Here is a 119,776-nt window from a genome sequence, read left to right as displayed (position 1 = left end):
ATATATATATACACACACCAGATGAGAATTAAAAAGTAATATATAAAAATAACACATATTCAGACACATATTTTTTTTAATACGCAGGAATAATACCAGCAACTTTGCCTGTAAAAGGCCGAGCCACCATTTTTGTTTTCAATACTTGCTTCTAGGAGTGCTAGTGTAGCAGAATTTACACATCATCTGCTAGTGTGTGCTGCCTTCATATTGACTCTTTTTAACCCTCTTAAGTGCATTGTGCCAATTACAAGTTCGTCTGCTGTCTTAGCATCCGCCATATTAACGACCATATTGGCCTCCATTTTGAAAATTGGTAATTATAGTCCTAGAAAGTCGGAAAATATTCTAAAAATAATAAAAAATCACAATATAGTGATTGAGTCGATCAATTTTAGTCCTTTGTTCGATCCTTGGTCGACGCAAAAAAAGGAAATATTAACCTAAAATTAATTAATTAATTAATTTAAAATGTGAAAAGTTTCCAAATTGTCTTGTATTCCCCATCTACCAGCCGCCAGTAAACTGATGATGTCATATTGGCAATCATCTGAAAATCTACAATTATTGACCTAAAAATAAGGATAAAAATTCGAAAAATTATTAAAAAGCTTGCTTATTAATATATTAATTGCCTCAATAGATTTCCGTCCTTGATTCGATCCTTCGTCAGTGCTTAGGGTAGTTAAAAATTAAAATCATTATTGAAATTATTTTTCAAATACCTTTCGTCGAGTTCATTAACCATCCTCGCCACGATCAATGACTCCATACAAGACAACTGTCCAACCATATAAATATTTAATATCACTATACTACAATGTAGGCCATATTCGATGCACCTTATGATTACTAGAGTGCCAAGTATAAGCATATTGACCAAGTGTCTCCGAACGAGGTGTTGTTCGTCAATAATAAGTATACAATACCTACAACCTACAAGCATATAGAACGAGCGTCTCCGAAACACGAGGCCTTCTTTTTCGATTCTTGGCAATTGTTTCCACCAGTAAGATGTATAACTAGAAACCGGAAAAATTCGCGAATTCACTTCGCGATAGGCTAAAATACAAATAGTTATACCTCAGTGCTGCCTCTGCTATTGGCTCACAACTAAACTGGATGACTCTGAGCCAATGAGAAACACTCAACCAAAGCTTTTTTCGAATCACAGGCTGTTACGTTGGGACGTCTCACAAGACAGCAGCCAATGAGTGGGTGACATTTGACCATGTGTACGTAGAACTATGGAGTTCATCCCACAGGTCATTGAACCCGCGAATTTTTCCGGTCCCTATGTATAACTAGAGACCCGTGAAATTCGCGGGTTCAATGACCTCCAGCATAGACTCCAATATCCTCTACACACTCGGGCAAATGCCAACTGTTCATTGGCTTCTGACTTGTGAGTCGTCTCGACTGGGTGGCCTGTGATTCGACACTTCTATAAGTGAGGGTCTCTAATTGGCCCTCAGTCCTCCAGATTAACAGTGAACCAATGGCAGAAGCAGCACTAAGGTATAATTATTTGAATTTTAGCATAACACGAAATGAACCCGCGAATTTCACGGGTCTCTATGTATAACCCAAGCGTCTCCGAACCAAGAGGCCTTCCCTGTCAATACTAAGTATGCCTAGGGACACCTGTATTTCGCGATTTCATTTCATGCCAAGGTATTTCACAAAACACTGTAGCTGTCATGGCAAATTGTGAGGGTGCAGCAGTACGGTGACCACATTCTCATTGGCCCCGTCAAGAGCGGGACGACACCTCTCACCGACCTCAGCCAATAACCACAGGAGAAAAGCTACAGTATTTTGTGAAATACCTTGGCACGAAATGTATTCACGAAATACAGGTGTCATTCATGGATAATCATTATGTTTCAGTAGGTCACGAAAAAATAAGAGTACATATTTATTAATTTTTATTCACCTCACAAATATAAAAAAACTATAAAATTTGGTGAACCATCATACCATTGTTTTTCATCTATGAATCTTGTTTCTTTCAAGACTTCAAGTACATACGTGGGATATCACGTCCGTGCGGGAATAGTCTTCTGTACATACAGAAGAAATAAAAATTTTCAGCCTGTCAAACATACAATTTGGACCGTTCCTCGATGTGTAATATGTAGGGACTGGAAAAATTCACGTTTTCGATGACCTTCAGGATAGAATACACAGTCCCCAGTATACTCGGGAAAATAACGCCTGTCCATTGGCTGCTGACTTGTGAGTCGTCTCAACTATTTTGCTTGTGATACGATACTTCTTTGGTTGAGTGTTTCCCATTGGCCCAGAGTCGCCCGGATGATCAGTGAACCAATAACAAAAGCAGCTTAAAGGTATGTGTATTTGAATTTTAGCGTATCGCGAAATGAATCTACGAATTTTTCCGGTCTCTAGTAATATGTAGAGACCTGAAAAATTCGCGGATTCATTTCGTGTTATGCTAAAATTCAAATAAATATACCTTAGTGCTGCTTCTGCCATTGGTTCACTGTTGATCTGGAGGACTGAGGGCCAATTAGAGACCCTCACTCATAGAAGTGTCGAATCACAGGCCACCCAGTCGAGACGACTCACAAGTCAGCAGCCAATGAACAGCTGGCATTTGCCCGAGTGTGTAGAGGATATTGGAGTCTATCCTGAAGGTCATTGAACCCGCGAATTTTTCCGATCTCTACGTATATACAATCGGTAGAGACCTGTAAAATTCGCGATTTAAAATCCCTAAAGTATAGACTCCATGATCTTCTATGCACTCGTGCAAATTACATCTGCTGATTGGTTACTGACTCGTAACACCTGTTGACTGGAATGATCGTGATTCGCTAATTCTTCTGTTAAAGATTTTTCATTGGCTCAGAGTCCTTCAGATAAACTGTGGCCCATTCACTGAAGCAAAATAATGTCCAAATTATTTGGACTCTATCCTATCGCGAAATGAATCTGCTAATTTTACAGGTCTCTAACAATCGGGAAAGGCGCTAGGGCACCGTCTATAACTAGAGACTCAGACAATCCATCCCAGCATAGTCAACACCTCGGCCCCCTGCCTCACTCAGCTAACCAGACAGTTGGCTTTGTCCTTAGCCCTGTAGACTTCTTTACAACTTTACTGTCAATAATCAGGAAATCTCTACAGTCTTCTGGTTTATCAAAAACTTGAAAGTCACTTTCATCATCATCGTATCTATCAGCATCGCCATCTAGGTTACTGTAAGAATTCTAAATCTTTGACGTCGAAGCTTCCTCATCATCTACAAAAAAAAATTTTAAGTGTCCATAATTTTTCCAAAGTTTGAAGGATATACTCGAAGTCGGCTTGAATGTAGTCTCACTTTTCACGGTAACTGTAAATCAACTGTCTTCAGTCTTCGTTAAACCTTCAACGTCTTTCAGTTCAAGTTATTTGTCGAGATCAGGAGAGATATGAACACAGTGACGTTCAAGAAAAGGAAAATTATTTTCGTCATGCAGCACACTCTTCTTTAGTGCAGTAGCTACATCGCTGACCTCTATCTTGTAAGTGTGCATGGCTTTACAATCCCTGCCATGTCTTTTTAAGCTATCATTTCCCGTGGATAACCTGCCACACCGATCATAACTTAATATTTCCCGTAGTGGGCTTTTAACACAATCAGTAGAGACCTGCAAAATTCGCGGTTTCGATGACCTGTAGGATATGCTCCATGATCCTCTACGCACTCGGGAAAATTACATCTGCTCATTGGCTAATGACTCGTGTCGCCTGTTAACTGGGACGCTAGTGATTTGATACTTCTTTTGTTGAAAAATTTTCATTGGCTGAGTGTCATTCAGAAGAACTGTGGCCCAATCACTGATGCAGTAAAATGGCAAACGTTTTTGGATTCTAGACTATCGCGAAATGAATCCGCGAATTTTTTAGGTCTCTACTTATAACTAGTCTCGGAATCTTTTCGCGGAATATGCATGACTAGGGACTGGAAAAATTCGCGTTTTCGATGACCGTCAGAATAGACTACACAGTCCTCAGTATACTCGGGAAAATAACGCCTGTTCATTGGCTGATGACTTGTGAGTCGTCTCAACCTTCTTTGGTTGAGTGTTTCCCATTGGCCCAGAGTCGTCCGGATGATCAGTGAACCAATAACAAAAGCAGCTTAAAGGTATGTGTATTTGAATTTTAGCGTATCCCGAAATGAATCCAAGAATTTTTCCGGTCTCGATGCATTGCCCTGCTCCTGAGCGGAGCCATGTGAGCGGCGAGCTGGTTGGTCGCCGGGAGTGTCATGGCGGCCCGGCCCGCTGAAGTCTCGAGGGGCCCGGGGGGGGGGGGGGTAAAGACCCACTTTCCAAACGACTCGAGAAGCGCCGCCGCGTCGGCAGCCAACTGGAGTGTAAACAACTGTACGTAATAAGTCGCTAGGCTTCACGAGCCTAGCGTGAAGGCACTCGGCTCTCCAGTAGAGCGAGGGACGGGTGTGTGAGCGTGTTGGCATGTAGTGTGTCTGTGTTATAAGTAGAGACCAGAAAAATTCGCGGGTTCATGTCGTGTTATGCTAAAATTCAAATAATTATACCTTAGTGCTGCTTCTGCCATTGGTTCACTGTTAATCTGGAGGAGGAGGGCCAATTAGAGACCCTCACTCATAGAAGTGTCGAATCACAGGCTATCCAGTCGAGACGACTCACAAGTCAGCAGCCAATGAACAGTTGGCATTTGCCCGAGTGTGTAGAGGATATTGGAGTCTATCCTGGAGGTCATTGAACCCGCGAATTTTCCGGGTCTCTAGTTATAAGTAGGGACCGGAGAAATTCGTGGCTTCAATGATCTTTAGGATGAACTCCATAGTTCTACGTACACACGGTCAAATGTCACCCACTCATTGGCAGCTGTCTTGTGAGACGTCCCAACGTAGCAGCCTGTGACTCGATACAGCTTTGGTTGAGTGTTTCTCATTGGCTCAGAGTAGAGACCTGCAAAATAAGTGGTTTCGATGGCCTTTAGGATATACTGCACATACCCCTGTACACTCGGGAAAATAACGCAAGTTCATTGGCTGCCGACTTGTAAGTCGTCTCAGCTGGTTTGTCTGTGATTCGATCCTTCTTTGGTTGAGGGTTTATAACTGATTGAGATTCGTCCAGATGAACATAGGCCAATAGCAAAATTATCTAAGAGGTATATGTGTTTGAATTCTAGCCTATCACCGAATGAATTCGCGTATTTTGCAGGTCTATAGCTCAGAGTCATCCAGATGAGTTGTGAGGCAATAGCAGAGGCAGCACTGAGGTATAACTATTTGTATTTTAGCCTATCGCGAAATGAATTCGTAAATTTTTCCGGTCTCTACATATAATTATTAATATGATTAATTTTGCACGTATGTTTATACGTGAGATATTCATAGGGACTGGAAAAATTTAAAAGTTTGAATGACCTCTAGGATGGACTCCACGATCCTCTATGTACGCGGGAATATTACACCAGCTCATTGGCTACTGATTTGTGACACCTGCTAACTAAGATGCTTATGATTAGAGCCACGGAAATTTCGCGAATTCATTTAGTCGCAAGTTAGAATGCAAACCTTCACACTCTCGCACTGTGTTCATGATTGGACCGCATTTATCTGGACACGCCCCTCTACGACCGTGAGCCAACGATGTCCAGCTAGGAGAAAAGTAAGCGAATCAGGTAGTGCCAAATAACTAGGATAAAAATGTTCTCGCTAAGAAATCAACCAATAGGATAGTAAACATGGGTCGAGCACACTTATAACTTTGAATTCTATCCTGAGTCCAGAGGAATCCGCGAAATTTCCGGGACTCTACTTATGATTCGATACTTCTTACGTTGAGGGTTATTCATTGGCTCACAGTCCTTCAGGCGAACTGTGTTCCAATCACTGAAGCGGCAATAAGTTACACGCTCTTGGATTCTAGCCTATTGCGAAATGAACCAGCGAATTTTTCCTGTCTCTAGATATTTAAGTTTACATGTATGTAATTATGCACATATTTATGTATTTTATTATGTATGTAAATATGTATGCATTCACGTACATGTGCGTGTATGTGTATATATATGTATGTGTGTGTGTCACGTATTCCTTTTAAAATTTAATATCAACTGAAAAAACTACAGAATCTTAAGTGCGCACCGATCTACCTTTCAAAAGAGAGAGTTTATATAATTAATTAATTTTCTATTTTTTTTACAAGTTTATCGTATGAATTGCAGCTTTGGCCTTCATTTAGTCACTTTAAAGGTGCTGGTAGATTAGTTGTTATTAAAGTTGATGGAATGTTAAGACCAGTAACATCAGAGCCCGACCTAACTCAATCGCAGGAAATTAAGGAGGCAATTAAACGAATGAAATCTCGCTAAGCCCCGGGAAACGATGTCATTCAGGCAGTTGTCCTTAAGAGCCGTATTAATTAATGCAATGTTTAAACAACAGTATTTACCTTCGCAATGGAAAGAAGCGAATGTAATAGTGTTCCAAAAACCAGGGAAAGACACAACAATGCCATAAAATTATAGACCAATTAGTTTGCTCAGTACAGTGTCTAAAATAACTTAATATATAATGATGCAGCACCTCAATACTCACATTAAGGAGTATAATATATTACCTGACGAACAATTCTGATTTCGCAGCTCACATTCTACCACACAGCAGCTGGTCCGCACGACAGAACAAATAATAACCGCATATAACTGGAACAGCTAGCGTATAGGCTTCGGCCTGAGACACCCGGACCTCTCCTAAACACACTTAGTTTTTAGTTAGGTTAGGAAAAAAAATCGTGGCGTGCGGCTCAGGTTGAACCCCGCCATGCTGCAGGGATAGGCGTGTCGCGGCGGTAGGGACCCGCCTGCGCCTGACGCCACCCGACTTGCTGGCATCTAGTAAGGGAGTTTTTGGGCAGAGGGCAGCACAGCGGAGTTTGAGATTATTTTGGAGTGAGTAATAATTGTGTAAATAATTCATGTTTATTTTAAAATGTTATTATCTTTATATATATATATCTTGTGAGCGTGTGTATGTCACTGAACTCCTCCTAGACGGCTGGACCGATTTTGATGAAATTTTGTGTGTGAGTTCACGGGGATTCGAGGATGGTTTAGATTCACAATTGGATATTTTATCTCGATTCTGAGTTAAGAAAAACTAAAAAAACACGCTTTGAAAGCAAAAATTGCAACGCATTATTAGAAGCCATTAAGTTTTGCTATTGTAAGGAACTAAGTAGAGAGTAAGAAAAAAATAAAGATCCTGACAGTTTATAGTGTCGCCATATTTGTTTCAATTTTCAATACCCTTTTTGTATATTACAATTTAAATTGCAGAAAAAAATCATTTTTCATAGCCACACAAATAGTGAGGATGGTTTAGATTCACAATTGGATATTTTATCTCGATTCTGAGTTAAGAAAAACTAAAAAAAACACGCTTTAAAAGCAAAAATTGCAACGCATTATTAGAAGCCATTAAGTTTTGCTATTGTAAGGAACTAAGTAGAGAGTAAGAAAAAAATAAAGATCCTGACAGTTTATAGTGTCGCCATATTTGTTTCAATTTTCAATACCCTTTTTGTATATTACATTTTAAATTGCAGAAAAAAATCATGTTTCATAGCCACACAAATAGTGAGTGTGTGTCATTTCTCTATGTCCACGAGGTCTCGCCGCGTCAATTTTCTCCTTGGAGCGAACCCGTCCGCTTAGTTAAATAAACAGCTTTTATCGTTGAATGATTTCATGATTTATTTAATGAAAATATGCTCTCATAAAAAAATTAGTTGGATAGACATTCAATAGGTGTCTTTCTCTCACTCTCTCTCTCTCTCTGAAATGTATGTAGCTTGCTCGCGGGTCAGTAATGCAGACAATCTTTACATTCTAGCTCAAGACGGAAAAAACAGTAAATGTGGTTTACAAAGACATTTTATGAAGTGTCTTCCCGTCATTACATTTGAAAGTAGAAACATATTTACTCAAAATTTAGGTAGTAACATATTTTTATTGCAAAGACTGAAATAGAGATGAGAAAAATTATCATTTTTGAACATAAGAAAACTACTACAACTGTATCAACTGTTATGTTATAATGTTTAAATTTCTAAATGGTGCAAGATAATACAAAATTCCATGCGGAAAAAGTCGTGGGCAGCAGATACGTATAGTTATAGGTGTGGGGCTATGCATGCTGATTTTTCATATACTGCATGGATGCGAACATGTAAGAATAATCTATCTATCTTACTATAATAAAACAGTACTTTTACTGTCTGTCTGTTTGTACGCGATTTTGATGAAATTTTGTGTGTGAGTTCACGGGGATTCGAGGATGGTTTAGATTCACAATTGGATATTTGATCTCGATTCTGAGTTAAGAAAAACTAAAAAATAACACGCTTTAAAAGCAAAAAAACTAAGCATTGTTGATAATTAGCCTCCATGGCAATGGGCTTTTGCATTGTTGTTGCCTTCTGCGTAACCATGGGAAAGGTTTTTGGTAACGGCAGTGGCGTGCCCAAGAGAAGGGCATAATGAGAAGATACAAAATGTCCAGCGTAGAAATACTTACCGCCATATCCATATCTCACAAAAAGTACATTTGGGCAGGACAATGTCTGTCGGGTCCGCTAGAAAGATATATATAGAGATAGAGATATAAATAGAAAGATAGAGAGAGTTATAGAGATATACATAGAGAGATAGAGAATTAGAGAGATGAAGAGAGATGCTTAGTATACGTTTAAAAAATTACAAAAAAAATTGATTGAGGCATTGCAACGCATGCCGGGCATTATCTAGTATATATATATATATATATATATATATATATATATATATATATATATATATATATATATGTAGAGACCGGAAAAATTCGCGGATTCATTTCGTGATAGGCTGAAATTCAAACATGTGTACAATTCTGCTGGTTCTGCTATTGGCTCGCAGTTTAACTGGAGCTCTCTGGGCCAATGAGAGACTATCGACCAAAGAAGCGTCGAATCACAAGCTACCCAGTGGAGACGCCTCACAATTTAGTACCCAATGAACACGCGTTTTTTTTTTCTTGAGAAATACAGAGGATAATGGAGGCTATCCTAGAGGTCATTGAATCCGCGAATTTTCCCGGTCCCTATATTTATGCTGTTTTATTCCTTACGATATAGGCTACTTACGAGTCGAGGCTTGAATTGCCAAGAAGTTTCTCTTCTATCACATGTACTGAGTAACACGCGCTCTTTTTTTTTTTAAGGAAAACAATAGTTTCCAGTAAATACTAACCATTAAGTTTAGAAGGGGGTGTATTTAAAAACAATCCCAGCAATTCCTGACCGGAGAAACATACTTGTTGTTAATGGTTAGAGACCCGTGAAATTCGCGGGTTCATTTCGTGTTATGCTAAAATTCAAATAATTATACCTTAGTGCGGCTTCTGTCATTGGTTCTCTGTTAATCTGGAGGACTGAGGGCCAATTAGAGACCCTCACTCATAGAAGTGTCAAATCACAGGCCACCCAGTCGAGACGACTCACAAGTCAGCAGCCAATGAACAGTTGGCATTTGCCCGAGTGTGTAGAGGATATTGGAGTCTATGCTGGAGGTCATTGAACCCGCGAATTTCACGGGTCTCTATTAATGGTATCGGAGAAATTGTTCAGGTTGTCGTCCTTGGGAATAGCTGTGGGCTGAAAAGGCAGAGGGAAAGGAGGTAAAGGGCTAACTAGTGGAGGAAAAGGCCCAAGAATAAATGCTCACCCACGCCTGTTAAGAAAATTTATTTTCGGCAGCCCCTGCCTCTGTGCCAAAATCCGCATACGTGACGATTAATCATTTTATTAGCACTCTTAAAATAAATTTAAGCACTCGAAACTGTGTGACTTTTTTTATTTTATAAAAACACATTTACAGTAAGGTAAAATCAAACGTTAACATGTAGGTATAATTAACAATATTTAAGCATCAGGAAAATATACAGCAAATTTTTCTGTTCTTCCTAGTACCAGAAAAAATTCTGCTTGTATCCCCATTTCTGAACATTGGGACATAATACTTATGTGTTGGTGTTAACCTATTTGAATATGTTCTTTACAATACATCTCCCGAAACAAAACATCGGGCCACGCTGCTGTGAAAAACACGCAGACAGCGCCAGTACTAAGAATGACTCAAGGCAGATGGACGGTACGCTTCGTTGGAGTGATGATACTGGAGTACAAAAGAGCACCCCGAGTGAAATACACCTGCTCGCAGAAAACGGCATGACAACTCCGAACACAGGAAGGACCCGTTGAATTGCGACACATGTCCACGAAAAGTAAATCTATGATGCACATTTGTTTTTTTTTTCTAAACATTAATAAGGTTCAACGAATTTTTTTTTACGTGATAACGTCTTATAAATCGATGCACGCCGGCTGCACGCACGAAAAAAAATTGTCACGTTCCGCCTGAGCCGAGCGTGCAGGAACCGGCCAACCACCGTGCGAGAAAATCTTCTATAATATCAAACAGGTTAAGGCGGGCTTTTTAACTAATTGTTCGTGATTATATTTAAACAAAATATTTAGATTGAATTGGAAAAAACTGTAAATAATATTTGAAAATTAAAAAGTATGCAATTTTTCATCAATGTTTTCTTATGACATTATCACGTGAAATTATCGTCCGTAAACCGACTTCACAGACAACCACCTTTTTTTTTTTTCAACATTAAACTCCATCGAGTTGAGAACTACACGCTTTTCCCTTCAGTTCTATGTAAAGTTGGTGTTGGCTTCAGTGTTGCTGTAGGCTTCTTTGATGAACGCCACGAACAGTGTTCTGATTCGCTCCCGCAGCACGTCCAGTTGTCTGCCGAGACCTCGCACGCTCAGCTCGCACTCCCGGTCGATCAGCCGGGCGAGTTCCGGCACCATCGCGGAGTCGTGCTTCTTCAGCTGCAACGGCAACATCTGCTGCTCAGTCCAGTCAATAGATAAGGGGCATGCAGATCTCGCGAAAAGATTTCGAGACTCGATGAAAGTTAAAACACTGTAGCACCTTCTGTGTTTCGTGATTGGTAGAGACCGGAAAAATTCGCGGGGTCAATGACCTCCAGGATAGACTCCACTATCCTCTACACACTCGGGAAAATGCCAACTGTTCATTGGCTGTTGACTTGTGAGTCGTCTCGACTGGGTGGCCTGTGATTCGACACTTCTATGAGTGAGGGTCTCTAATTGGCCCTCCTCCTCCAGATTAACAGAGAACCAACGGCAGAAGCAGCACTAAGGTATAATTATTTGAATTGTAGCATTTCACGAAATGAATCCGCGAATTTTTCAGGTCTCTAGTGATTGGGTGAGTTTCTCCCAGGTACACGTCGATTGTAACAACACCGATCACAGTGATTCAGTGCGGAAGTAAACGCGTCCTGAGTGGCTCGGTCAAACAAGGCAACGACTTCTCTGACAGACGGCCGCCAATCACAAGTAAGAAACCACAGGTGTGGATACACCTTGTTGCAGTCTAATAAGTGTTCAGATCTTTTCGCGAAAAGTGCCTGCCCCTATCAATAGAGACCGGAAAAACTCGTGGATTCATTTCGCGATACGCTAAAATTCAAATACACACACCTTTAAGCTGCTTTTGTTATTGGTTCACTGATCATCCGGACGACTCTAGGCCAATGGGAAACACTCAACCAAAGAAGTTTCGTATCACAAGCAAACTAGTTGAGACGACTCACAAGTCAGCAGCCAAGGAACAGGCGTTATTTTCCCGAGTATACTGAGGACTGTGTAGTCTATCTTGAAGGTCATCGAAAACGCGAATTTTTCCAGTCCCTAGCGTTAAGGCCCCCGCCCACGCGGGCACACACACAGTGCGCAGAGCTTCAGGGAAAACAACGCATTTTCAAAACTACTAAAGAACGAAAAACATTTACGAGTTCGCTGAGGGCCAAAAAGTACTTTTGATTTTGGATTAAGTTTTTAAACTGTATTTTTAGAAATTTTAAAATGGCTAAAATGCATGTTTTCAGAGTAATTTTTTAGGTGTAAAAAACCGATACAGATTCTTGAAAGCACTTAAGGGACTTGCATTACACCTGTATCTTCATTTCTCCGCCATATAATTTTACGGTCACCGCTCAGATCTCACAGTTGTCCTGTGACGACGAGAAGACTGCGCGCCAGTCCAGAGGAGACACCGCGTTAGAAGCACCAGCGAGCATCGCGCTTATCATCCCGCCTCACTAACACACATACACCTGACGAGGCGGGCCCCTTAAGCAATGTCCCTTTTTTATGGATTCTGGCAAACTGTAGTTTATATTTCTACACTTCAACAACGCACGAAAAAATCTACAATCGCTACTGAAATAAATATTTTGCTTCGTAAAAAGCCTTTTCTACTGGTAAATAATAATTCATGATTAGGGACCGAAAAAATTCGCGGATTCATTTAGCGGTATGCTAGAATCCAAACAACTGTACCTTCATGTTGCTTCTGTGTTTGGCTTACAGTTTGTTTAAAGGACTTTGAGCCAATGGAAAACTTTCAACCAAAAAATGTATCGAATCGCAAGCGTCCCAGTTGACAGATGTCACGAGTCGATAGCCAATGAGCAGGTGGCATTTGCCTGAGTGTGTAGAGGGTTGTGAAGTCTATCCTAGAGTTCACTGAAAGCGCGAATTGTTCCAGTCTCTATTCATGATTCTTAAAAAATATATGGACATACACTAAGTTGGTGTTTGAAAACATCTTTTTTTTTTTTCCAAAATTATCAACATAATGTAAACCCTTACTAAATACATACTCATAGAAAATCTATATTATTAGATATTTACTATGCTGAGTATTATATTTTTAAATGTTTCTTAAACTTGTTTTTATACCCGCATTAGCAAATTCACTGATGTCCAAGTATTTAAAATCCACTGAACATACTACCACCTAAGAAAACATAATGTTGCATTCTTTTAAATCGTTTTGTCTTGTGTAATAATACTTATCTCAAAATTATTTATGATTCAAAAAAATCATATAAAGTTTTTATTTCATTTTTGGAAAATAATGTTCTTACGATTTAATTTCAAAGATAATTACTACCAACCTTGTTTACCAGAAGTCAACGTTGGCTTAGCGTATGGATCACAGCACAATATAATATACATCGTGAGTCTGAATTCAACCGACGAACTTCGGCTACAGTCAATCACGAACAAATCATTTGAAAACATATGAGTAATCCACTCGCAAAACTTGTTTAATACATCATGTACAGAAGAAGGAATTGGAGATATCATTTTACGGCTGACTCCCACAATGCATATCAGTGAGTTTTGTTTTTAAAAATGCGCATAAATTCCTCATTTCACTGTAAAAATCTGTATATTTTTTAAACTTATTTTTAATTTCTTCTAATTTTAGTTTTCCTTAATCAGGTCTTGCAAGTGTAAAGCAAATTAGACGGTCTTTGATAGTTAACGTTCGGCCATCTTACGAATGTACCCCAATTCCAAAACCTGTAAAATGCATCCTACACTTTCAAAACCTGCTGCAATTATTTTTTCGTAACAATTTAAACCTAAAGCTTGTATCTTCTCACATGTGCATTTCTAGAAAAAATTTAAAACCGTTCATTATTCGACAAATTGTGCTTAGATCAATAAACTTAAAATACATTATATGAGTGACTCGCAAACACAATATTTTTATTACTATTATAAACATGTTGGCATTTAAAACGCATCTTTATAACAAACAAATACGAATACAAACTTCTCTGATGCAAAAGTTAAGAAGTTAGCACATCAATGTTACCAATAATGACAATATTTACAAAATTGTGGCATCCTGTTCGTCCAACAGCTCAAACGAGCGTAAGCATCATTGTGTCGTCAACAACTCCCACACATTTTTGTTCTCTGAAGATATCCAAGAAAAATATCAGGTTTTCAGAGTATTCTTATTGATTTCCATAGTGTTTCTTCAACAGTATTTTGACATATTCGGTGCGCGATACCTTTGGGGATAATAGTTGGCAAGTTCTGGTTCTTGAAACGCTTCCCTCTTTTGTTTACAGATTTTGTATTCCCAAACTCGGACGGTATAGAAAGTTAAACCTTGTACTAGGCAAAAATTATGGTTCTTGGTTTGGACAGTTTAACTAGTTCTTTAATCTGTTCATCTGCGTACATCTTCCAATCTCGACCAAAGCAACTTGCTCCTTCCATATGGATGATGGTCGCGAACCTTTCCCTGATGTCCATGTAGATTTCTGGCTTCACAATCACGTCAACTTTGCGCAACTCTCGCTTTAAATTTCCGAATACTCTATCAGGATGAATAACAAATAGTGTCACACAAATTGAAACATTTGAATGTCGTGAATTTTAATGGGAGCCTCATTCAGAAACCAATGCATCCACATGCATATTACAGTCTTGTTTTTATTTATCCCCCCCCCCCCAAACCCTGCACCAACCAGCAAAAACGTAGATCATCGCTATCCCTTCAAAATCTTCTTGCGGGAATGGGTTTTTGATTGACTGCAGAAACTATTTGGTTCGATTCTTTGGCAAAATCAGTTTTCCAGAGTTTGGGAAGTGTGCAAAATTCTTTGAAATTCTGTGAAGTTGTAGAAATTCATTGAAAAGATACATATATTGAAAGGAAAAAGCAAACCACTGTCTTTGAAACTCCTCAATGTCAAATTCTGAACATTTTAAAAGGTTTTGAATGTAGGTATATTGCTTTAGGTGGCCATCTTGAGATTCTGATTTAGCTGGATTTGGTAATGGACTGTTTTTAAAAGATTTTGAAAGTGTAGTCATTGCAATTTTGATAGGTTTTGCTAATGTGCGTAACTTTCTCATCGGCTTTTATTGCGATATTAGCAGGTTTTACTATAAGATAACTTCAGATCTTTGTACAAAATTCTGAGACGATTACAACAAGCATTAAAACTTGATTTTTTTAAATCGTTGTTTAACAGGTTTTGCAAGTGGCCAACTCATATATAAACGACTTGAGGCCCCAAGCACTTTACTGGTAGCTTTTAAAGTTGCAGCTGAATAACTTGTTTATGCGAATAATATAGTATTTATGATGAAATGCTAGCGTCTTGATAATGATTTATTTAATACAGTTCTGCAACCACGACAAAACTTTTCGCTGTCATAAAATAATTTCATTAAAACCACATTATTCCCCCGCTCAAAAATACGTGGGAAATAGGGGTGTTTCGCCTCATCATTTCAATGAAATCAACAGAAAAATATTGTTTTATTTTTTAAGTAAGTAGAATCAGAACATTTCGAACTTCATGCTTTTTTTCAGTTGTAAGAATTTTGAAAAATACTTTAAAAAAAACTCTAATTTAAAATATTTAATTTAATTTTTTTATTAAATTAAAAGTTACATCAACAGTTAATTTTCTTTGCGATCTGGTAATAAACGCCAGTTTTCAGAATAATTTTCGAAAATGTAAGGGTCACTTATAGCCTACGTCTAAGTAGAAGAGTATTTGAAAACAAATGGTTTGTACAGAGTATCTCAGTTCCTCGTGGAAATACTCTCTGACAATCAATTATACATTTTAGGAACAACGAAAAATGCAGTTTTTTTATAACTTTTAGAGAAAAAAATCCTTCTTTCAGGAGATATTCTACATTTTGTGTTTTTTTTTTTACTTTTCATTAACTAACCGTATAAAAATGCTTATAATTTTAGATATAATTAAGCTACAACAAAGTGCATTACGTAATTTGAAGAGCGTTAGATTTATTGTCACAAAATCTTATTTTTAATCTTCTAAATCTCTTAAAATGTTGGCCTCAAACATTTGAAGATTACAAATATTGAAAGTGTGAAATATTTTATTCTCTAAACGGATTTTTTTAAAAATACCTGTAGCTCGTCAAATTTCACAAAACCTTAATATAATCTATTTAAATTGGTATTTCCATATATGAAAATAACGTTAGAAGTGTTAGGAAAGAATAATTGAATGTTAAAAAACATGGTTAAAAATTAAATCTTTAGAAAGTGAATTAATAACAACAAAAATTACATAAAAACTAATTTTTTTCGTTTTAGAGGATATGCATACGAAAAGAAGGTAACAGAAAAATTAATGTATAAATAAAATCTTTTTTAGGAATATATATTGATTAAGAAAAACAAGAATTACCATGTTATTTTTTTATTGTGAATGCTTTTTTTTGTGAAATAAAAAAGTTCTAGTTTAATTAACTTAATTGTTTTGTAATTTATATATATATTTTTGGAAGATGTATGGCAAAGGACTGGAAAAACTCTCGGAGTTAGATAGAGTCCACAATTCTTCCAATACTTGGGGAAAATGTCACCCACGTCTTGTGAGACATCCCAACGTAGCAGCCTTTGATTCGATACAGCTTTGTTTAAGAGTTTATCATTGGTAAAGAATCCTCCAGATGTGCTGTGAGTCAATAGCAGAAGTAGCACTTGGAATAACTATTTTAATTTTAGCGTATCGCTAAGCAGGGTTCAGCCGCAAGGAAATGAGAATATCCTGTAAAATCCGGAATTCGTGTTTAATGAGCTGAATCAGTGTGAAATTTTCCTTTCTCAATCATCGGAAGATAAATTCAGGTTTACGTTAATTTTATTGCTTTCGGAAATGTAAGTTCTTAAATAATTTGAATGCGGTGTGTTCGTTTGCATCGTTCGTTCTCAAGATCTAACTGTCTGTGCAGAAATATGTTGTAACAAAACAAATCAGTAAAAACAAGTAAATACTTACAGCATATTTAAGACTGATAAGCAATTCTAATCTTTCTTCGAGGGATTTGTTCTCCTGAAAAATGGAATTGTAGAGTTTCCTTAGTTCTTTGGCTCGTTGTACTCTGATGGTTTCCATCGACACCTTGATCTCCTTGTAACTTCGCCACGTAGTGGGCTGCGATGCCTGCGCAATAAACACTTCTAAGAATAAAAAACATATCAATTTTATACGAGAACACCATCCACTAAGATGTCCTGGCATTTTTTCTATCCCACCAAAAAAAAATAACACCTTCGTAGATAGTTATTTTTTATTGGCTGGTCAAATAGACATATGCATATGCTGATAAAATTTTAAGATATGGAATTTCAGGTAGCTAAAAAAATTACACTAGCCATTGATGATGACCTTTAACCTTAATTTTTGACAATTCTATACTATAATTGTGTTGTTAACTAAAAACCTTTTAGTAAAAAAATGAATTTAAAATACATAAAATTTTGTGTCATGTCATTATGGTTGGATGCCAGTCTTTTTTTTAAATTTGTTAAAGGACTATATTTTAGAACAAAATATAAAAATTTTCAGGGAAAAAACTATTTATTATCATGTTCCCCTATCTGTGTTTTTCAGTAACAAACTTAAATATATATTTATAGTATAACCATCTAATCGGCTAATTCTCATTAAATGTTGGTGTTCTGGCTAATAGTCAAAGACAACATCACTCTATCAATTTATGGACTAACGAAAATCCAAAAGCCAGACATTACACCTCGCTATATCGTCAGTGCAATAGTCTCCCCAACACATCTCTTAGCCAGATATCTCAGGAAACTTATCTACCCGATTCTTCCGAAACCCAAGGATCACTTCAAAAACTATGCACATTTTGTAGAACCAAAAAAAAAAAAAAAAACTATCCGTAGATAAAGACGACATTCTTGTCAGTTTCGATGTAGTTACCTACACTGTTCTCAAAAGTCCAAGTTCCATAAACCTCACAGATTCTTAAAGAACACCTTAGACATGGTCCCAGCAGACAAACGTCACAAATAGGGGTTTCCCCCCCTTTTCTTTCTTAACCCAGCGCTCTTAGCCGTGAGGCCCTTCCGCCCTGGGGCCCCCATGGGCATGGATGCGGATACGCCGCATACGCAACCAGGAGGGGCGTTAGAGTGGTAGCTATACACAGGGTCTGAGGCTACCCATCCCAGCATATGAACCACCTCCAGCCCCCTACTCCACTCAGCTGACCAGAAAGTTGGATGCTCCCTTAGCCCTGTGGAGTCATCACTTCTGGCGCCTACCCCAGTCTCCCGCATCACACTGGGATCCCTCAATCACCCAGTGAACCCGCGGTCCGGTGGAGGCCTACCCAACCTCTTCCAGCTGTCCAGGCTGGTAGCCGGAGCAATTCTCGTCGCTCAACACGTCAGCACGTCATCGGGCTAGGGAGCCCTGATACCTACCCCTAAAGCACTCGAGGCACCACTCCCAAGTACGAGTCCTTCCCAACAAGAATCCTGGGCCATAAGAAAACCTCAGCGGGGCGCCATTCAAACATGGTGGATTCTCCCCGTACTACGACCAACTTTTGGTCTCGTCGGCAGACTGTTCGCCGGTAGCCTGACCAGACCATCACGCGTCAGAGTGCAGCCACGGGGTGTCCTAGTCGCCTCGGAAAACCCTCCCAGCAGACAGGAAACCTTTAAATCTGGTTCACCATTTTGTTTCGTGTGCATTATTTTCCTACAGCAAAAACATTTCCACCCAGAAAGAAGGCACGCTCACGGGGTCACCATTGCCTCCACTGCCAGCGAACAAGTTCATGGCCGTCCTTGAAGGGACACACTCTGGAACCTAGATGCTGGTGCAGATGTGTGGGCGACACGTAGGGTCGTGCATATTTCGCGAAAAGATACCAAGGCTAGCTGAAGGTTAAAAAACACTGTAGTATCGTCTGTATTCCGTGATTGGGTGAGTTTCTTTCAGGTACAGGACGATTGTTTCAACACCAATCACAGCAAGTCAGTGCGTCCTGAGTGGCTCGGTCAGATAAGGCAACGAGTTCTCTCGCAGACGGCCGCCAGCCACAAGGAAGAAACTGTTGGTGCTGGTATATCTTGTTGCAGTCTAATAGGCGTTGAGATTTTTTCGCGTAAAATGCCTGCCCCTAGCGACACTTTGTTCGGAGCCAAAGCGACCACAGCCGGATCCAATTCTCGGGGCACCTCGACAGCTTCCAAGCCAACATCAAGTTTATCGTGTAGCTGGGAAAAGAGGGAGAAACCACCTTTCCTGGGTGTTCTGGTCTCAGGAAGATTAACTGGAAAACCGGGCCACAGCGTGTGTCGCAAACCTACACACACACACACACAGGTAGATTCTGTAAAGCCACCTCCCACCATTCTCCCGCGCGGAAGAAAGCAGTTGTATCCACGCCGGTTAGCAGAGCCACGGAAATCATCGCAGAAACAAGATCGAATGAAAATTTCAAAACATCTCACCACAGCACCACTTTCCAATGACTACACGAGAAAAGGATATCTTAAAAGCTATAAACAAACCACTCACTACAACAACTGCTGACAGAGTCCTTAACCCGACTTCTAAAGAAACATGAAAGACGCGCAACGCAAAAGCCTTCTGGAAAACTTCAAACCTGTCTGTCCTCGATGAAAGATAAAATTCCAGACGAACAATTTATCGAAAATTTTCACAAAGCACCGTGTTCCTGTTCATATGGGACAGACAGGAAGAAAGGTAATAACAAGAATCAAAGAAAAATATCAGGGACTACAAAAATTAGTACAACAGTAGTAGAACATTTTTGTATCAAAATAAACAATGGCCAACACATACAATTGCACAAAGACTACAGTAAGAGAAGCTATAGAAATATTCAAACACCCAAACAACATCAACAGAGAAGATGGTTTCAAGTTGAGCAGAACACGGGCATCATTTATGAAAAAAGCAAAAAATAAATAAATAAATAAAAAATCAACAGAGAGGAAGAGACGCGAAGTCAAACAGGGCCTAACTCCAAATGAAAACACAGCCAATGAGAAGAGGTCAATGGCAGGAGAACCACTTCGACGGGTCTCAAACTCAATCGCCAGATATTTCATTAGACAATGGTTGCGTAAGCCCGCAATATAATTTTATATAATACAGGAATACAAAATACAATTTTGTAATTATTTAAATTTTTCAGGTATTTTAATTTTTTTACGAACCAATATTTAACTCACTTTTTTATGTAACTTCAAGATGAATTTAATATTCTTAAAGAAGTGCAATTCAAGAAAAAATCATAATTACATTTATTACTCCGTTTTCCAACACCATTGATTTTTTTACTCATCTTGTTTGGAAAAATTTGGAATGAACTTGGCATGATAACATAACCTACAACAGTATCTAAATTTTAAAGTTTGGGGGTTTATTACCTAAACAATTCAGAAATTGTTTTAATAATATGAAAATAATACATAATCAATAGGGACTGGAAAAATTCGCGTTTTCGATGACCTTCAGGATAGACTACACAGTCCTCAGTATACTCGGGAAAATAACGCCTGTTCATTTGGCTGCTGACTTGTGAGTCGTCTCAGCTAGTTTGCTTGTGATACTATACTTCTTTGGTTGAGTGTTTCCCATTGGTCCAGAGTCGTCCGGATGATCAGTGAACCAATAACAAAAGCAGCTTAAAGTTATGTGTGTTTGAATTTTTGCGTTTCGCGAAATGAATCCACGAATTTTTCCGGTCTCTAATAATTATAGACCAGAAAAATTCGCGAATTCATTTCGCGATAGGCTAAAATGCAAATAGTTATACCTCAGTGCTGCCTCTGCTATTGGCTCACAACTGACCTGGATGACTTTGGGCCAATGAGAAACACCCAACCAAAGCTTTATCGAATCACAGGCTGCTACGTTGGGACGTCTCAGAAGACAGCAGCCAATGAGTGGGTGGCATTTGACCGAGTGTACGCAGAACTATGGAGTTCATCCTGGAGGTCATTGAACCCGCGAATTTTTCCGGTCCCTAGTAATAAGTAGAGACCGGAAAAATTCGCGGATTAATTTCGTGATATACTAACATTCAAACAATTATACCTTTGTGCTGCTTCTGCCATTGGTTCACTTTTAATCTGGAGGAGTGAGGGCCAATTAGAGACGCTCAACCATGGAAGTATCGAATCACAGGCCACCCAGTCGAGACGACTCACAAATAATCATCCAATGAACAGGTGACATTTGCCTGAATGTACAAAGGATTTTGGAGGCTATCCTAGAGGTCATTGAACCCGCGAATTTTTCCTGTCTCTAGTAATAAGTAATATTATTTACTCACAATTTCAAGAACAGCTCTGTCCGATTTCCTACGTTCTTCTTCCCGAATTCTGCATCTTAGTTTCTCGATTTGGGAGAGCATTTTTATCTCCTTCTCCAACAAAGCGCAGAAAAGTGCCTTCTGTGAGACCTTGGTGCTCACTTCAGATATCCTGCATATCTCGGCCCGTCTCCAACGCTCGATAAGTGCGTAGAAGATTTCGATGTCGGTTTTGGTCACCGGGCGAACTTCCCTGGAGCGAATTTTCGGGTGGAGACACTCGTTCTTCTGAACGTTCGCGTGAGTGTCATCCTTTCGTGGCGAGACTATTTTCCTTCTCTGCACTTCGATTTCCTTCGCAAGCTTTCTGGCCAGCCAACCTCGAACGTATCGCTGAATGGTCATCACCTGGAACTCACAGCTCAAACCTTTATTTACATACAATTTGTAGTTCACCTAATCTAAAACATTTATCAGCTGTTTGATGAACCAACATAACGATTCTTTTCAGTTATATTTTATTCCTTATGTAACATGTACTTCTATTAAATACGGTGCAGAACATCTTTTAGTCATATAGTACATATTTACTAGTTTCGAAAATGTTAGTATGTAGTTAAAGTTTTTAGATAGCTGTGTGCGTCTTAAAGTCAATTATTCTCGGATACCTTCATGAGAGGTGGTGTGATGATAAAGAATCATTGAACGAATTAGTGCGTGAAGGGAAACGGTGAACAAGAACATCTAACCGGTCACGGAAACGTCCGCCACGTTTCCCCAATTGCGAAAAACTCTTGGCTAAAAAAGATCCCTGATCGCCATGGTGGAAAGTAAATAATCTGACAATTTTTTTTATGATTCAAATATATGTTGTTAGTAATTTCAATAGACGAATTATTTAAAAAAATTTAAAAATCCAGTAACTTAAATATTTTGTGAGGTTTCAATAGTTGACAATTATTTTAATCACACAAATTAGTTTTTTTTTTTAATTATAAAATGGGTGCATAGTAGCTCATTGAAATACTAGCAACAAAAAAAAGTGTAAAAATATTTTTCCTTCTAGTTTATATGGCTTTCTTTTTGTTATTTTTATACGATGATAAAAATGTTTCCATTTTTATCATAATATTATTACAAATAACTCTGAAGAATGATTTATGTCGTTCTGTCTCATGTTAGGAGAAGACAAGTGATTTTATGACTTCTAAAGGCCATTTGGCTGAAGATGTTTTGAGGTTTAGAGTCCTGTAAGGTCGAGAACACTCAGACATTGGCTTACACATCCAATGTTGTATCTCCTCTACGTACAGGTCATTGTAGTGGCATGCAATCTTTAAGTTGTCGACCTACCTGTGTGGGACTCTAAGCGTTAACCCCATTATTTTAATGACACAGAAATAAAGAAAATGTGATGTGAAAGTGAGTGGTGAAACGAGCTTCGTCTTTTAAAACGTCTCCCGCAGATGGCATCTCGCGCAGGCATTATTGCGCCTGTAGCTGAAGGATATCGGCAACCTGAATCGCAGCGTAGTACGGCGGGTTGCCTATGTTTGTCACTGCCAATGACAGACTTTACCTCTTCGCTCAAGGCTGTCACCACGAGGAGTGCTCTCATAACTTGAAATTTTAGAAAAACACACGATATATTTTTCATACGTTATGCTAGTTCTAAGTTTGTGGTTTTACCATGTGATAGTTCTAATTGATATTTTCAACTTGTAATGAGAAACACTCAACTAAGAATTTCAATAGCTTAGAAAAACACAATTTAGAAACATCTACGTACCTTGACGTCATCCCATTCGACCGTTAGCGCATGCGTAGGAGTGGCGTCGCCGCTGACGCACTCTCCTCCTCTACCGGTTCCCCCACCACGCACCTAACTATTCCCCTCATGCGATCGGAATTTTCGTAACCCAAGAAAATTTTAGTCCCCTCAGCAAGGAATTTTCACTTTAAAAATCGTCTGTCTTCTAGTCCGCTATCAATTTTAAAAGTCACATAATGTAAAGTATTCTTTTAGTATGCTGATTACGCACGCGCACACACACATATATAGTATATTCGCAAATTGTGAGGCATAAATTTAATGGGTGGCTGGGAATGCCACAACAAGCCATTTATTTTAAGGAAAGCTATGTCTGGGAAAGAAACCCTGTGAAGTTACACTACCGCACAGAAGCGCGTAACGTTGAATTTGGCATGTTTCTCAATTATAATAGTTCTAAGTTGTGATTTTGTATGTTTTGACGTATGTAAGTAGTAGATGCCCTGCCCCGACCAATATGATAATTGTTGCACGGACAGACGAATAAAACTGCGCATGTACCAAGTGTGAGCTTCACAACAGACGTGTACCGAATAGGAAGACCTTCACACAGCTTAACCAGTGACAGCCTGTACCACGAAGAGTTCTGTACACCAGACAGCTAGTTGCTACTGCGTGTGGCTAGCCTTAAGCGATTACTAGAGACCTGCAAAATTCGCGGTTTCGACGGCCTTCAGGATAGACTGCACATACCCCTGTACACTCGGGAAAATAACGCAAGTTCATTGGCTGCCGACTTGTAAGTCGTCTCAGCTGGTTTGTCTGTGATTCGATCCTTCTTTGACTGAGAGGCAAAATTATCTAAGAGGTATATGTGTTTGAATTCTAGCCTATCACCGAATGAATCCGCGAATTTTGCAGGTCTCTAGCGATTACATTTCAGTTATTCATGGACCCCTACAGCTGACAAAACACAACCAAACAAAACGTAGCTTTCAGTCATTCTACCATCAGTTTACATAAATGCATTTACAAGTATCATAAATGTTATACTCACCGCGCAAACTTTTTCTACATTTGATTTGGTTTTAAAATCCGTTGCATTTTGAAATGACGTGATAAATGTATCACTGACACTAGGGATTTTACAGCTTCCCTTATTAACCTGTACACCTCTGGTGACACACGTATTATGAATTTTCGTTGACTGACGAACAGTTTGAATGCGACGATTCACTTTATCTGAAAGAGAAACAATACTTTATCATTGTCTGATCCTTAAAACTTATCTAATTTCTGCTATTTCACAGAACTGATTTCCTTATTTCATACTCCTTTGCCAATATAAGTAAATTTAAAATTAAATATACAGTCAACTCTTTAGGGCAGTGGTAAGAATGGCAGATAAAAAATTACTACACCAGACGAAATCAAAAAATATTTCTCAAAATGTTTCTTGTTTGAGTGTTTTAGTTTTAAAAATAAACGGGATGTAAATCAAAGGTAGGGCCTTGACAACACATCAACATATTACGTTCGTTTAGTTAAAAAAAATGATAATGAATCACACCCTTTAAAATTTCTTTACTTTTTGTATATAAAGCCAAACTTATGGGAAAACTGTTTTTCAGTGCCTAATTACTTTTCCATGAAATGTATCTCAAGTTAAAATTTAGCTATATTGTGTGTTTAGAACGTAAAAAGTGCCCCGAATCTAAAACATGCACGAATGACAGCAGGATTCACCCCAGGACATTGTGTGACATCGCCATGTAAAAACTCATCCACCCACAGGTAAAAAAATCATTATAATTGAACTTTATTTTACAGCTAGTATTCAAACCACAATCGTCGTCATTTGGCATTTGTGTATTTTCTAGTAACTTACCGGTTTTCCCACTTATTGTTAGGGGCAGGCAATTTTCGCGAATAAATCGGAACGCCTATTAGACTGCAACAAGGTATACCCGTACCAGCGGTTTCTTCCTTGTGATTGGCGGCCGTCTGCGAGAGAAGTCTTTGCCTTGTTTGACCGAGCCACTCGGGACTTGCGTGCTGAATCACTGTGATTGGTCTTGTAACAATCGCCATGTGCTTGAAAGAAACTCAGCCAATCCCGAAACTCAGACGATGCCACAGTGTTTTTAATTTTCAGCTAGACTTGGTATCTGTTCGTGAAATATGCATGTTCCTACTTATTGTAGATATGTCCCAGCACTCTAGACCGGAAAAATTCGCGAATTCATTTCGCGATAGGCTAAAATAAAAATCGTTATACCTCAGTGCTGCCTCTGCTATTGGCTCACAAATCACCTGGATGACTCTGGGCCAATGAGAAACACCCAACCAAAGATTTATCGAATCACAGGCTGCTACGCTGGAACGTCTCACAAGACAGCAGCCAATCAGTGGGTGGCATTTGACCGAGTGTACGTAAAACTATGGAGTTCATCCTGCAGGTCATTGAACCCGCGAATTTTTCCGGTCCCTACCCAGCACTCTTGTCAGAACTTGGTCAGAGTACGCCTTCTCTGGCACTGCAAGGCGGACAGTCGCGTTCCAAGTGAGATGTCAAGTGAAGCCTATTCAACTTTCCAACTTGAATCTGGTCCCACATTCTCAACTCCACGGGTTATCTCTCCTCGCAGCTCCGGCATCTTGGCAGCTCAGATTAATTGCAGCCAGAGAGCGACCATTTCTATGACACTGATAACTAGGGACACCTGTATTTCGCGAATACATTTCGTGTCAAGGTATTTCACAAAACACTGTAGCTTTTCTCCTGTGGTTATTGGCTGAGGTCGGTGAGAGGTGTCGTCCCGCTCTTGACGGGGCCAATGAGAATGTGGTCACCGTACTGCTGCACCCTCACAATTTGCCATGACTCTTAGGAAAAGCTAAAATGTTTTGTGAAATACCTTGACATGAAATTAAATCGCGAAATACAGGTGTCCCTACTGATAACGAGTCCCTGCACTAATATCTAAAAACAAACCACTGCGGTAACCAAACTTCCGGACAGTATAATGAAAGCATTTTATGTGATTCCAAACACGAATAATCGAATACCCTGAAACGTCAAGAGCAATGTAAAGATTCAAACTGACTTCGCAGGAAATTAATTCAATAATAATGTTCGCAGGCTTACACGGCCATTGTCTGAAGTCGCTTTGCTTCTGGGTTGTAGCCGTGTCCTTGGCGAATAATTCACCGACGTTTCGGTCGACATTGCGGTCGCCATCATCAGGGAGCAGTAACCTACTGATGATGGCAACTGCAATGTCGACCGAAACTTCGGTGAATTATTCGCCAAGGACACGGCTACAACCCAGAAGCCAAGCTACTTCAATTGATTAAATATGTGAGTGATATTTTTCTTCTTCTTAAGAACATGTTTGGCCGAATCAGAACTTGAGTCGTACTTTGAGGTGGATGCAGCGAGGACAATGGAAGCGTTTGTGAACAAGCGTTGTGGTACTCGGCTCCAGTTCGCTTATCTCGAAAGCCACCGAGAAATGCTTTCTTCACTCGAGCTTTCTCGATCTCAACGACGACATCTCTCACGCTGGCGTCGTCGGAGCCGTCCCTCTTGCCTGCACACACATCACCAGGAACAAACAGACGAGCATTTATTTTCAAACGAAAACACACAGCCAAATAATAATTTAAGAATTAACCCACAGATATGCAATAGTGATATAAATAGGGCAATGCATATTTCGCGTAAAGATTCCGACACTAGTTATAAGTAGAGGCATGCAAAATTCGCGGATTCATTTCGCGATAGGCTAGCATCAAAACAACTATACCTTCGTACCGCTTCTGCGATTGGCCCACATTTTATCCGGGGAACTGTTAGTCAATGGGAAACACTAAACCAAGAAAGTGCCGAATTACGGACAGCCTAGTTGAGACGTCTCACGCGTCAGTAGCCAATGAACAGGTGTCATTTCCGCGAGTATTTAAAGGACTGTGGAGTCTATCCTAGAGGTCAATGAACCCGCGAATTTTGCAGGTCTCTAGTTATAAGTTAAAACACTGTAGCACCTGTCTGTGTTTCGTGATTGGGTGAACTTCTTCCAGGTACATGTCGATTGATACAACACCAATCACAGTGATTCAGTGCGGAAGCAAATACGTCCTGAGTGGCTCGGTCAAACAAGGCAACGAATTCTCTCTCAGACGGCCGCCAATCACAAGGAAGAAACCTCTGGTGCGAGTATAGCTAGTTGCAGTCTAATAGGCGTTCAGATTTATTCGCGAAAAATGCCTGCCCCTAGATATAAACAAACTCCATTTGCCAATATAATCCCAATATCAAATATTCATCAACTTAGGAATGTATAAATAAAACTCAAGCTGTAAATAAATTAAGTATAGAAAATTAAACACTTCAAATTTGAACTGTAATTCTCAAAAATGGATGAGCTCATTTAAAAGATGTGAAGAAATTAACTATCGAAAACTAAAACTGAAACCATGTGCTTTAAATATGTTTAGAGAGTATATTTCAAACAGTTAAAAATTAAAAATATAAAATCGTATAAAAAGTTAAGGTAACATAGTATACAAATACGGATACGTATTTTCCAGCTGATGTATTGGCGCAGCACTAAAATTTGGCCAAAATAAACGAATGAGAGAAACTGAATCCCTCGTGTTTAATGTCATGATTGCAATACAATTGCAACATACAATTTTGATATTATGAATAATGTCTACATAAATAAAATATGACATTTTAAACCCAGCCAACCTATCACTTTTTTTCAAACGTCACAAAATATTTAAACACAAGAAAATCAATACTTACAACAAATTATGTTTTTTCTGCATGTGCGCATGCAGCTTCACTAAACATACTTTGAAATATGCCTTTTAGAAACGGATGCAGTTACAGTTAATAAAAAACAGCTAACAAAATAATTTTTTAAAAAAAATTTAGATTATAATTTTTAAATGATTTGAAACTTTTGTGACGAGTAAATATTTTCTACAGACATTTGGGTTCTCATGCAAAAGGATTCAGGCTGCGGTTTCGTGGTGCTGTGATGTTGTGGTGTTGTGTTGTGCTGCCGTGGTGCTATGGTGTTGTGTTTCTGTGGTGCTATGGTGTTGTGTTGCTGTGGTTCAATGGTGTGTTGCTGTGGTTCTATAGTGTTGTGTTTCTGTGGTTCTATGGTGTTGTGTTGCTGTGGTTCTGTGGTGCTGTGGTGTTGTGTTGCTGTGGTGCTATGGTGTTGTGTTGCTGTGGTTCTACGGTGATGTGTTGCCGTGGTGCTATGGTGTTTCCGACTTCAGCGAATACCAAAATGCTCGTGTATCCTCGGAATGGTCAGCATTTCGTCTTATCATTTTGAATTGTACTTTGACCTTCGCTTACTGTTAAATACATCAACCATTACGAAAATGCTGGGTCTAATGCTCCGATTACTTTAATACCAAATTATTTCAGAAAAATTTTATATTTAAGAAAAGCAGAGGAAATAAGATAACTAAGTTTGTATTTCCATGCTAGGCTAAAATCAGACAGCAACACAGCTCTCAAATTGAATCTTGGCGTAGGAAACCCCAAAATATTCCACTAATGTTTTAAAATAGATTGTATGTTTCCTGTAAGCAATTTAATCAATCAAGGAAAAAAAATCCTGTGAGAAGTAAAAAAAAATTGCCTGTCCATATGGTTAAATAGACGTAGACTAAACTGGAATATAGATCATCAATATGATCAAATGAATCTTTAGTGACTACAAACATTAACATCCAGGATTAGTCATTAGGCCATTCAATATACAACAATGAATTTTATATGTTAAATTAAATTTTATAATAAATTATAAAATAAAATCGTTCATCTAACATAAGCAGTAAATTAGAAATAAATTAAGAAGAAAAGTGATGGAATTTTAGCTAGACCACCTGGCAAATCATAAAAGAGAATCTGATTGATTAAGAGCCTACAATATCAAACACAAATACTGCGTCAAACTTGGATTCTTACCTAATCGGACTGTGATGACGTCGTTTTCTGGGTATTCTTGGTTAATGAAGCTCTGTCCTAGAGGTAACACTTCTGAAGTTTGTAAAGTCAATTCTACTATACCACGAGGGTGTTCATATAGGTCAAATAACGTGATCTCGTCTGTTAACTCTACATCATCACACCACAAAGAAATGTTTTCCTTGTGGATGGGCAATGCCCTGGAAACATTTTCTTTTACATCGAACAAGCTACAGCTTACTTTGTAAGAGTTTGTAAACAAGGGAATTCTTTCCTTTGTCACAATTTTTAGTGTTACAGTTTCTTCATTGTCCTGCTGCATCAAGCCTTTAGAGTTAGGTTTTTCACGATGCGAAAATTCCATGCAATCGTTTGCATCAAAATTGAAGTAAGCGTTATCCTTAATTTCTTGGAAATGAGATGGCTTTAGTTTTGCAAAACAGTTAGTGACATCATTGTGGTAAAATATTCGGGGCAAACTCATGTTCACGCATTCGTCCAGAGAACTGGCCTCAATGTTTTCATTGTCTTTTCTAAAAAATGATGTTTTTGAAATGTTTTCAATGCCTATGTCTGCTATTGATCTTTCACGTGTCTGGTGTCTGAAGATACCTTCGTGATCTTGTTCGGAATCATACTGTAAGTAAGAGTTTAATTCATCGTAATGTACAAATTCTCCACCATGAATATTTGATACATTGTCAGCTTGAAAAGGAATGGGAGTATTGTCATCCAATATTTCTATTTCATTCTTTAGATCAAATATAACTTCAAGCATCCATTGTTGCAAATGTTGTTCAACCACATTCGCCTTGCAAATATTTTCCTTATCCGCTTCACTGCACAATTTTCCAATTATATACAATAATATGGTGTCAGAGCTTAAATCGGAACCTCGGTTTAGTATTTTTTCCTTGAGACGTTTTTTAAACTTTCCTCTTAAGGACATGTCCTTATTTATAGCATGTAGGAGGTTGAGATTCGATTTACATTCTTCAACAAATTCAGTGGCAGGTTTTGAAGAATAATTTTGGCATATTATACTATCAGTCAAGCTGTATGTCATAATGTCACATAGACTTTTGGCATGGGAAGAGGCAGATATAAGAGTTTTAGTTTCTGCTAGAGAATTATTAGCACACATATCATTAAAATTTTCTTCCGGTTTTTCTGTGAAATTTCTTTTTTCTCGTAAATTGCAGTCAAATAAAATGTTTTCTGATCCATCTCTAGGCTCTTTAATATTTCTTTTTTCTAATACATCTCCTTGTCCCATATCATAATCATTCTCGCTGATAACTGAGTCAATGTTATCGCGCTCTTTTCCTTCTTTTTTGGTGTCGGGAAGAGTAACTCTTTCTTCTTTAGAAATAGTGTTTCTGTGATTTTTATTCTCCTTGCCTTCATCGTGTTCGGACATGTTACTGCAATGCGAAGTATCATCCGAATAGTATTACCTGAAAAATAGTTGTCATGTTAGTACAAATTTTGTGCTAGTCAAATTCAAAGACAATTTTAACTTAATATACTACCTACAGAACATAAAAATAAATCCTTAGAGGAACCATGCCCATTTATTTAATGCGTTGCATTGCTTCGTTTTAATGACCTAGATATATAAGCAGCCTTAAAATATTGTGCGCATTGTTAAAATAATATTCTTATTAACATTCAAAAATCACATTGAAAAGTTTTGATCTCGCAAGCTTTGAGCATCCTCTCTTTCGATGTGGTATTTAAAAAATTAGGTTTTTTTTCTGTTACATTAATTACTCATCGATGTACGTGAATTGTTAGAACTGAAGTATTTTCTTTGGTAATTGTGATTAGGCGTAGGGCTGCTAATTTTTATTTTGTTAATTTTTTATTTTCTTATAATTTATATTAATTATATAGTATATGGTATGTTATTATTTATTGTTTAATAAGTTTATAGTTAAATATTTTTACGAGAATTTTGACTTTTTTGATATTAATACTCTATAGACGAAAAATTATATTTTTTTTTCATTTGAATAATAAGTTGTTTTAAATTATGTGTCATGAATATCTTTTAAACCACTCATAAACCACTCCGTTAGAGAAATAAACAACTCAAACATATAAACAAATATTGAAGTTATTGTTGAAGTTGAGCTTGTTTAGGTCCGTTGAGGGAATGCAAGGATCTGCGCTCACGCCATGCCACGGAAGTTGAACAGGTCGAAGTCTAATGTGCATGCGCGTTCCTGCTGTTCCCACGAGCCGACCTCGTGCGGCGGCATAAACCTGTACATGTTCGCTTTCTTGAACATCGGAGAACGCGCCAAGTGTATCGATGTGCCGAATAAATCAAATCTTTGTGATAGCGAAACCGTCCTGGAGTGCACACCATAAACTTTAATAGTCATGAAAAGAAATAATCGTAAATCTAGAATTACGTTGTAATCCTGGGATCACGCCTTTGATAAGACGAAAGTCTCCACACATTAGCGTATTATCAGTTCAGCTCGTTGGTGGCACATGCTCTTGGTGCGAGGGTTCTTTGTTCGATTCCCGGGCAAGGCATGGGTGTGAATTCGTAACTGTCAAAGTTGGTCGCAAGCACGTCAGAGACAATGAAACTGTCAAAATGACAATAATAAGTCATAAAGGTGGAAATGATTAGCTCATTGGTGATTAAAATATAACAGTTGAGCCAAACATTTATTTAATCAAAACTATTAAAAAAGTGATTAAATTCGAGGTATGTAATGTCATGCTTCTTGAGTTAAACCTCGCAAGGGATAACCTTTTTTGTAACTTTTTTCACAACTTAGTTTTCTATTTTAAACATTAATTCTTTTAACACTAAATTTAAGAAAATTTCTTGTTATTTCATAAACGAATTGTTATAATAAGTTTAATGCATAGCTCAAACCCGTTGGTTTTGTTATTTTTAACTAGGTATGAATATAAAATCTTATTATTACTTTAAATAAATATAAAACTTATAAACCATTTATACACACCCAAACATGTAAAGTAATGTTTTGGCTTGTTTGTTTATACAAATATACAGTTTTATTCTGAGCTTAATGAAATTTTTATACTTCACCTACAACACGTGAGAAATGTCACTATCTACATTATATTTCCGAATCAATTCCTCTTCCCCCCCCCCCCTTTTTTTCACAATACCGTAATTTCAGTACATCTTGATGAAAATAACAGGATTATAGTAGGCCTACTTCTCGATAAAATTTTGTCCGACAAATAAAGTAAAATGAAAATTACTGTCTCCATCTTATATATTAAAAAAAGGATCACTGTCCACTTGAGGTTATTTAACACCTTAGAGCTGAATTTTGGTTCTAATTAATGAAATTCTGCACACTAAACAAAAATTTACTTTCTACAGCTAATTCCGGAAAAGGGAGAAAATCGCTGTCTATTGATAATATTTTGAAGGGGGGGGGGGGGGGAATATCCCATCCCTTTTCCATCACTTAAAGTCGAATGTTGGTACTTTTTAATGAAATTTTACACACTTGACAAAAATCACTGTAAAATTTTAATTTTGAAAACAGAGTAAAGAAAATCACTACCTATCTACATAACATTTTTAAAAACCACCCTATCCCACTCTGTAAATATGAATTTTGACGGGAGTAGGACCAGCAACTAGGCTATCTCATGGAGGTGGGGGTAGTTCCAGCAGCTAGGCTATCTCATGGAGGTGGAGGTAGTTCCAGCAGCTAGGCTATCTCATGGAGGTGGAGGTAGTTCCAGCAGCTAGGCTATCTCATGGAGGTGGAGGTAGTTCCAGCAGCTAGGCTATCTCATGGAGGTGGAGGTAGTTCCAGCAGCTAGGCTATCTCATGGAGGTGGAGGTAGTTCCAGCAGCTAGGCTATCTCATGGAGGTGGAGGTAGTTCCAGCAGCTAGGCTATCTCATGGAGGTGGAGGTAGTTCCAGCAGCTAGGCTATCTCATGGAGGTGGAGGTAGTTCCAGCAGCTAAGCAATCTCCTGGAGGTGATGGTAGTTCCAGCAACTAGGCAAGGTTTTTTTTTTGCGGTACCCAGACTGTTGGGAAAATATATTAGGAAAGGATACTGACGGAGCATTAGCCGTCAGTCGTGAAGTCGGTTTTTTCCCCAATTTTTTTTAATTTTAACATTCTAATATGGTGGACGTTTGTTTATATTTATATCAGCTCATCTAGCCTGTTTTCATTAACGAATATGGTTAAGCTGTTTGCAAGAAAATTAGATCAAAATATTACTGTTTAATATGTTTATATATTTACAAATCCAAAACAATTGTTCAGAATACTAAATACCAAATACTAAATACATTCTAAATACTAAATCTACAATTTAACCTCCTATACTGGTACAGCTGATACATTTGTAACCAAACGGCAGCTATATTGATATGTGTAGTTCACTGAAACCCCTCTACCCTTTTTTGTTTCACCTCCCTCGACCATATTCGGACCTTATACCACATCTGTATTTTTCCTTTCTGCCTGGTTGGAGAACCTGCTGTTCATTGACACCGAGTCAGACGTCCGAATAATCCAAGCTCGTGCATCTTCGAAAATATTATTTATATTGTAAAAACAGAATTTAGGTTAGGTGTGTAACACAAGTAAATTTCTTGCGAAAATTTCGTAATACGGTTTTCAATACAACTCATGGTAATTAAATAGCTGTAAGTTATGCATTAAAGACAGAGAGAACACATTTGAAATACCCTAATTGAAAGTGTAGCAAAATAAATAAATATAACAATAATGAGGGTTCTGAAGTAATATTAATTATGACTTGGGAATAAAATATATTTAAAAAATGGAACACTTTATATCCTAGAGAGAGAGAAAAGTGTCAAGTAATTCCACAGCTTGCCACTGTAATTCAAAATATGTGTGTTGATTGTCAAAAAAATTTTATGTCTTACATTTAAACCATTTTTGTCGTACAACTAAAACAATTATTATGGACTCACGCAATAATAGATACTTTAACAGGTAAGTAGATTTTGCCAAATGATGGTTAATGTGGCTGATACTTTTATCTTTGATTCTAAAACGCACGTTCTGAACTAAGTTCCCATTAATAATTTCAGCAGTACCTATATATCAGTTTATTCGTTGATTTTTATTATTTTACGATTGTATTGCCACATCATATCATCGTTATAAAGATAATGTTATCTAAGTAATTACTTAGGTTGGTATTCGTTATCATTTTATAGCATTCCCTCGAAAACTCAGCACGTGAATTCATGAAATAATTTTTTTTGTTCAACTTGTGTGATGCTATGATCCAATGTGTGGACCACGTGGATCTATTATATCCATGAATACATACCGGTATTTCAGAAACACGCCCGAAATTTCTTATCGAGATATTCTTGTGAGAACTGGGATAGAGTTAGATACCCACCCTAGAGAAACGCATCCAGTAAAGATATTTGTGCAAAACGTCAAAAACTACTTGAAATTAATCTACCGTTAGTATAAGATTGTTTATGCGACGGTGGTCTTCACTGTACAGCTGTAAAACAATAATGTATGGTATTTAACTGTTCTACCTTACCATGTTTAGTTAAACGTAGTAGGATTATAATTTAATTTCAATATGTTCGCAATACAACCAAACTATGGTGAAACATGTTGACTAATACTATCACTTTCTTTCAGACGTAAGTTAGTTAATAGGCAATATTTTTATAAATACAGATATACATAGTATAAAAAATGTATACAGCAAAACAACTTTATTTAAATTTTTTAAGAATAATCTAAAGCACTTATAGGCTAAGCAGATTTATAATTTGTTTATAATATCAGGTGAGTTTAAAACAAAAAAAAAGGTTGATTTTTATAAAATTTAATATTGCTAGTTTAAAATGTTTCCTCCAAAAAAACCTTGCCTGTTGAATGTTTAGTACGGTATCAATAATTGTCACTTTGATGGGTTATATAATTTGAGATTTAGCTCAATCATTGCTTATTATTGTGGATTTATGACAAACTTGGATTTAAATAACAATATTTTACTCGTGAACAGGTAAACAGTATAAATATGTATATGTTTGTTTACTAATACAATTTGAATTTAAAGTTACTGAGTGTAAAATGCAAAACTTTCTGAACAGAGGAAAAAGGAATGTAATGAAATTACGTAAAAAATTGGTTCATGGGAAATTAGATTAGTATTTATTACAAAAACCTTTTGTTTAAGTGTCTGACACCCCTGTCCCGATGTATCGGCTGCTAGCAGCACTAAAATTAGTACATTTGCTTAAAATATTTAAAAAAAAGTTTAACAAAAATATAATTATGGACAACCATTTCATGCGCCTTGAACCATTCCAACTTAGTTACCATTTGCTTTTTTTGGGATGAATGTCCACATAGCTGTGGGTGATGTAAAACATATGAGATTTTACGCTCAAAGGTAACCGATCCGGTTGCTCCTTGAAATTAGGTTATTACGTAGTCTCATTTCATTAGCAAAACTCTTCCTTCTATTTGAACGTTGCCTAACAGCAGTTTATGCCAAGCTGCAGTTTGTTAGAGTCAGTGGAAATAGTCTACACTGAGGATAAATATAAGCATCCGGCTGGCAAATTAAACCCGGGAGACACGAATATAATGTTAATTTTAATATTACATAATTCTTCATAAATAACAAAAGTTAATTAGGCTATAGATTAATTTTATAAAGATGGAAGCCGAAAACAATAAATACACAACCATAAATATACTTTCATATATTTCCATGCCGTTTGAGGTTTTTTTTATAGCCACTTCGAAGTCGTTGTCGAAGTTTTGATTGAATTTTAATTCACCAAATTCGGGGTGGCAGTTTTCACTTATTTACTTGAAACTAGAGAACCACTGTTTATGATAATATTTAAAAGAGTGGGTTTAAAAACGTTTTATGTATTTTGTCTGCGTATGGAAATTAGGTACTTCTCAAAGATCGCAGGCCATTGACTGGAGTTGCTTGGGTTCTGGGTTGTAGCCGCGTAGAAAACGAGCGAATACATCACCGACGTTTCGGTCGAAGATGCAGTCGCCATCATCAGGGACGCGGCTACAACCCAGAAGCCAAGCAACTCTAGGTACTGCCCTTTCGCTTATATTATATTTATTGGCTACATGATAAGAGTTTCTTAGTTTTTATTGCAAAGCACTCACGATAACTATAAAACCTTATTTTCACACATAGCAATCTTATTTATGGAGTACCCCTAATTTTTTATGAATAAATATATATTTTTTTTATTCAAGTGCATTGTACAAAACAAATATCAGTTATATCTGTTTTCGCAACATTTTTTTTTTAAATGTGAATAAATATTAACAGAGACAATACTTTATTTAATAATTTTATACTAAAAATCTGTTCAAGAAATTAATAAAAGGCTCGAGGAAAACCAATATATGTTGAGGGTTAATTGCAGCTAACTAAAACTCATTAAAAATCTTACCCACTTGTGTTAAAGGTACTTTTACAAGAATTTACTTGAAATAGGTAATAACGCGCGCATTAACACCATTTTTTTTATAGCTGAGGATTCGTTTAAATGATTTTTTAATTAGCTTAAATTTAACTTACTTGCTATTGTTTTTGGCAATAAATTTAATATCAAGAATTCACCCTATACTTGTTGTTATTACTATTTAAAATTAAACTTATTTATTTAATTATTAAGTGTTATTTATATAATTATGTTTATTTTCGCTGCTTTAAGCCATGAACGATTCTTTCCCCCCATACTTCTGTATTGTGTCTTTGAAAGTTACAGTATCTAATGATTTTAAATTATATATTTTTATACTATCTACGAAAGAAAAAGAAATATATAGGATTTTAGTTTTTTTTTTTTTTTACTATGCACTGATGATAAAGGCAACCCGTCCTTCAGAACCGTAATGGGCTACAAACCACTTGGTAACTGATTTGGTGCTCATAATCTAAATCGTGTCGGAGGTTGAGTTCGAACCACGAACCCTCGCAACATGAGCTTGAAGCCTCAGCAACTACTGACGCGAAGGATCCTAATGTGAATTTCGTAAACAACGTGTGTCTGTTGAGAATTACCTTACAATAATATATTGGCGAATGATCTTGAATTCTTCGTTGGATCCTAAGGCATTGCAATCGTTCCTGTGTTGTAATTCTTTTTATCTTCTTTATTTTTCCCAAACTAAATCACTGCACGTTGTGGAACTATTGATTACATTATTCAAACTTGTTGATTTGTTACCATGGCGGCACAGTATTCGGCTTAAAACGGTTTCACATAGGTTCAATAGTTCCATCGCTATTATAGATTAGATTGTGGTCATTATGAACCTTACATGAAAACATTAACAGCAAATAAAATTAATTTTCAAAAAAAGACTTTATATTTAAAAAAATTGTTTGATAAAAAAACAAAAACAAAAAAGTACTTTTAAGGAAATATTTATATTTAATAACTTTTAATTTAGCTGTACGTCTCTGTACTTCTCGACCTCAGCGACGACACAATGACAGGCAACCAACACAATGCAGCAAGTTATGGACGAATTAACTACGGGCTCAGAGTAAGGAATCGTCCCAGCATTTGCCTAGACTGATTCCCGGAAACTACGAAAAACTGAAAATATGATTCCAGTAACGGAATGAGATCCCGCGACCTTTTCGAACACGATTCCAAAGATTTGCCTCTACACCACCAGTAAAATATAATTAAACTTGTATTAATTTTACCATGTATAGAGACAGGAAAAATTCGCGGGTTCAATGACCTCCAGGATAGACTCCAATATCCTCTACACACTCGGCCAAATGCCAAATGTTCATTGGCTGCTGACTTGTGAGTCGTCTCGTCTGGGTGGCCTGTGATTCGACACATCTATGAGTGAGGGCCTCTAATTGGCCCTCAGTCCTCCAGTTTAACAGTGAACCAATGACAGAAGCAGCATTAAGGTATAATTATTTGAATTTTAGCATAACACGAAATGAACCCGCGAATTTTTCAGGTCTCTAACTATGTAATAAAGGTATAAAGCATACATGTCGAACGCCATATTTACTTTAGCTATTTTACATGACACTTGTTTATTTTTTTGAGAAATAAATCACGAAGACAGAAAAATACTTTTGACTTTCATTGATATCCTCCTGCATAGTTATAAATTAATATTACATAAACTGTATAGTACGTAAGTTTTGGAATGAAAATCGTGGAAATAGGTTTTCATGTTTTATTTAATCAATAACACGATATAATTTTTTTTCCTATGTAGATGTAATTGAAAGACGCCCAGGGCCGGCGCGTCCATATAGGCGAACAAGGCAACCGCCTAGGGCGCCAAGTAGCTGGGGGCGGCGCAGCACGACACATAACAGCTCATATCATATGTTTAACGAGTATTGAAACTAGATGAAAATGGATTTTTGTAACAGTTTGGAATATTTATATTGATATAAGTAATTAATGTCCACGGTGACCTTTTTATGATTTGTAATAAGTAAAAAAGTAAAAAAAAAAAAACACACACAAGCCTGCTTACATTTGATTGTTGACAAAATCTTAGGCTTACGTGATGTATTTTGAGGCAAGGAAATTTTTTTTGGGGTGTCCGGCAGGGGTGGGGTGGGGGCATTTAGGTTTTTCGCCTAGGGCGCCAATTTACTTTGCACCGGCCCTGAAGACACCATCTGTTTATATCATATAATTTATACGATTTGGTCGTTTAGTGTATATATATATATACATATACATATACACACTTGCATGGAATACCTTGCTATAAATAGTGACCTTCTACTACAAATAGTTTCGCCTGTGAAATATAATTGGTGTTTAGAAATGATTTTTTTTTTTTCCATCAGGACTATCACTTTAGTATAAGACTGTAAGTAGACACAATTTTATAGACTTGGGAAAATAAAAAAAATAGTACAATTACAAAATTGTAAATAATATGATAAATAACAATTACATACAATGATATATCGATTAATAATAACAAAAAACTTTAACCAACTAGGTAGTATCAATCCGTCTAGTATCTGACATTTACACTGGACTACAATCAAGACTATAATTGTTAACGAGTGCCGACCTCCATAATATAGTCGGACGCATACTGGCTTACGGTGCGAAGGGTTCTGGGTTCGAGTCCCGGGTAAGGCATGGGTGTTACTCTACGTACGGCAATATGATGGATGATATGATAAAAATAAAAAGCTTATAATACGAAATGAAGTGACTCTATGTCCATTGGCGCACCGCTGTAGGCCACCAAAAATTAATGAATTGAAGTGACTATTGCCGCATCCATGTGAGCTTCTCCCACCATGTCGGACACTCGGTTTTACCAAACACACAAATACAGTTTAAACACTGTATTTATTTAAAGAATTCTTTCCCATCTCTATCCAAATCTCGTAGCACTCGTGCGAAACCACTAGCTTCACTCACACTCAAATACCTCAGTACGAACGTAACTACTTGATATTTTTTTCCTTGCCATAATACTCGTAAAAAATTATATTTAATGCAATTTTATTGCTCCTCCCATACTGCTTATACTCTCCCTTATCTATGACTATGCACACTGGCTTGCAGTGCGAGGGGTCCTGGGTTTGAGTCCCGGGTAAGGCATGGGTGTAAAATATATATTCTAATATTTGATAACGACTGGAAATTGAGATTCACGCTGCATATAATGACCCTTTGGCTATGGGCGAAAGCTGTAGGCCACTTAACTATATAAAATATATATTTTCTATGACCGCTTCAATGACTAGGTAGATACCGTGATACCTGGAAACATTATAAACAAAATTTACGTTTGCTGTTGGTCACCCTGAGTTTTTTTAATGTTTTGTTGTTATTTTATTGGTGAAGGTTGGTTATACGGGAAGCGATTTGAATATTTGAAATTAATAATGGATAATGAAATTGCTGGAACTAGAACGTTTTTCGGCGTTTACTTGCTATTTTGTACAAACATTAAATACAAAGGTCGGACATATATAGGATATACTGTTAATCCGAATAGAAGAATAAAACAACATAATAAGGGCAAAAAGTCTGGAGGTGCTTGGCGAACAAGCAATAAAGGGCCATGGTAAACATTAGCCTAAGTACCGGATACTTTAAGGGTAAATTTCTAGTTTACGTGTTATAAAAAAAAAAACATATTTTTTTTGAAGTGAAAACTTCTATGGGAAGGTTTGGATAGGGAGTTAATTCATGTAAGTCGTCATCGACATGGTCACGTGTAACACTATATCTGTTCCTATTAGTATAACTTACTGCGCTTTTAAATCTTAAGTATACGATTACTGTGCAGTAAAAAGTGAGTATAAAATATATTAATATGCTCATATAGATATATAGTTTGAATAACGAAGAAAACGGAGTCTTTGTAGCAATATAACCTAAAAATTAAGAACATTATTAATTTTTTTAATACCTACAATTACTATGAAATGCGTTTTTTAATAGTAATTTAGGAGTTATTTTAATAACGTGATAAAACAAATTTGTTGTGTTATAATATTTTTTCGTTAGAAGTTGCGAAAAAGTCTCAGATTTTTATCAAAAAATATTTTCTTATGTTACACAATTATATTTTACAAAGTTAGTATTTCTTATTTCAAATTATATTTGTATTTTCTTAATTCTATTATTAATATTAATAGTTACTTCTATTATTATTATTAATTCTATCATTTGAAGTTCAGGAAAAAAAATGTTGTGTACATAAGATATTGTTTTTCTCTCTAAATATATATTTTTAATATTTTTTTAGATCCTCGATTCTGTATGTTCTGTTTTAAGTTTTCACTTCTGTCGGCAGCAAGAGCGTCGCCGGGAGGGGGGGGGGGGGTGTCCTAGAGCCCTAGAGATTCAAAAAAATGTAGCCAAATGCAAAAAAATACATACTTTTCCCACAACTTGCCCTCCCCTAGGCCATCGGCTGGCGACGCCCTTGGTCGGCAGTCCTCATGACTGCTTTGAAATTTTTTTTAGTTCTGCTTACCTTTGTAGCGATTATTTTGTGACTAGTTAATGATACGCAAAACATTAATAGATGAAATTGTGTATTCTGCACCGTGTTAACTACGTGTGTATCTGTTTAGGCAGAGGTGCCCACCCCCCCCCCCCCCACCCCAAACACTATGACTCACCCCCCCCCCCCCTAACCTAATGATGTGCCCCCCCCCCCCTCCACCGAAATTTTTTATGCCATTTTCTCAATGATTTACTCAATTATTTTATATTATACTTTTTTAGTATTATATTTTATCACATTTTGCATTAATTAAAACTGATTTTCTAATAATAATTTTGGTCATGTCAGGTAATATTTCCATCCTGAACTGACAGATGCCAAACTGCTTTTGTTGAGGAAAGTGCGGGGTTGCCAATTTGATTTACAAGATCCCTTTCAATTATCAAAGCACCAGAAACGTATTTTCACATTAGAAGCTATAATTATGTAAATAATATATACATTATTCTCGTTTTTTTAACCACCCCCCTCCCCCCTGAAATTTTAATGACGCTGTCTGCGTCGTTACCCCCCCCTTGTGGGCACCCCTGGTTTAGGTACTGCTTGTGTCAAGTGTGGTATTTTTTTAGTTATGAATATATTTTTTTACATACACTTGTAAGCTGTTTTGGAATTTTAACTGAAAAAAAAAATTACTTTGGGTATAATAGTTAACATTACGTGCTATCGCACATCACAAGTTGGTGCTCCATGCCTCCACACTGCTAAAAAAACATCCCTGTCAAGGGTTGTCGCTTGTGTCTGGATGCACAGTAGGTACTAATGATTTTTAAATTTTATTTACCTTCAACTCCATCACAAAATCGAAATATAAAATATGCACGTGATATATAAAAAATCACAGGATCAGAAATGCAACTAAAGCAAAAAATTGCAGCGGTTACATCAATACACAGGTATTGTAATATAACCTGTAAACTCTAATATCTTGGAAACCAGTGGGACCTTATCAACGCTGTTTTAGGGTCAAACAGGGAACATCTTTAGTTCTGAAGAACACCATTTTCTGAACTGAATTTTTTTGTTAAAGCAGGGACACGAGAATTTTACCGATACAGCTTCCTCAATATTTTCAGGAACCTTAAATCAGGATCTGTCACATAGCGACAGGTATCCAGTGACATAATAATGCTACTTGCCGTAAGTGTTGAGTAAAATCCATTAAAAACGAGAAAAATATTGATTTGAAAATTGTAGCAAGTATCTTTGTAATGCCCCTTGTTACCTGTTGTAACATGACCGCTTCTTAAGTTAATGTCCCTGTCATTATTGAGGCAAGCTGTTGGTAAATACAGTAGGGACTTGTGTATGGTGACGCCCACGTTACTGCACAGGTCAATGTTAAAACTGTTAATTTGGAAAATTAACCTGTTATACTTGTAATCACGAAAACACCCGTAACATTAGAAACAAATTTATTTTCATTATTAACAAAATGTCACACTTGACACAGTTGTAGAAAAACTGAAACACACACATAGTTAACATAGCACTATTGATATACTGATGTGAATATACCACTTTACTTATAGACATTTTGTAAATACCTAATTGTAATGTAAGAAATTTGGGTAAATTATAAGCGTAGTGACTTTTCCATAAAAAAATTATGAAATAAAATTAAATTCTAAAGGTAATGTTTTTCAACATTACAGACATTTTGTTATATACCCTGAAAACAGTGTTTGAAAATTGCCATTTGATTCTAGGGAAAGTACTATTTATAGGTTGAATTAGGTAGCCTTTGCAGTAACACGGCCACTGCTGCATTGTGCTGTAGTAGCAAAGCTGAGACTGTTTTCAATGAGAGATTCTCCTGATGTTATTGCAGCTGTACTCTTTTTTCTTGATACTAGCTGCAAATTGATCCTGTGGTTATTTAGAGATCGTTAGGAATGTAGCGCAGCCAAGACTGTTTTAAAAAAGACAGGGATTTCTAATGTCAGCATTTTATATCCGTGGCCAAGACTGTTTTACACCCTATTTGATTTTCCAAGTTTATTGGTTTTTCATAATTGTGTGGTAAAAAAATATATTTTTTGCGAGAATCAATTTAAAAGATATTACAATATTTTTAATGTAACTAACCTAGTTTAATTAATCTTTCACTTAAGATAAAGTTGACCTGGAAAAATTTAGCCGAAAAAGTATTATAATGACTACATTACTTTAAATGCAGCTGACCATAAATAACCAACCTTTCACTTTTGTTATGATCATACGTAGGCCTACTTTTCTGAGAAATTAAACATTTTAAAGATTTTACAATAAACTTTAATGTAGCTGACCTAACCTTACTAACCTTACTCTGAAGTTATGATCATCCAAACCTGCAAACACCTAATCTTTCTGGAAATCCTTGCCTTCCAATGGTAAAATAAAACAGTCAAATTATACAAAAACTGAAAACTAACTTTTTTGTTGTTGTTGCTAACAATAAATTCATGGCTTGTGTACAGATTAACATTCCACAAAATATTAAAATAATTATTTGATTTTATATAAATTTACACAGTATCTAATTTGTTAAAATCATTATAAAATGCAATATTACCTCCATATTGTACATTCACATACAAAATAATCATCTCTATCCACACAGGCAATGCTTACAACCATCTTAAACTGAATAAATATTAAAAACAAGTGTAACAGGTTTTATTGTATTGCTTCAGTTTTTGAGGATTGTCTTGTCTGTGTTGCATTTGTTTGTGTGTGTGTGTGTGTTGTGAAATAGTGCATTTTATAATGATTTTGTGGATTAGTTACTGAATTATTGTGATATTGCATTGTTATTGTAATAGTTCACCAAATCCTATGTTTGTTAATGTATTTTTTCCAACATATGTGAATGTATGCGCAACCTAAGTATAGAAATCTTAGAGATTTAGGATAAAACAAGTTTTGTGCTTTTTTTTTCTTCCATAATTATCACTGCTGTCAGTTGTGTGGTTTTGCCAGAAATTGTAAGTTTTTTTCGGGAAGGCTAAGTATTTTGCAGGTCAAGGTAATAATAATTAAATGTACTTATGAAAAGTTATCATGTCAATTTGAATATTGCAGGTAAAGACAATAAAAAAAGAGTGAGAGGTTGGAGTCTGGTAAGTGGGGATGATGAAGATCGCTTACTGTATGTTCTCCAAGGAAATACATAGTAGCCATTTGTCATTGTGAAAAGTCATGCACAACTGAGTGTTTAAACATTGTTATTAGAACAGTAATGGCCTAATGATGGTCCATTACATTGTTTGCTTTTATTTAATTATACATCATAACTATGAGCTCCTGGACAAGCGATGCCATAATTTAATATTATTATAGTTGATAAATGGTTTAATTTTACTATGTGATGGGAACAGATAGTGTTCCAAGTAGCTTCCAATCTGGGCAGGACCTGAAGGGTAGGAACACAAACCGACACATGGCTTGTTCTTAAACAAGCCAGCAGATTGGTTAAATGTGAGTGTGTGGAAAGGTTAAATTACAAATCTGAGAATTTATAGCATTTAAATTTAAAGTTTGGACCTTTTATTTCTGAGAATGTCAGATAGTAAATTTCACGCAAGTTACATATGCACCAGAGGGCCAAGATAAACATTGTTTCATAACAAAGTGGCTAAACATAAAATGATATACTTCATAAATATTATGTTAGGCGTTAAGAAGGATTTAAAAATAATAATCAAAAGAGTATAACACATTACAAGGTTTATCAAAATGTCACAGTAAAACATCAGAAACGCCGAAAAGTGTTTCCTATATGTCACAAGAGAATATTATGTCGTACGAGACGTTTGATGAACAACATATGAATCCTTATATGATACCAAGGTATTATAAATAATACAGAAATAAATTAACACATTATAAGGTGTTTCGAAAACTATCACTAGAGGGTGCCATGTACCATAAGGCATTTAATAATCAACGTCTAAATTTTTAAACGTTAACAGGCGTTTCATAAACCCTACAGAATTAAACAAACACGCCATAAAGTATTTCAGTAATCACATTAGAAAGGCGTTTTACAAGCAACTCAACTGGCTTAACCTAATACAGTGTGTATCCTGAACAACATCAAGTAATATGGCAAAAGCTAGTGTACTTTGAAACTATCATAAAAGATTATACATGGTCCAACAAATAATACAATGTCGTTTGGTGCCATGTCAAAATTACGAAAAGTGCTTCTGTGAACAAATTTCACTAAAAATCAGTGATGTTGTTTATAAGTGATCCTGTATTGTTATCCCGTGTATTTGTTCATTATTTTCCCAGTGTTAATGTGAAATCAAATAATGCTTACCGAGTACCCCACGCCAACAAGTACCTTGACACAATATCTACCTACACCTACCATTTCTGAAAGCCTCGAACTCTGGGGTATCAGGGCCCTCAAATCTTCAAGATCAACAGGTCCTGATGGCATACCAGATTTCATTCTTAAAGGTTGCTCTAACATACTAGTAACTCTTTTTAAACATTTTTTTTTTATTTCAGTTTAAAATTTCAAGTTTTTCTGAGTAAATGGAAAATAGCCGAAGTAGTCCCTAGTCACAAAAACGGGTCTAAAGTAAATGTTTATGACCCATAATTTACAGAATGATGGTAGCCATGTAAAAATATTATATAAACAAATTAAAATTACATGAGTTCAGAAAATTATGGATAAGCTAATAAACATAAACCCATATTTAATGTCGGAAACCATGTAAATTAGCCTTGGCAAGCGGGCGAAAGAAAAGACGTACAGGACATTAAGTGCATGCACACAGCACGCCAAAACCTATCATGGCACAAAAAAATGTTCACAATTAATTAAAGACAGACTTTCCAACTCAGTACAAAACCTCATTACTAAACCTGGACGTAATTTTGAAGGTGGCAGGCCGAAAAGGAATTTAGAAAATATAAAGTTACATTAAGGGGTACAGCTACCATACACCAAGTAACCAAAAACTAACCGTACTTAAATTATGCCACTATGTTGGACGTGCACGCTGCGGAACACAACTAATGTGCCTCAAAATATTCTAGACCAGAATGAGGCCGCAGCAAGGGTTCAAACCTTATTCATGCCCTGCCAGAGTGCGCAAAGAGCAGGCACAGACGCACACAAGGGGAAGGCACAAGTGACGACACTGTCGAGAGGGGGAAAGAAGGGAAGTCGGTGTTGCGCCCAGGATTCTTCAAAGATGTGCAGTGCGATTCCATCGTGCCGTTTCATGATATTAGTACATAACGTTTAATTACTTGTCTAATATTGCCCGAGCTAATTTTGGAGAAGTGTTTAACTTTTAACATTGTTTGTCTAGAGTTAAACATTTGTAACACTGGTGCCTGCATGCAAAACCTGGCCAACGATTACCTCCTCCCCCCCCCCCCCCCCAAACAACTTGGCCACCAACCGTGAGAGAGGACTGACGTGTGGTGCGCTCGAGCTCCGCTGGAGATTCAAGGAAGACCGGCCACGTGGTGTTGCCTTGATGCCTCCTTGAGTTAGAGTGCATGTCACAGAACCTTGTATTGTTATTATTGTATAAGAACACCACGTGTACAATAACTGCGAGCAGATGAAGCCCTGTGTGTTTTCTTTGCCACACGTGTGCACGTAAATGAGTAACAGCTCGGGGGTCACCTAAGAGTCCTCATACTACTATCGTCTCGTATTGAGCGTGCCCGATGCTGAGAGCAGGCCGGGTCAAAGTACTGGTTATTTTGCTACGGGGATATGAGTCACGCTTCCACTTGGTGAGATCAAGCCCTGAGAACAGAATCTCTGTTGGTTAGATACGGTGGCACCCATTTAATTTCACTATCATTCGTAAGTGATTCTTCCGACCACAATGAATTTTCTTTACTTTTTTAAGTTTTGAGGAGCATTCAGCAATGCACAATTTTTATTTATTTCAGCATATGTACGTATTTTAAGGAAGCATGTTTATCAGTCTCACACAATTATGAAGCATCACGAAAATATATCACTATACATGAAATGATAGACTACTTTAATTTAGTAAGATATTAATTAATGTGTAGTTGTAATTTGTGAGTTCATGCTTGTACAGTTCTTGCTTTGTAATTAATTCTTTAAAATTTTTTTTAAGGGAAATGGTTTTGATTATCCATGGGTTTCCAAATGATATTTCTGCATTAAGGGTAAGTTATGGTAAATTCCCTTAAGTTTTAATATTGCACATAGTGATGGCTTCTGTCCTTAGTATATAAAAAAAAATAATCGGGTTATGTTAGTTTGTACAGATATATTTTTTTATGTTTAGTGTCAGATAAGCCTATTAAAATTTTCATGCCTCATTACATATGCAAATTCAAAAGTCTAAGTGTTAAAATAGCTGTCATGAGGCTGAGGGGTAGGATCACCAAGGATTGGTGAGAGCTGAACTAGCAGATACTTAGAATATAATGATAGAAGTGCTCCACCCCATAAACAATAGTCAACTTCTTGTTTTCAATTTGGGCATATCAACTTTCAGTATGTGTAAGTGACTTTTATGCATAAGCTACTGGGTGATCCTCCTGAAGCAACACTGCAGCTAACCTAGCTTGAGAAGCGTCCACTGACAGTGATAGGTTCACGCACATCATAATACTTTAGGATTGGACTGCTACATAACAAATCCATAAACTTTTGGAGTGCAGCCGCTTGTTCATGTTCCCAATGCCATTCTACATCTTGCTTCAATAATACCCAGAGAGAAGCAGTGACCTGTGAGAGATTGAAACAAAATTTGACAAATACACCCAAAAACCTCGCTACCACCTTTTTGTTAGAAGGAATATCCATGGTTTGTATAAAGGTTATTTTGCAATCTTCAGGTTTGATTCTATTTGCAATGAAAATATGTCCCATTTAGTGAACTTGCTGAACATCTATTTTGCAATTATTTTTATTAAATCTAGCACATTTTTCTTAGCTCTCTCCATTACTGCTGCCAGTCTCTGATCATGCTTCTGCTTGGCACTGCCCCAACAGATAATATCATCACCATAGGTTTGCACCCCTGGCAACCCTTCAAATACTTCCCCAAACTTGTGGTGGAAGACCTCTGGAGCAGAACTTATTATGCCATATGGCAAACGCAAAAACTTGTACCTTTCCGATGGAGTATTGAACGTGCAGTAATCTGTGCTGCATTCACACAATTTAATTTTCCAAAACCCAGAACACTAAAATACTTTACACCCGCCATCTGCGAATGATCTGCTCCATTGGCAAAGGGAAGTGCTCTTTCATCACAAGAGAATTTACCCATTCAGTGTGTTTTGTAACTTTCACAATAATTTTTTCTTTGGCCAAACTATCTTAACACTTTCGTTAGAGGGTTCCTGAGAACAGTCTAAACCTAATAATGGCATGGATAACAGGTTTTGCATCCTTCATTAGTTCCATTTTATGAGTGCCAGGCAGTTCACCTTTTCTGTAAAAACACTTAGATTATTTGCTGATTAGCTGAGAAAGATTGTGATCCAATCCCTTACCTATGACTGAATATACTTTCCGTACAAGATTTAGTATAACGCAAGACCCAGAATGGGCAAATACTTGTCTTTCTGCACTTATGAAAGTCCAGTACCCTTACTCTGTAATTGTACATGCATTTCAGATGGCATTTACTAAGAAAAGGTATGTTTTCCCACAAATAGTTAATTAACTGCACATTTGAACTCAACAACTGTTTGTGGCTGATACTAAGTACCTACCTCAAACATGTTCCGTGATATTAGGTTAGTCCAGGCTCCAGTATCCAACTTGAATTTAATAAAATGATTATTCATTACCTTAACCTTGGCTATCTATCCATCCTGACTCATTCCCGTTACCAAAGACCAAATAAACAAACAAATGTTCCTGTATCGACAGAACCTGCGAATTGAACTTACTTAACTCCAGAAACTATCATGTCTACAGTTGGGGAAGATGAAGTCGAGGACATGTCATGCATTTCTCTAATTGTCTTCTTCTTGGAGCGACACATCTTGGCACAGTGATTAATACCGTTACAATTGTTAGGCCTACACATTGCACCATAAGCTGGGCACACCAAACGTTCTGGTTTAATTGAAGTAGTAAAAATTTCTTGTGAATTTATAGTGCATCATTACTATTTTATCTAAGATTTTAAAAACTTTTTTATTTGATCATTAATAATGACATGTTTACACAATGTTTACATTTTTATTTCAGTTTGAATGGGCATGGCAACATCCGTACAGATCACGACGACTGAAACACATTTCTAAGAAGAAGCCAAATGAAAAAATGTATGATTTTTGCTTTAGAATCTTAACCGAAATGCTTCAAGTGGGACCATGGAATCGTTTGCCTCTTACTATTCAGTGGTTGAAACAAGAGTATGCTAGAGATTTTCCTGTAAGTTTAACAACTTATTTTAATTAAAATTATAGTATTCTATGCATTACAGAATCTATTGCTTCAAATAGTCATATTGTTAAGGAAATGTGAAGACTTGGGTTTATTTGCATTCAATTTGAAATTTTTACTTATTGATTTATATTGTGTAGAGGTTGTAGTTCAATCTTAATCCCTAGCATGTATTATTTTTTTTGGGCAAACTGTCTTTTAGTGCACAGTGTTTATGGATAACAACTTCATTCTTTGGTCGTTACTTTTTCAACTAAGCAGTAACAGTGTTAAGTTTATAAAATCTTTTTTATGAAATGAAATATTAATAACTTAATTTGTCAAGCAGTCATTGTAATTGGTTAAACTGATCATGTGCCTCCCACCAAGGCGAACCAGATTTGATTTTCAATGAGATTCATTCCTGGATTTTTCGCAAGTCGGAAAATGTGGGGACATTGCCATGAGCTGGTTTCCCTCACTCCTTTCATTCCTTCAATGCTTAACTCTCATCTCGTAACCACTCTTTGTCATGACTCCAATGTAAGTGAAACTTTAAGTCCTAATTCATTCATTTATTTATATATCAAAGCAGTACTATATACACACACATTACTGGTGTTGCCATTTGTGTTTGAAATCCTCTCTTTATGTCACCAAATGTCTGTATTTGATGCTGATGTTTTGTTTCAGGTAAACGGTTTGCCACCTCTGCACATGGCCATTGCTTTTGGCCCTTTAAGTGATTTTGAGGATGATTCCAGTAGTACTTCAAGTGTGTCTAGTGATTGTGATGCTGTGGTTTCAGAATTAAAAAAGAAAGAAAATAAAAATGAAGTAGGACATGAGTGTTACTTGTGTAATAAAATAAATATACAGAAATATGCTGTTACGTGCCCAATATGTGCAGTATTTATGCATATTATTTGTGTTGCAGATGTTTTCTTACATAATGAAGACCTTATTCCTGTCTCTGGAAATTGTCCAGCATGTAAGGCCATAGTGCTTTGGAGAGACTTGGTACAAAATAAAGCTCTATTTTCTTAACCCATTTTGTTGGTATAGTACTGATTATCTATTCAATAATATTAAAATAATTTAGGGCTAGCTTAAAAAAATGTACGCCATGAAAGTCTTACATTTTAAAACATGTGATGTTAATTTTTCTTAGCGAATTTCCACTTACATTTCTTGCTGCTAGTAAATTTAGATAAATCCAGTTTGGGTCTTTTTTAATAGCTCTGAAGTCAACACAGAAATTTTAATATGTAGTATTTTAATATACTATTGCATTACAATATTTAGTTTTTGGTTATATAACTCAGATAAAAAATAAATATTTGTTTACAATATAAATATTAATCATAAAACTTATATATTTTAATATTTAAATCTGTTTTTAAGATGCAATGTAATAGGACCTCACTTCTACATTCCTAGATTTGACAGTGTCATGCATTTCACACCACTTATATTTCTACATAATGTGTGGTTCCCCCCCCCCCCCCTCCTCCTCATATTCCTGAATTTAGCATAGTTTTCTTCTGGTCCGTGAATACTACTAAGACTCGTCAACAAAATGCAATTCTGTACCTTCCTTTTACTGTTAGCTCGTGTTACTGTTTGACACCAACCCCACGCACATTGAAGATTTCCTTGCGTACATTTTCAAATCCACTCAGACTGGAAACTAATGCAAGTACAGTACACTCCCGATTATCCGCGAAATTAAGTGGCAGGGCCATTGGGATAATCAGCAAAAGAGCCGAAAATGGGAAACAAAAAAGGAAACATTAATTTTAACTTAAAAATTGAAACATTTATATACAGTAAAAGTTACAATTAACAGTAAAAAATTTTAAATGATGCTAATATCGTAGTATTTTACTGAGTAATTAACATACATTTCAGTAATGTAAACATAAAAGTGCTCAACCATACGACTAGAAACAAAGTGCGACAAAGACAAAAATAGCAACGCATGCCAGCCTACTGCGTGAGTTCTGAGAAGGCCTATGGCGTTTTACTGTATACTGCACACAATACACTCGTCAGTAGAGTTTAAATTTGCTCACTTGTAATAAAATACAGATTTACATATTTGCTGTATTTTTTCGTAGCATGCGCGGATCATCTGCCCGTGGATAATAGAGAGTTTACTGCACTTTATTCTGGATGTGTTGTTCATCTGGAAAACCTAAGGAAATGAATTATTCTGTATATGAAAGATATTTCAAAAACAGAAGTTTTTTAGGTGCAATAAATGACTATATGAGATGCAGGGCCAATATAAACATTAATGACTGCTACAAGAATATACAGAATTAATTGAAATGTGTTTATTCTTTTTACGTTATCAAATACTGGAATAAAACTTTTGAACAATGCATTTGTGTTGAAATCTGTATCCATTTAGTAACTGCAAAAAATATATATATATATATATATATTAAAAAAATTTCTGAAGTGTATGAGTGTTAGTGATTAAGGTAAGAGTCGGCCAATGATTAAGACGTCAGTCTGCCACAATTAGTGTATCAAAACATTATAAAGCTGAAGGAAATAGTTGTTAGTTTTAAATTTTTTTCTTGTCTCGCATTTTTAAGAACCTTTGTAGAGCTTATGAATAAATATTTGATTAACATTTTTATTTCAATATTTTGCATATGTTTCTCCAAAATACTGAACCTCTCACAAGCATTTGTTCCTAAAAATAAGCACAATGAACTTTATTACCTATAACAAATGTTTCGTCATTGTATCATCATGGGATTCTGTGTTTGATTTGCAAGTGTGCTTGTGTTGACGTGACTGGGTTCGCTTAGTTCTTTGGGGTTTCTGGTTCGATCTCGCATCATCCTCATGCACAGCTTCCTCGTTGACTACGTTAATGTCAGTAACACCATTTTAGTTCTGATAACTTTCGCCACTATACTGGGCCCATTCATTTCATAGCAAACATCCTGCAGAAGTTGCTGCTGAAAGGGGGTGCAACCTTCCGACAACAAAAATGCTATTCACTGGTACTACAGGGAGTGGGTCTCTGACATCGATGAAAGACAAAACCCCTGCCGAAAACCTAGCTGGTGTGTACAAGATTCCATGTTCCTGTGGAAAGTTATACATAGGACAAACTGGCAGACGAATAATCACAAGGTTGTTATGTATGTCATTGATAACATGTCTATGGAAGACACAGTGGTGGTCGATTTCCGGTACACAATAAAAATGGCTGGATCTACAGGTGTGTGTGGTTAATTTATCAAGCCCTCAACATCAGACACAACAAAGGGTTAAAGAACACATCAGTGACTACAAGCATGCAAACCCACGATCAACTATAGCAGAACACTCCATGGAAACCAGACACAGCATTAATTTCGACCAATTCCACACCATATCCAACATCCGACAATACAAGAAAAGATGCATTCTAGAATCAATAGAAACATTTGCCCTCCCGCCGCAGACCTTGAACCCCCACCTCCACCCGCCAGTACTGAACCCCGCTAGCAGAATGCATGCCTAGTCCACCCCCACGCAAGATGTGGAGAAGGCCGGAAGTCAGTTCTCCGCCCTTCGCCACGAAAACCTGCGCTTCACGAGAGCTCCGGCCACGCCGTCATTAGCCGTACACGCAGCCGCAGATCGGATGGAGTGAACGTGCAATTCGTGAGTACGAGTAGTGAACAGTGACTCCAGTAAACCAGTGCTTCGTGAGTATTGTTCTCTGCCGACATAAGCAGGACCACCCATTCACCGCTAGTTGTGGTCCGTACACGTGCACCACCGCTGACGACCCTATTGGGACGCGGGGGTGAAGCACCCACGACCCACAGCGACGAGCTAGCCTGGCGCCCTCCGGGAACCCTCAAGCCAACAGTCCCCACTAGGATCCACCGGGTCTCGTGCTCGTGACGGCATTTGGCGCGTGTGGCGAAAACTGAACCATTTTCAAACAATTTCTACATCAAACAGCAAAGGTGGACACGAAACGGCCGTTTTGTGAGCGACAAGTAATAAGGGTCAGATAGGCAGGCGTGACAGGGTGGCGGACAAAGGATCCCCCCTCCCCTCCTAGACACTCCAATGGAACTGGCAGCGAGGATGCGTGACATCACAGCAAAGCGATCCCTCCCCCCCCCCCCCTCCACGACAAACCCTGATTATCACGCTCTCTTTGTGCGGCCTTACTCGGCGCGCGCAGCCAGCCACCCACACCTTCCTCTCACAGCTTCACGCTCTCTGCTTTGTGCGGCTGTTCAGGCAACCATCCAGCCGACAGCCCGACTCCGTGCGCACAGCGACCTAACCACTCCCCACTCACACTTGTAAACAACAACAACATGCAGTCACAGCCAACTAAACTGTGTGTGCACACTGCTTACTACCCAGAGAAGTATACTTACTGATGGGCGCACTACCATGGTACAGCTTATGTCAGTGTACATCTCACAGGAGCAACGCCCCATTGGCTGGGAGAACCACAGGCTACACATGGGTGAAACCATGTGACGAATTGCAGGAAGTGGCCAACAGACAACCACCCTGGCAGTGGCGACCAACCAAAACGCCCCTGTTACCAGCCATGACCGAGGCTATGGCAAGCAACACACTAGTGGACTTCGGAATAACCACGTGTCCGACATGCACCCATGCCACATGGAATCAGGTGCACGTTCGGGAACGAGCATCGCTTAATGACCCAGGCGCAGGGGTGTCTATCCACCCACTGTGGAGCCCGAGTAAGTTGGTGCTCCCAGAGTTCAGTGGGATTACACACGAGGACCCGAACACCTTCATACAACAGTGTGAAGCACGACTGGCGAGAGTCGGAATACCAACGGGCGAGTGGTCAGGGCGCACCAGCGAACAGCTGAGGGGCACGGCCCGCCAATGGTGGAACCTGTGGGGACAGTTCGGCATGCCATGGGAAGAATTCGCAACCGCCCTCACACGCCATTTTGACACCGACCAAGTTCTCGTACAATGTATCTCGAAGTTTTACGGTGAGCGAAAAAGGGACAACGAACCCGTTGAGCAGTTCATTGCTCAAAAAATGCAACTGTTCAGACATGTGTCACCCGACGCAGAACCAACTGTCGTGTTGAGCACTGTAACAGCACTGCTGCGAGACGAGCTACAACCATTCCTTAGATCTTCCCGGCACAACTTTGTAGAGGACTACGTCCAACAGGCCGTAGACACGGAAAGGAACCTACAGGGACTTTGACGTCGGAACACACCAAACATTGACTGAGGACGCACCAGCATTGGACCAGGTCGAGGCCCACCCACAACAAACACACTATAAATGAGTGGACAACAGCCACCCACACGGCGCCGAGCCATTGAGGACGCGACCCCATCTTACGAGCGAGCTACGCGGGAGCACCACGGCAACATGCCATGACGGAGCGACGCACATCCGCCGCAATGTCAAAGGGGATGCCCCACCGGAGTACGCCACTGGCATGTTGGCTGCCCCCTGCCTCGCCGACAACCACCACCACCAACCATCACTTCGGGAAATGCATCCCCAGGGGCGTGGAACTAGGATCCGCGCCTCTGACAACTGCAACTGGAGACACACAAGACGAGGAATTTGCCTCACCGGCCCTGAACCAACTATCCCGCCCCCAGGATGGATTACTACGTATCCCAGTGGAGGTGAACGGACAACCTGCGGCAGCCCTGGTGGACATAAGCGCGAGCCACGTCTTCGTGGCGCCGAGTCTAGTGCTACCCGGCATGCTACAACCACACCAGGCGGAGCTACGGTTGGCGACCACCACCCAACCAGGCTTGACGGTAGACCAGGCAGAACTTAAGGTAAGCCTTCGGGGCTTCTCTACAACAGTGACAGCCCTTATTGTCGAAAACTTACACGAAGAGATTGTCTTGATGTAAGTTTTTGGACATATGCCATCGCTTAGCAATGGTGTATGTCCAAAAACTTACATCAAGTCATGCACTCCCATTGCACAAATCTTTCAAAGATAATATTAAAAAATAGAGTTCACGAGAGAATATAATAAATATCATTCGTGTATGAGACCAAGCATTTCAGTTTAGCGTTTTAATGCCACCTTTGATACTGCCATTAAATTCAGGAATGGAGTGTGTGCGATAAGGTGTTCTCAGAGCATAGAGAAGCAATTCCAAAAATAGAAAGGCTACTGTCATTATCTTCAAAATTATTTTAAATATAGTAAATATAGTACTCCAGCGAACCCTGATGTACGCTAATTATAATACGGACAGCGACCATTGTTGTGTTTATTATTTGCTCATCTAATATTTTCTAAACGTTGCCACGTGTGTTAAAGATTATCAACTTTTAAAATTACGAAGTTTTGACCATAGGCCGTCGAAAACGCAGATGCAAATTTTGTCAATTGTGAAAGCGAGTTGCGTGAGTGGTGTAAAATATAGTGTAACACTAAAAAATAATAAAAATAATAATGCATGTATTGTGGGATTTATGTCTTGTCGTCAAGAAAGTTGCAAGAAAGGGGAAACGTTTTGCTGTGTATCGTATTTGTAATAAATTTTGTAAGAACATTCATCCAGGTATCAGATAAAATTTATATACCTTGTTTTGAAAATATGTTGTAGGTAGATTTTTTGTAATGAAGCCCTATTGACATTTACGATCTATTTTATCACATTTTAACGTCTACCAGATTGTTGATTAAGTGATGGTAGTTGCTTTATATGTTTCGAAATAAATGGGTTGGATTAAGTTATAGTAGGGTAAGATTTGTACACAATACACTTGAGTATTTAACAAGAACACATTATTATAGGTTTCATAAAAGTACATAACTACACTAGGTAATCCAGTAGTAGAGTCACTTATTTGTAAAAAATACTTGGTGAAATTTCCGTATCACGTATCCAAGTTAATACCTTTATCCTGATGGCATTATCCTGTATACATTGATCCTGTGGTACATGATGCTTCCTGTTTTAATTTAGTATGTCGTAAGATCATGTACATAAAAACTTGTGATATAAAAATGAATTATAACTGTAAAATGTATATGAAATAAAAAATTAACCACGCTAGGAGTGCAACAATGCAAGCATGGAAGATGTCACCAAACGTACAAGTTGAAATTGTAACAGTAGACAAATTTCTTCTCCAAGCCAAGTGCTGCTCCATGGTGGTTGAAGGGGGGCTGTGGGGCAGGGCGATAGTCCCTTCCGAACCCAAATGTTATATTTATATTTTATTTTGTAGGTTTTTTTAATGTGAACTGAAATACTTTAATTCTTGTGTTAAACTTTTCATCAAAAGTTGAAACTATTAAATAACAGAATTTTAGACCATAAATTTGTAAATATTCCAAACCTTATTTCCGACTTCTTTAGGCTTCTTTACACTGGGCCACCGCAAATGTGCCTTTGTGTGGGTGTGTGGCATGTTAATAAAACGCGCAAGAATTGTTTCGAGCCACTGGGAACGCGCCTCTTCGCCTCATTCCTAATTGCTAGTGTAAGAATGGATTTGGAGGAAGCAAATGCATTGTTTGTGTTGTAGCTACGGCGAAAGAAATGCAGTGAAAACAGAAGCTATTCGATTTATCCAATTTGTAACTATTTCTACCCACCGCTTTTATTTTAACTCTCCAAGTACTTATTCCTTTGCAGGCATGTCTCAGATTGTGATTCCCTCCTGCAGTTCTAAATAAAATACCTTTTGGTATGGAAACTTAATCCCGTCATCATTTGAAGAAACAGCTATATTGCAGGAAGTGGCTTGATGTGCACCATGGCTACTGCTGGCGTGAACATGCCACTTAGTGTGAATAGTTCTGTTTGGTTTCATGTCACTACGGTGTGGCACATTTCTATTGGCACACTCGTTGCCCAGTGTGAAGGGAGTCTTAATGTCATGTTTTGCAACTGCATCCTTTCTTTGTATGACAGCCTTCTTAGAGATAGTCTTCTTAGAGCCGCCCTTGCCCCAAGTTTACTTTTGTGAGAGCTAATTTTCCTGAAAAACTTAATGTGATTGTGTAGGCTAAAGATGTGAGAAAAAAAAAGAAATAATTTATGTTGATTATGAAAATGTGTAGGTAATTGTCAATAACTTGACTCAAAAGTGTCATTATCTTTCACTGTGTGAACGTTTGATATGTAAAAATGTGATGTTTATAATGAAAACAACATTGTGGTCTAGTTACATAAAGTATGCATTGTTAAAATTTTTCAGAACACTTGACTTAAATTTTGGAAGGTCGAATTACAAGCCGAAATGCAAGAAGTTGAAATTTGGCCAATGCTTGCGTTGCGTTTTTGTGTCTTGCGTGGTTTCTAACTTGGTTTTGAAAATGATGTTATTGAGCTTTTTGCATCCTGCATTTCTTGCGTTCCTTTCTTGCATACATAAACCTGGCCTAAAATCGTGTAGACAGTTGGTTAGATTAGGGTAATTCTTATGGTGAGATACTTTTCTGAAAAAATTCAGTCATAAATTCCAAAAAAAAAAAAAAATTTTTCTTCCGCACATGTTTTCCAGTCATTCTCAAAGAGGGCGTTGAGACAAAGTAGTTTACCAGTTGTTACCATTTTAACGAGTGTTGAGGTTAGGTTACTTATTATAGCATGTCTCAGCCTTAGTTTGCATTTTGCATTTTAATAGGCAATTACTCTCGCTTTCCTATCAACAATATCTGCTATGAGAGCTGTCTTTGCTTCAGTGTGCTCTGGTTTCATATACGTCCAGAGAGTGCCTTGTTATTTATAGTAACAGACAGCTAGGTACAAATAGTTTCTCCTGAGAAGTTATAATTGGTGTTTTTTTCAGAATCTATACAACTGTAATAATACTGTTAACAGAAAATATTTTATGGTCTGAGAAAAATAAACATACAGTTTAAAGTAATGAAAACTTATTATACTTGAAGATGGCATTCAAAATAAGAATTTCAATGTTAAAAAGCCAGTTGTGTCAATATGGTAACAGTGGGTGACATTTTCTTTGTACTGCAATCTAAGCATGAGACAGACTATTCAAATACTGCGATCTTGTGAGAATGGTCAGTTAGGTTAGGTTAGCTACATTAAAAAAAATTTTTTTATAAAAAGTGTGGACTGTTAGTGACATTTGAAGTACTAGTGTAGACAGGGTAATTGTTCCTTATTGGGTATCCAGTTTACAATTCAAAGTTTCAAAATCAAAAATATTTTGGTAATTGTGCAGTTTAAAATCAGAAAAACAGTCAACTGCTTACATTATTTCAATTTTTTTCCATTAAAATACAATTGGATATGTTGCGCAGTACAACAGCTCCTGTAAGCAATGTTCTTCAAAATTTCATTTTTATTTTCAAAATCAAATTTGTTTTGCATTACAAAATATACCATTCCGTTCTTTATTTTAATATTTTTATTTTTATTAAAATACAACTAAGTAGATACGCAATAAGAAACAATTAGAGTGAACAGTTAGTTAGGAATAGCCTACTGTATATTCATTTCAATGGTTGGTTAGGTAGGAATTCCAAATTTAAAATGTACCTAGCTTACTTAACACAACAAACCATTTTTAATATTTTATAATATTTCTGTGTAGCTTACCAACCGTTCACTCAATTGAAAAGTAGGCTATGTCTAATGTAGGTTACCTAACCTAACAAACAGTTCACATTATTTTTAAGATATTTAAATGTCGCTAACAAAACCTAATCAACTACGTATCTATACTAATAGTAAGAATTTTTAATGTGGTTAATCTAAACACTCTTTAACATTTACTGGTAAACTACATGAACTAACATAATGCCTCTTGAAGAAGACTGAACAACATAATTTGAAATGAAAAACCAGTTTGGGTGGAAAAGTCTTGGCCCTGTCTTTTTGAAAACAGCTTTGGGTACACTTTCTGAGGCTCTTTGGAGAACTACAGGATCAAGTTGCAGCTAGTATCAAAAAAACAGTATTGCAGCAACAACAATCAGGGCAATCTCTTGTTGAAAACATTCTTGGCTACGCTATGAAAGCACAACATGGCAGTGGCTGTTTCACTACAGTAGGAATTTTCTTATAAACTGTTTTCACAGCAAGTAGAGGATACTCTGTAATGTTCAAAAACACAATTTTTAGTATTATTTTATTATTTTTTCATGGAAAAGCCATAATTATTACAACTAAACAAAAGTTTCGTTGCTACAGATATAGGGCCTACCTACCCTATACAAATTTCAATCCAACAAGCTACAAAAGTTTTGTAGAAGCACAGAATTAGATTTCTTATTGGTTTAACTCATCTTAGTACTATTGCTATTTTCTTTTCTTCAGCCATTATGAAACGATTTACTGTCTACTACACTTATCATGCCAGTGGCCCTACTTTATTTAATAAATTATGAAATGTTTTAATTGTTGATAAGAATGGGTTTAATGTAATTGTCTTGATAGTTTCTAGATTGGATGCATCCATAAAAAATATTTAAAAATCTGAAAATTCACTTTTTTCCAGAAAATCTTTTAATCATTCTGTAAAACAGCAAAGCTATAATTGTTTGATTTTATTACTTGAGCAGCAGTAGTTTCCAGAAGTACTACCTATGTTCACAGAAGGATATGATTACTACCATGATGAATATTTGAAACACGATGGTGGTATGTTAGAGCAGAGGTTGTAAGTCTTTGTGTAAGTGGGTTACCAATTTAATTTTTTCGTATTTAATTTTATTGATTGTATTTTTTCATTAATTATACAGTACACTCCCTATTTAACGCGGTTGTCGGGGGACATAACTTTTACCCGCGTTGTTGCATAACCGCGATGTTTCGATGTGACCAAGGTCAAAAGGCATAAAACACCGCCTGTGTTCTAATAGGTCGGCAAGCACGCACAGTATAGACGGCCCGCCTTTGTGCGGACTTTGCATCCGCAGTTTTCACTAAACGCGGGTGAAAAAATAAAAAATAAAAAATTGTAAATATAAATATTAAATGTTGAATTTTATTTTTTATTTTTCCGCATGCCGCGCACAGTTTGTCGCACGGCCTACGAGCGCGCCACACGCCGCCATACACACGTGCGGCACACAAGCTGCTGCCAGTCTCGTGGTGTCAGCCACAGTATCTGCTTCGTCTGAGTGTCCGTAACAAAGTAAGTGCAGTGTGTGCGGTTACACACGATTTTGTGGTCAAAGTCTTCTAAATAGAAAGGCCATAGTAATACTTCAAACCGAATATGAATCGCAAAGTACCGAGTTTGATTGACAAAATAAAAATTCTAGATTTACGTACTTACAAATAGCGTGTCTTTTGCAGAAGTATGCAGCAGATACGTGAAAAACTATTCTAGCATTCGTACAATATAAAATAAAGAATCGTCTATCGTGTAAAGTGGTTAAACTTTGTTATCCATGCTTACAGTAAATTATAAATGGTCACATGTGGGATACAAAAATTGCGCCAAAATAATTTTAGCGCAATCAGTGGCGCCGTATTAAAAAGTCTGTTAAACGTTGTCTTTACTTATTCCATCAAACGCTGTGTCGAGTTGCTGAGTGTATGTGGCTCGGATCGGCAAGTGTTATATTCCCCAGCCTCTGGTTAAAGGTCGGGAGGCCGCTACACATAAACATTTCCGGGGCTTGTTTACTACCTCACGGCAAACGTGGTACAGTATGGTTCACGTAAGTATTGGACCACTGGGAATTCCTCGGCAAAGATTAAAATTACGCTAGCTGATTTACTTTATTATTTAATGTTAAAACATTATACCAAAGTAAAAAGATGAACGTGTATAATACAACGAATAATATTACGTCTGTAGGTTCAAGTTGTAACAAAACATTTATATGTCTCCGCTTGTCAACACACGTGACCACGAGAAGTGTGCAGACGGAAATGAGTGAACTACTCAAGGTCACCAGACTTCCCCCCTTTCGGCTTAATCGCCCCTCTCATCTGGCGCTTATATTCCACTCCTCCCGTCTACCCGGGTGTCTTGGTCGCATATTCTCGGCTCGCCTCTCCCCTCCCAGCGCTTGCCGTCAACCAAACCTATCCAAAATCAATCCCCAGCCGAGTCACGCTGGATAATGTCGCTGGACGGTAGGCTTTATCGGGTCCCCTGTCCGATGCTTTATTTGTGGGTTAAAAAAAATGTTAAGAACTAATGTTTCAGAAAATAACACTGGTCTGGATTGGATCATAATTTTAAAACACAACAAGATAGAGGAATAATGTACGGAGATATCTTGTTTAGAATTTCACTGCGGACATTTTCTACACCTAGGCTTTTTTCTGCCCGATGCTTAGTTTGTGAGTTACAACGCAAAATTATCCTAATCGGCTGTCAATCATTTATTCCATTATTATTACAGTAGAAACTCGTTAATCCGTGACGCGCTAATTTGGGAATCGGATAATCCGGGACGATTTAAAAGTGCAGAAAAAAAAAGAGAAGTAAAAATTGTCAGCGCTTAAAATTAACGTCACGCGGGCCGGCGGCCGGCAAACACTGCAAGCCTTCGCATGGGCCGCCAAACTCTGCAACGCTGTTTGTACCGACCCTTTGTGTCGTCCCCCTTTCAGCTGTCACATTTGTCACTCTTTAAACTTGAGGGGGATGTCTTGACTTCTGCTTCCCGTCTCCCTTTGTTTGTTTCCACCCGCCAACGCACGGCAGGCCCACCCGCCAACGCACGGCAGGCGCCTGGCGAGTAGCGAGTGACGTGTCTGGCTGGCATTCGGCTGGACGAAGTGGGATTATTGAGAGGGAGGGGGAGGGGGGGGACTACCCAAAATTTATGTGTGCAAGTTCAGCACGATCTTATCTTTCTCTCTTCGGCTGTTGTAAATGACCGTGAACTAATGGCTAGGCAGTGCCGTATTTTTTTTAAGCCGAGACTAATTCGAAGACGGTCTTTACCGTGAACGGATTATCCGGGTTTATTACTTTTTTTTTACAGGATTTTAATTAGCCGGGCATTGGCGGGTCCCAATTAACACGAATAATGGAGAGTTTACTATTTTTTATCCATCTGCTGCCAAGGCGCAGTAAGCCTCGGTAGATGTTACGTCACATGACCTTGGCCTTAACCCAGCTGCACGCCGGTATCTGAGAAGCTTGACAAGCCCTTCCGGGCTTTAATCGCTAGTCCGTGAAATTCGGTAATCCGTGATTATCTCGGTCCCGACCATCACGAATTAACGAGGTTCTACTGTGTTATTATTATTATTATTCATTTCTGATTGGGGGACATGGTTTGACCCGCGATATACCCGATTCCGCGATCTATCGGGGCGCGGTATACCGGGAGTTTACTGTATGTGTCCAAGGTTAAATTTTTTGTGTGTTGCTGACTCAGTATTACTGCTAATTATTTAATAAAGAAATGTCTGTCTGTTGTGTTAGGTCAGCAACATTAATAAAACTATTTTATATGTAATAAATACAAAGATATAATTAATGTAGCTGACCTAACATAACTAACCGTTCACACATTTTTACAGTATTTTTAATGTAGCTAACCTAACCAACCATTAAAACTGTAAATTGCTGGTAAACTACTTGAAATATTACATTGTTATTTTACAGAATGATAAAAAATATGTCAGGAAGTAAAAAAGTGCTTTTTCTGATTTTCATTGGCTTTTTTTTTTTATGTGTCCCTCACTTAGATTATTACCATTGTCTTGTTTATTATAAGGGGGCACATGGTCAACATTGACAGTACCTAGGAGCTTTTTAGAACAATTGATTTCTGTAAATGGTATTTTTGAGGGTAGTTTTTGAAGGTAGTTGTTTTTCCAAACGAATGTGATTTAACGAACAAAACATCTATTTTGGGCGTCTCAAATTGACCCTAGGTACACTTTTGATATTTTTCTGCATGGAATTGTGACAGTACAAGTATTTTTTTGTCTATTTATTTTATATTGATTTTATGGCAAAGTTAAGGCATATGCAGTCTATTCTTACACTAAACCATTTGTAATGCTACACATAAAGATCATGGTAGGGTCTACATACATTCATGACAATATTAAACTTTATTTATCTAACCTAGTAACTTGATAACTAAAATACAGAATTTAAACAAATATTAATAATAAACAGATGAAAATAAAACATTATTTTGAAGTACAATAATGGAGCAGAAAGGCAGATGTAGACATTACCCATTTACATGAAAACTTACAGAAAATGTAACATTAATTCTGGAATTATTGGCATCATTTAACAGTGCATTTTGCAACCTCTTGTTTGAACTTTGAAAGTGTTTCTGAACCTCACTACTTTAAAGGTAGCCAATCACACACCACAGATACGGTGAGAGTATTAAATCATTGGCTATCATTAATGACACCAGTCAGTTGCTTAAATAGTCTGGGACCGATTAAAAAAATATATATATAAATTAGAGTTAAGCAATTCAAAAAGCTGCCTTTCCTGAATTCGTATCCAATAAAGTTAGTCAGACAAATGATCACTCGGATTCAAGTTAAAGATTATTCAAATATACAGGTATTCCCTGTCACTTTGATGCCAGATTTTATGTGAAATTGGCATTTTTACACTATATTACAATAGTCAATAAATGGTAACACAAGAGATTCCACTATAGTCATCTTTTTACAAAATAGGAGAAAACATTTTTGCTGGTGAATGGAGTGTCTACACTCCACTCAGCATTATATTTGTAACATGCCCGAATAGAAATGGCTCATGTCAGGAAAATGTATACATTTTAAAATTCTTTTTTGAATTTTAAAGATGTGCCCGCCATAGTAATTTATGGTAGTAAACCATAATCCAATCTTCTCAACATATGTAGAACCCAATTAATATCGATGGGTTTATCTGATTTACAGCCAAGAAATTCCCTCATGACCATGGACATAAAGATTCTATATCAGAATTTATGACCTTGATAGCAGGTTTACAGGGACCATAAGTGTAAGTATATCTGGAAGTCCGCAGAGTGGAGGTGGTTCTTCACTTCCTTAACACTGTCGGCAAATCCTTGATAAATAACAAGAACGGCAAAGGCCCCAAGATGGAGCCCTGTGGTAGGTACTGACACTAGGAGTCATTGCCATGTATTGAAACATACTGCTGGCGACCACTCAGATACGATTCTAACCACTGTCTTGATTTTTCATATATTTTGAAAATTACAATTTTTAATTCAAAATCATCATTTACTGAAATACAACAGAACTAGAATGGTTACATGCTTGTCATTCATGGCTAAATTTATACTATTTATAATGTTAAATATAGTAGTATGTTTACTGTCGTAGCTAATGTGAAGAGAATTATTTTGTAAAAACCTAGATATTTGCTGGTGTGTTAGAAATTCAAGAGGCTTGGATAAAGCAAGTAAAATGTTAGTAGGCTGAAGATCATTGAGATTTATAGCATTGCTACAATTTGCAAGAAGTTTTATCATTGAAAGATTTCAAGCCCTAGGAAACAAAATAGTTTGCAGAGAGTCATTAAATACAGTTGTGATTGCAGAAAGTGTGTAACCAATAACTATCTTAGCTAACCAGATGCTGATGCTATCAGCACCTAGAGCCTTGGGCATAACATGCTTCATAGAATTAATTGTCTTTGTGTGTTTAATGGGAGTGAATCTAAACTCTTACAAATGATTTGTCACCACAGTAAAGGTGTAATCATATTTTAGGGTCAAAGGAGGTGGGCATTAAAATCCTCCAACGTCCCGTCTTTGTGAAACCCTAGCCCATGGAATTTTTGCTGCGGTGCCTTTGAAGAGCGACAAGCATTAATGGTATCAAGGAAATAGCACATTTTAGCCTTTATCACTGCTTGCATAACGTACGTTTAGTATGCAATATTTCGTAGCGGATAATGAAGATTATGCTTAAATGCACTGTAAGCACTGTCGTGGTGCTTCATTAATAATATTTAATCATTTATAAGCCTAGGTTCTGGGTGTTCAGTTACCTGTCTTGTGGGGCCACAGTATTGTGAAGGTTAGCTATCATGGTGCTCAAGTTATGCACTTTATTATTCAAGGAATTGGTGTGAAGTATTTCTTGCCATGGAAGGTTTGCGGCCTGGACGTATAGGCTTTATCAAGTAAACAAGTTCGTACTGAGGAATTCCATACACGTTAGTCTGGTTGTGAACCATTTCAAGTTCAGGATGAGATGTGAATATTAAATCCATCCAAGATTCAGATGTAGAATCATGGTAAGTAGTCTCAAGAGCACATACAGTCGTATTTAAACAACAAAATTATTTAAGGGTGTCACAAGCATGTTGGCCATTTACTTTTCTTGCCATTACTGTTATTTGAGGGATTTACCTATAAATTTATCACAATAGTTTTCTTGGCATGTTATGTTTTGTCTCAAAATTTTTCGAGCTGTAAAATGTAACACAATTGTTCATAATTATCATCATGTGAGTGACGTTTTACAAGTGAAAATAACATTTAGTGGATGTTTGGTGACAAATGCAAGAGAACTGTTGGAATAAATTCATAGGAAAATGCCTCGATAGTCATGGCGAGATAATGAAATAACCAATAATGGCATGTGAGGCAGAGTTTGAAATTCTGTACTTTTTGACTGTAAATTTAATTTTGACAGTCACCCATTTTAATGTAGTTTTCGTAGTTGTAAAAATCAGCTAGCAAGCTCATCTTTGAGTTCTGACAGAGATCAGCTGTTCTGGGCAGACTTTATCATATCAACAAAGTTTTTTGTAAACCCAGATATAGTTCCAGGGTCAGATATTCAGGTTTCGCAGGATAATTTGAGTCAGATGAGAATATTTTTCATAATTTTTTGTGGCTTCTCTTGCATATGCATGGTGTTCACAAATTGCTGGGCATAAATTTAATGGGTGGCTGAGAATGCTAAAAAAAAAAAGAAATTTTTTGTAAAGGACCATACGTCTGGTAACGAAACCCTACAAAGTTACAAGTGCTAACAGTAGCATGCAAATTTGAATTTAACAGGCTTCATAAAATGCTAGGAGAAAAATTCACATATGTTTTATTGTGCATAGTTAATCAGCACACACTGAACTGGCTAGATGATGATAATAATAACAATAATAATTAATGTAAGATTTCCTGCTTAAGGCAGGGTAGAAATGGATTGCAAGTGACTGACTCTTTGTGGAGTAAAATTAAACACACACTGAACAGGGTAGATGTTAATGATAGTAAATGTGATATGTATTTCCTGCTTTAGGCAAGGAGAAAATAGATTGTAAGGGGGTTGACTCTGTGTGGAGTAATAATATTTTGCATAAATATCATAAATATTGTTATATCATAAAATTATTTCTCATATCTTCAAATAAAAAAAGAAATCCTTAAAAATTTAGTAATGAATACAATGAAATTGGTTAGAAATAGTAGAAAAAGTATTAAATGAATTCCAGAATTTCGGAAATCACACAAAATAGCACGAATGTCATTCCACGTTAATCGGTAGAAGATGATGTGAACACATCCAGTTAAAGATATAACATTGTTCAGAGATAAAAAACTGCTTATATCACAATGCAGCACAGGAAAATATAGTGTTTGTTGTAAGGAAAAAAATTATTTTGTTGGTAAGTTCATTTTCATCTGAAAGGGCTACTGTTAAAAATTACCTGGCACACTTTCTTTCATTCTTGCAAAATTGTTCAGAGATAAATAACTGCTTATAATATCACAATGCAGTGCAGGAAAATATCATAGTGTTAGTTGTAAGGAAAAAAATTATTTTGTTGGTTAGTTCATTTTCATCTGCAATAGCTATTCTACTATTAAAAATTACCTGGCGCACTTTCTTTCATTCTTGCAACTAATCAGTAGACATCACTGTACATGTTCTGAAGAAGAAAATCTCACTATCCACATTCCAAAATTCTTGTATTGCTATAGGTTTTAACTTTTAGCGCTAACTTTTATGTTACCTAACTCGGTCAACTACAGCATGTTTGTTGCATGCTTAATCAACCTAATTAAACAAAATAATGTAAAGTTTATTATATCCACTGTAGCAAATCCACTGTCTCTGTTTTGTGTTGTGTAAATGTTTACTGTTATAATAACTATCCATGTGTAAAGGGTTGTTTCAGTTGTACCCCAGCCCTTAAAGCCCAGTAACAATCAACATAATGTTCGCAGGCTTTCACGGCCATTGTCTGAAGAGGCTTGGCTTCTGGGTTGTAGCCGCGTCCTTGGCGAATAATTCACCGACATTTCGGTTGACATTGCAGTTGCCATCATCATCCCTGATGATGGTGACTGCAATGTCGACCGAAACGTCGGTGAATTATTCGCCAATATTCCAACAATCAACATAATATCAACACATGGATAGTTATCAGTATAAGAACTTGCACAACTCAATACTAACACAGCAGCCTGGCTAAAATAGTTTTAAACTTAATAAAGTAAATAAAATAATACTGGGCAAAATCTAGTCAACACATGCATTTTATTATTTATTAAAATAAGTCCTTCGAATTATTATGTAATAGTATGTTCAGAGCTTTTGATTGGCTGAATAAATATCATGGTTTTAGCATTACGTATTATTAAGCAAGAGTAAAACAGAGAGTGAACTCTACTTAATACTAATACTGGGCTTGTGTAAATGCATAGTGTAACATACAATTGCAGCTAGTTATATTGAATTGCATGAAGGTTCACTGTTGTGTATAATACTGTGTTGTGTTGATACTAAGTTGATTGTGTCCAGGCCCTTAGAATGGAGTTAGATCATGGTAATTGAGGTTAGTTAGCTTTATTAGGTCCTGGTGTTTGGAATGAAGTGAAGTGCAAAGAATTGGGGTCGTTATTGATTTCGTCATGAATGGTGATTGCATGCGTTGGTTATTTTGCGAAGCCTAGCAAATATTAGGTTACTGTTACGTGGTTACCCATTGCATAAAAGTTTTGGTTTGGTAATGTTAGCATAATAGATGATTTTTTTAGGCCTGTCTTAAAATCTTCCAGGTTCTTCCAACAGAGGAAGTGCTTGTTTGTGGGGACAGCGAAATGTAAACAATGGCAGAACAAATGTGATTTTTAGGTTTTTCCTGGATGAAATTTATTGTATTAAATTAATATCTTTGCAATTTCTGGTAGCATTAGTATTAATAAAGTTAAAGAGTTGAACTGCAAATGTTTTCATTCTTATTTGTAAAGGAAGTTTGGGTTGGAAAATATTACATATATTGGCATGTTTGTTATGTAAGCTTGAGGCTACCCTCATCAGAGCTTAATAAAATATTTTGACCTTGTTTTGACGTGAAAACATCTTTAAGTTCGGTTTCGAATACTGGTTGTCATTCCGAAATTGTGAGCGATACCAAGACTGTCTAGTACTCGGACAACAGGGAGGGCAGTGTTTGACAGAGGAATGTTGAAAGTGGTAAGTGAACCAGCTGGAACTTCCCCCACTTTCCGCCACACACGGGGGGGAAGGCGAGCGATGCGTTCAGTCGGATAACGAAACAAGTCGTTGCTCGCAGGGCGGCCTTAGAGAGTGGGTGTGATTGTTTATTCTGTGGTTTGGGACAGATGTTTAGAATGCAGTACTGCCGACCTTTATCTGCAATAGAGATCTCTGTAGTATTAAATGTGGAAAAAACTGATATAGTAAAGTAAAAAAATGTCTCAGTACACGAAAAGATAGTGGAAGCAGCAGTTGGCATTTTTCCTTAATGAGGTAAATGTTAAAAAAATTATTTTTATGTCAGTAAAATGATTACAATAAACACCCATTGTGTCAATATTCTTACTATGCCTTTCGTTCTGACGGATTGTATATTTTTTAAGCCATTGTTTGGTATATTATAAAAAAACATATATTCTTAGTATAGTCACTTTATATTTGCATTAAATGATGTTAAAAGTGTAAAAACTATGCAGTTTAATGGTGGACTTTATTTGCTTTGTGGGTTGTTGTGGGTATGCTTTAAAAGTTTTTATATTACACTGGGTGAATTGGATCCAAGGTGATAGCAACTGAAAAATTTCACTAAATCAAGCAATAGTTCGTGATAGAGAATGGTAATTTTTTGCTTTTAATTTTATGCTTGTGCCATGTGTTGGGTTGAAAAAATATAATATAGTCTGATTTAGATGTTTGCTTCAGTAGTTTTTGATTAGTGTTATTTTAAGTTAATAATTTAGGCATACCTTTTTGTCTGTTATAACAAGTTTTATGTGTGTGGATAGTTTACTCTGTGTAATAATGTGCTTATGTTGCTTTCCAGAACTTGCTTTCTGGATTTTAGTACTGCTTCTTCCTTTCTTCCGTTGACATGGCAAACTTGTCTCAGTGTAAGTTCTACCAGTTTTTGTGTTTATGATTTGATTAGCTATGTATTATTTCAACTAACAAATGATTTATCGGCAGGTGAAAGAAGACAAAATGCTTCCTCTAGCCAGAGTGAGCTACCAGGGGAGTCTTTGAGCTCAGATCTCACACTCGTGCAGTCGTCTCGAAAGTCGAAACGTTGGAACAATCTTGTGGCATACTGGCTGCTTGGTCTTTGCAACAACTATGGCTATGTGGTTATGCTGAGTGCTGCACATGATATACTTAGCACTGACTTCAATGAGTCTATAAATGTAAGATGCATTAGTCATAAAATTGTTTGCTGTTTCAATTAACACTATACAATCACATTCATATTGTGGCTAATGTCGATAGTTTGATCCCAGCTCACACCGTGACTCTGTCTATGAGTACTGAATTAGTATAAGTGCTTCAGAATCCACTGTCATTTAGAGGTTAAGTTTATTCTACTTAAACATGCCATGTTGAGGCTCAGTATCGTATGCTGATTTGGTTATTTAATATTCTTGCTATTACTGTTAAATGACAATGCTTAGATGAACCGACTTTAAAAGACTTGCCAAGTTAGCTTCAAACATTTTTTTTTACAGTATGACTAGTCAAAGTTTATGAAAAAAAGTTTTGATCAACAAAGTTTTGCAAAAGTTGTTCTACATTTCCATGTAGACCCTGCCTCATGTGGGAAAGTAAATGTCTGAAAATCTACATGTCAATTTATTTTCTTCTGTAAATCTATTCCATTAGCTCTCTTGCAGTTATTGTTGGGTCACCAATTTTTTCACCAGTTTTTTACTCAATGTTAATTTCCAGCTGTAAAAGTTTACGAATATTGTAATAATTATGATTACTTGTTGTCTTTTTAGAGCTATTAGATCATATTTAGTAAAAATCTAGAAAGAATATTTGAGAGAAAACATAAAATCCTGTCATGATAAATTTACAGGAAAAGCCCTCACATAATAGTAATGACAAGAAAATTAACCAACGTGACATGTTTAATTGAGCCTTGAACCCTACATTGACCTTAATAACCTTTTTGTTTGTGATAATATACAAAAGTATCACATTAATTTCCTAGTTATCATAATAAGTAGGGTTTTGTACTTTTTTTTACAGTCGAAACGTAAGTAACGTTTTGCAGCAGAGAATACACAAATTTTTATTTTCCATGTAGACTATTTTAATCATCTATTTATAATGTTTTTAGCAATGTTGTTGATCAATGTTTTTTCTTTGTCAATATTTTTAATAGAGCACCAGCCCACCAGCTAACGTATCAAGCAATACCACCAGAGATTGTAATCGTATATCAACAGGGGCTATTTTATTAGCAGATGTCTTACCGTCTCTTGGAGTGAAAACAATTGCTCCTTTTTTACTATTCAGTGTTCAGTAAGTATAAGCAAATTATTTCATTGCGTTTTTAATGCTGCATTGTATATATTATAGTGACTTTCTAATTTTTTTTTTTTTACTAAAAGTAAGAAGTGTAGTTTATGAAAATATTTTGTTCATGCTTAAACAATTGAAAATATTTATACATTTTCACTTCATGGACATAAATAGACAATATATTATGGCTCCCAGTATATTGTGTCTCATGTTACTGGAACACCTTCAAACTTTTTTCTAGTGCTATAATTTTTATGCCTGTTTATTACTTATGTGCTACGTTTTAAAGTTTTGATGTATTAGGTTTACATCCCTGTATAGAAATTAAATGAGCCTCTCAGAATGCCACTTAGAATCTCATTTTTAACATTTGTGAAGGTTTAAGTTACTTATCTCTGTTATGAAGTTAAACTATTTTATAACTTTCTAGTCATATTAGGTAAATTGCAAATAAAAATTTATATGACAGTGAGTCACCCTGCATATCACTAAGTGAAGGATTTACAGCATCTAGAAAAATATTGTTGGCATGGGCATAGATCCGGGGGAGGGGGCCAGGGTTGACTGCCCCCCCCCCACCCCTGGAATTAAGAAGGCTCTCACTTGTGCTTGCAGAATAGTGACCATAAGACGGGGTTGATAAACGTAAACATCAAAACCATGCATTGTGGAAAACTTTCTGTGTATTTTAAAGTTTTCTGCTTTTCCCACGCACCCGAGCCAAAATATGGGCGGTATGCAACATGCAAGCACCTTATCCAGAGATTACTTGTGTCAGTTAAAAACCCACGTGCAAAACTCTGGCGCCTCCTGCGAATTCCTGTTGGTCCACCTAACGAATCCTTCAGATTTGCACCCTTGTCATAGGGTTGAGACCTTGTAGTATGCCTGGTGTTCCTGATAGTCACATTCTCAACCAGGGACCCAAAGCACCACAACAGACATCTACTTTTGAGGTTACCATCACTAAAACCTCTAGTAGTTAATTTTTCTTAAAATGAGAAATATTGATATATATGTGTGTATATGTATATACAATTTTTTTTTGTCTACCTTATTTAATATTCTTACACCCATAGTAAATAGTAGAGAAAATTATACTTCACTACATATATATTATGAATGTACTTATGTTAAAATCCATTTAAAAACAGGATAATGCATACTGTAACACCATACTCCTTGCAATCAGTAGGGAGGATCAATTGCTATAGAATGATGAATGATGATTAAGTTATTATGCTAATGAATTGTAGATATCCTTGGATGATTTGGGCATCACCAGCCATTAAAATTAAAGTTCCTCACATACTATGCACACAAATGGAATTTGTTGGAGGAAGAAGTTGATAAAACTAGGTATACCATGATAAAGCTTACTTGCGAACCAGTCAATGGAGAGTAATCAGGTTTCATCCTATCTGCGTTCCTGTCCATGTATTGTGGTGAAATTTAGCAGGTTTAAAAGAATGAAAACTATAACACAAAAGATACTTAATTGGGTGGTGACACCAGGACACTTTACGTTAATTTTGAAATAGCAGGGATGTAGCCACATGGGGCGGCATGGGGCGGTGAAACCCACACTCGGAAATCGCCGACCCACACTAATTTTATCTAAAAACCATATCTCTATTCCTGGATGTATGGCAAGGAATGTTATCTCCTTGTTGCGCTAAGCAGTTTTTGCCGCCTGGCCGGAGCTGGAGGAGTGAATATGGAAGGGGGATGAGCTATTTTTAGACAGTCTTGCTGCGTGTGATGTGCCGCTGCAGAGAAGCTCTCTGCTACTTCCTTCCCACCCCAAGTCTCTACGTTGCTAGGCAACCATTCCTCCCCCTCTTTCCTTACGTTGGAGGGACAAAGACAAGGTCAAACACTCCGTGCCGCCTAGCCTGGCTCGTTTGCCGCCGCGCGTCTGATGATTTAGAGATAACAGTGCCGCCAGGCGTCAACAAAGGACCTTCCTATCTTCCGTGTTAAGTGACAAGCAAACCACTCTATTGCAGCATCAAAAGTGACATGTAGGCCTATACTAAAACATTAATCTGTTGTATGAGTGTCAGAGTGGATAGGTCTTTTGTAGATTCAACCATCAACAAACTTCAGAGACTGAAAGATTTTGAAGGATTAAATGAGAGGGAAATTGCATCATATTTGGAAATGTGTGCAAGTAAAGGTGTCTCAGTTCACACCAAGCCAACAAATGCTGCTCATTTCAAGAACATTAAATTACAGTACCTCCAAACACTAATTGAAAACATTCAAGTCAGATTTACCGATTGTGACATTCTAACATGTTTTTCCATTTTTAACCCTACACATCTTCCATCTCCTCATGACCATCGCTTTGATGTGTATGGAACAGAAGCTATAAAACTGTTGTCTGCAAGATTTGGATTAGAATCAAGACTTTGCCTACAAGAATGGTGTGAAATCAAGCAATACATGGCTGATAACCACAGGAAAAAGACTTGTACAGAAGTGGTCCACTTTCTTTGCACTGACAAAACAATTGGCAGTTTGGTTCCAAATATAGCCAAACTCGCACAAGTGTACAGAGTCATTCCACTTCACACAGCTGACTGTGAGAGAGATTTCTCTCAAATGAAGCTCATAAAAACTGACTTGAGAAACAGACTGAGTGAGTTCACGCTTGATTCCCTGCTTCGCATTTCGCTGGAAGGTCCAGATGTCCAAGACAACCCATTTAAAACTGCAGTTCAGCATTGGGCAGCACAGAAGAACAGAAGAATTCGCTTGAAATAGAAGTGAACGTTAACGATGGTTGAGAAAATTTGGTTAAATTTAAACGGGGGTGTTGTTTTTCCTAAAACAATTGACGTTAAAGTTGTGGTATTTAATTTGCTGTGTCGCCATTTTTTTGCAGGCAACCCACACTCACATTTTCCTAGCTACATCCCTGAAATAGGTATGTGTAATAACAACTCCACAGACGCGAGGATCTGTACCTTGCAAATATTAAAATGAGAGTTAGGAAAATGGCAACCCGACATTGCTTAGAGTGAGTTGTCTGCTTTAAAACACCAGCCAATCATAACATCACTGGCTCACCATATGACTTTCTCTGGCAATCACAAAAATGACTTTATGTAGCACCTGCTTCCAAAAAAAAAATTGACTGCTGTGTCATCACTACGTGAACACTACCACTTCTTCTGCATTATTCTGAAATATAGTTAAAACTTCTGGAAGCCCAAAAATTCTGTGGCATGGAATTGTAAATACAAGATTGGCCAAAAAAGTTAAATAATTTATTATAAAATTTTTTATAATTTTAATTTTAATAATTTATTATATAACTTGAAATTATTATGTGCCACAAGTGTTGCTGACTGTGTATCATTAAGTCTTTTTCATTTTGTTGGCACATCATCTTGTTACAAGTCACAATTGTGCCCGGCTAAGACAATGATCGTTCCTTGACAAAACACGTGAAAAATATTCTGCTGAATGTTTCAGGTAGTTGGGTGTAATTTTGTGTCAGTGATTATTACTCGAAACTGTTGAGGTTGTTTTTATATAAAAGAGTTTGAAATTAATTTTGAAATGAATTCTTCTCCCGACAAAAAATACGAGTCTGTTACACGATTTGTCCAAAAGAAAACACTCGCTTTAGCCAGTCGCTACTCACAGTCCTGTGGCTCCACAGAATTATGTCCCTAGCGACTTCGTCCTCTGCTAGGTACCGAATAAGCGGGAACTGCGTCCCGGAGGACAGACGAACTACCGGAGCCTGCGCGCACGTCTGGAGTTTAACTTCTAACTAAAGTCAGAAAATTAACAAAAAACAAAGGTGAAAGCTTACTGCTCCATGGCCCAGCCCCCAGACATGAAATTATCATTCTCTGTGTACTCATAGAAAGTTTTGACGTGACGTCTAATAAATCGATGAACGCCGGCTGCACGCACGAAAAAGTGTCCCGTTGCGCTCATTGTACACTTGCGCCGCATCTATCTCTCTTCCACTTGATTGGAACAACCATCGATTTGACTTTTTCGAGGCACATTAAACTTTGAAACACTTCCATTCATTTCCTATCATGGTCCTATCCTTAACAGAATAACACAGATTGGAAGAAGTTAAATAGCAAACATGTATAAAAGTTATATTTAAAATAATCTCTTCGTTAAAGTAATAAACATATTTGAATTAATGAGTGCAAACAAAAGTAAATTTATCAATTAAATTGTAGATTTCATTTCACTCCTTCTTTGTATCCATACAAAATAGTGATAATTCAATAAAAATGATTCAATTTTATTCATAAAAGTAAGCAATCATTTCATCAATGTTTTGTTATGACGTTGTCACGTTAAACTATCCTCCGTAAACCGACTTTACAGACAACCAATTTTTTTTTATGAGCTACCTAACGGCACGATCTCTTGGCACAGCACTTTAACAACTAAGGAGGCTACGTGACAGCTTACAACTTCACAGGAAAGAAGCAGTATAGTAACCTCAATGACCAATGACAACACACCTATAACAAGGACGCAACAGTATACAAATTTCCTTACCCTTGCATCGAGGCTTTTGTGCAGGAAACAAAATATACAAAACACAAAGTCTTCTCCGATTCACAATGAAAAAAACCCAGATTATTTTACAGTCACTTTGGGAGCGAACACCTGCTGAGTTGTAGAATGCACCAGAACATCTCTGCGACTCATCAACTGTCTGAAAATTTGTCCGTCTCTCATCCTTCCTTTTTTGGAAATAATACACAATGTTCTAGAATTATAATTATTGTTTCCAAATAAATACAACTGTAAAATTTAGGCATAAGAATAATGTTGAAAGTAAATAAAATACTGAAAAATTAATTTAAGCAAATACTAACCTAGCAAACAAAGTGGAAACCAGTAAAAATATAGTTTAAAAACTTTTATGAACAAAATAACTAACTATCAGAAACTATTATAAAAATATTCATGTCAATCAAATACCAATACAAATCTAGGTCACCATAACCTTGAACTACCGTGTTTTATCGCATTATCGTCGCTAAAATCAAGTTTGAAAAGTAGAAGTGCAACTTTTATGCGAGAAAAGCATTTTTTTGGTGTTTTTTTTTTTTTATAAAAACAAGACATGTTGCATTGAGAGTAAGTTTAATTAAAAAGCAGAGTAGGTATGTAACAAAAACATATTTTGATAAACTTAAATAGAAAATTGAAAAACGTGAGCTGGGACTAACAAAGTGTTCCCATAAGTGTCGTCGTAGTACACACTAACCACGAAAGAGTGCACGCTATCAAATGTAGTTTACTCAGCGTGCATGTTGCTTGCAATTGGCGAGCTATCAATATCAATATTCGACTACCTGCGCTCACTCTATACTTGCATCAACATAACCAAACATGGTGCCAACTAGTGCTACACAGAGGCAATGAAATATTAAAGGTTTAAATGTTTGAAAATGTCTTTAAAAGAAAATATGTACATCAGACAATTTTGTACGTCTGTTAATTAAATAAGTGAGTGGTAAAATCCTAATGAATAATGGATTTAGACTTTAAAATACGTTGTTTTATGGGGGGGGGGGGGGGGGAATATTACATCTTAGGGGGAAAATGGCAGGGCTGAAACATTTGACCGTGTTGGATGGACAGTTGTATTGTGCGGGTACATCTGAACCTAGTTTTACTATAGATGTAATTACTGTATTTTCCCATTATAACTACCACACTGCCTGACAGCAACTTGTCCTGTGATCCTTGGCAAGGTCATGTTTTCAACCTACACAAAACTTTCGGAATCTTAACAGTGGGACCACAAACATTATGCAATTTTTATGTGCAAATTTTTTTTTTACCAAATTTTGACGGTTTAAAATAACAGTGCAACGATTATACGATAAAACATGGTATAATATCAGCTAATATACTACCTTATTGAAAAATATCCATATCACAAGAATCTCTAAAGTTGGGGAGGGCAGGGTACTGGAATGCCACAATCTTTGATAAACAGTTTTATAGTTTGTAGGGGAACAAATTTATGTTTTATATATGAAATATTTATTTATACTGGTGTATTGTTGCAGATGTTTCCATAACGTAAATAATTTTTTTATGATGGTGGTTGTAAAATCTTTAATTATGTTTTTTTTTTTTTTTTTTAGCTTGCGTGTGGCATTGGTGGTTCTATTGGCAACAGCTGGATTTTTGCTGGTCGCACTTGCCTCTGTTGAATGGATGGCTGTGTTAGGTGTACTTTGTACATCTTTGGGGTCTGGCTTGGGAGAAGTTACATTTCTTTCATACAGTACTTACTTTGACAGGTTAGTATTGCATTACAGGAAATGTAGTTATTACATAGTATCTATGAATAGAGTTATATTTGTCTTTAATTTATATATGTACATATTTAATTTTTATTTTTATCACATGTTGTGCCAGTATTATTTAGAAGGGCTTTACTTTATTCACCATGCTTCCACCCCTCTTCTCTGGTCGGTGAACGTGCCATACTCAGCACACGTATCAGTACACACGTTGCATCTGTGGAGATTGGACGTGTTCACCTCGCCTGAGGTTTCATTGCTCGGCGTGCTTGATCCATAATTCTGTTTTTTTAAATTTTTGTCATATAAAACATTTGCCTGTCTTGGTGGATGACTGCTTGAGTAAATTATTCTTCCTGACTTATGTGGCTTTGAAACTAATGCAATGATTTCTGTTTGGCCGCAAGGGTGACCGAATTTCCAGTATGCAGATTTGTGCTGCAAGGAGTTTTATACGTATTTTAATTATTCTTTGTAGCAAGGGTGTGTGAAGTACAGCATGGAATTTAACATGTTATACCGTGAACTAGTGTTTGCTTCCAACCACATGGTTGCAATCTCTAGTTATCAGTTGTGTGTGACACCTTAGGAGCACACGGGATAGGTCATAGAGTACGCGTGTCCGACGCGAAGAGCGGACCAGGTCTTTGTTAATTAAGGCGAGTTTCTTACCCCATTAGCAACGACCATGCTAGGTGAATAATTTCCTTAATGCATGTCAATTGGCACCCTGAACATGGGGCTTAACATACACGACCAGGGCACTTCAAGGTAAAACAGTAATACAGATAAGATAGATATTGTACTAACTACTTAATGTTACAAACATTTAAATAATATTGAAAAGTGAAACAAAAATGTGTTTTAATGAACATGGTTATGCTAGTAAAGTTATTATAAAATAGAGTAAATCTTTCTATCTTGGCCTTGTTTCTGTAATACCGCATTCTAGGTGAGTGGGCAAATCTTCTGTTTTTGTTTGGTATCTGTACAAGATGCTTTAAGTGATCAAAAAGGAATTACTTAAGTACTGTACCTGCAAGTTCTACTTCATCTCTACTTGTAAACCTAATGTGGATGACCTGAATGCCTGAAAGCAGAAATGGATTGATACAGGTGTGGCAAAAATACTTGGGGAGATTACAACATGTGTGTAGCAAATAAGTAGTCTCTTTTGAATTACAGTTCAAGTTTTGGTTCTTATTCATTTAGCTTTTTGTAATATTTATGTATATTTTTTTTTTCAGAAATGTTGTATCCACCTGGTCTTCAGGCACAGGCGGTGCTGGTATATTTGGTGCTGGTTCATATGCAGGTCTGATAGCTCTGGGAATGAAACCAGCCAATGCTTTGCTAGTTATGTTGATAGTCCCTTTGATTATGAGTGCATCGTGAGTATTTAAACATTTCTTATATAGATAATTTTTTTTCCTGCTTTATTAGAAATATGGTAGGTTTTAGAAATACTGAGCTTGAAAAAAAGGTTTTGGTTCAAATAATTGAACTGTATTCAGGAGAATGTAAAGCTTCTAGAAGTACAACTGAATCTACCTATTTGTGAAAACTTGAGCTTTACCCCTGTATGAGGGTTGTAACTTAATTATTGGCAACACTTCTGTAGAGACGCCATGTTGTGGAACAAATAATTTTGCTTATACCACATGTTAGTTACATACCTACCTTACCTCAGGACAAATGGACTGTCCCTTCCCACATCACACGCATGCGCACTGACAAGAAAAACAGGGCCTGTGTTAGCGTGACAGTTCATCAAGGTCTGCAAGACGTTTGAGGGGAATCTGCATTGCCTTGCAGAACAGCGGCAAGGTGGGTAAAAGTCTTCAGTGAGGGATGCCAAAATGTGGCTGACATGCGTCGACCAGGTTACCCTAGTGTCAGTGAAGAAGAAGTGTATGCTCTTGCCGTGTTACTGGACAGTGATCGACGCCATACGATTTGTGAGCTGGCCCGAGAGACAGGATTAGCGCATACAACTTTGCTTCACATTCTGAAGGAACGCTTGGACATTGAGAAAAATTGCATCATGATGAGTTCCACATGATTTGACGTAAATGCAGAAATGATTACGATATGATGCAGCTCATAACCAATTGGAGTGCTATGAGCGTGAAGGAGAGACTTTTTTACGCCGTATCATTACGCTGAATGAGACATGAGACAAGCCACGACTGAAACGCTAACCGAACTAATGACGTCGTTACTGGTCACCCCGAAAATCAAAAGTTCGTCAGAATCCCAGCAGTGTGAAAATTATGGTGATTCTTGTGTACGACTGTGATGTTTTCATCCAAACGCATACCGTTCCCCCCACAGCAGACTGTCAATGTGCAGCATTACTGTTCATTTTTGGAGCACAACCTACCACCAGCTTTAAGAAAGAAGCGGTGAAACTTTCTGCAGAACCCACCCATCATTTTGCACGACAATGCTCGGCTGGATGCAGTGCAAGCTGTGGCTAATATGTTCGATCAATGGGACTTGGAAGTGATTTAACATCCTCCATACTCCCCGGACTTAAGCCCTTGTGACTTTGACTATATTCCTAAGATGAAGGAACCAACCGCTTCAGAACTGTTCCAGAGATTCTTCAGGCAGTAGGGCGCTCAGTTGAAACTGTCAACACAACAGGTGCTGCTAAAGGTGTCCTACGACTTCCACAGCGCTGACAATGGGTTGTACACAATGCTGGTGACTACATTGAAGGACAGTGAAACCCGGTAACATGTATCTCTTTTGTATCAGTTGTAAATAAATAGTTGCCACTATTGAAGTTCCAACCCTCATACTTCAATTTTAAATGTAAGTTTTTCTAATCATTCCAAAATGTTTTTCATTTTAGCCTGGTTTTTGGCTGTATATAAGAGAAATAGAAAATACTTTTAGAGTTTAAACAATTATATTTATAAAATATTTTTTAAAATTAAATTTTCAGGTAGCAATTTAAATTGGTATTTATTTTGCAACCATCTATCATAACATTATAGTTTAGTGCAAACTGCAATAATGTATTTAATTTGATAACTTTGGTCATAAAATGTGAATAAGTAATTTTAAAACTAATCTTCATGATATATTAAACTTGTTTTTTAAGTTGAGTAATTTAATAATTTTTATGAATTATGCTTTACTCTCTTTTTATTTTATTTTAGATTTTGGATACTTTTACAGCATCCAGAAAAAAATGACGTTAAGGCACTCGTAAAATTAGAAAAATATTCCATGCAACCAAGCACTGTTGCAGAAGCATCATCAAACATGGAAGCAAGTAAAACGATGAAACCTGTGATGAGTCTGAAGGAAAAACTACTTTTCATACCTTCACTCTGCAAATACATGCTTCCTCTTACTGCAGTCTACTTGTTTGAATACTTCATCAACCAAGGATTGGTAAAGTGGTTACAGTTTTTGAGTTTTATTTTATTATTTAGATGACTGAGTGGGGAGACAAAAGTTCTATAATAACAATTTGGAAGAAAAAATTAGTTTTATATTATTATGATTTGGGACTATGATTATGTAGTGGTCAGAGTATTGGCATTGTGGAAACAGAGTGTTAACTTTGCCATTGGTTGGTGGAATTTTTTCCAGGATACTCTTACATACCTAACCTTTGCATTCTGTAAATTCTTTATCAAAATGCCTTGTTCCATGTCTTTTTCATGAGAACAGCAGATATCTACAAGCTATCAGCTCGGAGTCAGCCACTTCTTGGTTGATGACGAACCCTTTGGTTCACCCCTTGTACTTCATGCATTGGATGATGTTTTTACTGCAATAAATGAATTTTTTTTATGATAGTTACCACGAACAAGTATTATGTTACTATATACAGTTGACATAATTGCTGAGGCATCACACTAATGTGATGAGGCTTAGTAATTCAGTGATATCCCACATCATTACACAAAGATCATAATGACATAAATATTTTTGCTACTTTGTTCATCTATGTCAAGAAGTCAAACTTTTATTCCCGCTTACATACATTTATAACTAAAAATCATCCCTGTACCAATGCATAGACTTAAAAGTTATTCTAACCACTCTGAGTCATATTAGTAGTTTGTGATGAAGCATTAGCATTTCTAGTAAACAATGGTACAAAGCAGCACCTAGATAGAATAGTAGTTTATAAGTAAGTTTTGTCTACTTTCACAGGGTGTTTATATGTTCAAAACTACAAAAATTTGTATGCAGAATTATTTTTGAAAAACATATGGAAAACACCTGAATCTATCTGGTAGCAACTTCAAGCAAAATTAATCTTTTTACAGAAATAAAAATGTCAATTGTGGATATACATTTTCCAAAACTGGAAAGTCCTCAGTGGCTGTGATTTCTTAGGCATCATGGTCATATGAAAAGAATCTAAACTGATAATAGGGTAACAAATTTTCCTGGTGTACTAAAGGATCTGATCATTGTTTCAAGACCATTATTATTGAGTCTACAATGATAATGTCCCATTACTTTTATTCTTCCAGAGCTTTACAATGTAGTTTAAAACACAGAATTATGTTGCCCAAATTATGTATTTTGCAAATTTTACAGTCTTGTTTTTTTTTTAATTTTTTTTTTTAAATATTCTTTAATTTTTTACAGTTTGAGTTAATTGAATTCTACAATACCTGGTTGACACACAAGGAGCAGTACCGATGGTTGCAACTGATTTATCAGATTGGAGTTTTTATATCACGTTCTTCGGTTAATATTGTCACCATTTCTCATATTTGGGTAATGGCAGTTTTACAGGTAAGAATAAAATGGATTTTCAATTTGGCTTGTCACATAAAAAAAAATTTACTTAAGTATTCAGGAATGTTAATTTGTATAAGTAAATTATTTTGTTAGAAAGCTAGTTTTTAAAAAGAAACTGTGTTATTAATCAAACATGTATGTATTCAGCTCTGCAGTTCCGAAAATTATTGTAACAGACAATTACCCGTGTGATAATACACAGTTCTTGCAGACAAACTGCCCTGGTCAGCAATATGAGGCCCCAGTGAATGCTGGGTATCTGATTTCACTTTGCACTCTCTCTTGATGACCATGGTACGTTACACGTGTTTGTAGGTAGTACAGCACTCTCAAAGGGAATCACAATGTGCAAAGCCCAAAATAAACACTAAGTTACTTTTCTGCATATTTCCTTCATTTTTTTTCTTTTTTTTTTCAACTTTTTAAAACAAACATTTCATGGTTCCCCAAAAAAAATGGTCATTTCTTAGAGAGAGGTCATTATAGACTGTATTAACCAGGGACAGGAAAGTTACTTTTAAAATGTAACTCAGTTACAGTTACAAATACTCCATTGGAAATGTAACCCTGTTACAACTACAAGTTACACTACTGAAAATAAACCAGTTACAGTTACAGTTCTGAGAAAAGTAACTGTAAGTTACTTTAACAGTTACTTTGTGAAAAACTAAAAATGTGATACGTAATATTGTTATAATTAAAAGCTAATAAAACATATTGTGTTTACTAAAGATATGTTTATTTAAACTGAAATTTTTTTTTTAAATAGGTCTTAAATTACATTGAGTAATTAGTTCACACTACAAAATTGTTCGCAGCACCACACAACAAACACTTCACAATAAGGTTATTTTTATCACTCGACCGAACTTCGAAAAAATTAGAATATGAAGGCCATGGCAACGAAAGTTCTGGACTGCTTTCTCGGCTTCTCGCTTCATTAGATTCTGTCATTGCGTTCGCGCATGTGCACAGGTAGGTTAATTAATTAAACAGCACAGCAGTAAACCAGCATGTCTCAAATATTAAATAAATGACAATCAAAATATGAGCGCAGGCTAGCCAACAGCAGTTTTACAAGTACAAGCAATACCATCGCAAATAATATGCTTGTCGGGATTTTCATTCTGGGATTGAAAAAATCAACAAATCGTTCGTTCAATAAGAAATACATTTAAGGCAGAAAAATGTAATTCAGTTACAGTTACTGAAAACTTAATATATTGCGTTACCATGATCGTTACCATAAAAAGTAACTGTTACAAATAACGTCGTTACTAGTAGCGCGTTACTTCCAGTCCCTGGTATTAACATATTATTGCAAGTTACATAACACCACTTCTAAAAATGTCTAAAAACAAAACAGTTGTGGTAAAATGTGTGGCAGGTGGTTCCATTGACTAACATGTTTTTCGCCAAAGTTCCAAAAATAAATACTCGTAGAACAAAGTACGGAAGCACAGAGTCCCTTTCATTGACAATATTTTTTTCTATTGGTACCACACTCTTAGGTGATTTCCATTGTCATAGTAAACAGTTCAACTTTAACATGAGAGAAACAACATTTTTCATGGGAAATGTGTTGATTAAATTGTTAAAATTGTGGGGAAAAAAAGTTGTGAAGCTACTGTTTGTGAAAATATCATGTTCCTTTTTACAGAAAACTAAAACTCGACTGGGCTTTTTAAATGTTAAATATGTAATTCAAAATAATAATTAGAGTCGGTTCTTGCAAATCCCTGCACTTTTTGTTGATGCATCACAACCACCTCCATCTCATTGTATCCATCGTTCTATTGTGATTCATTGTGATTCCAGAATGACATTCTACTGGCTTACATTTCTCATATGTTGAAAACTGAATTACTTCAGGCTGATCCTTTTTGGATGAGTTTTGCATCACCCTAGCCATTTTCAGCATAATGCCCCATGTCTTTTAATGAAACTCATGGTATTGCCCCTAATTCATTACAGGTAAATAGATCACTAATCAAATACATTTTCTCCATAAGTATGTTCGTTAAACAAAATAATTTGTTTTCCAACAATTGAAATTAGTTTTCCAACAATTGACTACCATTTCAGTCAATACACTTTTGCAGTTAGAATTAATTTACAGAATTTATTATGTTTCTAAATACATTTAAAGTATAGTAAGACAAACATTTGGAGTACATGTTGCATAAACATCCAAGAATAAAAATACAATGTGAAATTATTCATGAGCTGTATCGTTGACATAATAGGCCCTAGGCATAACATTTCCGTACTAAGTGGGCACTAAAAGTATTTATGAGATACTAAGTAATTTTATTATTAATCTATAAGCTCTGTTTCAATGCCTAATAAGATTAAAAATGCACAAACGTTACATTTTCTTTAAACAAGAATTATTTAACCTGGTAAAATAACTCAATTTTTTTTTACGTAATGAATTTTTGCTAACGATAGCACTTAATGCTAACTATGTGACTTCACAGGATCACTGTGTAGTAGGCGGTAGATAAAAATTCCCTGGCCTTTCTCACCAGAGTTGTTGCTGAGTGCTGACTTTTGGGACGGCGTAATATAGACATTGGCTGAACACACACGGGTGTTGGAAATATTTCTGCATCATACAAATCATTTTCAAATTTAATTGGGTTCAATTAAATAGGCATTGAAGGAACTGAAAAGCTGTTAGGGAATGGGTAAGATATTTTTTGATTCTCCATATTATTAATTTTTTGTACTGTTTTTAATGCTACAAAAGTTCCATGGCATTGAAAATTAAAAATTCACATATATTAACAAGGGTTCTCCTTCTAATATTGCCCTAATACATTGGCATTGTTACTTCAAAACCATGTAAATTGAGCGCATTACTTTGAAAAGTGGATGTATTTTTATGACAGGTGATATCACACAGTATATTTTTGAAATGCTTCAGTAGCCCATTTAGCTTCAGTTATAGTTGTGTGAGTGAAACGTAATAATTGTAACGTCATGTTAATTTACATGTTTTTCAAAACAGCAAGATTGATACATCACAAAGTAACATTTATTTAATGTACATTTGGTGCAGTCCATGGTACACCCGCTACACCTTTACATACTACAGACGTCGTCTGTTAGCACTCATGGTTATAGGTATCTAAACACAGTGCCGTGCTATCTACGGCTATGCTATTTGTTACACACACAGTGTGGCACGTGGATTATGCTGGAGTGGAAGTATACATAGTGTGGCCGTACTACTTTCCTAGTAACAATCAAAATGTATTGTACTTCTGTGACTGTGTATAGTTTTTAGAGAGAGTGAGAGATAAAGAGATTTTGTTCGTTTTATGTATGTTTAAGACATGATTGTTTTTTAAAATGTGGTTTTCCAATTGCCATAGTTATCACATTTTTTTTTTTTTATGTCTAGTTCCTGAACGTGATTCTTTTTACATTCCAAGTATTGTATGAATTCATTCCTAACATTTGGATTGTATTTGCTATTGTATTATGGGAGGGACTGCTTGGAGGAGCAGCATACGTCAACACATTCTACAGAATATCAGTGGAGGTAAATGCTTTATGATAACTTCAGTTATTTTACTCTCTAGTTGTTAATCTAACATAAGTATGTACTTCATATAAGCACTAAAATTTTATAAAAAGTCAACAAGTTCTGTTATTCAAGGTTCTAAACTTAAACCGTTGCAATTTGCTGGTATGCATTTGCCATCTCTAAAAATATTGTGTGTTGTGAATGTTTTGTATCTGTGGTAGTTTAATTATAATTAATAAATGTTATGTATTAAAATTTGTATTCAATTAACTTGTGATACAAACTTTTCATCTTAGACAACCTTCTTCTGTACAGTCAGCCTAAAGCATCTAACATTTTCTCCAGTCTTTTTTCTTATATTAAACAGTGCAAATCCATAGATGCTTTCTCATGGAAATGAAATGGAAATCGACAGGTAGTGTTCCGCTGGCGACAGGGTCTACATGGATGGAATGGGACCGACACTCACAGGAACCTGTCGTCGAGACTGTCGTTTCTCATGGAACTATCAAATCTAATTTATTTCTGATTAAAAACTTGCGCCGTTTAGAGATGGCTATTGTTGTCCAAAATTAATTTTATGATCTTGAGGCCACCATATTTATTTCAGACTTCGGCAAATAATTTTTTTTTCACTGTATTTGTACAATTTTTTAGCGTAGGAATGTTTGATTTACCAAGCTGCAGTTGTGCCCTGCGGAGTATAGAGTACGTTAATGAGCTTAAGCACGCCTAATATGTTGGGACAAGATTTTATGGTGAGTTACAATAAAACCTAAATAACACCGCAAAGTAAGTCATTATACCATATAAAAGAACAGTGTAATGCAAATAAATATACACCATATAGCATTAAAATGTATGCCAAATCATCCTACTACGCAGAATTTAGAAAACATTAAAACTCAAATCACAAATATATGTTCTTTTATCATATTAAACTCAATTAATGTCATTTATATGAAGTTTGTACTATGGATCCAATGGATAGGAAAAGAAAAACATATTTATTTGATCGTGCATCTGTAACATTTTAATATTCAAACAAATGCTTGGCAATTTGTTTTTATTGAGTAATTTTTTCATAGACGTGCTTATTACAACTTATTTTATTTTTAAAATGTTTCGTGTATCACCGTGAAGTCGACTACTTTTTGGTGGAATTAAGGTTAGGAAACATTTTAGTGCCATATTTGCTAAACTATATGAAATCTTTATGAATAACAGAATTTATTAAAATATTAACGAGAACACAGAAATCTCTGGTTTTAAAATATAAAACTCTAAAATCTTGTCTTTGCTATAGGGCTATAGGGCTTATTCCCAGTGACCAAAACCTGGCGTTAGACTGCGAACAAATCATATGCAGCAACATACCGAGGGTATGTTATGCAGGATTGCAATGAACAGTTAACAAGATTAGCTCATTACAATATTACAATGCTGTTAAATGGGGAAATTAGCTTTACAAAGGTCTTTGGGATTACTTGTTGTAATCAATGATGGGTCAATAGAGTATGTTGTAAAAAAATTCATTATATCATTTTGTAACATTCATAAAACGTGTCTCGCTTGACTCATTTTTATGAGCACTGATTGGTACCCAAGTAGTTCATAGTCCACTTAGTCAGTGCTGAAGTGATCCTGTCACCGTAAGCCTTTGTACTACTGTTTGATAGTTTTGCACTCAAAATCATTCCTGGTTAGTCCCGTTTAATGTTACTGGAAATTCACTCAGTTCTAGTTTGCACTCGGCAAGAAAATAATCAATTAAATGCAGCTCGCTATATATATACTTTTGTTAAGTAGAATAAGGGAATATTATTTTTTGTCTCTCAGTTCACATCTTTTACTGATCCCTAGACCTATGACACTGGCCAATTTGTCATATTTTTGAAATATTATAACCTTTGTAGTCTATAATATGAGAAATAAGAAATGACATGTTATTTTATCATATTGGTATAAAACTTAGCATAGAATGGAGGGTGATAAGATATCTACCATTTATTGAATTTTTAGTAAATTTTATACAAATTGTAAAGATTGATAGTACTATACCAGCTTCATTTAATACCTAAGTCAATATGGATACGTAATATTTAATTTCATTGAATTGTATCTGGCCAAGAGATCAAAATATTAGTGGCATGATAAAATCACATGAATAATTAATGTAAATTTATTATATTATCTAAAAAGTAATTTTGGTTTAATCTATTTTTCCTAATTTTAATTTATTTCTTTATTCTAAATAATGGGCTATGTACATTTTATAAATAAAAATAAGTGTTTACAAAGTAATTGTTGTTTTCAGTACACCTAGTTAACCCTATGGTTATATGAATCTGAGGAAACTGTGAAGAGTAGCCTGTGTGGTTTGGTTGTGGGAGGCTATGTTTACTAATGATATAGCCTATAGGAACTTTAAGTGTTGGCTCTAAAAATAGTCACAGTTTTTCCAAGTGTAGGTAATACACTAAAATGGTAATGTTATAATGTTACGATAGTTAATACTTAGGAATCCTGATATTCTGGTGTGAAATGAGTGTATTAATTTTCTTTTAATTTCACAGGTTCCAAAAGAAAAGCGTGAATTCTCCATAGGAATCACAACCTTGTCTGATGCAGTTGGAATCTGTCTTGCAGGATTCATATCTATACCTGTTCACAACATTTTGTGTAATTTACCCAAGCCTGCTTAATGCAATGCCATATTGCATTAGGTAGACATTCTGGTGTTTCTTGTATATCACAGCATTAAGAAAACATCAATTATACTAGAGAATATTTTTATATATACATTTTTTAATAATGGTGTTGATGAAAATGCTTGTTTTTTAAAAATAAAAGTACAGTATTTGTATCAACAAAAAAAAAACTGTTGCATGATATAGTCAATTTTAGCAGATATTTATGTGACTAATTACTTGTACACCAATTGTATTATTTCTGTAAGAAATAAGGGTGTGATAATATCAAAGAACAGGTTTCTGAATGTTGTTACCCATTATTTATATAATTGTGCATGTCTAATTATTTTCCCTGTTTATAAAGAAACATGAAACACATGAAGGTGTTATAATAATAGGTTGAGGGAAGTCACATTCTTATTTTAGCTCATTACTATAATTATAAAGGAATAAAAATGCAAGAAGTTAGAAATTCTTTGAGACATCAAAATTATGTCAGTATTTGTAACCTTAAAGTTATCATTGGCCTACATTTTGCTGATGCATGTGTTGTATGGTCTTTAACCCAAAGGCCATATTGATCCAATTTGGCTTTCAGATTAGTTTGTGTGAATCGAGCCTCTTCTGGCAGAATTATTGGAAGTATGAACAGCTTAAAGCAAACAAAACACAGTGGTGACTGTAAGCAGAAGTTAATTGTGGTGTGTGGCCATTTTCGATCCACCTCAGTAGCCAGCACTGCCACTTATAATAACCAGCTAAAAATTATGTACAAGTACATAATCTGTCTTCAGTATTAACAGTCTGAGCTTGCAGACACTGATGTACCTACTAATAGGGCCATACTTACCGATTCTGTACTGGGTGCGTGTCCTTGGTGTCACCTTGCTGACCTCTTTGTGTTTCCCCTCTTCCCCCTCCCCTCATTTTGCCAGCTGTTCCAACCCTTCCCCTACTTGCCCTGTCACAAGCTTCTTGTAGTGCTCAAATATGCTTGTATCCCTTGTCATTGTTGCATTCATTACCTGGTGCCGCATGGGTTGGAAGTTACGGCTGTTAAATAATTTCAGTTTGTTAGGTTTTGTGGACTGTGGTGGTCATGCGTGTAAATATTTTTTCGTGTTCCGAAATTCTTGTTTCGGCTTACCACCTAAATTTAGTTATGTTTTGATGTTGTGTGTGAGCCGTGATATTTTTTTAACAGCCTCTTTCGTGTTTTGTCATGACGAGTCTCAGTGTGTCTCCCAGCGAGTTGAAGTCCTTTCGTACGTCCTGTATTTTCTAGGTCTAACTGTTTTGTGAACACATCATCATGATTATGTCTTTGAAATTCTATATCATACTTTGTTCTTACCTGAAATCATAACCAGCATGTGTTCCTTAATGTTTTTGAATGTGCTGTAAATTGGTAACATGAGCGTTGTAGAGAGTTACGATCCCAGCTGTTTGACTAAGTTATTGATAAACTGGCTAATAACCGTGGCTTCGCTCTTGCAGTTTCAGAGTAGTGCTAATATCTTACCATTGAAATAGAAGTATGTAATTAATTCCAAATCTTTTTAGTTAATAAATAGACATAATATATTGTCAGGTGCATAAAGAATTTATTTCATAACAAAAACATTTAAGAATGATGATTTTGTAAGTAGTTTTTCATAGGCCTTATTAATTTTTAGTATAGATTAAGTATCTTATTTTAAAAGTTCTGTTTTAGAGTGTTTGAGGATATATTTTACCTTGATGAAATCACACTTGCTATTCATTTCATGAGGTAGACAAATTTAAAAAATTGTTAAACATGCACCTATTTCATTTTATCTAAGTTTATGCCATCGTTTACACTAACACTTTCATTTACTATGGTTATAGGTATGCTTAGAATAATTAAATAATTTCACCTTATCACAAACACCTCTCATTATTTAAGGCTTTTTGATACAATATAATCTATATTTGAAATGTAGAGTATAAATATCAAATTTCTTATCCAACGTGTTAGTTGATTCTAAGTTTACTTAGTATTACTTAAAAAAAATTCCCTAAAATTGTTTACCCCTGTCTTATATTCCCACACAAAATCAACGTAAAAATAAGAACAAAGTAAATATGGCAATATCCGTTAACCAAACAAAAAACCAAAACCATCCCATTTTATTATTTTTACCACAGATGTAAATTTCAAGATAATTATAATAAACTTAAATTTATATTGAGTTAAATTTTATCTTACAAATACTGATTTAGAGAATTCCATAACTTTTTAATTTTTTAAATAATATTAACCCCTGTTACAACTGAGGTGATATTTCGGAGAATGTTGAGTAAGCGAAGGTTGCTTAAGGTATGTTTATTTATCATTTCCAGTATCTTAAATCAAGTTTGATCTGATCAGATTATATATATTTTTAATTTAAAGTTAAAACCATATTTCCAATATTTTATCCTTCAAAAAGTATAACTTCAGCAAGTTGTAAAAAGGAGTTGGTAGATTTTTCATGTTTATGAATGATACCACATAACTTACACTCCACTTGATTAGCTTCAAAGGTACAAATTTTATAGTAATGTGTATGTATATATATATATATATATATATATATATATATATATATATATATATATATATATATATATATATATATATATATATATATATATATATATATATATATATATATAAAATCATCTTTTCACCCCTTTTGTTGTTGAATACAGAAAAATGGTGAAGTTTAAAACATGATATTAAATCACAGTTTTGTACATTATTCTTGCTCAGTTTCTTACCTTTATCTTAATTTGCTTGGATATATGATTTATTACTATAAATCTTATGTGCCCCATTTCACTGCCTTTGGAGTCAAAGATCGAAAAATGGTTAACGTACTATACGTAGTTAGTTATGTACGTTAGTCCTGTTAAGTTTCTTACATCCAGCTTTATGTGTTTGGAGATATGAATTTTTTATGATAAAACAAAACTTACTTCATTTTCAAACCCTTAAAAGACAAAATCTGAAAACTGAAAAATAATACAAGTGTAACTCTATATGCTTGTTCATTCTTAATTTCTAACCCTTAGATCTAGTAGATTTGGAGATAGGTATTTTTTTTTTTTTTTAGGGGAAGTATCTTGCAAATAAGTAAAACAATAACCTATAACCTGGAGAAAACATAATGTTTTTTGTGAAAACATTGGGGTCTACTTTTCTAATTAAGAGGCTGAAACATGGTTTCCATTTCCATAACTATTATCATTGTATTTCTCAGTCGAGATGCGAATGCAAGCAATAAACAAACATATCTTAGATTTCATTGAAATGTATGCCTAAGACAGAAATGTTCAGTTCTTGGGATGAAATATCATTTTAATGATCCTTTGTTCTTTCTGGGGAAAATATAGAGCTGGGTGATCCTTGATAAAAGCAGATTCGGAACTGCTGACTACCAACAGCTATCAATTGGCTAAATTAATTAGATAACTTAATAATCATATATTAACCTCTTACATGAATTCACATTTATTAAAATACCTACTTCTTTAGAAACTATAGACAGAAGTGAAAAAAAATTATATCAATAACAGTCTTTTTCTGCACCAATCAACAGATGCAACTTTCCTTTAAACTCAAAACACCTATAGTAAAATCCATTACCTAATTCAAACAAAGTGTTATAAAGTTATCACTAGCAACATTTATTGAGCCCAAGGTATTTCTATTAGAAGTTGATTTCAACACCAGACATTTTTTTAAAAATATATGCTCAAACTTAAGCCGACTTGAAAGACCTGAATTCGCAGGTACCAAATGTAAATGTACAATTATTTTTTATCAAACCAATGAAAATGTCACTATTGTTCCTATGCTCACTCAGTGCAGAAGCCTAATACTTCTGGAATTTTTTTAAAGTCTAGTTTGACAATGAAAATTATATTGTTTATTTTTTTACCAGAACTCTACTTTTTAAAAAGAAGTTTTATTTTTCCATGTTTGAAAGTAATAATACTGTTAATATATCATCCAAAGCCACACTTTACAACGGTTGTGGTGAAATGTGTGTCATGTGCTTCCATTAAAAGCTTCCATTTACACCAAAGATATAAAGATACGTAATATCGCTAGTAATAGAAAAGTGTATCATTATAGCAACTTCCATTGTCACTGTGGGTTTAATAATACATTATGATCGTGATAGTAAATTGTGAAACCGGGTTTTGGTTAAATACTCACCTAAAACTTAACGTTTGAGTACTTACATATCCCTATTGTTGAAAAATTAAGTGTTGTCTTCATCCTGAGAGTACAAAGTGCAAACACCAAAACTCGAAATATGTGACTAAGTTAATGTCTGTAGGGTTACTGCATTATTTTTAACCTAAATTATTTTTTTTAATTTATTTTTATTAAAGAAAATAAAAGTTAGATGAATTCTTTAAGATTAAGAACACTATCATTTGATGTTCTAAGGTGACTTATACATGATGTAGATGTTTGTATTTGAATGTTTCAATTTTTTGCTTGTGTGTTTTGGATATAATTTACACTGACTATAGCTCTTAAACAGAATTGTATGAAATAGTTATTAGTCAGAAAAATTTCTGGAAAAGTTGTTTGGTGAAAATCATAAAAATATATATATAGATGTACATAGTTTTTGATGTATTAGTTTCTTAGACATTAAACTTGCTCCACAAAATTGTGCCTTACATTGTTGGAACACATGAAAACAATATGCTGAAATGAATCTCATGTTAATTTTCTGTGTTTAAATGTAGTGATATCTTTGGTAGTTACAGAACATTAAAGGTTGTAAATTGCAGTATTGTGTACATAAAATTGCCATAGAATTATTTTTTAAAACAGTGTTACTTGTTACTTAAAACATCTGTGACTGTAAGGTGTTGGCTTTGATGATTTTATCACTTAAACGGCAATTTACATAAGATGGTTGTTGATAATAGAAGTTTTATTTTTATAATGACTGAAAATACAATTTCAGTTAGAAATGATGTATTCCGCAATTAGCTTTCCATTATACAGTTCTACTACATATATAAGTAAACACCATAAAATGAGATATACTTGTTTTCATATATAAGTATGTGTTCATTGATGCAGCCTTTTATCTGTATTGTACAAAAAGTAATCATACTTAAGTAAATTTATACAAATCACACAATATACATGTTTACAAAATGAAAATCTGTGTTTTTAACTTCATGTGCAGCTAGTTATATTGCATTTTTTTAAATTATTTTATATGTACTATAATATCAGCAAACTTGTTTAGATGATAAAAATGTTATTGTATTTTATGACGAAATGTAGAACACAAAAATGTAATTGTGTAAATATAATAGTTTGTATATGAATTGGAAAAGTAATTTCTCATTTATATATATTTCAGCAGCATAATAATTTTTCTGAATTTTTTTTGTGTATTTTAAAATATATTTAATGTTGAGTTAAACTAACTTTAAATGTTTATTTTGCTCTTGCCTTAAGTACCTACTAATGAAATCATACAAAATTGGTGATTAGTGGATTCATACATCCAAACTTGAACCACGTAAGTCACATTAGTGTAAGGGGACATAGAAAATGTAAAGAAATAGTTGTCATTTAAGTTTTCACAATAGTAACAGTGCATTTGTGCAGATGCAATAGCATGATTTTTAAATTAATTTTTTTTTAGTTTTCAATATTTTATTTCTCTATATGAGTAATCAACCAAAATGTAATCTGTAATTAAGTGGTTTTTAAATCTAGAAGATCAACGGTACATATTTCACACCTCACACATTTTTTAACGTAAATTAATGTAGCTATTTAAAGTTAAATTAATTTGTGGTTTGGAGATACATTATGTTGCATCTGCACAATCAGTATATACTAGGTCTGGGCAAATGTCAGTTTTTGAGTTCAAATTGAATATAAATATCAAATTATTGGCGAATACGAATACCAAATTTGAACAGTCAGAATGAGAATTAGAATCCCACTAAAAAAAATTTTTCACATCATGAAACAACTTCTGGAAAATTACACAATAATACTAAAGTGAAAGGTGGTTAAGTTAGTTACACTAGTTGTATGGAAAATATTTGTTAAAATATTTAAATCATGAAATAATGTTTTTTTTAAATTATGCAGCTAACCTAACTTAACCTAACCAACCAACCTTTCATTTCAGTTCCTATTAGCTTTATTTTCCACATCCTACTATACATATTGATCCAGAAAATTTTTGTGAACTGCATAATACTGGGAAATCCATTGAAATCTATTTTAAGAAAAATGTGAATCTTTTTTTTAATGCTCTATTTCCAAAATAGTGATTAAATGAGCTCATATTTATATTTAAACCCTAGTTATTCACAAGTTTTTGTTGTTAACGGCAGACAGGTAAACTATATTAAAGTTCAGCAATATTATAAACAATTTTTGCCAACTTCATCTGGAATCTTAATCTATGGCCACACAAGGTTCTATGCTCGCTGTGTTCGCTATTTTGGCCAGGTGTTTGGTTCTGGGCTATTTTTCTAAAATGTTGCTGACTTCGCGCATATGCAGATAAAGAAAATAGCAGGATGGTATGCAGAGTTTGTGAGGCTGTTTTTTCATGCAGGATGTAATTCAAATTATTAACTGACCTTAGGTGGGCTTAATCCTACTCATAAGCTTATGTTAGTAGTATTGAAAGCACATCTAGTGTTGTGATTGCAATGGTTACATCCTTGCATTGTGAGAATTACTCTCGATGTTTGAATCACAAGTAAGGTCAGGATAGTCACTAGAGTAGGCTTTGGTTTTGGTTTCAGTTTTAAGTTTTTCATTTTTGAACAGACATTACAGTGAATTCTCGTTATAAAGTATTTGATGCGACCAATAAATTGGGCACTACCTTATAGAAGGGTACTTTAAGAACTGAACTCTCGCCGCAGCACCCCTCGTGGATCTCCGCCGCGCCCGCGACACTATCTGCCCTGGAACCTTCGTCTAGGGACTTATCGCCCGGAAACTCCGCCGCGGGAAAACTCCCGACTCCACTCACTCACTCCCTGCCCTGGAACCTTCGTCCAAGGACTTCGCCACTCTGCCACAACCGTGGCACTATCGCCCCGGAAACTCCGCCGCGGGAAAGCTCCCGTCTGAACTCTGAACTGACTCTCTCCCTGAGGCCGGCGTCCCTCGGCTTATATATCAGCCCAGGCGCTTTCCAGAAATCACGAGCGCGGCCGGGGCCAGTCGCGTCTCTCCGCGCTGACCCGACGGCAGAAATCTCTCGAAACACGTGCCGGCGGGGAGCTGAGGGCTGGAGGGAGGGGAAGCGGCGACCCAGGTGCGCATGGAACGTCTCATGTTGCGCGGCCACATGTCAGCCAGCTGTGCACCTGCACATGGCCCGGCCTTGCTCACGTTCGTAACAGTATTAATAAATTAAAGATTGCCAAAATTTATTTTTCGTAAAGTATCTAAGAATCTTTGTATGCTTTTATTCACAAATAAGAACATACCATAATTTAAAAAAATTAAAGATAATATATTTTATTTAATATTGTGAAACACAACTTATTTTACACTAGGTCTCACAATCTTGTGGATAGTAACCAAGTGAAAAAAAAAGGGGTGTGTGTACTTATGTACGTGTGTGAGAAGTTATACTTCTTTGGCATCATTAAAAAAGTAGTTTTTAATTGCAGGCAAATAATGAATTACAATAAAATAATAAAAGGGCTGGATAAAGATAGTCAACACAGTCAATAAAGTTCAGTTTAAATTTGAAAAATTAAATAAAATTTAGATAATAGTAAATATATATGACATAATTTGTGCTAAATATTATAAGATTCTTAATTTTAAATATTTATTATTATTTAATATTTTAAAAGAAAATAAATTAATTTAATAATAAATCCAAAATTTTAATTTAAGTTTATTGATTTTTTGAATATTTATTATTTTCTTAATTTAATATTCACTTTTCATTTTTATCAAAAAATTTTCATTAAATTTGTTCATTTATTTTTCTAAATATTAATTTATTCAATTTAATAAATATTAAAAATTAATATTTTAATTTTATGTTCGATTTTAATTTTTATCACAAATTTTTTAATAAATGTTTTATTAAATTTATTTCTTTATTTTGTAAATATTAAATAACCAATACTGAATATTTAACATAAATAATTAAATAATATTTAGTATTAATTATATTAAATAATATTTTAATTTATATCAATAAATAATACATACGGATAGTTAACCTCAATTATATTCGACCACTTGAAAAAGTATAGAGGCACAATTTTTTTTACTAATATTTACGAATAGTAAATAATATTAATCAAAATATTCAATATAAATCACTACTGAATATAATTTATTAGCACATATATAATTCGCACTTGTATGAAACTAAAACACGTGTTGTGAATATATAAACTAGAAACATGTGGATAAATATCATAAATATGAAAACAGTGATCAGAGGCGTCGAGCGTGCTAACATGCACGACTAATAGAGGTTCTATTTCTATTTTGTTGGTAGCTTTTTTTCTAGACTTAATGAGAGATTTAGCGGGCAGCTTCAACCTATTAATTTTGTGTTACAGTGATGCGCGCGCATCTTAAAATTTCACTCTCATTTTTTCATAATGCACCTAAAGAAGTATAACTTCAAAAAATTAATTTGAAAGGTCAGCTGCTTGTAAAATATTGTGGAATGGTGTGGCAATTGTCTGAAGTGATTTATATGTTATATTAATTCTTGAAGTTTTTTTTTTCATAATGGTTTGAAATAAACTGGGCCAGCTAATTTTAATATTGTTTATCATGCTATGTTTTGTTTGGAATTGGTATTAATAATAATTAATGTTATGTAAATGGAAGTAAATCTGGTATTATATATTGTTAAATTTTTTTGATTATTCAGTTTCTTTATTGCTTTGTTTTTATGGGTGTGTTTTATTATTTTAAAATAAATTATATGTGTTTAATTATTTTGGGATTGTTTTATTTAAAATGATTGCAAATCTTTAATTTTGAGTATACATATATTCTTTTAACATTCACTTGCCAAACCATAAACCTTTTTCCATGGTATGAACTGGTATAGACGTTATTTTCAGATAGATTTTATGTACTATTTTAATTGCTTTCTATCTCTTGGACCTCTAATGTTAAAGCTATCAGTCTGTGTTTTTTTTTTTCTTCATAGTTGGCATATAACACAGCCTCCCAGCTTTGTTACAGACTGTTCACTATGGGTAGGATTTGCATTCACACCTTGAATTAGCCATTTTCATGGTGCCTGTGTTCAGACTGAACCTCAATTGCATTTCAAGACACCTGTACTACATTTTTGAAACTGGCCCAAGTATGGAAAGAAAGTGGGTAAAGCCTTAAGACACCCGGTGTATTGAACTCTGGTTTAGTAGAACTAAACTTTCAAATATGGTGTAAAGTGGTAAGCACTTGGAGTAAATTTCAGTTTTGTTGAATGAGAATGGGATCAGTTTCCTCCCAATGCAATACTTATACAAACAACACTGTTGAGGCTTTGTGTACATTTTCCGAGGATAAAAGGTTGAAGGTTGGAGTTTATGTAGCATGGTTATGCACAGAGACATAATAAAGCTGCATGGCAACACTGGATAGTACAAGTTCCGTCAATCTCCAAGGTTGGTTAACCTGCTGTTGTTTCATGGACAATGGAAGTCTTGCATGCTTGAAAGAACATGTTTTTTTTTTGTGAGAAATGTTGCAATGTTTACCGAATGTTTGTGGTTGTGATTATCTATGGTGGCTGATAAACCCAAAAATGATTACAATTGATGAGGAAATGGGAAATCATGCTATGGGAAGAAAGTCGTGTACGGTTCTGAGAGAAAAAATAAGAGTGAAGAAAATCTGCAGTAACTTAGCAGATGAAAAGGAAGAACCATCTCATTGTGGAGCAATTGGGACTCAGTTTTCCTGTCTTTCAGGAAATGCACATCCTAGAAGGGATTCCCATTACTATAGGGAAAAAGAAAGCTCAAAGAAGATGTCAAGTTTGTGCCGAAACAGCTATCAAAGTTACTGAAAAGCAAGAAGGAAAGATACCTTGTACTAGTGCAGTGTCTGCAATTTTGTTTTTTGTGTAACACCGTGTTTTGAGGAAGAACACCCGATGTAATTTTTTTTTGTTTCTATTAATTCACTCTTGCATTCACTAGTGGATTAACAAAAAACTTAAAAACTGTAAATTATGAAACACACATTTTTACAACAATTTTAACATTTTCCTATTTCAATTTTGGAATTTCAATTGATATTTTTTTTTTCATTTTATTTAAAGTATTTTTATTGTTTAATATAAATTGTTACGAAATAAATTTGCTTTTTTTTTTTTTTTTCCATTTTATGTTCATTTGGTAACAGTATGTTATTTTCAACCTTTTATTTTCATCAAAAACACAAGTCAGTTAAGGTTTTAAATTGTAAATTCATGTCAGATATCAAAATATTATTCGTTAAAAATAAATTTAAGTTTTAAAATGTATTACTCAAATGGTAATTTTTTTATTAATATTAGATATATGTGTATTGTTTTAAAAACCTTAAAATGGCCAGCATTAGTGGAAAAACAGGTACTCAAATGGACAGCACCCATAGTGTTAAAATCACCATATGGTTTTCACACTTAAGTCAACTAAACACATAATTTTTTAAGCAAGTTAAGTAAACATTCTTTCTTTTAGATTCTTTATTACAGATTTTTCTTTTAATATATATTTTTTTAAGCAAGTTAAGTTAACATTATTTAGTTTTAAATATTTTATTCTTTGAAACAAAAATTTTTTTGCACAACTCTGACTGTTAATATTCTTGTCTAGAATAGCACATATTTTATCTTCATAATGCTTTCAAACAAATGTTTACAACTTTTATATTAACACTGTTACAATTTTTCTTGTTAAAGCAATTATGACTTGCAATATATTTTCCTTCACTATTAGTATTCCTGTCCAACCTGCATATATACAAACAATATATATTTTTTTCTTCTTTAAACAAGTGTGGCTTATGTAATTTTTTGGTTGTACTGTTAATATTCCTGTATCACCCTATCCTTAAACTGACGTTATTTTATCTATTTAAACAAAAGTGACTTGTGTCATTTTTGGTTACACCAAATATATTCCTGTCTCAACCTGTTCATACAGGTTCCAACTGGTAGTGTGTGCCCTTGAAGTTTTTCTATTCCTTTTTGCATCCTATTTTATAAGGTCTGGTCCATATCACAGCAACTATGCGAGATTTGACGAGAGCAATCCTTGGACTTCTGGCCACAACAAATTGTCTAGTAATTTGCTGGGGTCTAAGGATGATTCCTCACTGCCGCCGTCTTTGCCTATTCTGGAGGCCATGACATTAGACTCTGCATTCTTGGATAGACATAGGTTGATTCAAGAATATCAAATGATATTACTGGACCTGACCGTTATATTCTTTCATTCTTCCATTGACATGGGATGAAACCGAAAAAGGATATTGATCAAATAAATTAGTACATTAATGAGTGATTTTTTAATGATTTTTGAAAATTTTCCCAAATTTCTAGCTTAATAAATACAAATTTTCAAGATGTCGGTCAATATGGCATCATCAGCTTACTGGAGGCTGATAGACTAGGTATCTTAGCTGCTTTTATTGAATACAATTTTTTATGTAAAATTAATTTTTTTGTATTGATCAGTTATCGAACCAAGGACAGGAACTGATCATATCTTTTGGTATATTGATTGCAGATTTTTTAAAATGAATTTTGGAATTTTCCTCAAATTTTTAGTTAAATATATACTGGTTTCCAAGATGGCGACCAAATGTCAAGATGGCGGAGGTCCTGGCAATAAATAATTACTGCACTCTAGTGGGTAAAAATTAAAATAACATGATGGTAGCACCCTATAGCAGACGAAAACAAGATGGCGGGCGTGACAACATACTAGCTGGCAATATGTCTACCTTGGCAGTGGTGGTGGGAGGTCAATCTGTCGGTGGCTTCCGTGGAGGAAGGATCAGTCGCCATTTTTTTGCTCTCGGTTTCGAACCAAAGACTCCATGACAAGTGTGTTTTTAAATTAAAATTGTATAAAAAATTGTATTTAAATAATTGTTATAAATTGTAAAATATTTCCCGATTTCCTAGCATGAAGAATATTGATTTTCAAGATGGCTGTCGTAACGAAAAGTGCAATGGTAAAGTCATAATTCTAAATGGCGGCCATGGTATTCTAATTGTCATGGTCATGACCTCTGAGGCTTAGGGAGGCTTGTAGATGCGGACTTTTCAAGCCACTGGCACTTTTAAGGGCGAATATGGAACATTTTCCCTCGCAACTGGAATTTTTGCCTTGAAACTGGAATTTTTCCCTCAGAATAGGGAAATTATTTATTTTTCAAAATTTTGAAATGTTTGGTGGGATTTTTTTTCAAAAACTGGAAATTTTGGCGAATTTTTGGAAAATTTTGACAATTTTGAGTCATTTTTGGCTATTTTGACAAATTTTGAAGGTCTAGGTAATCCAAGATGGCTGCCGTGATGTCACAATCCAAGATGATGAAACAGCACCAGGCACCACAGCCAGAAGCCAGGGCTCGGACCGACATTTACCTACTACTGCGCACCAAACTATGAGCCACATAATGTTCAAAAGTTCCACCCCATTAATTAAAGTGTGACTGTTATGATAAAATGAGGTGGGCAGTATGGCTACACTATCATTTTTATTTTTGCGTGAAAATCTCTCGTAGTATAATTCACGTTTAATTTAAGAGGCAAGAAATGAAACTCATCTTTTTATGAAAGTATTTGTTTGTATTTTTCCCGGTTAATCTTAAAATGATATTTTACATTTATCAAGTGTAAATAAAAGATATGCTTGATTGTATCAGTCTAGTTTTTAAAAAATGTCTTCCATTCGTATACTGGCTTCGAGCGACTAGTTCTCGTCCGATGAACGATGAAGAATGCTCAGGATACCGAGCTAGTGAGTCCTGTGCTCATTGTTAAGAATGCAGTTGGTTTGCCGAGCTGTTGTATCATAGCAAGGAACAACAGTAAAAAGGGTGTCTGGAAGGGGGTGGAAGAGGGTGACTGGTATATGGTTTGCATACTGTTTGTCTGCAGCAGAACTGTTGTCCACTCTTACTTGAAGAAAATGACAGAAAATATGTACATACAAAATAAAAAATAAAAAAAATTGTTAATCAGTATGCATGTAAAATAATTAAAATAATGTTTAAATTATAGTTAAAACATAACATAAATTTTGTTCACCACATTTTTAATATTTTTGTAAATTATTAATTAGTTTTAATTACTCATTTTAAGCCTCGTAGGTTTTTCCAAGTATGTTGAAATCATGAAAATTTAAAAAAGGGAAAAAAAATTTCAATTCCTGAGGGAAGAAAATTTTAAGTATCAGATTCTAGGATGCGTTAAACTAAAATGGTGTACATAATTACAAAACCAAATTAGAGGTAGCACTCAAACAAATTCACATAATTAAATGTTCCTTTTTACTGTTAATAATATTGCTTATGTTAAACATGTTCAAATGAAATATGGTCAACATTTTTTTAAACTTAGTATAAAATTAAATGATTTTTCTATTTCTAAGCGAAACCGAGACAAAAATAAATATCTTCAAATCTTGGATCTATTAATAGTAAATTAAAACTATAAAGTTTTATTGTGTGTTATTCAGCACCGCACTCTCAAGACCATATAGTGTAGCAGTCACTTCTTCACTATGGCGTGTGTTTTGACCCAGCAACTCTTTCACTGCAGCTGTGTTGGCATTCACAGCGACAGTGTACGCAAGCTGTGCAGAGAGTATTCCCTCCAGAGCCGCTGCAATTCTGTTCGAACCAGCAGCCAATATGTCAGTCTGGTCCTGGTACACACACAAAGAACACAAGTAGGCCTGAAGTTTTGCAAATATTGTTTGAAATAAATTATTTAATGTAAATTTTTTATATGTCATTTTAATGCTTTAGGTATTTCGTAATTGTAACTAAACATTACTCTCATTTGGAAAGTTGTATTTAATGATGAATTAAAATGCATTGTTATGAATACGGAAACCTATTGAAAAGTGAGCAGTCTCTGTAATTATATACACACACATGCAAAATTACTGCTACAGCTATAAGTAGAAAAACAAAGCAAAACTAAACTTAAATGGAAGAAACTTCTTAAAATGTTGTTTTCTATACTGAGTCAAATATCTATTCAGAGCAGCAACTATTTGATACATAAACACTATCGTTAGTTAGGTACCTTCAATGTGTTTGTCAATGCTGAATGCATTTTTACAAATTTGTTGGTGACATTGAGCAGTCTTGAAACATATGGCCCGGCATTCAAATTTATTCCTGAAACATGTACAACAATGACATTCCATTATATTGTGATTTTTTGAAACAATTTTTTTACAAGTTTAAACAAAATAAAATATAATATTAAAATTCTTAAGGATTGATAAAGATGGGATTTGGGGACAGGGCTTCGAGCTGTGGAGCAGGACAATGAACTTGACAGCAGGGGGAGAATTTATGTTCTGGGTCAGTTTATCAATATGCATAATAACTATGGTATGCTAAGGGAATAGTGTACATTATAGAGTTTATAATACTACAAATTATTGTATACTGTGCTAGAATTTGTATATAGTCTGCTGTCTGTCGCCATTTTTGATGATGACATTATTAGTTCTGATGATTCCAAGTAGGATTCACCAATGTTTTTTTTTTCTTTTACAAAAATTTCGTTCACAGAGTCTCTGGATTGAACCAACACATCTTAGAATCCAATCTCGAGATTAGAAATGAGAGACCCTGGCCAATAGACTAGAAGTACAGTTGAGAAATAATGGAAGAAAAAAAATAGGAATATATGATTACAAATATTTTATAAATCATGTAAGGCTTCAGGGAAGCTATAGTGGTAGTTCCAACCAGGGGCTAAGCCAGGGGGGGGTTAGGGGTACGAACCCCCCCCCCCCTTTAGCACCAAATCTTTAATTAATTTCTTATTCATCACTCAAACAAATTTCATACCTATTAAAATTAATAAAAATTTTACCATTACAATATTTAAATTTAAGTACTGAAAACTGCTAAAATAGCACTATTTTACACCTTAAAATCCAAATTTTCCCACCATCTTTAATTCTAAGTGTTGCTGCCAAGGGATGCGACTTTTTGATTTGTTACACATTAAACGTGGACGTTTGCGCCACATAGACGGGCGCTGATACTGCTGTAGAAATCGGCAACAGTAGACTGCATTGACAGTTTCTCCTTTGGGCACAGCATGCATAAGAATGACACAATGAAGAAAGAAGAACCGCGCGCAGCCCAGACAGCCCGCAACTACCAGTGCCACCCGCGACCAGTACTGCTCTCAGAGAGGCAGTGAGTGCACCACTTTACCCACTAGTGCCACATGGCAGTGACATGTGGCAGAAGCAGCTCACTGGACTCGCAAATTGCTCGTTTGATTGCAGGTGGTTCCTGCCTCTCATGTTTTCGCCATGCTCGCCCGCCTTCCACACTCAGAGAAACAATCAACCCCCAGGCAGAGCAGTCAGCAGACTCCCCAATGATGTGAACATCATGACAGACACAGAGCGAATGACTATTTCCGGGGGAATAGGTTAGGCTAGATTAACATAACTAAAATGAAAGGTTGGTTAGGTTAGTTTAGCATTCATTAAATAGGAATTAACCTACTTTCTCGTTTGTTTGGAAGGCATCTTACAATGTATTATATTGTCGTCCCCAGGGCCCATAGCCCCTTCCCGGTCCCCGATTTACGTCTGTAATTTGGATTATTAATTTATTGCCCGACTAATCCAGCGAGAGAATTGGGGTTCAGGCCTACCATGGCCGGAACCGGGAGCTGGGGAGATGGGGTTCAGGCAGACTGGAGGAGTTGGATGTCGGGTCGAAAATTAGGAAACGTCCGCTAATCGATCGCACACAGATTTATTTTGCGGCTCGTCCGTCTTAGCCCTGACCGCACCTGTCCCGTAGTAAGGGAATCACACGCTTCCCGCCGCACCGCGAAATGAATCTTCCTCCGATACTCTCGTTCGTCGACGGAAGATGGACGAGTACTAAAAATTGACGAAACTACGAGACGGACACATAAGCGCGTGCGGGGTTGCGGACTTCGGAACTCGCGGAGCGCGGAGTCGTACGTCCACACTGCGCGACAGCCAAACGTGTGCCCTGACAAGAGTCTAGCGGCAGCAATGCTACCTTCCTGATTTTTTTTTTTTCTAACCTAACTAAAACTAAGTGTATTTTGGAGGGGTCCGGGTTAGGGAGGGACCTAGGTGCGTCTCAGGCCGAAGCCTATACGCCTAGTCATGCTGGGATTAGCCATGCAAGGAGAGGGTCGCATGCATCATGTGCTAGGAGGGGATTGGCCAGCCATGGCAGCGATTGGCGCCATGACTAACTCCCCTCGCTCTTAAATCTAGACTATAACTAGAGATAGGTTGGGCCCAGATAAAACCTGCATAGACACAGGGAAAACCCTGGGCACATTCATGCGGGATGCAAATTGGCATGCATTACGTGTAGGAGTTTACAGGAGACAGAGGATGGTCTGGATGAAGTGTTGGACAGAGTAGAAAAGAGTCTACCATGCGGGGGTTGGGAACTTGGACTCGTAGTCCGCTTTGCTTTTTATCCAGGACTGGATTTAGTGACCAGGGACGCAAGCGCCCCTGGTGGTGAGTGGTTGCACTGACCACTCACTCCGCCGCCAGTCAGCACCTACCTTCCTGATTTTTTTTTTTTTTTTCCTAGCCTAAGTTAATTCTAAGTGTGTAGGGGAGGGTCCAGGTTAGGGGAGGACCTAAGTGTGTCTCAGGCCGAAGCCTATACACTCTACCATGCGGGTTTTTAACCATGCAGGACAAGGGCGCGTGCATCATGTGCTTATTGGGGTTTATTGGCCAGCCATGGCTGCGATTGGCGCCATGACTGACGCCCCATTGGTCGCCTAGCTTAAAAGCTAGCTAAGTGTGGCCCAGGTAAAACCTGCATAGACACAGGGAAAACCCTGGGCCGGTTCATGCGGGGATCAATTAACATGCATTAAGCAAGCAGGTAACTACTGGACAAGAGGAAGAAGGGTCCAGGTAAGAAGAGTTGGAGGGGCTGAAAATCAACCTTGGTGGAGTTGGGTGCTTGGGCCTTGCGGCCCGCATTTAAGGTTGGGAGCTCCTGGGTTATTATTAGCCAGGGGCGCATGCGCCCCCAGGGGCGGGCGACTTCACGTCAGCCCAGCCACAGCTGCCCAGGCAGCCACAGTTAAGACAGAAGCGGGCAGACGAGCCAGTAAAACGGCTCGAACTGCTGGCTCTCGGAGCGAAAGGCAGCCTGACGTTGCGCCATCTTCATCTTCCTTCTTCAGGTCAACAGCAGTACTTTTCAAGCCAGGGTGGGGGGAGGGAACCAACCTCGCCACCCAAAATCCCCGAGACGGTTGAAGGTCGCGCCGCTCGAGGCTACTGCTGCCACAGCTACAGCAGCCCCAGCTGAAGGTTCCTGATGTCTTCCTTCAGAGTTCCGATGCATTTCAATTCCGTTGCGCGCGCAGCAGTTCACAGCTCCGCAAGTTCCAGCCCGCAGTTCGTCTACACTTCGCATTGTTTCAGCACATCGAGCTCCCCTGCGGGCCTTCGCCGACGAAGCTGCTTTCTGCCACGCGCCGAGCTGCATTCAGGCTACCTTTCACACCGACAGCCGTAATAACGACTCCACAGGCCGGCCATTGGTCCGCGGACTGCTATTGGTTATTCACAGCCACCCCAGCGAGATTGCAACTCTCGAGCTGGGCTCCCGTATCCGCCACCCGCGGGACGCGGTCGGTAGCAGTTGGCGCTGCTAGGCCGCCCACAGCACGCACACAAAACCCACACGCACTGCCAGCCTTCGGTTACCCAATAGGTCGCAGGGAACTCCCAGCCAACAGCCCGCGAGAGAGATGCGCACGCCCCGAGAGACGACCACCGACCTACCTTCCTGCAACTGGCTGCAAATGCCGATCCTCTCCGAAGTTGGCCGATCGGGAGCGCCTACCCCCTGGATGTTTTTTATTTTTACGCGCGCGTTTTTTCTCTCCAGTATAAAAATGCCACATAGACTGTTTAGTGGATGGTTGGTTATATTAGGTAAGTATAGCCACATTAAAAATACTTACTGTAAAATCATTTTATGGTTGCTTAGAAAATAACTTTTTAATATGTAGCTATCCAGCGCTAGGAAACCGTTTACATGATTTCCAAGTATCTTTAATGTAACTATCCTAACCAAATCAACCGTCCACAAAGTTTTAAAGTATTTATAATGTAGCTAACCTAACCTAGTTGACCATTAGTTATCATCTCCTTACCTGAAAATTACAATTTAATTAATAAATTTTCTTTTATTTGCATTCATTATTCAAATATATTTATTACTTTTGAAATTATACGTGCTCGTATTTATTTTTACAAGTACAAAAAAAAATACACACCTGACGGGATTCGAACCGTCAACCTAACTACTAGATAATAGCGCCGCTGAGCGCTCAGCCACGAGGCCATATTTGAAATTTAAAAGTTTCAGATGACATATATGATCGTGCCGCCGGCCCCAGAACGAGCCTGAGCGGTGTGGCAGCCGGCCCCGGAACGAGCCAGTTGCCAGTTGCAGGAAGGTAGCATTGCTGCCGCTAGACTCTTCTGTGCCCTGCACCGCGCGAGGGGGGGGGGGGGGGGGGGGGGGAAGTCGGCGCAGAGAGACAGTGTGTTCGCTGCGAGCCAGGCGCGGCCCCTACAGAACTACACATAAACCCTATTGAAACATATAATTATTTTTTAAGAAATATTTGCAATATAACCAGGAAATGTCCGCTTTTGAGCTGTCCTTATAAGAGGTGTTACGGCGCACAGTACGTAGCACTGCACTGGGGGGGGGGGGGGAAGGGCGTGCCCCCCTCAGGTACCCGACGATGGGCAGAAACGGCCTCTATGCCTAGGAGGGCACGACGACTGTCGTCAATATGTACTTCCAGCCCCAACCCTTTGCTTACATTTAATTTTGTGTTTAACTTCTATAAATGTACACATGTGTTGTTCTGCCTGTTTATGCTAAATGGCATAATTTTGTGTACTGCTTTATTTAGTATCTATGATGTTCTGTAAGATCTAACGGAAAGTTAGTTTAGTTTAATGGTTGAATGTCATGAAGGTTATAGAGATGACCACAAACATATTTTTTGACAGTTTCGGGAACCTTAAATTGTTTCTGTAAAACAAAATTCTCACAGTTTTAATGCATAGGCCCTAGAATACAAATTTCAAACGAATAAAAGGCAAAAATGTACTTTTGTTACCGAATTTTATAATTGGCATATTTTTTACACATGCTTTTTGCACTGATTATGTTTCAATACCGAAATTTTGCACTGCTTTTGGTCGATTTCATTTACCCTTTTCTGGGGTCCCTATAATTTATTGATTTTGTCATTTCAATAGTATAATTAGCCGAGAGGAAAATACCTTCAGATATGGAGCTGTTTCGGAGCTTTCGCTTCCGACTTAGGTTTCCTGTCGGAGTTTGCTGCAGGGATAGTGGAGACGGTGGTTGTTGCAACTCTGGAATTGAATGCAGTGAGTGTGGTGGCTTCGACGATGACTGTGATTGCTCTGATGAATCTAATGGCTCTGATGTGTGGTGCTGCTGTGGAGATGGTGCAAATTGAAAGGACAAGGGTTTTGATTCCTCTGTCACAGGCTGAAGTTCTCCATCAGGAAACACTTTGAATTCTATCGGGTCTACATCCTCCATCGGCTCCAAATCTCCCTCCGAATTTTCCTCAGCCATTAGTTCTAGCTGCTCTTCCTGGGGATAATAAATAAATGTTGGTAAACATCATTTAACCCAAAATGTACAAACACGTGACAAATGAAATATTAATGTTTCTACTAGATACCAATACTTTTTTTTGTTTATTAATAGACATTATGAAAGAAATAAAATAATATTAAATGTATGCCGATAAGATAATTTATATTTTCCTCCTCTATTTACATAACTGACAATAAACTGGAAACTTTATTTGGCCAAATATAGATACATATAACTGCAAGCCGGCATTAAAATGTAAAGTTTTTCTTTATTTCTGGTGTAATAAAAATAAAGCTTTTCTTGAACAATTACAATGAAGTCACCTTATTTGGACTTCTCGGGAGGACAGAATAATATACGTAAACTGCAAGGACACGTAACAAAAGGTAAAATACATTTATACTTTAATAATATTCATGAGTATATAAAGTGATTTATATTTAAAAAGAAGTGCTCTACTGTGAATTCCCTTCACAACAATCGTCGCTGCAGTGTTTTCACTAACACAAAATTGTTTATGATATACAATATTTACTATTAATACAGTTGCTAGGGTAGTATCGTTTCAGTTACAAGTTATTAATATATACCTATTTCTTTCTTTTGTAAGCTGTATTATCATTTAAAAGAACCTAATTTGAATGCAATATTTCCGAAGAGACTTCTGATTCCTTTTTATGGCACACTTATAGGTCTACCCAGATTCACTGATTTGAATTTTTATACTGTTAAGTTAAACAGTTCAATGTGAATATGGTGATTAAAAGTAATATTCTACTTACTTGACTCAGTGGCTTTTCATTGTGTGCACTTATTCCCAAGCAGCTTGTAAAACCCACAATGGCTACGACTTTTGCTTCATTAGAAGTCAAAGTCCCCACCATCTTGGGGTTTCCAGGTTTCTGGTGTAAACTTGCCGACTTGATTGCCATTGCCTTTCGCCGAGCTTTTGTTTTCATATCACTCCAAGTCTTTTGAAACATATTAAAATAATGTTACAGAAATAATAGGTAGCTACCTAATTTGTTAATAGTTCTAGTCAGAATCTTAAGCAATAATCCTTTACAGGAAAGCCTACTACAATCCCAAAGCGACAAATGTCAAGAAGCAAACATTATTTCTTTGTAATGGCATTCCTAATACCATACTAATTGTGTAGAGAATGTGTCGGTTACCTTACCACTCGCCTTCTGCCACTTTTTAATTGAAAGGCCATGCAAATAAAATTATTGATATTCCCAATACCACTTCTACACACTTGAAGACCTTTACCCTTTAAAACATTTATTTGTTTATTAGATTTTTGTAATATAAATAAATTTTTTAAAATGTCGTGCTAAAATACTGTTAATCAACATTATCTTGACAACATACACCAGACACATTAATATGCTCGTGTCACCCAGCTTTTCGTAAAAACTACACGAATACAAAGTTTATGCTGAAATTTTAATAAGTACAGCTAAAATCAGGTGAGTGGATGCAGCATTTAGTAAGTAGACTTGTGTTCGTGAGAGATCCCGTCGAAAGCTAGAAATTATTAGTTAGGTACCTTTTACGATAAAAGAAGTTTCAAGTAGTCAGTAAAGAACAGTGGAGGATCCAGGATTTTGGTTTGGGAAGGGCTTGACCCAGCTGAGGCTAGGCTTTATCAAGGCAAACACTAAAACAATAGTGGACCCAGATGCTTTTTGAGGGGGCTTGAGCCCCTTAGCCCCCCCCCCCTTCTGGATCCGCTACTGGTAAAGAAACCATAACTTACTTACTCTCTGCCACAATGTCGTATCTTTCGGTGAGCCAAGCTTGTTCAGCGCCTCGCACAGATCCTTCCACATTGCTTTCAGCTTAGCCCGTCCTGCTGGGCCCAAACAGCGCCCTGACGCGAACGCAGGGTGGAGCATCATGTAGTCCAGCAGATAGGCTACCTGCTCAGGGTTCGCCCTGACTCCTCGTGGAAACATGCTGTCAAAGAATTTCACAGTAAGTACCTACTTCAAATACTGTGGGCCTAGAGTTTGCATTTCCATGCAAGTCACTGTGCCATTTTTAACAAGCATCAAATTGGCATTCATGGTAGCTACCCTGAAAGAGTCAATAAAAAAAGCAAATGATATTCCAACTATTTAGACCGGGTGTTCTAATAAACGTCTCTAAATTACAGTAGTATATTTTGGTAGGTAATGAACACAGGAATCGGTGTTCGGAGCCGGAGTCGATAAATGCCATCTTGGATGACCTTGACCTTAATCTAGCCATTTTGGATAATGACATAATCGCTGTAATTTTAGTTATGGCGGCCATCTTAAAAATCCTTAATTATTAAGCTAGAACTCCGGAAAAAATTATAAAAAAATAATTCAATTTTAATAAAACACTAGATTCCACCATTTTGAAAATTATGACGTCACTGTTGTAAATTTAATTTCGGACGCAACTTGATAATCAGTATTTTTTATGCTGGAAATTCGGTAATAATTTTAAAATTTATAAAAAATTCATTTAATAAGATTTTAACTTAAAAACACATGTCACGGAGTCCTTGGTTCGAACCCGGTGAGGGCAAAATAAAAGGTGATGGCCCCTTCCTCTATGGAAGCTACTGGCAGATTACATTAGCCAGTATGACATCATGGCGCCATATTGAAATTCTGTAATTATTTAGCTAGATTCGGGATAAAATCTAAAAATTATTTTCTAAAAATAATTTATTAAAATATTGTTTAAATCTATCGATTACAGTCCTAAGTTAGATCATTGACAGATGCAATAAAGATAATCGAATTAAAATTACGATAAAAGTGAAGGGTACGAGAAAAAACAAGATTTTAGCAAGATTTCTACTCTACTATAAGTAAAAAATGAGGGAATTACTACCGTTTCTCGATTTCTACAGCCTTCTTAGAGTGCGAAGCAAGTTCTTTACATGTCTTTTAAGGGCAGTTCCACATTACAGTTGATTACCACATTTTTCACACCGCATAGAGTTCTCAGTTTCGTTAAAATTATAGTGATGCTTTGCATGTTTCATGCATACAGATGAATCCTCCACCAGTCCGTCTGGACATCACATAAATACTGCCCAAGAGCTCCAAATGCTCCAACTGCCTGGCCCCGATTTACATATGGGCCAACCGGAGATATGCCCAGAGCGCCAGTTTTAGAGAGGCGGGAGAATCTCAGGTACGAAAAACATAGGACAATAAAATACATGTCAAGGGGAAATGTTAGGTTATGTGCTAACTATTGCAGTGTGATTTAAAATATTAGGCCTTAAACCAAACACCGCATTTCTATAGTTACACGGTGTTTTAAAACAAACTGGATTTACATCCATTAACTATTCTCTCTCATGGCTGGAGACCTGCAAAATTCGCGGATTCATTCGGTGATAGGCTAGAATTCAAACACACATACCTCTATGATAATTTTGCTATTGGCTTACTGTCCATCTGGACGAATCTCAACCAGTTATAAACCCTCAACCAAAGAAGGATCGAATCACAGACAAACCAGCTGAGACGACTTACAAGTCGGCAGACAATGAACTTGCGTTATTTGCCCTAGTGTACAGGGGTATGTGCAGTCTATCCTGAAGGCCGTCGAAACCGCGAATTTCGCAGGTCTCTCTACTCATGGCACAGCTAGGCAGCTAACCGCGTGTGACGCATCCTGTGGCCGAATATTGGCGAGGACAGCTCGTGAGGTTCCATTCAATGTATTTTGATACAGTCTTCTCGGGATGTGAGCAGTTTCGAATCTTCCTGATCAAGTTCTCTGATTGACGATAAAAATGCTCGAACCCGCGACCCTCGCAGTACGAGTCCGATAAAAATTTGTGCTAAATTTGCAGAAAAATGTTTTTGTTAGGTTCTAAACAGAACTAAGACGACACATATTTTCAATTTGAATCTTGGCCTTTTAGGCAAATATCATTTTAATTGATTACAGATATGTGCGAAATTAGTAAGGAAACGTTATTGTTAGCAAAAAAAATTTTTTTTGTAATACAAGCTAAGCATTTTGAATTTTAGAACCTACTTCTGTAAAATATATAGAATTCACGTTTAAATTCTTATAAAATAAAATAAAAAGATAATAGAGTTTTGCGATTTCTGAAAATCGAAATCTTAATAAAGAAGTTTAACATGTACAAAATTATGCTTGTCTATTACAAAAAATTGTTGTGGCATCTAGTTCCTATGTATCCTGTTACAAGCAATTTATGTTTCTCTATCATCCTTTTGTCGGAATCACCGTTGCAGTTAATCAGCTTTTTGCGCCAGTACTAAATATGCGGTATGTTGAAGTTATACTTGGAATACTTAAAACATTAGACCTCTTTCTTCTGCATTTCTCTTTCTTGGGTCAAACTTTTATTACGAGGTGTTTTTACCAATGCTTTTACAAGCACGGCCGTACCAATATTTTCAGAATAATAAATCTTTTCTAAAAAAAATATATCTAATGCAAGGCAGTTTAGATTGCACACTAACATGCTTAGTATTTTTAATGGTCATTTTTATATTTGTTCTTCTTTGCTGTAACGCAATAACCAGTATGTAATCATTTGATTGTGTAAATTTATTTTGCCTTTTTTCTTCAGGTACTTTATTGAGTTGCCCTGCACAATATTAATTTCATATCTGAACGAGACTTTGTGAAAATTTGCCGCGAGTTCGTGAATGAACAATTACAAAAGCATACTTAATTGTTGGACTGGCGAACACAAAGTACTTCTAATTTTTGCTGAATCTCTCTTTATTGTAACCACGATCCTTTTCAGTATAAAGGGCTGCTATGTCCCCTTTTTAATTAATTTTCATTTAGGATTAGGAAACACCTGTATTTTAGTGTTCAAGCTCCAAGCAAAGCTTTTTAGTCGTTTAAAATTATAGCGAAAAATACGCATTTATTTCCCAGACCATGCTCAGTACTATGTCCATAATAAATATTATTATAATTTGTTTAAATAAAGCCGAGTCAATACAAAGAAATTTGTACTTTTTAAAACTTACGCATTGCAAACGTGAAATTACTGTAGCGGACACTAGTACTCGAATCAAGTATCTACGAAGAATTCCATGGTTTGGAGATGCTTGGTGTATACGCCTGCCATTGTACATGAATTGGTTGAAATGTATTCCAAGTATCTACGAAGAAGGCCTCGTGGTTCGGAGATGCTTGGTCTATACGCCTGTCATTGTACATGTTCCGGTTTAAAGGTACGCCGAGTATCGATAAAATTTGTTTTGGAGACGCATGGCTTACACATCTGACATTGTACATGACCTGTTTAAAATGTCCGCCGAGCTACTGACTGTGTGTACCTGACCACAAAATGGTCATGTTTGGCAAACCTACTAGTTGTGCCTGATAAACCTGCTAAATGCGTATGGCCAAATTATCTGACGTTCCTAGACAACCAACTGGATGTGTCTGGCCACATAATGGATGCACCTTGGCACCTATTGAACGTACGTGTCTGGCTAACCGACTGATGTGTATGGCCACCAACTTGACATGAATGGCTTAAAACAAGACGTGCCTGGCCGGTAACTGGATGTGCCTGGCCGCTGACTGGGCATAGGCTACCTGGACAACATTTGGACACGCCTGGCCACAAACTGAATGGGCCGACCACCGCTTATGTGGCTGGCCACAGAATAGACATGCCTGGCCACCATTTGGACATGCTTGACCAAAGACTGGCTGTGCGTGGTCACTGACTGGACGTGCCTGGTTTATCGACTGTCACGTGGAACTGCCCTGAAAACACATGCCAAGACATGCAAAGGAATCGCTTCAACTTCTAAGAAGACTGCAGAAATCGAGAAATACTATAAATTTGCTTGTATTTATACTTGTGCAATTTAAGTAGTAAATTTTTGTGTATGAAATTGTTGTATTTCTTGAAACTGTCACTTATATAGTAAATTAAGGTGATATTTTTTAATAAATATTTTAAACTTGTAATTAACTATTTTTTGGCAAGGACTTAACTCGATAGAATCAATCATTACATTAACAGGTGCTTACTTAAAATGATTTTTGAAATTTTAACCGAATTTCTAGGTTAAAATTACAGATATTCAAGATGACGTGAGATTGCCGACGCTGGCGGGAGTCACGACAAGGCGAGGCTAGCGCGTTTGGTAGGACGGGTAGGCGGGAGTCGTGACGTCACATACACATGGGGGGGGGGGGGGTTACGCAAGAGGAAGTCGATAATGGCGGCAGGCGCGTGTAGTCACGACAAGGCGAGGTCAGCGCCCTTGAGCGCCGCAGTCCAGGCCGGGCGGTGATCCGAGTGAACACCCTTGGAACCCGGCTGTGGCAAAAGTTCGTTTATCATTTTCAAATAATCCCCTCGCCCTCCGCCATGACACTGTACCGGCTGCCACATCTCCAGACACGACTGGAGGCGACTAGGTGGCCTTGAAGGCGCTCGCTGGCTTGCGACACAACAGCCGGGCTCACAAACCTCCAGAGCAACTAAACGCAGACAGAACAAAGACATCACGGTCGTTTGAAATGCACGAAAATCGCAGTCACCGACCCAGTAATTTAATATTGTAAAATGGGCAGTAGAACCCCAATTTCTTCCCGGCTTCTTTTAATGGTTCAAATTTATCACGAAAACATTTGAAATTGTCAACAATTGTATTTAAAAGCTTTTATTCTCTTTCACCGAGCGAAAATTTCACAAAATTAAATCGTGGTGCATACAATAATAATAATTAAAAATACAACTGTCCTCTTCTATGCACATAAGGTATTTTAAATTGTTTGTTCATTTCGCAAATATGGAAGGCAGAGACGCAAGACGTTGAAAGTTGGGCCGATGCGATCGTTGCGTTTTTGCGTCACGCATATGTAGTAAATAAGGGGTTATTTAAACCGTCCTTGGACTTTTAGCGCCTTGTATTTCTTGCGATTTTAGGGGTACTTGCATAGTTTATGAAACCGACCAAACACGCGTGGTACCAGAAGTCGCTCCGACTCCACTGCCCTGGCATTACATCCGTCCTTTAAATATCATTTAAACACTTCGGTTAATTTATGTACTAACATCACACATTTAATTTCCTTTAATTATATCTATCTACTTGTCCCTATTACTATCACAAGCCTTTGTAATGACGTGTTAGAAATATAGTGGACTGGTATCATATACATATATGTTGGTAACAATTAAAAATATATTTATATATACTTTTATGCTGCATTACTACTCTCTATTCGCATCCACATCAATGTACTAAATTTTCACTGCTCATTGTAGTGTGTTGCAAATAGTTTTCTAGCATTTTGACACGCCAAACGCTGCATTTTGTTACTTTACGTGATTGTTGAAAATTCCTTTTGCTATAAAAACATTTTCACAATGGTCGAACATGACTCGATGCATGTTCCAAGCCAGTGTAACGGATCCTCAGGGCGTAGCAACTAGCTACTCCGGCTAGAACATCATGGCAACAAATTCCCTAATCGGCCACTAATCACCTCGGATGCCGGTTTTTCCCGCGCAAAACCCTACTCTCTCTTCGGACGAGTTTTCATCAGCTTCTGTTCGAAATTAAACGAAACGGATTGCGCCCTGACGCTTATAAAAATAATCAAATATGAGATGACAAACCGTCCTTGTTGCGTGTGTTGACATACCTCTGCAAGAGACGGCACTGCGACCAGTCAGCCGAGACCAGCAGCCAGCAGCCACGTCCGCGCGTGACGGAGTCTGCCCGCCGACTGGCCGGCTATAGCTCTGCCCTCTGCGGCCTAGCGCGTGTCTCTATGCGCGCCACGCTCTCGTCTCCGGTTAGACGTTGTCGCTAGGGACCGGAAAAATTCGCGGTTTCGATGGCCTTCAGGATAGACTGCACATACCCCTGTACAGTGGCGTAGCCAGGATTTGTGTATGGGGGGTGTTAAGAAGCATGGCCCCCCCGTATTAAAGCGGTGGGTCCGGGGGTCCTCCCCCGGGAAAATTTGGATTTTAAGGTGTAAAATAGTGCTATTTTAGCAGTTTTAGGTTCTTAAATTTAAATATTGTAATGGTAAAATTTTTATTAAATTTAATATGAAATTTGTTTGAGTGATGAATAAGAAATAAATTAAATATTTGGTGCTAGGGGGGGGGGGGGGTTTGAACCCCTAAAACCCCCCCCTGGCTACGCCCCTGCGCCTGTACACTTGGACAAACAACGCAAGTTCATTGGCTGCCGACTTGTAAGTCTCCTCATCTGGTTTGTTTGTGATTCGATCCTTCTTTGGTTGAACGTTTATAACTGGTTGAGATTCGTCAAGATGAACAGTAAGCCAATAGCAAAATCATCTAAAAGGTATATGTATTTGAATTCTAGCCTATCGCTGAATGAATACGCGAATTTTTCCTGTCTCTAGTTGTCGCTCGTCTGGAAACGTGGTCGAGGTTGACCTGAGTTCACGAACTGCCAAATCGGGATTCGCGCGCCGCGAGGTGTTCGTGCGAGAGTGGGTGAGTGGACAGATCACGTGCCTCTTGGCCGAGAAGGTTCTGGTGCCTTCCTTGCGTGGAAGGTTGTGGCCGAGACCAACAGCAGTTTGGGGGTTTCTCTGGATACTTCTTGTCTCTTCCTCACGAGTGTGTGAATGTGGCGGACGTTGCCGTGCACCCGCGGGTGTTCTCGGGGTGCTCCTGTTTCCCTCACGAAAGCGGAACATGCTGACGTTACCATGCATTGCTGGGGAGTTATCTCTAAGTTATTTCAACAATCGTGGAATTTGCATACACAAAAAAAAATATATATAGAGAGAGAGAAAAAGAGAGAGATGTATTGCAGGTTTTCATGAATTCTTTTGCGATTCTGTGTCATCACATGTATATTTTTTTATAATTGTATTAGGATTTTTTAAAGTACACTTTAATTTTATTCTCCTACATTTTTGACATAACGATTATACGCTTAAGCATTTCTGTGTGGTTAAAAGAAGAAAGTATAATACGTCTTTTGCAAAATCTTCCGAATGAATACAGATGTAAACCTGAATTTTGTGGTTTTTTTCCTTCTTTCCAGCCAATGGTGTTTTGATGTATAACTGTCTGCGTGTTCACTAGCATCCCCCCCCCCCCATTTTAGTCTATTTTTATTAGTTCAATGGCTGTTTGTGCTTGCTAGTAGCGATAATACTGGTTGTAATAATTTACAGGGCCGGTGCAAGGTAAATTGGCGCCCTAGGCGAAAAACCTTAATCTCTCCCCCCCCCCCCCCCTGCCGGGCCGGATACCCCAAAAAAAAATTTCCTTGCCTCAAAATACATCACGTAAGCCTAAGATTTTGTCAACAATCAAATGTAAGCAGGCTTGTTTTTTTTTACATTTTTACTTATTACAAATCATAAACAGGTCACCGTGGACTTTAAATAATTACTTATATAAATATAAACATTCCAAACTGTTACAAAATTCCATTTTCATCTAGTTTCAATAATCGTTAAACATATGATATGAGCTGTTATGTGTCGTGCTGCGCCGCCCCCAGCTACTTGGCGCCCTAGGCGGTTGCCTGTATGGACGCGCCGGCCCTGGTAATTTAACTATCTGCGTCATAAAGTTAGTATTGAGAGGATACTTTGATCTATTTTACATGTTGGGATTTTTTTGTGTCTTATATAGTAGCCTACTAATATATCTATTTTATGCATGTAATCGTGTCTCAATGTACGTCGGTGAACTCAACTTGTATTCTACTTTCCGCATGAATAGAGTCATTTATGCTGTTTGTTTCAATCTACATCATTTACAGGATCAATATGTGTTCTGTACATTGAATACACGTTGGGACCTAGTTATTTTTTTTTACGTGATTTTCGTTAACTTACATTATTCATGAATTATTTACAACACATTGTTCGCCCTGTGTTTCTAATGTGCAGGCTCTTTTTATGAAGCTATATTTAGATTTATAATAGATAGCAAGTCGGATGAGCTCCACACCACAAGATGGAAATTACGGATCGAAAATTATGTTATCTACTGACGTTAACTTTCCTCCGAAGTTAAATGGTTGCTGTGGCGGCATCATAGTAGTCTGCGTGGGATACGAAGCCCGCTCTTTGTGAGTAAGGTCCAGGTAAGTGGTATTCAACCCGCATCTGCAGGGCACTTGCTAGTCGGAGGGAATCATTGTTATTTTTTTTCTCTCTCTCAGATTGTTTACAATTGTTTTCATTGAGTATTATTTTCCTTACATCATTCACATGTACAATTCGGAAACTCACTGTATTTTATATATGTGCTATATGCAAGAAAATTCTCATAGTTTAGTTTCATTGCTCAAAATAATATGATCTATTAACTCAAATGTATATCCGACACTCGGAAATTTTTTTGACATTATACCTATACATAAACACAGCCAAACCAGTGTATGACCATCAATCCTATCGATCAATAGCCCTATGCTCATGCATTGTAAAGTTGTTTGAAACAGTACTCAAAGCATGTATCCCATGGTTTTTGGAACAAAATAAATTAAGACATGGAAAATTTGGTTTTAGACCAGGACTTAGTACCTATAACAGATGCTATTAGTAAACTTTATTCACATGTCCAAGAGGCTTTCCAAACCAAAGGAATTTTAGCAAACATTTTTCTGGATATTAGGGCGGCATTCGATAATGTATCGTTACTTCTTTTGTATATGAAAATGTGTAAGTTATGTATCCCTAATAACATCTTTTATATGATGTATGCTCTCAATACAGACCAACAATATATACCAAGGGTTACGAACGGTAATGCATTCTCTCGGCTTATTCACAGGGTATTAACCCAGGATAGTTCGTTAAGTCCACTCCTCTTTATTATTTACATGCAGGATCTTAATATTTCATATTGGCAACTTTGCTCAGCCCTTGGCATATTCAAATGACATTGTCTTATGGGCATATTGTGAGACCTACATGGACGTGGCGTATATCATGTCTTTTGCATTATGGATTATCAAATAATTTCATTGGAGGTTTCAACACGGTTTTGATGTATTCCATTCAAAGAGTAAAACCATTTTTTTTCTCCAAAAAGATATCTTCCCTGTAATATCCCGATTCCCTTTTATCAGAATAATGGCACCAACTTCCTGTATCAGTAGTGTCCCTCGAGCAATCGACAATCTCAAATTACCGATTCTACCACTTATCCGAATAATACAGCTGATGGTTTATTTACTTTTAATAGATACTCCTTGCCTTGTGAGGTGAACGTTTGCACCCAGCAGTGTCTTTCGGTTGGTGCTAAATCCCATAAAACTGATAGCACTAAACGGGAATTACTCGAAACCTAAGTTCTTAAACTAGTGTTGAACAATTTTTCACAGATGCCTCAAAAGAAGGGAATAATGAGGGTTAAGCATTTTCCCTCCCATCTACACAACATCCGGAGCTCTATAAATTATCCTCTCATATCCACGATAT

At 36.6% G+C, this 119,776-nt stretch overlaps 4 protein-coding genes across 9 annotated transcripts; 2 read left to right on the top strand and 2 right to left on the bottom strand.

Moving 5' to 3' along the window:
• Positions 1–10,715: 10,715 nt before the first annotated feature.
• Positions 10,716–26,362, bottom strand: LOC134529808 (IQ and ubiquitin-like domain-containing protein). Its single transcript, XM_063364270.1, has 5 exons — positions 26,311–26,362; positions 23,946–24,130; positions 21,139–21,525; positions 16,794–16,958; positions 10,716–10,959 (listed from the first exon to the last, which is right to left on the bottom strand). Exons 3-5 carry the CDS (start codon positions 21,520–21,522, stop codon positions 10,777–10,779), a joined length of 732 nt encoding a protein of 243 aa, XP_063220340.1. The 5' UTR covers positions 21,523–21,525; positions 23,946–24,130; positions 26,311–26,362; the 3' UTR covers positions 10,716–10,776.
• Positions 26,363–39,770: 13,408 nt separating this feature from the next.
• LOC134529807 (structure-specific endonuclease subunit slx1) lies at positions 39,771–50,378 on the top strand. The gene is made up of 4 exons (XM_063364269.1): positions 39,771–39,993; positions 47,052–47,103; positions 49,151–49,336; positions 50,021–50,378. Exons 1-4 carry the CDS (start codon positions 39,812–39,814, stop codon positions 50,372–50,374), a joined length of 774 nt encoding a protein of 257 aa, XP_063220339.1. The 5' UTR covers positions 39,771–39,811; the 3' UTR covers positions 50,375–50,378.
• A 5,193-nt stretch (positions 50,379–55,571) lies between these two features.
• LOC134529804 (battenin) lies at positions 55,572–90,930 on the top strand. 6 transcript variants are annotated; one of them, XM_063364263.1, is made up of 11 exons: positions 55,573–55,742; positions 64,175–64,259; positions 69,564–69,630; positions 69,707–69,921; positions 70,902–71,041; positions 77,194–77,352; positions 78,603–78,746; positions 80,526–80,763; positions 81,979–82,128; positions 85,544–85,684; positions 88,246–90,930. In XM_063364263.1, exons 3-11 carry the CDS (start codon positions 69,612–69,614, stop codon positions 88,372–88,374), a joined length of 1,335 nt encoding a protein of 444 aa, XP_063220333.1. In that variant the 5' UTR covers positions 55,573–55,742; positions 64,175–64,259; positions 69,564–69,611; the 3' UTR covers positions 88,375–90,930. The 6 variants fall into 6 exon arrangements, with proteins under 6 accessions (XP_063220331.1, XP_063220333.1, XP_063220332.1 ...); XM_063364262.1 differs by lacking the exon at positions 64,175–64,259; XM_063364265.1 differs by lacking the exon at positions 69,564–69,630.
• Positions 90,931–101,812: 10,882 nt separating this feature from the next.
• On the bottom strand, positions 101,813–116,067 carry LOC134529803 (uncharacterized). The gene is made up of 6 exons (XM_063364260.1): positions 115,988–116,067; positions 110,092–110,287; positions 109,108–109,296; positions 107,977–108,319; positions 102,696–102,790; positions 101,813–102,309 (listed from the first exon to the last, which is right to left on the bottom strand). The coding sequence occupies exons 2-6, from the start codon at positions 110,284–110,286 to the stop codon at positions 102,103–102,105; spliced, it is 1,029 nt and encodes a 342-aa protein (XP_063220330.1). The 5' UTR covers position 110,287; positions 115,988–116,067; the 3' UTR covers positions 101,813–102,102.
• Between the last annotated feature and the right edge of the window lie 3,709 nt (positions 116,068–119,776).

This window comes from Bacillus rossius, chromosome 2 (genome assembly GCF_032445375.1).
Source record: "Bacillus rossius redtenbacheri isolate Brsri chromosome 2, Brsri_v3, whole genome shotgun sequence".
NCBI classification, from domain to species: Eukaryota; Metazoa; Arthropoda; class Insecta; order Phasmatodea; family Bacillidae; genus Bacillus; species Bacillus rossius.
Note: the sequence above shows the minus strand (reverse complement) of the source record. Positions and strands in the feature narration are given on the sequence as shown.

Bases quoted from the DNA above. Each gene is read 5' to 3' on its own strand.
- LOC134529804 (XM_063364261.1), top strand. From the start codon at position 55,792: ATGCATGTATTGTGGGATTTATGTCTTGTCGTCAAGAAAGTTGCAAGA. The intron at 55,901-69,706 runs GTATCAGATAAA...ATTTATCGGCAG, and splicing joins TTGTAAGAACATTCATCCAG to GTGAAAGAAGACAAAATGCT. The intron at 77,353-78,602 runs GTTAGTATTGCA...TTTTTTTTTCAG, and splicing joins TACAGTACTTACTTTGACAG to AAATGTTGTATCCACCTGGT.
- LOC134529807 (XM_063364269.1), top strand. From the start codon at position 39,812: ATGGATAATGAAATTGCTGGAACTAGAACGTTTTTCGGCGTTTACTTG. The intron at 39,994-47,051 runs GTAAACATTAGC...ATTTTTTTTAAG, and splicing joins ACAAGCAATAAAGGGCCATG to GGAAATGGTTTTGATTATCC. The intron at 49,337-50,020 runs GTAAGTTTAACA...GTTTTGTTTCAG, and splicing joins AGTATGCTAGAGATTTTCCT to GTAAACGGTTTGCCACCTCT.
- LOC134529808 (XM_063364270.1), bottom strand. From the start codon at position 21,522: ATGACCATTCAGCGATACGTTCGAGGTTGGCTGGCCAGAAAGCTTGCG. The intron at 16,959-21,138 runs GTGAGTAAATAA...TTTATTGCGCAG, and splicing joins ACAGAGCTGTTCTTGAAATT to GCATCGCAGCCCACTACGTG. The intron at 10,960-16,793 runs GTAAGTATTTAC...TTGCCGTTGCAG, and splicing joins TTATCAGTCTTAAATATGCT to CTGAAGAAGCACGACTCCGC.
- LOC134529803 (XM_063364260.1), bottom strand. From the start codon at position 110,286: ATGTTTCCACGAGGAGTCAGGGCGAACCCTGAGCAGGTAGCCTATCTG. The intron at 108,320-109,107 runs GTAAGTAGAATA...TATTATCCCCAG, and splicing joins ATGAAAAGCCACTGAGTCAA to GAAGAGCAGCTAGAACTAAT. The intron at 102,310-102,695 runs GTACCTAACTAA...TGTGTGTACCAG, and splicing joins CATTGACAAACACATTGAAG to GACCAGACTGACATATTGGC.